The sequence below is a fragment of the Coregonus lavaretus genome, assembly GCF_964263955.1.
Source record: "Coregonus lavaretus genome assembly, chromosome: 25".
Classification (NCBI taxonomy): domain Eukaryota; kingdom Metazoa; phylum Chordata; class Actinopteri; order Salmoniformes; family Salmonidae; genus Coregonus; species Coregonus lavaretus.
In genome coordinates this window covers 9,949,551-10,093,729 of record NC_140012.1, presented here as the reverse complement: position 1 = coordinate 10,093,729, position 144,179 = coordinate 9,949,551, and the positions used below count along the sequence as shown (strand labels likewise).

Genomic DNA, 144,179 nt, shown 5'->3' with positions numbered 1-144,179 from the left:
CTTCCCATGAATTCCCCTGCGTCTATTCTAGCCTGAGTGATGGAGCACCTAAGATTCAGATCACATAGCAAATCCAGAGTGTTCACAGACGTGCCTGTGCACCGTGCTACATGATCAGGCCCAGTCGAGCCCATCTCTCACGCTCTCTTTTTCTCTCTTGCTAATTTTTCTCCTCCCTCTGGTCAGAAATGTCTCACTCAATTTTCTTCACTCTTGTCCATTCACTCAGTGTCTTTACCTATCAATCTCTTTCTATTTTTTCCAGTTTCTCTCTCTCTTTGTTGCCAGGGCAGTGGAATATTTACAGTGCTGTGTTGTGCCTTTACCGGCACAAACACAGGACTCTTGGCACTGCTGAGTGCCCCACATGGCACATTCTCCCAGCGTCCAATGCTTGGCATGTTCCCTGACCCAAGCCTGAGAGCCCTGTTCTGCACTCTCTAACTCAAACCAAATGTCTCTCTCTCTCTCTCTCTCTCTCTCTCTCTCTCTCTCTCTCTCTCTCTCTCTCTCTCTCTCTCTCTCGCTCTCTCTCTCTCTCTCTCTCTCGCTCTCTCTCTCTCTCTCTCTCTCTCTCTCTCTCTCTCTCTCTCTCTCTCCTCTCTCTCTCTCTCTCTCTCTCTCTCTCTCTCTCTCTCTCTCTCTCTCTCTCTCTCTCTCTCGCTCGTCTCTCTCTCCTCTCTCTCTCTCTCTCTCTCTGTCTGTCTGCCTGCCTGCCTGCCTGTCTGTCTCTCTGTGTGTGTTACTGTAAGTAAAGAGGCTCATAATAAAGGCCCAGTAGTATACTGCATGTATGTGACTACTGTGTGCAAAGTGCATGTACCATAATATCAGTAACAGACAGCTTCACACACCTTGCAGAGTGCTACAGGGAGAGACATAAAAGCCATAAAGGAGGAGTAATGACTGATGCAGGATTGTGGGAAATGCCAGCCCAACACCACACCCAATGACATTTAACTTCCAAGCTTTCTGGTCCACCCTACCAAGGAGCAATCTGACAATTCATTAAATCCAACTTTCTCTCCTCCAATATTGGTTCTCTATTTCGGAGTACATCCGCCAGACTCTGCAAATCCCTCTTGTATTTTCCACCTCTGTTTATTGGGGTATTATTGTGTAGAGGAGTGTACATTGTACATGGAAGTAGCCGAAAGACACGGTGAACAATTCAAAGCTCATATGATCCCAGCCCCCACGTAAGCCCCCAGTTTTTATTGCTAAGTATTAGAAACTGAACCTCAGAATATCGGAGTCAGTGTGTGCGCGAGTGTGTGTCGTATGTTTCCATGTGCAGTGCAACCTAGTGAGTGTGTGTGTATGTTTCCATGTGCAGTGCAACCTAGTGAGTGTGTGTGTGTGCACATGTGCGTGCGTGTGCATGTGCGTGTGTGTGTTAAAGTGTTTTATGGGACAAAAAGAGTGGATAGCTCATTCTGAGTTGGCAGCTGTAATCGACTGGCTAAATGACTGAGGGACCTGCCAACTCAGCACCAGCGTGAGAAAGTGGCTTTATTATAGACAAGGGACCAAAAGACGAGATACAGCCATATAAATAAATCGCACATAGAACACTACTCTAGCTTTATTGTCCTCCACGATGAAATCGGAGGGGGACTAAGATCTGTCTCTGTCTGTTCCTTAGTTAGTCTGGCCCAATTTTGAGGAGCCTTGGGTGAATGATGCGTCTTGCCATAGAGATCCGGTATTTACAAAATTACACTGATTGGCCAAAGGGGGCGCTATAGTAATCAACTGAAATTCCAAACTTGAACAAAAAAAAGGATATCTCCTGTCCTATTTGAGCTACAGTCATGAAATGTTGTACATATATGCAGCCCCTCATGAGCAACACGTTTCCCATAAGGACCTATAAGCTCTGCCCATTAAGCTCTGCCCATTATCTTTTAACCTAAATTCAATGCCAGGGTGAAATGTTTGGTTTGATTTCACATTGAATTCGCGTTAGCTGACAACTCAACCAAATGTAAATCAAAACTAGATGTTGAACTGACGTCTGTGTCTAGTGGGATCCTTTGTATGACTCCAATTGACTTAGTATTGATTTAGGAACACTCCATAGACATTCAGTATGACTGAGAGACTGAGAAGTGTGTGCAAGAGCCTAATATTGGCATTTATGTCAATGTAAGGCTCTTATTTCAAATTCCCAGTAAAATCAATACATACACAAATACACCAGCGACTTTAGCTGAGGTAAAACCTGGTGAGGAGGGGACATACAACCCAGTCCAGTCAGGACACCTAGAGGAAATGTAATCAGCCTCACACAGGGTCACATCTCACACCCAATGGAACAGAGGAGAAACAGCATCATCATCACCTCACTCGCTCCCGTTGTGAGAGTAAAGAAAAAGAAAAAAAGAAAGAAGACAGATCACAGATTTACATGTGGGGGGGTTACAGCCTGAGAAGACGAGATGAGAGAGAGAGAGAGAGAGAGAGAGAGAGAGAGAGAGAGAGAGAGAGAGAGAGAGAGAGAGAGAGAGAGCATAATAAAGAAGCGCTAGCCGCAGCAGTTAGATTAGTGGGGTAGCTATATGCGGTTCACACAGATTTTATAAAGCTTATATCAAAGCAACCACTGGAGGAGAAGGCCACAGAGAACATGTCAGGACAGCTGCAGAAAAGTAATGATAAATGCAATGGCATCTGCAGGAGAATACCTGTGTGTGTGTTGACTGTGGAGGGAGTGTGAAGGTGTGAGTGTGCATACATGTGTGCATACATGTGAGCATGTGTCAGTCTAAGTAATTCATAAATCATCCTCCCCTCCAACTGCCTGAAGGAAATTTCCTCTGAACTAGTGCTGTTATCTTCGGGGGCTAATCTTTTATACAGTAGCTAACTGAAACCTCAGAATGAATTTAGATGCCTGACTTTTGAAGACGTTAAAAAAATGCAAACCCCATCAAAGACTCCAACCACATGATGAAGAGACCAGTGTGAGCACTCAACTCAACTTTTTCCTCAAACATCAACTTGGAATTTTGGTTCTGGCTTTGCTTGAATCACCCTTGGGTGTAGATGATTAAAGCTGTGCCCTTTTCTGGCCTAAAACGTTCATAAGCTCTGCTCTCTCTCCATTTTGGACTAGTTTAATACATCCTGTAAAACTCCCTTGCATATTTATCTATTTTATTCCCATGTGTAAATATCTGATCAACAACCAATAACCTAGATGGCTGCTACAGTATATCTTAATCTGTGCATCTTGAGTCAATATATCACAGCTGCAAAACACATTTCCAGTAAGCGATAATGAAAGTAATCTGATTAAGGTAATGCTAAATATGCACGTGGAGAGAGACTGTGGCCATCTTTTTTTTCTGACTTCATTATCCAAACTGAATTATGTTGTATTAAATTGTACAATTACTGACTTACTGTCAGCATTAACATACTGTATAGAGTCTGAATAGCAAATTACAGTAGCCTACCAGAAATATAGTTTCAAGCCAGACCATATAGGCTACCATAGAATGTACTGTTGTAACCAAGTGTAAAGATGACAGACCTGACTAAAACGGTTCCTTCTGTTACAGTATTTGTATACACTCAACCTCTATACATGGATGCACATAGCCTACATACACGGATATTTCATGAAAGTGTATTTCTTAATTTTTCTTGGCACAGCACAGATGACATCAGTCTGCCATCTGAACAGGAGAGTTGAGAGGACTAGGCAAGCAATAAAAATAGAAGAAGCGGGAAACATATTGCCCAGACAAAGTCAGATACTGTAAGTTTGAGAGGAGGATGAGTGTGCGCTCTCTCTCTCTCTCTCTCTCCCTCTCTCTCTCTCTCTCTCTCTCCCTCTCTCTCTCTCTCTCTCTCTCTCTCCATGCGGAGAGCTCTGGTGTCCGACTAACGCCGCACATGAGTGTGTGTGCACATGTGTGAGAGACATCGCCCTCCTTGATCTTATACACACAGGTGTATAAAGAGCACCTGGACAGTGCTGCATCCCATGATATGAGCTGTAAGGAGTTCCTGAATGTCGCTGATGACATGGCTACAAATTTGTTATACATCGTGTTGTACTGGCTGACCTTAGCAAAACTGAGCAAGCAGTCTCTTCTTTCACCTCCTCTTGGGTTTGTAACAAGGATACGTTTTTGAGCTGAAGCCATTCAACCTTTACATTTGAATAGAATTGATTTGTATTGAAAAAGTACTGCTATTCCAAGGATTGCTTTTCTAAGAAACGGATGGTCCATTCCACATTTTAAGAGGATCTACTTCAGCACGGAAATGTGCAAATGATGTGCGAATGATGGCAACAGAATTGTTATGTTGTGCAAAGCTGATCATCATACTGAATTTCAATGAGCCACTGCATTTTGTAGGCTACAGTCATGCACACACTCACACACACTTGATGCACAAACTGTTGTTCTTGTATTCCTGAATGAGTAGTACACTCCACATCATGCGGAAATGTTATCTCCAGTAAACTGACAGGATTTAGAAAAGCATGAATAATTAATCTGTGCATGTGACAACTTTCCAATTCTCCAACTTGTGAATCCTCTCATCTGATTCACCACTATACAGGGCCTTCATTACAAATGAATCAAGTCCACCTCAAATATCATCATTCCCATGCAAATGACCACGGAGACATATGAGAACACCACTTAACAAGGGTAAAGATGAAAAGCCTGTCAACCGCATCAAGAAGCCGATCGATCGATATTAGCCAGCCCAGGGAAATTACTCATGAGAGGGGCCAAGTGGCTCAAACTCTCCCCTTAGGCAAAGTGCAGAGGCAGGCTCTTCCAGAACACCCAGGGAGAGAGGCTGGCCCTCGGGGCCCCATATCCAGACACCAGCGGCCTGTCAACAACCTCATCTAGCCCCATCTTTAGCTATCAATATAATATAATATGACTGAGGATGGTCTGCTAATGGACCTGCAAATGCAGCCTATGCCTGGGCCCTTCCTAATGATGTATGCCATGCAAATGGACAGGCCACTTGTCTCTTCGTCCCCGGCTAATCGTCCCGCAGTCTTTCGGCTGAGCTAATAGTCATGGCAACCAACGTCTCGCCCTGATCAATGTCAGCGAGATAGCGCCAAGCCAATAAGGGATGAGCAGAGTGCTTTCGAAAGGCGTTGAAGTAACGGTGATGGAATCAGAAGCTGTATGTCATTGAATGTATTTATCCTTTAATAAATGCTGCCTCTGGGCTTGAATTTGTATCCTGGCACTTCTTCAGTTCTGTACAGCCTAATCATAGATTACTTTATTTGAATAGTGAATGTGGATATAGTGTCTTTAATAATCATGATAATAATCGAGTAATAAGTAAAAATAATGAAATTGAGCAAACAGTCGAGCTGTTAAATAATACGGCAATATTGAAAAAGGGGTGGATAATATCCGAACCATCAATCACATTGTTGGGCAATATTCCTCCTCTCATATGAAATCATAAAGTGAGCTCATTTCATTTTGCTTATCAGTCAAACTGTATTAGATCACAGTGACTGTGCAAGTCTGATTTAATACAGTAAAGCAGGTGATTATGATGAGTTAGAGAAAGGGCCGAAGTAGCCAGCTGTGCGTGACCCATGAGAGAATATAAGGTGTGTATGTGTGTGTGTGTGCACGCGCGTGGCTTTCCTTCCGTGTCCTAATGAAAAAGGACAGAGGTAGCCTACTGATCTTTCCCTTTTGTGTAGAGCAGCAACATATGATGATGTCATCATCACTATACTCCCAGAGTCACACAACACAGTGCTAAATTAACAGCATCTGGGCCAACCAATACTTTTCACTTCCAATTATCACTCTGTCACTCTCTGGGAGCTATTGATCTAGCATGGTCTGGGGAACATAGTCAATTGCAAAATCATACAGAACACATACAGAGAGAGGTCACATAGCTGTTGACGTGCAGACTGTGCAGTCCACACAACTGTAAATGAAACTTAGCCCGGCTCCTCCACAGTGGTGGAAAAAGTACCCAATTGTCATACTTGAGTAAAAGTAAAGATAACTTAATAGTGCCATGACTCTCCCTGGGTGAGGATCAAAGGCCTCATATCAGCTTGGCAAATGGCCGACAACAACCACACCCTCTTACCCACAGGGGGACTGTGCCGGCTTGACACCTTAATACTGCCATAAATTAGAGATAGATTCTCCTATCTCTGGCCCGCTAGTATGGTGAAAGGAATGACCTTTGTTTCAGATACTTTTTGCCACCCAAAAACTTCAACATACAACTATGAACATTGGGACAATATATTTCAACATCCAAACATTGGGAATGATGAGAAATGGAATATGGAAAATTAATGTCTATATTGTGATGTCATTAAAACAATTATAAAGGCGTTATAACTAAAACATTGTGACTTGAAGAGCTTTTACACTGTGTATATCAGGTTTACTTCCTTTACCTTGTGTAGAAAATATCAAGGAGGAAGACAATGTTTTCGTGAAGATAGGAATGTGATTTTAGCTTTCTAACAAAATCAGAGTGATGATAATACTTTTGCCTCGTAACTAGCCACGCCCGAGGGAGCTCAGAGAGCGTGTCAGTATGACGGAATCGCCCCTCTTTACCAGAGTGCATAAAAGATTGAGATAATAATGATCAGATCAGACTAGACGGACCTCAAGCTGAAGCTTTTGTCCATATTGGTTCCGACCCTGAAAATCAACACGAGGTGAAGACGACAAAGTTGCCTCCACTAACAATCAATGTTACGGCTGAGTAGCTGTTCTAAGTACTGTATCTAAGAAGGTGAATTTAAGTGGGACCATCCTGTTACTCTCTTCAAACCATCGTCTACTACACTGCTCTCATCACCCCACAGGGGATCATCGACACGGCTGATTAACCGTCCTCAGAAGATCACTTCCAGAACGAGTGAAAGTAAACAGACAACTAAGAAGAAAGACATTGTGACCTCTTGTGGACAATCTGAGCCTTACATCTAAAAGGCCAGATATCTAGATATTTCGGGAAACGGTAACTTGTTAAACAACTTTTCCTGTGGTGACCCAAATTCCTAATGAGTTAATTGTTACATGATTAATTTAATCTAGTAACAATTAAACATAGTAGGTAATTATTCGATAAACTATAGTCATCACAATAATGAAAGTCACGTCATGACAATAGAAAATGACTCAAGTAAAAGTGAAAGTAACCCAGTAAAATACCACTTGAGTAACAGTCTAAAAGTATTTGGTCTTCAATATACTTAAGTATCAAAAGTAAATGTAATTGCTCAAATATACTTAAGTATCAAAAGTAAAAGTATTAATCACTTCAAATGATTTCTATTATATAATATATAATCAGGAATTTTATTGAATAGATTGGGGTAGGCTGTCATACCCTGATCTGTTTCACCTGTCTTTGCGATTGTCTCCACCCCCCTCCAGGTGTCGCCCATCTTCCCCATTATCCCCAGTGTATTTATACAGTTGAAGTCGGAAGTTGACATACACCTTAGCCAAATACATTTAAACTCAGTTTTGCACAATTCCTGACATTTAATCCTAGTAGGTCAGTTAGGATCATCACTTTATTTTAAGAATGTGAAATGTCAGAATAATAGTAGAGAGAATGATTTATTTCAGCTTTTATTTCTTTCATCACATTCCCAGTGGGTCAGATGTTTACATACACTCAATTAGTATTTGGTAGCATTGCCTTTAAATTGTTTAACTTGGGTCAAACGTTTTGGGTAGCCTTCCACAAGATTCCCACAATAAGTTGGGTGAATTTTGGCCCATTCCTCCTGACAGAGCTGGTGTAACTGAGTAAGGTTGTAGGCCTCCTTGCTCGCACACCCTTTTTCCTCCAAACATAACGATGGTCATTATGGCCAAACAGTTCTATTTTTGTTTCATCAGACCAGATGACATTTCTCTAAAAAGTACGATCTTTGTCCCCATGTGCAGTTGCAAACCGTAGTCTGGCTTTTTTTATGGCGGTTTTGGAGCAGTGGCTTCTTCCTTGCTGAGCTGCCTTTCAAGTTATGCCAATATAGGACTTGTTTTACTGTGGATATAGATACTTTTGTACCTGTTTCCTCCAGCATCTTCAAGAGGCAGTGCAAAGATAGCAAAGATAGAACTGCATTTGCCCCTTTCCCTTTAGACTTTCACAATATGCTACCATTCTGTATCTATTTCTTCCACACCCCGGAACCCACCATCCTCTCCTCCTGAATTAAAGCATGTGATACATATTACACATAACTCTGTTTGACAGCATCCCTCTCTTCCCTCTCCTCCCAAGTGCTTTCCAATAACAGCTGAACACACTTTTTAGGGATCTGTCCTCTGAACTTTGGCTGTCCTTGGGTTTCTCAGTTCACTCAGTTCTCAGTTCACAGACCCATAGGTGAGTCCAAAGCTCATATTTAATTTAACTATATTCTGGAACGCTGCTATTTATAGGGCACTCCCCCAAGGAACACATGAGATATTCAGCACTGCTGCACTCGGTCAGGTCACTTTGTGTGAGCGTCAGTAGGTAGAAGGGGGAGTACATGGGCACAGTCTTTCCACGACCACTAGATGATTTGTTGTGTTTGCTAACTTATCTAATCCCCTGCACTTGCTGTCACTGTCACCTCCTCAAAAAGCCCCGGTACACGCAAAGGGAATCCGACAACACAGCACATGTATATTTCAAAGGCACAACTTGGAATAAGTAGATTTAAGTAGATAACATGTCATGTGTTTCGCTTTCTTTGGATGGGGTGTTCCTTTATTATTAAACGTGAATTCATATTGGATGTTGCTGCTCTTGATAAACTCTCTTTGTATGAGTTTACAAACCAGTTTGGCCTGGTGTGTCACACTGCTATTCTTGCCAGTAAGACAAAATGTTATCAAAGTACAAATCATTCCATTGTGAAATAATGTTAAGGTTTACACCATACACTAGGTGACAATGACACAGGAAACCATTGAGTATCACCAAGGAAACAGTGCAGACGAAGGTGCAGATGCTGAGTGAGGACACTGACTGATAATGTATGGAATATGTTATATAACTTTTCTATGGGAAGAGCTTACTATAGGGAGGGCCGGGGGAATATAAGGTCACTGCTCTCAGATAGGGAAAATCAACAAGCAGTTGGAAGCATGTGGGAGTCAAGAGTCCTATAATGATGAACAGTGAGAGAATGGGTGAGATGAGAGAGAAATTTGAGCTATTTAAGGGAAAACTTTTGTACCTTATACTTACACAGTTTTTCACATTTTGAGTTAAAAGATCACAGAAGCCGCCAACCAACCACTATTTACACATGAAGCCATCAAGAATCTTAATATAAATCTTCAAATGCAATTTCAATGAAAGAGACAAGGTTAGGGTGAGCTGACAAGTCCACACAAACCCTTGGAAATGTACAAAATGCAGGTTGGAAAGATAAAAAAGAGGCCAATAATCTCTCCCTTCAGGCGATTTCTATTTATAGGAGGGAAATGTCAGTACAGATTAGGATCAGTGACAGGCATTTGCTGCCCTCTACTGGAGAGAAGTGTTTTTAACGTGAGAACATCACTGTAGTACATAAATCAAGCACATGGCATTTTCTATTGGTCTCATAACAATCTAGCATTGTATGATGGAAATGTAGATGTTAAAATGGCTTCTGGGGTATTTGGAATGTCTGGATATTATCAAACATTTAATAACACATTCAAAGCCAGAGACACACATAACTTACAGAGTGTGGATTCACGCCTACCTATACTTCCCTAACTCAGATGCAACATACGGGGCTGAATGGACTTGGTTAGTATACATGGTAAGAGCTCAGCATACCCAGACTGATGTGTTGTTGGCTGATCAGTGCTGGTCAGTAGTTGTGTTAGGAGTCAGGACAAAGTATTCTACTATTGTACTTTACTGAAGGATTTCCCCTCAGTACAGCTTTGCTGCCATCGTGTGTTAGTTTAGTGAGGTGATAAAACGTTTAATGCATGTTAATATGAGATGTGGCCTACAGAAAATGACATATTTCATGAATATAGAATTTTAATGTTGTGTTCAACAAATGAACAATCAAGTAATATTGTCAAAGACACAAGCCTAGACAAAACCTTTCTGATAACATTCAGATACTAGATTCTAAATAAGCTTCACCTAAGCAAATAAGTCACAATCCCCCCCCCCCCCCCCCCCCCAAAAAAAATGTACAAATCGAACTAGTTCAAGTACTAATATTCACTGCCAGAGAGAAAATACATATACTGTAACTTTGCTAAATGCATATCCATTTCTTACATTTCCTATGTGCCATTGTGTTCTCACTAATTTATAACAATACTGAGAAATACAGTTGGTCCTTAAAAGACTAAGCTTTTTTAAATTAGAGCATACAACACCTTAGGTGACAACTGTAGCCTCTCAACCTAGAAAAAATACTATATAATTCAACAACATCTGCTACACTATACAAAAGTATGTGGACACCCCTTCAAATGAGTGGATTCGTCTATTTCAGTCACACCCGTTGCTGACAGGTGTATAAAATGGAGCACACAGCCATGCAATTGCCATAGACAAACACTGGCAGTAGAATGGCCTTACTGAAGAGCTCAGTGACTTTCAACGTGGCACCTTTCCAACAAGTCAGTTCGTCAAATTTCTGCCCTGCTAGAGCTGCCCCGGTCAACTGTAAGTGCTGTTATTGTGAAGTGGAAACGTCTAGGAACAACAATGGCTCAGCCGCGAAGTGGTAGGCCACACAAGCTCACAGAACGGGGCCGAGTGCTGAAGCGCGTAAAAATTGTCTGTCCTTGGTTGCAACACTCACTACCGAGTTCCAAACTGCCTCTTGAAGCAACGTCAGCACAAGAACTGTTTGTTGGGAGCTTCATGAAATGGGTTTCCATGGTCGAGCAGCCGCACACAAGCCTAAGATCACCATGCGCAAAGCCAAGCGTTGGCTGGAGTGGTGTAAAGCTCGCCGCCATTGGACTCTGGAGCAGTGGAAATGCGTTCCCTGGAGTGATTAATCCCGCTTCACCCTCTGGCAGTCCGTCGGACGAATCTGGGTTTGACAGATGCCAGGAGAACGCTACCTGCCCCAATGCATAGTGCCAACTGTAAAGTTTGGTGGAGGAGGAATGAATGTCTGGGGCTGTTTTTCATGGCCCCTTAGTTCCAGTGAAGGGAAACCTTTCGGGTTGCAATACCCATTGATTACTGTCTAGAGTTGTATGACTAGTTTTGTACCAAGTAGGAGTTGAAAGACAGCACAGGCCTAAGTGTTCAACTTCAACACTAGTCGTAATAGTATGCTGTTAAGGCTTGCTAATACCAACAAGATCTAGATTCTAAACCAATTGGCAACGTCCATATCTCAGCAACTGAGCCAACTTATTTTTAACTGTTTTGTTGTTCAATAAACATTATACTATTATAGTATGTAACAAATAGATTTGTCTCTGCAAAAGCTAACATGTTTTCAGCTAAACACTCCTTAAAACTCAAATTTAGACTAGAGGCAATAACCCCCACCAAACCTTCCATAATGGATGTTTTCTGCTCAACAACTTAAAATGTGAGAAGAGTTCTTTGAAGATAAGAGGACTTCAAGGACTGGATATGTTTTATACACCAAGACAAAATACTGATAAAGGCGTAACTTCAAAATATGTTATGTTAATATTGCTAGCTACTGTAGATTTGTCAGGAATTTCCCAACTGTATTCAGGTATACTGTAGCTATGTATTTGAACAATATTGGTACACCTACTTAAGTTACGACCCTCATTCACTGAAATCAAATACCAAAGCTAAGCATAGTATTCTGTATGGTTGGACTTGGACCTACATTAAATACTGACTTGTAAACAAAGAATACCTCTCCAAGTCAAGGCCTATCATGTACAGGTATTCACTGACAAGAAATAAAAGGTTTGCTTGCTTGACCTTAGTAACCATAGAAAAAGTGAGGTTTTTCCATGTAGGCCTACTCTTAACAAAACAAAAACTTGAACCCTCATCGTTATAGGTTTTACTTTGTAAAATGTATTCACAATAGTCCTGAACTTATTGTGCATTAGCCTAAGGGGCAATTCCACGGTATCACTTTAAAATGTATGAAAAACAATGATTGCAACGTTAAACAAACCTTACAACTCTATGCACAAGGACTACTTTTAACAAAAAAATTCTACAAAAACACATTTACTTGAAGAACAGTGCAGATGCAAATTTTGTTAACAGAATGATGGCACAAACAGCACAAACCGTAATTCTGTTGTTCCCTCTTGTCTGACCACTGTGATAGTCAGAGCAACTCCCTAGCTAACCCACCCTCTATTTATCAATCAATCAATCAATTTTATTTTATATAGCCCTTCTTACATCAGCTAATATCTCGAAGTGCTGTACAGAAACCCAGCCTAAAACCCCAAACAGCTAGTAATGCAGGTGTAGAAGCACGGTGGCTAGGAAAAACTCCCTAGAAAGGCAAAACCTAGGAAGAAACCTAGAGAGGAACCAGGCTATGAGGGGTGGCCAGTCCTCTTCTGGCTGTGCCGGGTGGAGATTATAACAGAACCATGCCAAGATGTTCAAAAATGTTCATAAGTGACAAGCATGGTCAAATAATAATCAGGAATAAATCTCAGTTGGCTTTTCATAGCCGATCATTAGAGTTTAAAACAGCAGGTCTGGGACAGGTAGGGGTTCCATAACCGCAGGCAGAACAGTTTAAACTGGAATAGCAGCAAGGCCAGGCGGACTGGGGATAGCAAGGAGTCACCACGGCCGGTAGTCCCGACGTATGGTCCTAGGGCTCAGGTCTCTCAGTTGGCTTTTCATAGCCGATCATTTAGAGTTGAAAACAGCAGGTCTGGGACAGGTAGGGGTTTCGTAGCCGCAGGCAGAACAGTTGAAACTGGAATAGCAGCAAGGCCAGGCGGACTGGGGGCAGCAGGGTGTCATCATGCCCGGTAGTCCTGACGTATGGTCCTAGGGCTCAGGACCATACGTCAGGACTACCGGGCATGATGACACCCTGCTGCCCCCAGTATTTATCTGTCCTTTCTTACGAGAGAAAGAGAAGATGTGCCTTATGAGGAAAAGATGCTAAAGAAAGGTAGAGTTATAATTCTAGAGGGCATCGTCCCTAGCAGAGTGCCTTCACTTTTAAAATGTCCCCCTGGGTGCAAAATGTTTCCGTCTCATTTCTCTCAGGACCAAACTGTTCAGAGGTTTCTCCTCTCCACATTGTAACTCAATCTCAAAACATCTCATACTACTGTATGTCCACAAAGGCTTCACTTGCAGTGTTCTCTGTGAATTCAAACAACTCTGACATAAAGGGAACCACAAATAAACGCCACAAATAAACGCCACAGGGCTTGGCTGGGAACACCAGCCAGGCCCTGTACAGTTAAAGTAAATCAATTCTGCCTCTGTTTTACAGTTTTTGTGTTGTGTATCCCCCATAGGCTTCATTTAGCGGAGTGCTCAAATAGCACTGGGAGACAGAGAGGGACCATGCATCCCTATGGGCTGGGGGCCAAAGCAAGGGGCCTGATACTCGGTGTTCACAGTCCACGGGAAGATGGTGGAATGGCAGTGTCCCTTTCCGCCCCATCAGTACTTGTTAATCCCAAAGATCCGGACTCCGTGAAGCTGGGGGAGCTTGGGAATGAGCACAGTCATCAGGGAGACTGTGTTGACCACAAAGTGGGCCCGGTCATATTTGGTGTAGAAGCTGGTGAGGATGTAGCTAGGGGGAGAGGAAGAATGTATGAGGGAGAGAAAGAAAGGGTAGGTCAAAGAAAGACTGAAGCTGGGAGAAGGAGGTCATTTAACAAGTTACAGTGAGGGAAAAAAGTATTTGATCCCCTGCTGATTTTGTACGTTTGCCCACTGACAAAGACATGATCAGTCTATAATTTGAATGGTAGGCTTATTTGAACAGTGAGAGACAGAATAACAACAACAAAATCTAGAAAAACACATGTCAAAAATGTTATAAATTGATTTGCATTTTAATGAGGGAAATAAGTATTTGACCCCTCTGCAAAACATGACTTAGTACTTGGTGGCAAAACCCTTGTTGGCAATCACAGAGGTCAGACGTTTCTTGTAGTTGGCCACCAGGTTTGCACACATCTCATGAGGGATTTTGTCCCACTCCTCTTTGCAGATCTTCTCCAAGTCATTAAGGTTTCGAGCCTGACGTTTGGCAACTCAAACCTTCAACTCCCTCCACAGATTTTCTATGGGATTAAGGTCTGGAGACTGGCTAGGCAACTCCAGGACCTTAATGTGCTTCTTCTTGAGCCACTCCTTTGTTGCCTTGGCCGTGTGGTTTGGGTCATTGTCATGCTGGAATACCCATCCACGACCCATTTTCAATGCCCTGGCTGAGGGAAGGAGGTTCTCACCCAAGATTTGACAGTACATGGCCCCGTCCATCGTCCCTTTGATGCGGTGAAGTTGTCCTGTCCCCTTAGCAGAAAAACACCCCCAAAGCATAATGTTTCCACCTCCATGTTTGACGGTGGGGATGGTGTTCTTGGGGTCATAGGCAGCATTCCTCCTCCTCCAAACACGGCGAGTTGAGTTGATGCCAAAGAGCTCCATTTTGGTCTCATCTGACCACAACACTTTCACCCAGTTCTCCTCTGAATCATTCAGATGTTCATTGGCAAACTTCAGACGGGCCTGTATATGTGCTCTCTTGAGCAGGGGGACCTTGCGGGCGCTGCAGGATTTCAGTCCTTCACGGCGTAGTGTGTTACCAATTATTTTCTTGGTGACTATGGTCCCAGCTGCCTTGAGATCATTGACAAGATCCTCCCGTGTAGTTCTGGGCTGATTCCTCACCGTTCTCATGATCATTGCAACTCCACGAGGTGAGATCTTGCATGGAGCCCCAGGCCGAGGGAGATTGACAGTTATTTTGTGGTTCTTCCATTTGCGAATAATCGCACCAACTGTTGTCACCTTCTCACCAAGTTGCTTGGCGATGGTCTTGTAGCCCATTCCAGCCTTGTGTAGGTCTACAATCTTGTCCCTGAAATCCTTGGAGAGCTCTTTGGTCTTGGCCATGGTGGAGGGTTTGGAATCTGATTGATTGATTGCTTCTGTGGACAGGTGTCTTTTATACAGGTAACAAACTGAGATTAGGAGCACTCCCTTTAAGAGTGTGCTCCTAATCTCAGCTCGTTACCTGTATAAAAGACACCTGGGAGCCAGAAATCTTTCTGATTGAGAGGGGGTCAAATACTTATTTCCCTCATTAAAATGAAAATCAATTTATAACATTTTTGACATGCGTTTTTCTGGATTTTGTTGTTGTTATTCTGTCTCTCACTGTTCAAATAAAACTACCATTCAAATTATAGACTGATCATTTCTTTGTCAGTGGGCAAACATACAAAATCAGCAGGGGATCAAATACTTTTTTCCCTCACTGTATTGTCTGGACAACAACAAGTATCTGCTTATTTTTTCTCCCCAACAGGCTCAGGAGAGGCGAAGGTCGAGTCATTCGTACTCCGAAACAATTGTGCGCCGCCCTATGGGACTCCCAATCACAGCCGGTTGTGACACAACCTGGGATCGAACCCAGGTCTGTAGTGACGCCTCAAGCACTACGATGCAGTGCCTTAGACCGCTGCGCCACTCGGGAGGCCAGGTATCAGCTTTTTGGTCGACATTTACATGTCTTTCCAATTAACAATGCCACGTGAAATTGTCAACTGTTGTGACTTTTGAAGATCAAAGTGACAAGAATTTCTCCTCCAAAAAAACGTAATAATAAGAGGATGTATCTCCCAATAGATGCATCATGGCTCATTGACTAAGCATTAGTGACAAAGCATCTCCCAGGAGTGTCTCTAACTAAGGCCTCCTGCTGCCAGCAAGCACAGTAGGCACCACAGCAGCCCACAGACTGGCTGGAAGAGGCTGCTGAGAGGACAGCAGAGAAACAAACAATATTTAAAAGATATGCTTCACTTTACAGTCCTATTCCTCCTTAAATACCAATGTAACACTTTGCATGAAATTATACTTTGCATGAAATTAAAGGGTTTAATAGTAGTAAACAGACTATTAGTTTATAAGTATAAAACAGTAATAAACATATAAACAGTGCAGCACATTGTACTGTAGAGGTCCTTACAGGACGATGGGGGTGATGGTGAGGAACTTGCGTGAGGCAGTGAACTGGACACCATAGTCCATCTGCTCCCAGTATGTGTAGAAGCGAGCCTTGCTCTGATCGGGAGTCTCAAACGGAGTTCCTTTCACCAAGTGTAACAACAGGTACATGCACTGCAACACACACAGCACAGAATAGTTGGTCAGGAAAGCTTTAGCTGTTACAGTGCATTCAGAAAGTATTCAAACCCATTCCCTTTTTCCACATTTTGTTACATTACAACCTTTTGATACACACAATACCCCATAATGACAAAGCAAAAACAGGTTTAAAAAATAAATAATAATAATAAATAAGTACATAAGTATTCAGACCCTTTGCTATGACACTCGAAATTGAGCTCAGGTGCATCCTGTTTCCATTGATTATCCTTGAGATGTTTCTACAACTTGATTGGAGTCCACCTGTGGTAAATTCAATTGATTGGACAGGTAGCTTAGTGGTTAAGAGCATTGTGCCAGTAACCGAAAGGTCGCTGGTTCTAATCCCCGAGCCGACTAGGTGAAAAATCTGTTGATGTGCCCTTGAGCAAGGCACTTAACCCTAATTGCTCCTGTAAGTCGCTCTGGATAAGAGTGTCTGCTAAATGACAAAAAAATTAAAATAAATAAAAGGAACAAAAATAAATTACAAATTGGAAAGCCACACACCTGTCTATATAAGGTCCCACAGTGCATGTCAGAGCAAAAACCAAGCCATGAGGTCAAAGGAATTGTCCTTAGAGCTCAGAGACAGGATTGTTTCGAGGCACAGATCTAGGGAAGGGTACCAAAAGTTTGGAACCACCAAGACTCTTCCTAGAGCTGGCCGCCCGGCCAAACTGAGCAATCGGGGGAGAAGGGCCTTGGTCAGGGAGGTGACCAAGAACTCGATGGTGACTCTGACAGAGCTCCAGAGTTCTTCTGTGGACATGGGAGAACCTTCCAGAAGGACAACCTTCTCTGCAGCACTCCACCAATCAGGCCTTTATGGTAGAGTGGCCAGACGGAAGCCACTCCTCAGTAAAAGGCACATGACAGCCCGCTTGGAGTTTGCCAAAAGGCACCTAAAGGACTCTCAGACCATGAGAAACAAGATTCTCTGGTCTGACGAAACCAAGATTGAACTCTTTGGCCTGAATGCCAAGCGTCACGTCTGGAGGAAACCTGGCACCATCCCTACGGTGAAGCATGGTGGTGGCAGCATCATGCTGTGGGGATGTTTTTCAGCGGCAGGGACTGGGAGACTAGTCAGGATCGAGGGAAAGATGAACGGAGCAAAGTACAGAGTGATTCTTGATGAAAACCTGCTCCAAAGCGCTCAGGACCTAAGATTGGGGTGAAGGTTCACCTTCCAACAGGACAACGACCCTAAGCACACAGCTAAGACAACGCAGGAGTGGCTTCGGGACAAGTCTCTGAATGTCCTTGAGTGGCCCAGCCAGAGCCCGGACCTGAACCCGATCTAACATCTCTGGAGAGATCTGAAAATAGCTGTGCAGCGACGCTCCCCATCCAACCTGACAGAGCTTGAGAGGATCTGCAGAGAAGAATGGGAGAAACTCCCCAAATACAGGTGTGCTGAGCTTGTAGCGTCATACTCAAGAAGACCCAAGGCTTTAATCGCTGCCAAAGGTGCTTCAACAAAGCACTGAGTAAAGGGTCTGAATTATTATGTAAATGTGATATTTCCATTTTTTTCTTTTTATACATTTGCAAAAAATTCTAAAAACCTGTTTTTGCTTTGTCATTATGGGGTATTGTGTGTAGATTGATGAGGGAGAAAAAACGATTTAATTAATTTTAGAAAAAGGCTGTAATGTAACAAAATGTGGAATAAGTCAAGGGGTCTGAATACTTCCTGAATGCACTGTATATTCAAAATTGCATGGGCAAAAGTGATACTATGCATTTTTCAGTAGCGTACAACCACAAATCGATGTATTTTAGGAAAGGGTGTGTAAGCTGATATAGTACTGTTCTGTGACTTTTATAGCAATGCAACTGTTTATAGCAATGCAATTGCAAATGTTTAAGACTGCCCCATGGATTATTGACTTTATTGACCTTCACTCTGCCCTCTCCTAATGACAGTGCAGGAGTTTGCTTATAGAGACTACCATTGTGTGGATAACACTGACTGGACCATCCACCTACAGTACTTAGGTTATAAAGTGGTGAGGTTTCACTGGTGCCCCTAGGCATAGCCTAATAAGGAGCCCACTACCCACCAGGTTGTGTATGAGGTTGGTGAGGGTCCAGACCACGGGTACGCTAGCGAAGGGGATGCTGAGCAGGACGACGTGCAACAGGCCGATGCCCAGGAGGTAGGAGAGCCAGATGCCCCGGCTGTTCATCACCTGCGTGTTGGGGTTCACCTCGCTGTGCGCCGTGCCCACATTCATGATGTCAACGCACCAGTCACCACGCTCCTCGTCCGCCTGAGAAACAGAACAGAAGGGTGTGTGATATAATTCCTTATAGGTATGCCGATCATTATCCATAATGCAAACAATACGGCAAGGGTACAGCTTGACTATTCCATCCATGTACTGTTCATTAGACCCTATTGGGAGGGGGTTGGGTCCTTTTATAGGCTTGTCTAAGTTAGTTGGAATGTGGTGAACTAGGTTGTGTGTAACTTTGGGGAGGGAGTCTAGCTGAAATGTTACTGACAATAGAGTAGTCTTGATCATACAGTATAAAAAGATGCAAAGACTCTTCAAGTACCTAAAAGAGTCATCAAAAGAATTACAACATAGTCATGACCCATCATGTATGTAGGGCAGGCTGATTCAAGTCAAATATTGTACTTTCTTCATCAGTTCTTCCAAAAGTTTCCATGATCAAATTGAAATAATACAGTATGATCTAACACACTGCATCATGTACTACTGTAATAATAATAATAATAAGTAAATCAAGTAAATACAAATAATTCAGATAATAGCCTACTTAGAGGAGAAAATGGCTTCAATCAGGCTTTTATCTTCAGTCTGTTATCACGGTATTCCTCTTATTCGCTATCTCCTTCGCTGGTTAGGTAATTGACATCATTAGGTTAGACTGCTATATCGTTTCGATTAGTCATTCATTCACATACCTTCTTATTGATTCTTTATGCAATGTTATCCTTCAGATCATAGCCCGACATTCAGGCTAAACAGTTCAACTCCCAGCCACTTTGTTCGTCTTGCGCACAGCTGGTGGCAACACAGCACAATTCATATAAAACGTCATCATTTTCAGAGCTCCAAATTTGGGATAAATTGTTTTTATTCATCGCTCTTAGCGCCGATTGGTGCCTTTACATCACATGGGTAAAACGGACCAATAAAATTGGAATGCGTTGAAACGCTAGAGATACGCCCCCTTGCAACGTCACAGGAATGGGAGTGAGAGGGCACTTTTCATGGGTAATGAACTGGCACATTTTTTAAATTCGTTTTAAAATATAGCATTATGACACTATAGATAGACCATCTCTGACTATTATCAATAGGTCAACCTTTGATATCAAAACAAATGGTATAACTTTATTTGTACGGTAGGCCTACAGAAATCACCAAGTATTCACTGAGAAAGTACATAATAAATAGTAATTACACAGTAATAAACTATTCATATATATATTTTTTCTTAGGAATTAATTAAATCCAGCACCACAGGCACCATTTGGCAGGCTACCAAGTAGTTACAAATTGTGTTAAATTCTTTGAAGTAAGAAAAGTAGGCCTACCCATTACGTCACCACATACTTTCCTAAATACTGTGCCTTCAGAAAGTATTCATACCCTTTCCCTTATTCCACATTTTGTTGTGTTACAGCCTGAATTCAAAATGGATGAAATATATTTTTCTTCTCACCCATCTACACACAATCCCCTATAATGACAACGTGAAAACATGTTTTTATAAAAAATAAAAATAAATGTGATAAGCATTCACACCCCTAAGTCAATACTTAGTAGAAGCCCCTTTGGCAGCGATTACAGCTGTGAGTCTTTCTGTGTAAGTCTCTAAGAGCTTTCCACACCTGGATTTGCCCATTATTCTTTTCAAAATTCTTCAAGCTCTGTCAAATTGGTTGTTGATCATTGCTAGACATCCATTCAGGTCTTGCCATAGATTTTCAAGTAGATATAAGTCAAAACTGTAACTCGGCCACTCAGGAAAATTCACTGTCTTCTTGGTAAGCAACTCCAGTGTAGATTTGTCCTTGTTTTTTAGGTTATTGTCCTGCTGAAAAGTGATTTCATCTCCCAGTGTCTAGTGGAAAGCAGACTGAACCAGGTTTTCCTCTAGGAATTTGCCTGTGCTTAGCTCCATTCCGTTTCTTTTTTATTCTGAAAAATGTCCCAGTCCGTAACAATTACAAGCATAGCCATAACATGATGCAGCCACCATTACGCTTGAAAATATGGAGAGTGGTACTCAGTAATGTGTTTTATTGGATTTGCCCTAAACCTAACACTTTGTATTCAGGACAAAAAGTTTTGCAGTATTACTTTAGTACCTTGTTGCAAACAGGATGCATGTTTTGGAATATTTTTATTCTGTACAGGGTTCTTTCTTTTCACTCTGCCAATTAGGTTAGTATTGTGGAGTAATTACAATGTTGTTGATCCATCCTCAGTTTTCTCCTATCACAGCTATTAAACTATGTAACTGTGAAATCCCTGAGCAGTTTCCTTCCTCTCCAGCAACTGAGTTAGGAAGGACGCCTATATAATAATAATAATATGCCATTTAGCAGACGCTTTTATCCAAAGCGACTTACAGTCATGCGTGCATACATTTTTGTGTATGGGTGGTCCCGGGGATCGAACCCACTACCTTGGCGTTACAAGCGCCGTGCTCTACCAGCTGAGCTACAGAGGACCACCAAATCAAATCAAATTTGATTGGTCACATACACATATTTAGCAGATGTTATTGCGGGTGTAGCGAAATGCTTGTGTTTCTAGGTCCAACCATGTAGTATCTTTGTAGTGACTGGGTGTATTGATACACCATTCCAAGTGTAATTAATAACTTCACCATGGTCAAAGGGATATTCAATGTCTGCTTTTTTATTTTTACCTTTCTGTGGGCACTGTAGATAAATACTGATGTAGGCCAACAGTAAAATAAAGTGTTGTCAAATAGATAACTATTTTTGCTAATGGCTCCATTTGACCAAAACAAATAGTCTAGCTCCATTCTTTAGATAATTCTGACATCATTTCAATCATTTCAATCATAATTTGATATTTGTGCACAAAAGGAGGTCTTTGGCTCTTTTATGTGGTGGGATAGTGGAGGCTCCTCTAAGCAGTGAGAATGACTGACGAGGTTGATGCCTGAGACTCACAAATCAAAGAAGATCAAGAGTGTCATGTTCTAGATCCCCAGATAAGTCCAAACACTAATTTAGGGAACGCCGTTCCCTAAAGCTGAGGGGGTCAGCTATGTTCCATTTACCTGGGTGGTTATGTGATACCTACTGTTTTCTAAGGGTGCCCCAAGTTGAGTGGCATTACGTTGAGTGTTTGGCCAGCTGACAAGGTATTTTCTCATGTTTATAGCCCTGGGTGTTACAGAGCGGTGTGTTAGAGATGGAAACCTAGATCTACCGTCACATGCAAATACAGAACAATGCTCTGAGATCATAGCTGGCATTGAAAATAATGGAAAAACCATAACAGTGCCCAAGACTCCTATCAAGTCTCTACTCATGGCCATATCATAATATCTATACTTTTGTCATTATTTTCAAAGCCAGCCATGATCTAAGTGCATTGTGCTGTAGGTTGCATAAATCCAAATCTGAGACATGTTCTTTTTTGTACATGTTTTAATGCTCACCCTGATGTGTTCTGGCTACATGACGAACACAGGCTAGAATTCTATTTCAGAAAGGGCGTATTCAATATTGCCCAATTTATTTTCAAAGCCTGGGGGAGAACGAGGTATTGTTTGTATAAATCAACCTTATCAATATAATGTGACAATGTGGTAGTTGTTCATGCTACGATTATGACTCTTTTGTTAAATGTATTTTGTTTTGTGTTTTGTTAGTGTCTAATTCGCCCTATGGGCTGGGCACTAAATGGTGTATGACACTGAAATAAAATCAAGCAATCAAATCCAATCCATTCCAATCAAATGAGATCATCTTCAGAATATGTTCAATCAACGGTCATAGACATACATATATTCACTGTCAATGCCACTGATTTCCCCTTATTCATTTTCAGAGGTGACAACATTCTTGTCATACAAAATTCAGAAACATGAGGAGTCAATAATGTAATGTATAATGTAATGTATAGGCTGAAGCATGGGCCTCGATCTTCAGCCCACTGTGGATATCTTTCATGTTTTATTGTAGAGCTACAGTATGAAAAACACCTAGTCTGACGTGGGTGGAAATGGGATCCCTGGACTAAAACAACTGGCTACTTTGGTGGATGATCAAATTAAAGCTTCAAAGTCTTTGTGGTCTCTTCCCCTCGTCCATCTCTTTCACTACCAATTTTTTTTGGATAGTTGTTCAGATATATTCTGGAGCGGACTACATTTCTATACACTCTGCCTGGTCCCTCGAGGCTCTCCCAGTAAGGCTTTCAAACGTAACATGATGCTGTTGATAGGACTCGTGCCTGTAATAACAGCTTTTAATGATAAGATACCTTTCATGCTTAGATTATCTTCTGGCATTATTGTCTCTCTTTCGCTCTAGGGCCTTCGTTTCTGTAACATAAACCCACGTTTTCCATAGAGACTCAATGCATTTATAGGCAAAAATTATTGTCATTTACTATTGATATAATACAATAATAAGGAAAAAGCCCACATTTACAGTAATTTGTATATATACACTACCAGTCAAAAGTTTGGACACACCTACTCATTCAAGGGGTTTTATTTATTTTTTACTATTTTTTACATTATAGAACAATAGTGAAGACATCAAAACTATGAAATAACACAATGTAATCATGTAGTAACCGAAAAAGTGTTATAAAAATCAAAATATATGTTATTTTTGAGATTCTTCAAATAGCCACCCTTTGCCTTGATGACAGCTTTGCACACTCTTGGCATTCTCTCAATCAGCTTCATGAGGTAGTCACCTGGAATGCATTTCAATTAACAGGTGTGCCTTGTTAAAAGTTAATTTGTGAAATTTATTTCCTTCTTTATGCATTTGAGCCAATCAGTTGTGTTGTGACAAGGTAGTGGGGTATACAGAAGATAGCCCTATTTGGTAAAAGACCAAGTCCATATTATGGCAAGAACAGCTCAAATAAGCGAAGAGAAACGACAGTCCATCATTTCTTTAAGACATGAAGGTCAGTCAATACGGAAAGAACGTTGAAAGTTTGAAAGTTTCTTCAAGTGCAGTCACAAAAACCATCAAGCTCTATGATGAAACTGGCTCTCATGAGGACCGCCACAGGAATGGAAGTTACCTCTGCTGCAGAGGATAAGTTCATTAGAGTCAGAAATTGCAGCCCAAATAAATGCTTCACAGACTTCAAGTCACAGACACATCTCAACATAAACTGTTCTACATTGTAGAATAATAGTGAAGACATCAAAGCTATGAAATAACACATATGAAATGGCTATTTGAAGAATCTAAAAAATAAAATATATTTTGATTTTTTTAACACTTTTTCGGTTACTACGTGATTCCATATGTGTTATTTCATAGTTTTGATGTCTTCACTATTATTCTACAATGTAAAACATTGTATATATAAAGAAAACCCTTGAATGAGTAGGTGTGTCCAAACTTTCAACTGGTAGTGTATATTGTTTTTTACCCCCTTTTTTGTCTCAATGCTGCAACTCCCTAACGGGCTCGGGAGGCGAAGGTCGAGTCATGTGTCCTCCGAACATGACCCGTCAAACCGTGCTTCTTAACACCCGCCCGCTTAACCCGGAAGCCAGCCACACCAATGTGTCGGAGGAAACACCGTCCAACTGACGACCGAGGTCTGCCTGCAGGCGCCCGACCGCCACAAGAAGTCGCTAGAGTGCAATGAGCCAAGTAACCGCCTGACACAAACCCTCCCCTAACCCGGACGACGCTGGGCCAATTGTGCGCAACCCTATGGGACTCCCGATCACGGCTGGTTGTGACACAGCCTGGAATCGAACCCGGGTCTGTACTGACGCCACTGCAGCCTTAGATCGCTGCGCCACTCGGGAGGCCCAATTTGTATACTTTTTATTGATTATGCTGGTGGTATTGATAATGTACTATGGCTAATGTATAGCATAAGAGTCATGATAGGATGAGCCTTATTTATTGACATAAGCAGCGATGATCTTCCTTTGTCATGGAGTCTCCTCCAAAGTATCACCTCTAAGAAACCTATGTGACCAGTAGATGTCACCATCCTCACATGTCCAACTGGTCGCTTCCCCCTTAGGGATTCTTCTGACTGGGAGTGAATGATACACCTGCAATGAGAACCAATTTAACATGTAGTCAAGCTAAATGTGAAAGGTGACAGGACAGGTACGTTGGACAGTCGTCACAAGCAGTATGATAATGTAACAGAAATGCATGATGTTGGGTACCATAGTATGCTCGTTGTTCATGCAGTCCACTATACTAGGGGTTCCCAAACTTTTTCACTCAGGCTCCCCTTCCAACATTGGGGAATATCCCGCGCCCGCGCACCCCCTGCGTGTGTACACGCCAGGTCTATGACTCAAACATTACAACAAAGTCTATGTGCTAAAAAACCTAGCTAACAAACATTAGCTGACATAGGCTAGTTGATCTGGACATTTCTGACTGGTTATAAATAGCTCTCTAAGGTTTGCAATGACTGACATGGCAAGAGGAAAACTGATGATGCACTACCCAATTTCAAAATTGCACCTTGTGCATTCTGCTATTACAACTTTCAAGAGTAAATTGAAAGCCGGACTGAGTTCCTTAATTATTTTATTTTGTTATTATAACTTTCTTTTGGGGGTGGACCCCCGCTCCCCTAGGGGTCGCACCCCACAGTTTGGGAACCACTGTGTCCTGTCTCTGCCCAACTCTGCATTCTGTCTCCCTCTGACAAAATACAACTTAAATCAATACCTTGTTATTTGAATTGTAAAACTAGCCATAGTATGAACATTTTAAAAATGAAGGTTGGTCACTACGAGATTGGAAGGACACATTTGCTATTGGCTCTGAGGTAGCATTACCTTGAAATACAACATGAAACTGTTACTGGAGTAAACTGTATAACTTTGAACAATTACACGATTGCTCTGACTTCCCATCTATTTGAATAATTCAGCAGCTCATTTGTATTGATTTAAGATTACATTTCATTTTACTATCAAATGCTACAGTGCTAGCTGTAGCTTCTTTTCACTGACTGGGAAGGCCTATAGTGCTGTCATTGGAGGAGGAGTAGACTTGTGACCCGGGCTGGGAGGATGATAGCTATCGGTGCTGGAAAAGGCTGTCGCAGGGAGTCCATTATTGCCCCTGGAGGAAGCTGGGGATTAAAACACCAAAGAATTTCAATAAAAGAAGTGTCTGTTTGGGGGGGGGGGGGGGGGGGGGGGTGAGAGGACTAGGGAGGGGGTGCAGGGGGGGCTCCCTCATTGTCCCATCAGTGATTGAGAGCAAGAGGAAGGGAGTGGGAGAAACATTGTGTTCGCAGGAGGGCCCTCTGAAGAAGGTGGTTATTAGGGGGGATGGCAAGAGGGCTGGCTGTTGACTCTTCATCTTGTGTGAACAAAGTCTCTGGCACATAGCCCCTCTTCTCTTCTCTCTCTCTGTCTCTGTCCCAGACCCCTTGTTTACAAGTGCCATGAATACTGCCCCTCCCCTCTGAGACCCCCGCCGCCCCCAAACCTGCACGGAGGCTCATTGTGGGGCTTAAGTGCCCTTTAATTAGGCTTGGGCTCAGTGTCCGGCTGAAGACCGCCAGCCGAGGATTTAAGGCTCTTCCCTCCCTATATGACAGTGGCACGGCCTCCCACACCAATAGGGGCTCCTGCTGCATAGCTAAGGGATGAAGTGTTTGCTGCCTTAATGAAAAAGGTTTGTTTGGGGGAGAGTTCTTGTCGCTCTTTGTCCCCAGCTTACAAAGTCCCTGACAAAGGCTGCAGCGATATTATCCAAACGCTCCCATTTCCAGGACACGTTAGCGTTATAGCATTAGGGAGATGGGAGCCAGAGCAGATGGATGAGGATGCAATCTCTGGATGCAGAGAGGCCTACTCGTAGGGTTCGCCAGACATTCATGACAGTACACAACACATGATAGGTTTCCTTGCAGATGGGACATATTGCAAACCAAACATTTTTGAATTGTTCTGGAGTGAAACAATAAACCAGAGATATTGAGTTTTATCTCTGTTGAACACATGTAGAAGCACACACACACACACACACACACACACACACACACACACACACACACACACACACACACACACACACACAGCATTGTTATTGTGATGGAGCACATTTCATTATCATAACAGGCCACATAACAGGGGGAGGCGGACATTGAAGGGCATTGAGAATTGGCTGAACTGCCCCGGCAAAATGAGTAATTTCTGAACACCCCATTGTGTCAAGAGCTTACAGAGTGAGGGGTCTGAAAGAAAGAGGCAGAGGAAGGGGAGAAAATGGGAGCGAATGAAATAAACAAAGAGAGAAAGATGGTCTAAGAAAGAGAGACAGAAAGAAGTAATGAAAGAAAAGAAGTGTGTGAGGGGAGGGCGGAGTTGGGCGTGTTCAGAAACTTTTTTCGCTACAGCCCAGTGTGTGTAGACGCCCTCCTAATCCTGGTTTTATTGGCTGCCTGTGTCCGGCCACGCTGGTCGGATTGAGTGGAAGGGGGCGGGAGGTGGGGGGGTTGAACACATGTCCTCCTTTGTGGTAATACGCTGATCAGGCCTGAGAAAGAGCAGGACCTGGTTACAGCCTTTCTCAGGTCACCGTGGAAACAAGCACGGCAGGGGTCCTCTATGTGTGCCCACCCCCCCCTCCTGGGCACATATACTGATGCAAGCATATAGTCTCTCTCTCACTTACAAACACATGCTTGCGCCCAAACACACACGCATGCACAAGTATAGACACGCACACACGTTTTATGTCACTATTGACATACAGTACGTAGTTAACAAACACAGATCAAACAAGTACTGACGTTTCAGGCTGTTTCAGAGTCATCTTTATACCTGCCCTGGAGCCAGACGTCATCTTATCCCTCCAATGAGGAACCTGATATCTAAGGTGAGAAAATATTCAAAGACTTTGACACCAACCAGGTCTACATACTAAATCCACTGGATAGAATATCTGAACGTGATGCATTACCTTACAGATCAGTTCCTAAAGACCCGTGGTGTCTATAAACATTGGAGAGGGATGAACTCCTGACCTAGAGGTCATAGCCTCTGAGATGTCTCCCACTGTCTACACTGACGAAGCGAGCCTGAAACCACAGCCTAATCAAGCTGGTGGAAACGTCATGCACTGGCAGTAGGCCCACACTGTATCTGTATCTGTATCTCAGAATCAGTAGAGAGAGACAGAGAGACATAGAGAGATCTGTATGGTATCAGACATACTACAATGGAAACGGTCCCCGTTTCCTGAATCTCAATTTAGGACCAGGTTTCAGAGTTCTAGATTCTAATCGTCAAGTTTCCAGACAGTTGATAACATTGTGGCTTTGACCTGCAGGGAAACGTGGTTTCAATGTTGTTTAGATGCAGACCGCAGACCATTCCATCGCCTCTCCTCGTAAATTGCGCTCCCGTCACATTCCCCATCCATCCATCCCCTGGCCCCGCAAAGCGTTGATCACTCCTCAAGAATGCCTGGAGTCCAAATGGAGCTGAGCTCGGCACATTTTCGAATGCCTTCACTGTAGCACGCGACAATGTCGCTGATCGAAAGCAGACCTTGGTTCCTTGTCGTGAGCGTCACAGATACATACCCCATCTTGACGGGAAGTATTTTTTAGATTATAGCCAAAAGATTTATCCTCACAACTATTTCACAAGGACGTTTGTCATTAATGTCAATATTGCTCTCACATTTTGGGGGATAGTGACTGATGTTTTTCTTTCTCAAACGGGGCGAAATTTGGTCCCAAAGTGCATCGGTCACAGTTTATTACCTATCTTCTTTGTTGTGGGGAATAAAACAAGAGGAGGGTGAGGAGTGTATTCTGTGGCTGACCTCTAGGCTGTGGTCACTGGGCTCTCTCCCTTTGGTAGGTAGGGAGCTCTCCACTCCAGAGGGCACACTCCCAGCCCCTGCTGTGAAAGCTTTCAGCCCCTTCCTCCAGCCCCTCCGGCACTCACTCACTCCTGCTTAGGGTAGACCACCACCACCAGGAAACACATCAGTTGTCACCCCACAAACTCACACTGGGGGACATTTCACAGCCACACCAGAAAAGACAAGAGTTTTTTGATTTGTGGTCACCAATAGGGTTTATCTTAGGGATGTTGAGAGGTAGTAGTATAGACAAGGTTTGGATGAAGTGCTTACATGATCCCCATGGGTACTGCAAGTAGAACATTGCAGCCTTGATCAGTTCCTCTTTGACGCACCTGTGCCACTGTCAACATCAGTCCGAAAGCTACAACAGATCATTAAGGAAATATACAGTATAAGAGAAGACAAGATTAGTCAATTAATAAATGTGGGCCCATCCCACTGGGCACCCCACATAATTTCAACGTGGATAATTGGGTAATATTTGGTTGAGACGTTGATTAATGAGATTACAACCTATATTCACCCACTCAAAAAGACAGCCAAAAGTTAGTTGAATTTCCAATGTGTTATCACTATGCTTTCAACTATAAAAGCACAGCAAAGTTCAAATGGGAATACAATGTCAGATATTTTGTTTATTTATACAACAGCTTAATGTGTTATCACTGTGCTTCATCTAATAGCAGAACCAAATTAATTGGATTGCAGTTGAGATTACATTAAATGTATATAGTGCAAGTGATCAATGCCGTTCAAGATTCTGCACAGATTATTAAAGTAATTGTGAAGATCTCCACAGACCTGCGACGACCTATGCATGCTATCTTGAACATGCCCACTTTATATGATTACATAAGAAGAAATGTATAGTTACAGCAGCGTTTCCCAAACTAGGGGTCGCCTGATTTGAAAATGGGGTCGCGAGAGAAACCCCAAAAGTATGTGTGCATAGAACCGAACCATTACGTCAGTAACCTCCGGTAGCCGCTAGATGCAGTTGTAATAAACAGAGCGGTTTCTGTTTTCTTCCTACAAATGTGGCTCTATCTTTCGAAACGGTTTAAACTACAAAATATTATGACCCATCACTGAAATATAAGACTCTGAGGAACACATACAGTGCATTTGGAAAGTATTCAAACCCCTTGACTTTCTCCACATTTCGTTACGTTACAGACTTATTTTAAAATTGATTAAATTGTTTTTTTCCCCTCATCAATCTACACACAATACCCCATAATGACAAAGCAAAAAATGTTTTTTAGAATTTTTTGCTAACATATAAAAAAAAAAATGGAAATATCACATTTACATAAGTATTCAGACCCTTTACTCACTTTGTTGAAGCACCTTTAGCAACGATTACAGCCTCAAGTCTTCTTGGGTATGACGCTACAAGCTTGGCAGACCTGTATTTGGGGAGTTTCTCCCATTCTGCAGATCCTCTCAAGCTCTGTCAGGTTGGATGGGGAGTGTCGCTGCACAGCTATTTTCAGGTCTCTCCAGAGATGTTCAATCGGGTTCAAGTCTGGGCTCTGGCTGGGCCAATCAAGGACATTCAGAGACTTGTCCCGAAGCCACTTCTGTATTGTCTTGGCTGTGTGCTTAGGGTCGTTGTCCTGTTGGAAGGTGAACATTCGCCCCAGTCTGAGGTCCTGAGCGCTCTGGAGCAGGTTTTCATCAAGGATCTCTCTGTACTTTGCTCCGTTCATCTTTCCCTCGATCCTGACTAGTCTCCCTGTCCTTGCCGCTGAAAAACATCCCCACAGCATGATGCTGCCACCACCATGCTTCGGCCGTAGGGATGGTACCAGGTTTCCTCCAGACGTGACGATTGACATTCAGGCCAAAGAGTTCAATCTTGGTTTCATCAGACCAGGGAATCTTGTTTCTCCAAGCAGGCTGTCGTGTGTCTTTTACTGAGGAGTGGCTTCCGTCTGGCCACTCTACCATAAAGGCCTGGTTGTTGGAGTGCTGCAGAGATGGTTGTCCTTCTGAAAGGTTCTCCCATCTCTACAGAGGAACTCAGTTTGGCCGGGCGTCCAGCTCTAGGAAGGTTCTTGGTGGTTCCAAACTTCTTCTATTTAAGAATGATGGAGGCCACTGTGTTCTTGGGGACCTTCAATGCAGCAGACATTTTTTTGGTACCCTTCCCCAGATCTGTGCCTCGAAACAATCCTGTCTCGGAGCTCTACGGACAATTCCTTCGACCTCATGGCTTGGTTTTTGCTCTGACATGCACTGTCAACTGTGACACATTATATAGACAGGTGTGTGCTTTCCAAATAATGTCTAATCAATTTAATTTACCACAGGTGGACTCCAATCAAGTTGTAGAAACATCTCCAGGATGATCAATGGAAACAGGATTCACCTGAGCTCAATTTCGGGTCTCATAGCAAAGGGTCTGAATACTTATGTAAATAAGGTATTTCTGTTTTTTTGTTTTTATTTATGTACAAACATTTCTAAAAACCTGTTTTCACTTTGTCATTATGGGGTATTGTGTGTAGATTGATGAGGAACAATTTTTATTTAATCAATTTTAGAATAAGGCTGTAACGTAACAAAATGTGGAAAAAGTCAAGGGGTATGAATACTTTCCGAATACCTTCGGAAAGTCACTTCAACGCATACTTTGGCCATAGATGTGTTACTAATTTTAAGGTTGAATGTTACATTCATTTGTAAGATAGCCTTAACTTTAGGCTATTTACTGTTTTACAAAAGCAACATTTAAAGGAGATATATCTACTGCTTGGATAGTTCCATCTGAGCCACTGACTTAGTTTGGCTTTAATTCCAGTTTGTCTACAAATTATTAATTGATATGTTGGATTCACATCTCCATCCAAACCAAAAATCTAAGTTAAAGAGTAGGACTAAATGCACTTTAAATAGTTTGATTTCATTTAGTCCTATTCTTTAATTTTGGTTTTGGGTTGAGATGGAGACGTGAATCCAACATATCAATTATTAATTTGTAGACAAACTGGAATTAAAGCTGGACTAAGTCAGTGGCACAGATGGAATTACACATCAGAAGACACATCTCCTTCAAATGTTGATATTTGGTTGTGTTGACAATCAAACACAATTCAATATCACTAAATATCATACCATTTTAAATCAGGGGTTGAAACCCTAGGCCTATTGTATTGTCTATTTCTGGGTTGAATTGAAACAACAGCTGTTGATTACTTTGCAAATGCTATACAGTGCATTCCAAAAGTATTCATCCCCCTTGGCGTTTTTCCTATTTTGTTGCTTTACAACCTGTAATTTAAATGGATTTTTATTTGGATTTCATGTAATGGACATACACAAAATAGTCGAAATTGGTGAAGTGAAATGAAAAAAATAACTTGTTTCAAAAGATACTAAAAAATAAATAACGGAAAAGTGGTGCATGCATATGTATTCACCCCCTTTGCTATGAAGCCCCTAAATAAGATCTGGTGCAACCAATTACCTTCAGAAGTCACATAATTAGTTAAATAAAGTCCACCTGTGTGCAATCAAGTGTCACATGATCTGTCACATGATCTCAGTATATATACACCAGTTCTGAAAGGCCCCAGAGTCTGCAACACAACTAAGCAAGGGCACCACCAAGCAAGCGGCACCATGAAGACCAATGAGCTCTCCAAACGGGTCAGGGACAAAGTTGTGGAGAAGTGCAGATCAGGGTTGGGTTATAAAAAAATATCAGAAACTTTGAACATCCCACGGAGCACCATTAAATCCATAATAAAAAAATTGAAAGATGATGGCACCACAACAAACCTGCCAAGAGAGGGCCGCCCACCAAAACTCACAGACCAGGCAAGGAGGGCATTAATCAGAGAGGCAACAAAGAGACCAAAGATAACCCTGAAGGAGCTGCAAAGCTCCACAGCGGAGACTGGAGTATCTGTCCATAGGACCACTTTAAGCCGTACACTCCACAGAGCTGGGCTTTACGGAAGAGTGGCCAAAAAAAGCCATTGCTTAAAGAAAAAAATAAACAAACACGTGGTGTTTGGTGTTCGTCAAAAGCCATGTGGGAGACTCCCCAAACATATGGAAGAAGGCACTCTGGTCAGATGAGACTAAAATTGAGCTTTTTGGCCATCAAGGAAAACGCTATGTCTGGTGCAAACCCAACACCTCTCATCACCCCGAGAACACCATCCCCACAGTGAAGCATGGTGGTGGCAGCATCATGCTGTGGGGATGTTTTTCATCGGCAGGGACTGGGAAACTGGTCAGAATTGAAGGAATGATGGATGGCGCTAAATACAGGGAAATTCTTGAGGGAAACCTGTTTCAGTCTTCCAGAGATTTGAGACTGGGACGGAGGTTCACCTTCCAGCAGGATAATGACCCTAAGCATACTGCTAAAGCAACACTCGAGTGGTTTAAGGGGAAACATTTAAATGTCTTGGAATGGCCTATTCAAAGCCCAGACCTCAATCCAATTGAGAATCTGTGGTATGACTTAAAGATTGCTGTACACCAGCGGAACCCAACCAACTTGAAGGAAATGGAGCAGTTTTGCCTTGAAGAATGGGAAAAAATCCCAGTGGCTAGATGTGCCAAGCTTATAGAAACATACCCCAAGAGACTTGCTGCTGTAATTATTGCAAAAGGTGGCTCTACAAAGTACTGACTTTGGAGAGGGGGGGGTGGGGGGGAATAGTTATGCACACTCAAGTTTTCTGTTTTGCTGTGTTATTTCTAGTTTGTTTCACCCCAAAAAATATTTTGCATCTTCAAAGTGGTAGGCATGTTGTGTAAATCAAATGATACAACCCCCCAAAAAATCCATTTTAATTCCAGGTTGTAAGGCAACAAAATAGGACAAATGCCAAGGGAAATGAATACTTTCGCAAGCCACTGTATAGGCCTAAATTGTATCATTGATGTTATATGAGTGATAAAATATGGTCACATTTCATTTGCTCTGTTAAACCTACCCTTTGGATTTACTTTGATAGCAACAGTGAATCTCTTTAGTTTTTAAGTGGAGCTCTCTCAACAATCATTGTCACGATAACACATTGGTAATTTACATTTAAGTCATTTAGCAGACGCTCTTATCCAGAGCGACTTACAGGAGCAATTAGGGTTAAGTGCCTTGCTCAAGGGCACATAGACAGATTTTTCACCTAGTCGGCTCGGGGATTAGAATCAGCGACCTTTCGGTTACTGGCACAACGCTCTTAACCACTAAGCTTCCTGCCACCGTTATAGTAATAGTCAGTGACAAATATCTAAGCAGGTCTTGGTTAAAACCCTGGATGGAAGACCAAAGGGTAGTAGTACAGTAGATAGATCAATTCTCCAGTAGGATATGCTGCCCAGTCTATGTTTTATTCTGATAGTGGATTTAATGTTGAAGATCTGACTTTGCTTTAAAGATAAAAATTCAACATATTTTATACAAGGTTTGTCTATATAGAAATGTGGTTACCATGATGACATAATCCTGTGGTTGAAATTTCACCCTCAATGACCTTTTTCAAATCCAATGTATTTTCCACGTAGATTCCACGTCACAATGTCTTGACAAATTACGTTGAAACAACAATGATTCAACCAGTTTGTGCCTAGTGGGATGTTTCTCAGAAGTATGATTACTTCAGTTTCTGAATAGCTGTGTGTCTGGTAAGAAATATAATAGTTTAATACATTTCATGGTAAAGAACTTTAAATAACTCATATTGATCTTGTTTTGACTCAGATGAAGGCTATACATTATGTCATGTATGTCTGCATTGTGCAGTGTTTCTACTACAAAGAAAACACCATCTGAAAACACAGAACTATAATAACATAGTAGAGGAACCACTAAGAGCATTAGACATTACTCTATAAAGACATACATTTACATTTACATTTTAGTCATTTAGCAGACGCTCTTATCCAGAGCGACTTACAGTTAGCACATACATTATTTTATCGAACCCACAACCCTGGCGTTGCAAACGCCATGCTCTACCAACTGAGCTACATCCCCTGCCGGCCATTCCCTTACCTACCCTGGACGACGCTGGGCCAATTGTGCGCCGCCCCATGGGTCTCCCGGTCGCGGCCGGCTACGACAGAGACATGACGCAACACACTAGCAAACTCCACTAACAAGCTGTCCAACCAATAAGAGCTTTTCTCTCTACACAGGAAACATAAAATAAATGTATGAAAACTCAAAAATGCAGTCTTTTAATGGGTTAATTTATGTTTTTGCTGTTGTGGTACAGTACACCAATATACCCCATTGCTGAAAATAAAACGTTCCCCTATGTCTTGATATAAATAAAATAGCATTCTACCCCGTGATTCAACAAAAGTGTGCAGTTTGTTATTGTAACAAATCAGTTTCCCAACATCTAAATTGACTTTCGGTTAGTTCTAGAAATAGTGTCCTCTTTTCCCTCCCTCTCTCACCTGCTACTGCCTGCCCCTCAGCCCATCAAAATGACAATGTAAAACGTGTCGCCTTTGGGCCACTACAGCATATAGCCTTGTGTGCCTGGCCCAACCACCACGTTTTATGGCTTTATTGTGTCGCCTTTTATGTCCTCTCGTCGGGGTGGGAGGACAACAATTTAGAAAATTCACTGTAAATGTCTCCCTGTGTGCCTGAGAGAGAAAGGGTGTGTGGGTGCACTGTATGCACATATATCCGGATCAATTAGTCAGGGCACAACCCCTAAAGATGAAGTCAACACTTCCTCCCCCCGCATGTCCTCCGCTCCGCCGCCAATCCCAAAGCCTCCATGAAGAGGCAGGCCTTACGTCCCTTCACCTATCCTGAGCCACTTTGGGGAGGGCTTGCTTTGAATTATCATAGATGAAATAGATTGAATAAGAAGAACTCTACCTTTTTGCTCTGTCCCTCCCTATACCTCCTTTCATTTTCCCTCCCTCTCTCCCTCCCTCTTTCTCTCTCCTTTCTTTCTTTTCCACATTACCAGGGGGTGGTGTGTGATTGACGGATGGGAACGAATAATTTTTTTCGTAACCTAAGGCCATCCTCTGTGATTGGCTTGCCAGCTGACATCTCCAAACCTCGCTCGTCTTCTTTTTCCCCCCTTTAATATTGGGCCTGTGGATGAGGCATCTTGAGGGAGAAAAAAAAGTGGAGAGAAAAAGATATCTACCTTAGGAAAGAACCTCATAGAGAGGGAGGGAAGGAGAGGACGGGTAGGAGCGTGTGTGTGTGTGCGTTTGTATATGTGTGAGAGAGAGACACTTACTCTTCTAACTACTAGGAGACAGACACATTTTCCTGTCCAGACTCAAAGAAGGGGGAAAACAGGAGGAAGTTATTTTTTTGCTTGAATTTGATTTCAATTTTCCCCTCCCTCAACAATCAAGCTTTTCCTAAAGCTTCTCCTCCAGGAAGTCTGTTCTTCATTCCCAATTGGAAATTCTATGTATTGATCCATTTCCACTCTATCACCACAAGGCATACCTCATGGATTTGTACCTGATTGGATATATGATGTGTGTGTGGTTGTCCAGCTGGAGGGTGCTTGGAGGCTATCCCATCTGGTGGTGAGTACAATCTAGAGTTTCAGCATCAAATCTTAGAGCTGCTACATGGAGACTTTTGGTCAATTATCATTTTTAGAGGGCAGAATACATTGCACTTTCAGTTGACTGCGTGGAAAAATGTTCTTCAGCCCAGTCCAAAGAATTTAAACATCAAATACTGGTGTAACGGAAAAGGCTGGCTGTTCCTTTCCCCTCTACACTCAGGTCCATTTATCTTATTAGACAAATGTTGTGATGCTAAGGAGGTTGAAATTGTAGCATTAAACTTATTCAATCTCTATAGGGATTTTTGAAAGGAGCCTATGGATGGCTTGTCTAGGTAAATTGTCTCCGAATATTGGTGTTAGGCTGATAGGAGCTTTTCTAGATAGCGGTTGGAATCAGTGTAATTATTGGTTTGGATAATGTCTCCATCCTCCAAGGACAATGACAACATTGAACCGCTTCATGAAAACTCCCCAAATCCTTTTTAAAAAAAATATATATATATAGCCACAACCAATAGTTTGTGAATCCACATTTATATGGACTTAGTTTCTTTTGTTAAATAAACCTCTATTATTTGATATTTGGAGTCGTACGATCAGGACCTTTTAAGTCAGCGTCATTTTTGTTTGGTTTGCTATTGTGTGTCCCTATTCTACATTCAGGCCGCCGGCCCCCAATCATGCCGTGTAACTCTTCATTGTTAACTGAATGTTCTTTATTGGTTTGTTTCGAGGGAGCTTATCACAAACTGAAGTGTGTGCTGTTTAGTAGCATCAATGCTGTTTGAAATTACTAAAATCCCTGTCAGATAGACAGCATTTAGAAATTCTACAAATCAATGAAATCAACACATTTGTGAAAGACTGCCACAGTGTCTGATCTAATTTATAAATAATTGGTTTTAATACATTTTGGTCTGCTTAATATGAACATTAATTAAGCAAATACTTTTGTCATTCAATTAGTATTACAATATTACCGACGTTTCTGGGAGATTTGTCAGTGTCATGGGACAGTCAGGTTAGGCTCTGTACGGCTTTATGTGTCTTTGTTGAAATATTCCAGACCCTGTTTGGCACCCTGACATGAAATGTTGAGGTTCATCTCATTACAAATTCAGCTACATGCATCTGACCTCATAGGCCTCGCTCTTTTGTAACATAAAGCTTTTATTTTGGATATATTTGTGAGTAGGCGTATGACAAAGCTTCTTTGGCTCCCGACACAATACTTGTCAGAGCCAGTGCACTTTTAGTAGCCCGGTTAGCATGTGGTCCCACAGCAGTGCTGTCGAAACTGCCAGCATCTTCTGGTTTCATTTACAGAGAGGGGTGCTGCCAAACACACTGGCCAAAGGGCTGAAGTGTTAATGGAACAAGGACTTTACACCCACTCTCTGGGTTCAGCACCACACCACACACAACATGGATTCTCTGTCTGAATTACCTGCAGCTGTTCTTTGCTCAAGGAGCTTACATGACACTGGTGTAATGTTCAGCCCGGACAATGCGCCCCACCTTTGATTTGGATAACACATTTGAAGTGGAGGCGGGGGTGGAGAGGGAGAGGGAGAAAGATGAAATGGCCATGCATAGCTTCAGGTGACCGGGCAGATGCTGAGGAATGGATGTCATAGAGTGCTGTCACTGTCGTCATCCACGGTGTCGAGTACATCCAAGAGGGGACAAAACAACAAGATGGGTACGTGGTGTGTCAAGGGTGCGAAGTTTCAGCGAGCCAGGGCTCCTCTCAGCTTCTGTCTCAGGAGCGATGACTTGGTTATAAATTCTCCAGCCAAGTGGGGAAGGGAGGGGAGAAGGAGTTTTGACTGCTCAATGCCTGGCAGTCAGTCACACAATCACAAGGGGTGTCGAAAACAAAAGAGCATAAATAACTCTGGAAATGTGCATATGCATGGAGGAAGAGGTAGAGTGAAATAGCTGGCTAATGAGGGGGTTTGGAGAGGAGCTGGAACTGCCACGAAAATAGACCCCCTACAAGAATGTCACTTCAATTGACCCCCCTTGAAAATGCAAAAATGTTTGGTAGCTAGAAGAGCTTCATAAGAGAGAGAAAAATAATTATCTGGAAAGATTTAAAAGCAGATAAAAGATAGAACATTACAGTATGTTCCAAAAGGGCTTGGTAGAGCCATCTGATAAAGGTTTTGGCAGCCCGATGCCCATCTCTAATATAAATGTGAGGCTTTTGTTAAAATATGTGTTTTTTTTACTTTGTATCTCTTTTTCTCACCTCTTATGCTGTTCATAAATATAGAACATCTTTAAAATAAAAGTATTTTGGAAAAAATTGTGGCAAGTCCTGTACTGTTTCCATATGATCTCTCTAGGCCGTAGGTCAGGCTACAATACTGGGATGTATAATGCAGATAATATTTTCTCACAGAATTTTGCATTCCTGTATTCAAATCAAATAATGCAATAGTGCAGCACAACTAAAATAAAATAAGAAGTGATTGGAGAAAAAGGGTATTCTACACAAGCTTCTGTTTTCTACACTGTACCCACAATAGGCCTAAATGTTTGTCATCATGCTAGTATGATGACAACAGCAACTTAAAAAGATCTTGACAAATCATAAGTAGTTTAGGATGAGCCCATCACACATTAAAATACAGTCAACGATCAGTATATACACAGGTAATCCCTTAATGGAAGCGCTGAAGATAACCTGTCAGCCGGTTCAGCCATTTCTGTTTATATTCATATTATAAACAATGGCCATGATGAGTGAATGCCGACACTCCACATCACCCATACCTATGTTTTTAGCCATTAGAAACTCCTCAAATACCAACAGTGAAGGAACCAAGATTTGTGGTGTAGCCCCAGAACATCGCCGCAGAACCACTGAACATTTAAATCCAACTGACTATTATACTCTTAATCTTCTGGTAATCATGACCACTGTTCAGTTACAGAGGGGAACCAGAGAGAGGATGTAACTATGGAAACTGTATGTTACTATGTAAACTGACTGAGCTGTGGCTTTAGATTTTGATGCCGGAGTTTCTGGTGACTTCTGGTGAATTGCCGTTTATAGCAGATCAGTGTAGCCTATGCTAGCACCAAAATAATAATCATGGATAGGTGCAGTGAAATGTGTTGTTTTACATGGTCAGTCATAGTAGTACAGCACCCCTGGAGTAAATTAGGATTAAGTGCCTTGCTCAATGGGTGCATAAACAGATTTTTCACTTTGTCCGCTTGGGTATTTAAACTAGCAACTGTTTATTTACTGGCCCAACGCGCTAACTGCTAGGCTACCTGCCACGCTCCAACCTAGTGAGCATAATCACATCAGATTTGTGGAATCCACTTCCTGCAGGTCAGAGTAGAGATATGTGGAGCACGAAAACTATCTATTTTCTACAATTGTGACAGCCAAATACAAGACATAGGTCAATACCGCAGACATAGAACACAGGAAATTGCAGAAATATGATATGCTGTTAACATATCATACTGTACATTCCCATGTAACATATCATACATTCTGGTACTTCCCATGTCTCTTTGTAGTGAAAGCAAAGTTTTACCATAAGAAATAAAACATAAAGCGATTTCAGATTGAGGAAGAGAAAGTACGTAGAAGAAAGGTAGTGACATAGAGAATGTACCGAACAGGTATAGGTAGAGTGAGAGACATTTGTGAAATCGGAACACTTTTTCCCTTTCTGATATGTGGGTAGCAGAGTAAATGAAAAGTAAATCTTCTCTTGCCTACCCTACCCATCCCCTGTCCTGCCTTGTCATGGCCACCCCTGCCCTCTACGTGCTGGCCAACCCTTGTGGCTTAAATGGGGCTCTAGGGTCCATCTCTGGGTCTCAGGAATGTTATTATCTGATGTGACACCCCCCTTACCTCTCCACTCAACCCCCCTTTGGTAAAAGGATCACTATAATGATTCTCAGTGCGAGAAAATCCTCCGTCTACAATCCTAGTGTGAAAAGATCAAGGATGTTCAGGCATTATATTGAACAGTGCAAAGGGAGGGGTGAGGGGAAAGAAAAGAGGAAAGCCCTAAAGAATGTGATTCTGTAGACCGGTAGGGTTCCATATCAATGGCAACGGCTGCCATATAAGCAGGGGTCAAAGACATCCCTAATGCCTGTGAGAAATATCTAAGGAGAGTGTAGTGACTTCGCCAGACAGAGATCTGTGCCATGTGATATGTTTCCCATTTGGTTAACCTCCATTCAGTACAGTAGATATTGGCCTAGCCTACATCACTTGAGCAGGTGGATGAGGTTCCCTATTTGTGCCCCAGTTTGGATTACAATGCGCTCTGTTTCCTTTGCCACAGTGGTAACTACGGGAGCTAGCTAACTGCTTGAATTGCAATCGATTTACGTTATCTAAGTGTATTCACATTCAGTTGATACAAAAGGAGCCTGACACCCTGACTGTCCAGCTCTACAAAACAAACCACTGGCATGACGTTATCCAGCCTAACCAGCCGGTTGGGAGAGAGGTTCAAAGGAGGCTGATAGTTCAAAGCAGTAAAGGAGATTCCTCATCTCAGCCCATCATCAAAGAACATGTGATGAACTACTCGTGTAGGAAATGACAAAGTCCCACAGTTCACGGCTATTACCTGCACTAAAACACAGGTCAGGACAGTTCCTCAAAGGAAAATAGGCCAAAACGCCCAGAGGCACAGGGGTCCTCAGGGGCAAACACGTGGACTGAGAGATAGAGAGAAGGAGAGAGAGAAGGAGAGAGAGAATGAGAGGGAAGGAACAAACACATTCACACTGAAACAGCAACACACACACTCACTCTCTCTCTCTCACACACACACACACACACACCTTATAAGCCTTCATTGGCCAGAATTGTTAGCTTCTGTAGCTCCTGTTTTCAAATCTGCTACTGGGCAGCAGCTAATTGTGAACAACAAGTAATCTTTAGACAACAAGCTACTTTTTTTAAGACACACTGCCTGGCTTGGTGTCTGGTGACGAAGAAGCATTGGTCACACCTGTGCACCCTAAATACAGGCTAGTCAAACCTCCCCAGGTTACATCCCTGGTCATCCCATTACCTAGGGAGGGAGGGAGGGAGGGAGGGAGGGAGGGAGGGATGGTGAGAGAAAGAGAGAGAGAGAGAGAGGGAGAGCAATTCAAAGGCAATATAAGCTACTACTCCATTGTATAAAAGCATAGCTTTGTAGAAATAATTTCACTGCAGGGTGAATAGGAGTTTTTGAGACAAAGAATGAGAAAAAATAGGGAAGCCGTATGCCGCTTGATCTAGGCCTACATCATACAAATATAATTACAACATACAGGTAAGTACCCAAATAAAGGAAATGCCAACATAAAGTGTCTTAAAGGCCCAGTGCAGTAAAAAACGTGATTTTCCTGTGTTTTATATATATTTCCACACTATGAGGTTGGACTAATACTGTGGAATTGTTAAAATTATGATAATGCCCTTTAGTGTAAGATCTGTTTGAAAAGACCACTTGCAATTTCAGCCTGTTTTGGTGGGATGGAGTTTTGGCCTGCCTGGTGACATCACCAAGTGGTAAATTAGTTAATAGATCAATTAGAAAGAAAGTTCCAAACCTCTCTGCCAATAATGGCTCGTTTTCAGTTTTCCCCTCCCCACTCAGACCACTCCCAGACAGTCCTAGCAAAATTCTTGCTTGAGAAAGTTATCTTGCTAAGAAGCTATTTTTGTTGTTGACCATTTTAATTGAAAACAAATCACAGTAAGGTACATAATTGTTACCCAGAAATGATTTGATATTGAGATAAAAACGGCTGCATTGGGCCTTTAATAGGCTTTGGGCCACCATGAGCCAGAACAGCTTCAATGCACCTTGGCATAAATTCTACAAGTGTCAGGAACTTTATTGGAGGGATGCGACACCATTCTTCCTCAAGAAATTCCATAATTTGATGGTGGTGGAAAACGCTGTCTGGAGCGCCGCTCCAGAATCTCCCATAAGTGTTCAATTGGGTTAAGATCTGTTGACTGAGACTGCCATGGCACATGGTTTACATCGTTTTCATGCTCATCAAACCATTCAGCAAATCAGTCAGTATCTGGTGTGACCACCATTTTCCTCAGGCAACGTGACACATCTCCTTTGCATAGAGTTGATCAGGCTGTTGATTGTGGCCTGTGGAATGTTGTCCCACACTCCTCTTTAATGGCTGTGCGAAGTTGCTGGATATTGGCGGAAACTGGAATACATTGAGTTACACATTGATCCAGATCATCCCAAACTGCTCAATGGGTGACATGTCTGGTGAGTATGCAGGTCATGGAAGAACTGGGACATTTTCAGCTTCCAGGAATTGTGTACAGATCCTTGGGACATGGGGCCGTGCATTATCATGCTGAAACATGAGGTGATGGTGGCGGATGAAATGCACAACATTGGCACCTGTGTAATGATCATGCTGTTTAATCAGCTTCTTGATATACCACACCTGTCAGGTGGATGGATTATCTTGGCAAAGGAGAAATGCTCACTAAGAGGGATGTAACACTTAACCCTAATTGCTCCTGTAAGTCGCTCTGGATAAGAGCGTCTGCTAAATAACTAAAATGTAAATGTAAACAAATTTGTGCACAAAATTTGAGAGAAATACGTTTTTTGTGCTTATGGAACATTTGTGGGATCTTTTATTTGAGCTCATGGAACATGGGACCAACACTTTACATGTTGCGTTTATATTTTTGTTCAGTATACTTTGTATTCCTCTATTACTCCAGTGTTTCCATTATTTTGGCAGTTACGTGTACATGTATGCATACCACAAGATTCCAGATAATTCAACAATAATATGCCATTTAGCAGACGCTTTTATCCAAAGCGACTTACAGTCACGTGTGCATACATTTTTACGTATGGGTGGTCCCAGGGATCGAACCCACTACCCTGGCGTTACAAGCGCCATGCTCTACCAATTGAGCTACAGAGGACCACCTTAACAAGCGTTATGCCGTTGCTGAGTGGCAATCACCACTGTCTCACAATGATAGGAGAGGTAAAGCCAGGGCAGTCTCTGAATACTACTGGTTGGGAACAATCCTTTGGATGGTTCATACAAACACTTTCTAAATGTTTTGATCAAACTAGCCATGCTGTTTTCTTTCTGAACGGTTTCTGTTGTGTCTGTGCTCTGACACTGACATAGAGAGAGAGAAAGGACTAGCCATTGGGCACACCACGTAATTTCAAAGTGGATAATTGGGTAATATTTGGTTGAAACGTTGATCAATAAGATTACAAACTATATTCACCCACTCAAAAAGATTGTCAAAAGTTAGTTGAATTTCCAATGTGTTATCACCAATGGAAAAACAATGTCTGATTTTTGGTTTAGTTGTCACCCAAATGTATATCACTGGACATTGAACCATTTAAAAGCACAGCAAAGTTCAAATGGAAATACAATGTCGGATATTTTGTTTATTTATAGCCTACAACAGATGAATGTGTTATCACTGTCATTCATGTAAAAGTACATGGTGCAAGTGATCAATGCAGTTCAAGATTCTGCACAGATTATTACAGCAATTGTGAAGATCTCCACAGACCTGTGACGAGCGACGACCTATGTATGGATGCTATCTTGAACATTCACGCATTATATGATTACATAAGTAATGTATAGCTACAGTAACCTCAAACTGTGGCCATGGATGTTTTACTCATTTTAAAGTTGAATGTTACATTAGTTTGTCTTAACTTTAGGCTATATAATGTATTACAAAAGCAATATTGAATTGTGTTTGGTTGACAATGCAACCACATATCAACATTTAAAGGCGCACTATGCAGAAATTGCTATGCCATTTCCTGGTTGCTAAAATTCTAATAGTTCGCCTAATTTCAGTTTATGTGACAAAACAAGCAAGTATAGTGTAGAGAATCATTGTACCATCTAAACCACTGTGAAATATATTTTCCATAACCAAAAATATAGTATTTTCAGCTGTTTGAAGCTGGTGTACAAAACCCAAAGTAAAAGACGCAAAAACAAAACTTAAGAATGTGAAGCATAGAAATAGCGCACATAGAACATATCTACCGCTTCTTAGACTTAATTTCAATGAGAATGACAGATCTATAACACACATTTCTATGTGAATTTGGTCGGTCGCCCAAAAAGTCACATATTGCTGCTTTAAAGGAGACGTATCTACTGCTTGGATAGTTCCATCTGACCCACTTGCTTAATCCCATTCTTTAACTTTTATTTTTGGTTGAGTTGGAGACGTGAATCCAACATATAATTTGTTAACTTGTCAAAAGTTAAAAAGTCACATTGAATTTGGTTTGGTTGTCAGCAGAACCAAGTATTTTTTATCTCCTGCTTGGATAGTTCAATCTGTGCCACTGACTTAGCTTTAATTCCAGTTTGTCTACAATAAAATAATTAATATGTTGGATTCACATCTCCATCTCAACCAAAAATCTAAATTCGTGAATAGGACTATATCAAATCAAACTTTAAATGCGCTTCAAATAGTTTGATTTGATTTAGTTCTATTCTTTAACTTAGATTTTTGGTTGAGATGGAGACGTGAATCCAACATATAATTAATTTGTAGACAAACTGGAATTAAAGCTGGAGGCACAGATGTAACTATCCAAGCAGAAGATACATCTCCTTAAAATGTTGATACTGTATTTAGTTGCATTGACAACCAAACACAAAATCACTAAATATCATTACATTTTAAAATCAACCAGAGCTTGAAACCCTAGGCCTATTGTATTGTCTATTGTTAGTTGAATTCTGGGTTGAATTGAAACAATAGCTGTTGATGACTTTGCAAATGCTATATAGCTAGGCCTAAATAGCATCATTGATGATATATAAGTGATAAAGTATGGTCACATTTAATTTGCTCTGTTAAACCTACCCTTTGGAAAGACTTCGATAGCAACAGTGAATCTATTTAGTTTTTAAGTGGCGATCTCTCAACAATAATTCTCATGATAGCACGTTGGTAATAGTCAGTGACAAGTATCATAGCTAAGCAGTGCTGGGCTTGGTTAAAACCAATGGGTAGCTGTAGATAGATAGATACATTCTCCAGTAGGTGCTGCCCAGGCTATTGTATTTTTTCTGACAGTGGATATAACGTTGAAGATCTGACGTTGTTTTAAAGGTAGAAATTCAACATAATTTATACAAGGTTTGTCTATGTTGAAATTTGTTACCATGATGACATAATCCTTTCGTTAAAATTTCACAGTCAAAACAACAATTGATTACTTTTTTCAAATCCAATGTATTTTCCACGTAGACTCCATATCACAATACGTTGTCAAATTACGTTGGAACAATGTTGATTCAACCAGTTTGTGCCCAGTGGGTACTTCCACTATGATTGGCACTGCTGCATTGTGTTGAACACAGTCAGTCAGAGAGTTCTGTCTGCTCCCCAGCGAACTGCAAGCCGCACTGCTCTCACTCACTCAGTGTCGCTTCCTGACAGGCAGGTTCACAAGTTTACACCCCAGCTCCATGTTCTCCTCTGTTCTGACTGCAGGGGCTCCCTGTCCCAGTTCTGCACTCACTCTCAAAGTGTCTAAGGAGGGAGAGCAAAGAGCGAGGGAAAGAGGGAGAAAGGGAAGGAGGAAGGAAGGGAAGAAGCCAAAAACAGGTTGAAACATTTTTCAGGAGTCCTGTCATTTTTTATCTGATCAGCCCAGAGCTGTTGGACTACAAATCAAAAGTGTACCAAAGAAAAAAGTTAACACAACAACACAGACAGGAGCTGTGCATTCCAGCCTCCGCCAGGAAAATTCCCATCCTGGGGGCAAAGCCGACAACTTTTCCGTGGCCCACTTACACTCTCTTCCGAGTGTCTTTGTCTCTCCTGTGGTGGGATTAAAATTGAGATTCCGATGGCAATGTTTTGGTGTGCATCCTGAGTGCATGATGCTTCATTTAGCAGAACCCCCCTGGCAAATCCGACAACTTTTGATGTCAACATATAGAGGTAGAATAAAGTTTGATAGCCCTTCATTGTAGCGTTCCTACACTCTAAAAAGTAAAGGTTCCTGGAGGATCCTTTAGAGGTTCTTCAAATTGAAACTGTGGGGAAACCCCTATAAGTTCTTCGAAGAACTCTTTAAAAGGGTTCTTCAAAGAACCCCTTTTAATGGATCCTCAAATAACCTTTTGAAGAACCTTTTGGGGTTTATTTTTGAACTATTCCCCCCTCCCCTATTATTATTAGTAGTAGTAGTAATACGCTTAACAATAACAACAATAACACAAGATTTTAGTTGTCAGTGTTTATTAGGATTTTAGTGGCAAAGCAGAATACAAATCCAAATATGAGGTAAACTCCCAGCAGAGCCCCAACTCCAATGGGTATATCCTCTGGCATGTTGATGTTAATGTGTTGATGTTCTCCGTATCCATAGCCAGAATGATTTTGCAGTGCATGATGATCGAACAGGTTTCCTGTTATATTCATCAGAGGTGTAGGGAGGGTGAAGTCTGTGAATCCCCAAAATAGTAATTATACAGATGATTAACAAAACATGCACCCAACAGTATTCATACCTTGGTTTTTGTGGTAAATGTGAATGAAAAATACTATTTTGATAATGGTTTTCATACACATACCTTGTCCATAATGTAGAGGCCTATGGGATTTTCATTGAAGAGGTAAGGGAGGAAGATGGTACATGTGATCTGCATAACATACCAATAGACATACCTTTGTATGCCTCTTCGTCTATAAACCTACAGACACAAACGTGAGCAGTTCGGTCATCTGCACCCAATACAGCTAGCCTTCAACATATTCTTATAGTATACCTATTCTTAACTCTTTTGTTGATTGATATCCATTGAATTGTATCCATTTCTGTTTTAGAAAGATTTGCACTTATCTGAAAAGATAGATGGTATCATCATAAAACAATATCAATTTAGTACATATAAGTGACAAACCTTACCTTAAATTGAGGAGATCTTGACAGCCTGCACCTGCTGTACTTTCAAATTAAAATCCAAATGTTTCAGTTGGGCAGTTAGGTTCCTGCAAGAACCCCCACCAACTAATGAGGTTCCTCAATGAACCCCACCTCCTATGGGGTTCTTGGAAGAACCTTTTGGGGGCAATTTTCAGTGCCAAGAACCCTAAGGTTCTTCAAAGAACTTTGATGATCTTAGAAGAACCCTTTTTGAACCCCTAATTTTTTAAGTGTATAGACTGAAGAGTCTATGGACTTTCTATGGAGTCTGATTCTCATCTCTGTTTGATAAGACAACTATCGTATGCATATGGGACTGTAATGCTATGTGCACAAAAATGAACCGCATTAGCTGGATTTCATTAATTTAATTAATCGAATCAAACTTGTTCACACATGCACAAGAATGATTGGCATTCATCAACAACTATCCCTATGCTAACGTGTCGTTTCGAAATCTTCAATGAATCTCACTTCTTCTGTCCTACAACACCAATCTATCAGCAAGTCATAACAAATGGGTTACATTGTGTGTAGGGTAGATGCGACTGAGTGTTGTATGCAAACAAACAAGGTACACTCAGTCATCACATTGAAATGAAATGTTACGTGAGTCAAAAGGTTGTTATATCATCATCTGCCACATTTTCAGCAGGCTGTTCTCTGATATTTTATGTTTTATTAAGTAGCAAGTCAACACATTCAACAAGCAGCATTAGGCAGTGGCTGAGGCTACAACAAGCCTACTTATCGTACAGTAATTTTCACAGAACATAGAGTTGAATTTTGAGACAGCGATTGGGCCCTACAGCAAGGTTTTATTTTCAAAATGGGGCTTAGGTGGTTGGCGTGGAAAATGTTGCGGGCTCGGGAGAGGTGAAGGTCGAGTCATGCGTCCTCCGAAACATGACCCGCCAAACCGCACTCCTTAACACCTGCCCGCTTAACCCGGAAGCCAGCCGCACCAATGTGTAGGAGGAAACACATTTCAACTGATGACCGAAGTCAGCCTGCAGGCACCCTGCCCACCACAAGGAGTCGCTAGAGCGCGATGAGCCAAGTAAAGTCCCCCGGGCCAAACCCTCCCCTAACCCGGACGACTCTTGGCCAACTGTGCGCCGTCCTATGGGACTCCCGGTCACGGCCGGTTGTGACACAGCCCAGGATCGAACCCAGGTCTGTAGAGATGCCTCAAGCACTGCGATGCAGTGCCTTAGACCGCTGCGCCACTCGGGAGGCCACTGTATAACTTTTTGAGGATCTGAGGGCCCATGCCAAATCTTTTCAGCCTCCTGAGGGGGAAGAGGCATTGTTGTGCCCTTTTCACGACTGTGTTGGTGTGTGTGTGTACCATGATAGATCCTTAGTGATGTGGACACCGAGGAACTTCAAGCTCTCGACACACTCCACTACAGCCATGTCGATGCGAATGGGGTCATGCTCGCTGATGTTGAGGGAGAGGTTGTTGTCTCCTCCCTATAGGCTGTCTCATCATTGTCGGTGATCAGGCCTACCACCGTCGTGTCGTCGCCAAACTTAATGATGGTGTTGGAGTCATGCGCGGCCACGCAGTCGTGGATGAACAGGGAGTACACGACGGGACTAAGCACGCACCCTTCAGGGGCCCCCCGTGTTGAGGGTCAGCGTGGCGGATGTGTTGTTGCCTACCCTCACCACCCGGGGCCCATCAGGAAGTCCAGGATTCAGTTGCAGAGGGAGATGTTCAGTCCCAGGGTCCTTAGCTTAGTGATGAGCTTGGAGGGCACTATGGTGTTGAACGCTGAGCTATAGTCAATTAACAGAATTCTCACATAGGTGTTCCTCTTGTCCAGGTGAGAAAGGGCAGTGTGGAGTGCAATAGAGATTGAATCATCTGTGGATCTGTTGGGGCGGTATGCGAATTGGAGTGGGTCCAGGGTGTCAAAGCATTTCATGGCTACAGATGTGAGTGCTACAGGGTGATAGTCATTTAGACAGGTTACCTTGGCGTTCTTGGGCACAGGGACTATAGTGGTCACCTTGAAATGTGTAGGTATTACAGACTGGGTCAGGGAGAAGTTGAAAATGTAATTGAAGACACTTGCCAGCTGGTCAGCGCATGCTCTGAGTACGCGTCCTGGTAATCTGTCTGGCCCTGTAACCTGTTTAAAGGTCTTACATCGGCTACAGAGAGCGTGATCACACAGTTGTCAAGAAAAGCTGGTGTTGCTTGCCTCGAAGTGAGCATATAAGGCATTTAGCTGGTAGGCTCGCGTCACTGGGCAGCTCGCAGCTGGGTTTCCCTTTGTACACCGTGATAGTTTGCGAGCCCTGCCACATCCGACGAGCCTCAGAGCCTGTGTAGTAGGATTCGATCTTAGTCCTGTATAGAAGCTTTACCTCTTTGATAGATCGTCGGATGACTTATATTTCTTATAAGCGTCTCGATTAGTGTCCCATATCTTGAAAGCGGCAGCTCTAGCCTTTAGCTCAGTGCAGATGTTGCCTATAATCCATGGCTTCTGGGGACGACGTCATCGATGCACTTATTAATGAAGCCGGTGACTGATGTCGTAAACTGTTCAATGCCATCGGATGAATCCCGAAACATATTCCAGTCTGTGCTAGCGAAACAGTCCTGTAGCTTAGCATTCGTTTCATCGGACCACTTCCATTTTGAGCGCGTCACTGGTACTTCCTGTTTGAGTTTTTGCTTGTAAGCAGGAATCAAGAGGATAGAGTTATGGTCAGATTTGCCAAATTGAGGGTGAGGGAGAGCTTGATATGTGTTTGTTTTTGTGTATTAAAGGTGATCTAGAGTTTCTTCGCCTCTAGTTGCACAGGTGACATGCTGGTAGAAATTAGAGACGGAGTTCAGTGTTCCTGCAGTAAAATCACCGGCCACTAGGGGCTATTTTATTGATTGCTTTTGGCCCTATACAGATTTGAGGTAGTAAATAGACAGCTATGAAAAATATAGATGAAAACTCTCTTGGTAAATTGTATGGTCCACACCTTATCATGAGGTATTCTAACTCAGGCGGAGCAGAACCTCGAGACTTCCTTAATGTTAAATATATGTTGTTAACAAAGAGACACACCTCCCCGATTGAGCTTACCCGACGCTGCTGTTCTGTCCACCCGATGCATAGAAAACCAGTATTCATGCCCCTTGACTTATTCCACATTTGGTTGTGTTACAGCCTGAATTCAAAATGTATATACAAAAAATGTAATCTCACCCATCTACACACAACACCCCATAATGACATTGACGTATACAGGGACATGGTGACTGAGTTCATCAGGAAGTGTTCAGGGGATGTTGTTCCCAAAACCTACCCAAACCAAAAACCGTGGATAGAAGGCAGCATTCGCGCAAAACTGGAAGCACGAACCACCGCATTTAACCCTGGCAAGGTGACTGGGAATATGGTTGAGTACAAACAGTACAGTTATGCCCTCCGAAAGGCAATCAAACAGGCAAAACGTCAGTACAGAGAAAAAGTGGAGTCGCAATTCAACGGCTCAGACATGAGACATATGTGGCAGGGACTCCAGACAACCACGGATTACAAAGGGAAAACCAGCCACATCGCGGACACCGACATCTTCCTCCCGGACAAGCTAAACACCTTCTTCGCCCGCTTTGAGGATAACACAGTGCCATGGACGCGACCCGCTCCCAAGGACTGTGGGCTCTCGTTCTCCGTGGCCGACGTGAGTAAGACATTTAAGGGTGTTAACCCTCGCAAGGCTGCCGGCGAAGACGGCATCCCTAGCCGCGTCCTCAGAGCATGCGCAGACCAGCTGGCTGGAGTGTTTACGGACATATTCAATCTCTCCCTATCCCAGTCTGCTGTCCCCACTTGTTTCAATATGTCCACCATTGTTCCTGTACCAAGAAAGCAAAGGTAACTGAATTAAATGACTATCGCTCCATAGCACTCACTTCTGTCATCATGAAGTGCTTTGAGATGCTAGTTAAGGATCATATCATCTCCACCTTACCTGACACCCTAGACCCACTTCAATTTGCATACCGCCCCAATAGATCCACAGACGATGCAGTCGCCATCACACTTCACACTGCCCTATCCTATCTGGACAAGAGGAATACCTATGTAAGAATGCTGTTCATAGACCATAGCTCAGCCTTCAACACCATAGTACCCTCCTCCAAGCTCATCATTAAGCTTGGGGCCCAGGGCCCGAAGCCCGCCCTGTGCAACTGGGTCCTGGACTTCCTGACGGGCAGCCCCCAGGTGGTAAAGGTAGGAAACAACACCTCCCCAATGCTGATCCTCAACACAGGGGCCCTACAAGGGTGTGTGCTCAGCCCCCTCCTGTACTCCCTGTTCACCCATGACTGCGTGGCCACGCACGCATCCAACTCAATCATCAAGTTTGCAGATGACACAACAGTAGTAGGCTTGATTACAAACAATGACGAGACAGCCTACAGGGAGGAGGTGAGGGCCCTGGTGGAGTGGTGCCAGCAAAATAACCTCTCCCTCAATGTCAACAAAACAAAGGAACTGATTGTGGACTTCAGGAGACAGCAGAGGGATCACGCCGCCATCCACATCGATGGGACCGCAGCGGAGCAGGTGAAAAGCTTCAAGTTCCTCGGCATACACGTCACTGACAATCTGAAATGGTCCACCCACACAGACAGTGTGGTGAAGAAGGCGCAACAGCGCCTCTTCAACCTCAGGAGGCTGAAGAAATTTGGCTTGGCCCCTAAGACCCTCACAATTTACAGATGCACAATTGAGAGCATCGTGTCGGGCTGTATCACCGCCTGGTACGGCAACTGCACCGCCCGCAACCGCAGGGCTCTCCAGACGGTGGTGCGACAGCGCCTCTTCAACCTCAGGAGGCTGAAGAAATTTGGCTTGGCCCCTAAGACCCTCACAATTTACAGATGCACAATTGAGAGCATCGTGTCGGGCTGTATCACCGCCTGGTACGGCAACTGCACCGCCCGCAACCGCATGGCTCTCCAGACGGTGGTGCGGTCTGCCCAATGCATCACCGGGGGCACACTACCTGCCCTCCAGGACACCTACAGCACCCGATGTCACAGGAAGGCCAAAAAGATCATCAAGGACATAAACCACCTGAGCCACGGCCTGTTCACCCCGCAATCATCCAGAAGACGAGGTCAGTACAGGTGCATCAAAGCTGGGACCGAGAGACTGAAAAACAGCTTCTATCTCAAGGCCATCAGACTGTTAAATAGACATCACTAGCAGGCTACCACCCAGTTACTCAACCCTGCACCTTAGAGGCTGCTGCCCTATGTACATAGACATGGAATCACTGGTCACTTTAATAATGGAACTCTAGTCACTTTAATAATGTTTACATACTGTTTTCGTCATTTAATATGTACAGTTGAAGTCGGAAGTTTACATACACTTAGGTTGGAATCATTAAAACTCGTTTTTCAACCACTCCACAAATTTCTTGTTAACAAACTATAGCTTTGCGCATGACACAAGTAATTTTTCCAACAATTGTTTACAGACAGATTATTTCACTTATAATTCATTCCAGTGGGTCAGAAGTTTACATACACTAAGTTGACTGTGCCTTTAGCTTGGAACAGCTTGGAAAATTCCAGAAAATGATGTCATGGCTTTAGAAGCGTCTGATAGGCTAATTGATATAATTTGAGTCAATTGGAGGTGTACCTGTGGATGTATTTCAAGGCCTACCTTCAAACTCAGTGCCTCTTTGCTTGACATCATGGGAAAATCAAAAGAAATCAGCCAAGACCTCAGCAAAAACATTGTAGACCTCCACAAGTCTGGTTCATCCTTGGAAGCAATTTCCAAATGCCTGAAGGTACCACGTTCAACTGTACAAACAATAGTATGCAAGTATAAACACCATGGGACCACGCAGCCGTCATACCGCTCAGGAAGGAGACGCGTTCTGTCCTAGAGATGAACGTACTTTGGTGCGAAAAGTGCAAATCAATCCCAGAACAACAGCAAAGGACCTTGTGAAGATGCTGGAGGAAACAGGTACAAAACAGCTATATCCACAGTAAAACGAGTCCTATATCGACATAACCTGAAAGGCCGATCAGCAAAGAAGAAGCCACTGCTCCAAAACCGCCATAAAAAAAGCCAGACTACAGTTTGCAACTGCACATGTGGACAAAGATCATACTTTTTGGAGAAATGTCCTCTGGTATGATGAAACAAAAATAGAACTGTTTGGCCATAATGACCATTGTTATGTTTGGAGGAAAAAGGGGGTGCTTGCAAGCCGAAGAACACCATCCCAACCGTGAAGCACGGGGGTGGCAACATCATGCTGTCGGGGTGCTTTGCTGCTGGAGGGACTGGTGCACTTCACAAAATAGATGACATCATGAGGAAGGGAAATTATGTGGATATATTGAAGCAACATCTCAAGACATCAGTCAGGAAGTTAAAGCTTGGTCGCAAATGGGTCTTCCAAATGGACAATGACCCCAAGCATACTTCCAAAGTTGTGGCAAAATGGCTTAAGGACAACAAAGTCAAGGTATTGGAGTGGCCATCACAAAGCCCTGACCTCAATCCTATAGAAAATGTGTGGGCAGAACTGAAAAAGCATGTGCGAGCAAGGAGGCCTACAAACCTGACTCAGTTACACCAGCTCTGTCAGGAGGAATGGGCCAAAATTCACCCAACTTATTGTGGGAAGCTTGTGGAAGGTTACCTGAAACGTTTGACCCAAGTTAAACAATTTAAAGGCAATGCTACCAAATACTAATTGAGTGTATGTAAAATTCTGACCCACTGGGAATGTGATGAAAGAAAAGCAGAAATAAATAATTCTCTCTACTATTATTCTGACATTTCACATTCTTAAAATAAACTGGTGATCCTAACTGAGCTAAGACAGGGAATTTTTACTAGGATTAAATGTCAAGAATTGTGAAAAACTGATTTTAAATGTATTTGGCTAAGGTGTCTGTAAACTTCCGACTTCAACTGTATATACTGTATTCTACTGTATTCTAGTCAATGCCACTCCGACATTGCTCGTCCTAATATTATATATTTCTTAATTCCATTGTTTTACTTTTAGATTTGTGTGTATTGTTGTGAATTGTTACATTCTACTGCACTGTTGGAGATATGAACACAAGCATTTCGCTACACCCGCAGTAAAATCTGCTAAATATGTGTATGTGACCAATACAATTTGATTTGAATGACAAAGTGAAAACTTGTTTTTAGAAATGTTTGCAAATGTATTGAAAATGAAATACAGAAATATCTAATTTACACCCGAATCAATACTTTGTAGAAGCACCTTTGGCAGCGATTACAGCTGTGAGTCTTTCTGTGTATGTCTCTAAGAGCTTTCCACACCTGGATTGTGCAACATTTGCCCATTATTCTTATTGAAATTCTTCAAGCTCTGTCAAATTTGTTGATCATCATTGCTAGACAACCATTTGCAGGTCTTGCCATAGATTTTCAAGCAAAAGTCAAAACTGTAACTCGGCCACTCAGGAACATTCACTGTCTTCTTGGTAAGCAACTCCAGTGTAGATTTGGCATTGTGTTTTAGGTTATTGTCCTGCTGAAAGGTGAATTCATCTCCCAGTGTCTGAAGGAAAGCAGACTGAGCCAGGTTTTCCTATAGGATTTTGCCTGGGTTTTTTTAATCTGAAAAACTCACCAGTCCTTAACGATTACAAGCATACCAATAACAATATGCAGACACTACTATGCTTGAAAATATGGAGAGTGGTATTCAGTAATGTGTTGTATTGGATTTGCCCCAAACATAACTTTTTGTCCTGAATAGAAAGTAATAATTGCTTTGCCATATTTTTTGCAGTATTACTTTAGTGCCTTGTTGCAAACAGGATGCATATTTTGGAATATTTGTATTCTGTACAGGCTTCCTTCTTTTCCCTCTGTCAATTAGGTCAGTATTGTGGGGTAACTACAATGTTGTTGATCCATCCTCAGTTTTCTCCTATCATAGCCATTAAACTCTGTAACTGTTTTAAAGTCACCATTGGCCTCATGGTGGAATCCCTGAGCAGTTTCCTTCCTCTCTGGTAAATTAGTTAGGAAGAACGCTTGTATCTTTGTAGTGACTGGGTGTATTGATACACCATCCCAAGTGTAATTAATAACTTCACCATGGTCAAAGGGATATTCAATGTCTGCTTGTTTATATTTACCCATCTACCAATCGGTGCCCTTCTTTGCAAGGCATTGGAAAACCTCCCTGGTCTTTGTGGTTGAATCTCTGTTTGAAATTCAGTGCTCAACTGAGGAACCTTACAGATAATTGTATGTGTGGGGTACAGAGATGAAGTCAGTTCATGCAACTTATTATGTGACTTGTTAAACACATTTTTACTCCTGAACTTATTTAGGCTAAATGTGATAGTTATAGTTCTACAGTCAGTGTCTATATTTTAGTTACTACAGTAGGCTACAATTTCAGTGTCCAAATATTTATTTTTAGTTCCGAATTAGCAGGGGAAGCTGCCATGCAATTTCCATAGACAAACATTGGCAATAGAATGGCCCGTACTGAAGAGCTCAGTGACTTTCAACGTGGCACCGTCATAGGACGCCACCTTTCCATCAAGTCAGTTTGTCAAATTTCTGCCCTGCTAGAGCTGCCCCGGTCAACCGTAAGTGCTGTTATTGTGAAGTGGAAACGTCTAGGATCAACAACAGCTCAGTCACGAAGTGGTAGGCCACACAAGCTCACAGAACGGGACCGCCGAGTGCTGAAGCGCTTAGCACGTAAAAATCATCTGTCCTCGGTTGCAACACTCACTACCGAGTTCCAAACTGCCTCTGGAAGCAACATCAGCACGACAAGACCTGTTCGTCGGGAGCTTCATGAAATGGGTTTCCATTGCCGAGCAGCCACACTCAAGCCTAAGATCACCATGCGCAATGCCAAGCATCGGCTGGAGTGGTGTAAAGCTCGCTGCCATTGGACTCTGGAGCAGTAGAAACGCGTTCTCTGGAGTGATGAATCACGCTTCACCATCTAGCAGTTCGACGGACGAATCTGGGTTTGGCGGATGACAAGAGAACTCTACCTGCCCCATAGTGCCAACTGTAAAGTTTGGTGGAGGAGGTATAATGGTTCGGGCTAGGCCCCTTAGTTCCGATGAAGGGAAATCTTAACGTTACGGCAATGACATTCTAGACGACTCTGTGCTTCCAACTTTGTGGCAAAGGTTTGGGAAAATACCTTTCCTGTTTCAGCATGACAAGGCCCCCGTGCACAAAAGTGAGGTCCATACAGAAATGGTTTGTCCAGATCGGTGTAGAAGAACTTGACTGGCCTGCACAGAACCCTGACCTCAACCCCATCAAACAGCTTTGGATTGAATTTGAACGCCGACTGCGAGCCAGGCCTAATCATCCAACATCAGTGTCCAACCTCACTAATGCTCTTGTGGCTGAATGGAAGCAAGTCCCCACAGCAATGTTCCAACATCTAGTAGAAAGCCTACCCAGAAGAGTGGAGGCTGTTATAGCTGCAAAGGGGGGGCCAACTCCATATTAATGCCCATGATTTTGGAATGAGATGTTCGACGAGCAGGTGTCCATATACTTTTGTAAGTTATGATGAACTTCACAAAGTGGTGAAAGTGCAAGGTAATGAGCTTGATGCTCTTTTCCAATAAATATAGAGGGTCTTATTCTGGTGACATGATCATCTATGCTTGGCTGTTTGACAAATACAAATAATCTTGCTCTTTTGTTCATAATAATCTCAGGCTATACCCGCACTGTATCTGCATTATCTTTTCTACATACATTATATCTGGTTTTAGTCATTTAAGTTTACACACACACAAAAAATACCATCCCAAAAATAACAAACAAATATAATTGGCCTTAGGGGAGAATGGGGTAAGTTGAGTCTTTTTTGCATTCAGCATCACTACACCAATGGAAAAATAGTGGTCTTTTCGCACAACTTACCCCGGGTATGGGGTAAATTGAGCATAGGGACTGGGTAAATTGAGCTGTCTTGGGGTAAGTGGGTGATGGTGTCCTGTGACAGTGGGTGATGGCAGTGGGTAGGTCAAAGTTTAATTCATGAAATTGGGGTGTGTTATATTGTGTATATATATACTGATATAGATCTCTTTGTTCAATATCACTTACCCTTCCATTTCTTGACCAGTTGTCTGGTGTAGGGATGTTGTTTTGATGTGCCATTTTGTAGGCAAGTTCTCTGCATTTGAGGCTACTAAGCCCATGAAACTCTTCGCACGATTCTTGATATGTTTAGCAAACTCAAGACTCCATATCATCAGATAAGACTGCTACTCTATCATAGCCTCTCTTTCGCACAGGTACATTTTTGTTTTCTTTTTTGTCAATGTACCTCTTCAGTGTCATTCAGTCTATTTCTTCATCCCTTGCAGCTGCTCGAATGGACTCACTTCCTTGCCTGCCCTCTTAAGAACCTCAAGGGGGGCTAGACCCCTGCTTGTTTTACGTTTGAATACATGCGGCATGATGATGTCTGCTCTGTAACAATAAAAAGGCACTATCTTGAGGTCATATGCGTGACACAATGCAAATATACTGTGCATAAAACTGACAAAACTTACCCCAAGGCAAACATTTTGACTATATTAGCCCACACAGCTACAGGGATGAACATTCTTGCTAGGTTTAGGATATCATATTGTAGTGTACAGAGACCCCAACTGATGTATAAAACAATCTTAAAACGATCTACTTTGGTTTAGACACAAGCATCATTAATATTATAACACAATACATTTATTTGACTTTGTGAAAATCTGTTTTTTGGACCTAACTTACTTACCACTTTTTCCAAGTTGTTTGTTCCTAACAGGCTCTTCCTAAATATTTGGTCACCTGATTCATTTTGTGTATGGTTTCCTAGAAACAAGGGGTGGCTCAACTAACCCTTTGGCTTAATTTACCCCACTCTCCCCTACTTTTCTATGCAGAAAAAACCCTGTCTTAGTTACTGTACATGTTATCTTGCCATGTGTGCACCTACAGTAAATGCATGGCATGATAGTGAGGCCTTTGAGTACAATAGCAACAGAGCCATCCCCTCTGCCGCCCTCCTGCTTTGCTCGCGCCCGCGCCCGTGCACACACACACCACCCTACTTTCCATGGAGCTCTGAAACAGTGCCTGAGGAATAATGCATAGAGGGACGGATTGTGACAGGCTGGTTCTCTCTAATTCCTCTCTCCCGCTCCCTCTTTCTTGCTCTCTCTCTTCCTAGGCAAACATAGCATTTTTTTTATAACACATTGGACATGCAAGATTGCAAAAAATAGTAAACTTTAAATATACTCACAGTCATCTCAGAAGACATTAGTAATAGGCTATCCCTCCTGAAAATGTTGTTTGCTACCTGCACCTTACTCAAGCTAAGGTGACTTTGTCAGCTTGTAGGGCCTATAGTTTCTGCTCTTCATTAAAAGTCTTAATTGTTGCATGTGCGTAGTGTCATGTGTGTGAGTAGCCTACCCAGGGGTTTTTAAACTGGTCCCCTATGGGTCCGCAGAGGTACTGCAACGGGTCCGCGATGTATTAGTTTATAAAACAAATTATTTGTGGGGATTTTCTATGTGAAAAATAATTATTTTATGAATATCACTAGCTGCAACAGAATACCATCTTGGATACCATTTTTATGTCTCTGCGTCCAGTATGAAGGAAGTTAGAGCTAGTTTCACGCGCCAATGCTAACTAGCGTTAGTGCAATGACTAGAAGTCTACAGGAACAGATAGCATGCTAGCTGTTCCTGTTCATCCGACACTGGGGAAGTAGATAAAGGGCTTCATTGCCAAAATCTCAAACTATCCCTTTAATATGGAGGATATTACAGTCATTGGAGCTAAGTACAGGTTATTTTTTTTCTGTATAGATAATTCTTAGGTGGTCCTTCTAAGCGGTAATTTTCGGGATAGAAAAACAGTTTCAGTGTCAACTTAAGTGACCAAAACCAGATAGAAAGCATGCAGAAAAGATGTTGAACTATATATATTTTTAAATAACCATCTTTAAGAACTAACAATCAAATAAAAGTCAGGTAGAATCAAAAATTCTGGCACATGCCCATTGAGTTTGTTATAATGTTTGAGCAGAGGAACACAGCATTAGCAATACCAAAATGCATAGAATTGCAGGAAATGTGATTTTAAAACTGAAAAATGATCTCTCAGCTCCATGCCAAACTGTGTAGAATAACTCAAAATGTGCATAAAAAATGCAACATTTTCTCTCAGCTCAATGGAAACATTTGTAGAAATGCAGAAAATGTGCTTTAGGCCTACAACAGAAACATTTTCTCTAGGCCTCCATGATACCTTTACCTTTTTAGCTAATAGACTATGTTAGAGTTTACATTTCCTCTTCCAATGAACTTCCAAAATAATGAAACTGTCTACCAAATCTATTCATTTTTAAATGCTGATTACTTCTAGGCCTACTTACCATTATCATTCACCTGATGATAAGATGCGACTTTTTTTGTTGTGAACGTATGATGGGGGTCCCTGGGTCGCCAGTTTACCTGGGCGGAGGTCCCTTGGTAAGAAATGTTTTAAAACCCCTAGCCGAGCCTAGGCTAGCCCAGAGCCATATGGCCTATCCTTGCCAGAGAGCTTTAGCTTAAATTCCTTGTCAATCTAATAATTGAAAACTGAATCGACCCCAACACTGTAACACTGCTTGCGCATCTTACATGATAACTTCGCAAGGCGAAAGGTTACAACTTGTGGTATATTTTCTTGTAGGCCAAATTATGTGAGGAGAAGATTACAATCAGTAACATAAGCGCAGGAGGAAACGAACAGCATGCACCTGTCTCGACTGTTTCCCTTGTCTCAGCTGTTTCCCTGTTATAGCGCGCAGTCCATCGGTCCGGTTTGGTAGGGTCCGTGCTATCCGGGATCCTTGGGACTTCCCTACCCAATTGAAGTTGACATTGAAATGGTTAAGGTTAGGTAAGGGTTAGGGTACTGTCTGGATAGCGCGTGTCGGTTTGCTCTTGTTTGTTTTTCAAATATCACATAGTCTAGTGGCGATTCTCTTTGATATGATATCGGTTTGGTAAACCTTTAAAAGCGGAAGTAGGCTAACGCTAGCGACTTACAAATACAGCCTAAATAAAGCAGAATCCATTGCCATTAGTGGAAACCAAGACTGTTCTCAGGGCAGGCCTGGTTGTAGCTAGATATTTTGGACTTGCGTCAGGGACAATTTTGGCATTTGAGCTAACCCTAACCCTTTTCATTTACCTAATTCTCCTAACCTGCCACGTTAACCCTAACCTAAATGTTGCGCCATGTTGACGGATCATAAATAGGCTACTAATATAACGACTGAAGCAATTTAAAACAAACTAACAATATTGGTGAATTTAGATAGCTTGCCTAGTTATCACATGGATACATTTAAATGAAAGAGAATGGGCGTATTGAGAGAAAAAAGGTGTTGACATGGTATACATTAGCATTGTCATAATTACATCATTTTCAGGAATATGCCTACTCACTTTACAAAGTAACCCTATAGGCCTAATACCACTGAGTGATTGCACATGTTACAGTTGACATTGGTCTCATACTATTGGAGAGATTAGGAGGGCTACACATTTTAGGTGATTATCCTTGACTGGTGGTGAGCTGAATGCATGATTGGAGGTTAAAGTGATGATAGGATAGTTCTAGCTGGTCACAAACTTCAAACCACTCTTACAGGCCACCAAGCTCAAGGCAGTGAGGTCAGATGTCATGCATTAGCTAGTTCAGAGGGTCGCAGTGTTTTCTGTGCCTCCGGACATGGAGTACCTGTCACAAAGGGAAAGTTCATCTGTCTGCTCTTAGACAAGTACAACATTTTGACCCCTGTGATGTAGACCTCCCACAGAAACAGCTGCAAAACGTTCTAACCACAAATAATGATTGAATCAAAGGTTATTCAGCAGCAAAGGGAGTGGTGGAGCAAACCATCATCAAAGACATATGGAGCAGAATCGCAACCTTCACAGAGGCTTTGCCCCTGTGAAAATATCCTTGATAGATATGTCCTAATTTCAACTGTTCTGCAGTGTGTAGTGGAATCCCTTTGTTTCCTCTTCTTCGTGTCTGTGGTTTCCAGTGGCCCATGTGCTCACGTCAGGTTGGTTTTGATACTGAGAAAACCCCCAATCAGCAGCACTAAACCCCCCAGGTCAGAGGAGGCCCCACAGTCACAGACCTGCCTAGGCATGCACCTGCCAAGCCTCACAGTTTCTGCTCCTCTGTCTACTCCCCTACAGCGGATTCCCGCGGCATTCTGCCTCCCTCGGCTAAGGCCCTGCTGTGTCTGTGCTCCTCTCCCACTCGGTTGAGACACGTCGTTCCTGGCTTCCAAGAAGCTAGGCGAAGCAGGCAGGCTCCGCGTGATAAACGCACAACGCTCTGTGTGTGTACGAAACACCTGGCACCCACAGGCTTCCCCTCAGGTCTAAGACTCTCATTAGCACCTAGCCAAAGACACCCCTTGCTTTCATCTCGTCAGTCCTTCACAGACAAAGTGAGGCGCATCCTTTATGAACAAAATAAAAAAGACACGCAGAGCCTCAGCATGTAGTCTAAACACGCTATGTCCACAAGAAAGCCTCGTGTGGTTAAGTAATTGACTTCATCAGACATCCACACGTTGCCTCCGAAACTGGTGTGTCACCACTGCAGCAAACGCACCAGGGAGAGGCGGGGCGAGCCGATTGGCTATTGCCATGCCAGGGATCGGCTCCACCACTGCAGGCCGTGCAGGGCCACGGCATCCACACAGGTACGCCCCATGGCAGACTGGGTGATTAATGGGCAGTAGCACAGCTAGCAGACTGTGTAATTACGCTACTTAGTCACTCAGTCACTCCAGACAGAGTGAAGTCAGCAACACTTGAACTCAGTGGTATTTCTGGGATTGGAATTGGCAGATGAGTTTACACGTTTTTTGCTTGCGCCTGAGTAAACACGGCCTTAAATTAATGGATAACAGAAAAAGATGGATAGATTAATAATGACTACTCCCAAATTACCAGAAAATCAGTCAGTCAATTTTTGTGCAAGGGAACATAAAATGTTAGGGAACTATTCAGTTGATCTCATTGGGATATTTATTTGTGAATACAAACACATATTTCAGGTGTGTTTTAAAAGAACAAACCTGAGCATTGAAATTAATTAGCGGTCTGAAACCTGGGTGAATGCAGGTGAAATGACTGTAGCTTTACCTGGCTGGCATATTTTAGTATTTTGAGATAGGTCCGCTTACTATAATGGACCTTGATATAGTCACCAGTCTTGCTCCTGTCTCCATCTTTATTTAGTCCAGAAATTGCATGATTTTTCTGAACATTATAGGTCAGTTAGTACAACATGTGGCAGATCAGGCATTGATGGCGTGTTTGTGATGATGGCCTCACATGTTCCTTCAGCTCAGCTGCATTAATAGCCAAGCCATTCAGCCTGCTGTCTCAGTGCATAAGCCCCATTGGCAAGCAGTGATACATGGGAGCCTGCTGTAACAATGCTCACCTGTACTCCAAAGGAGATCAAAAAGCAAAAGTGTGTGGCAGGAGGATGAGGGGGTGGGGGAGAAAGCAAAGCGCACATGAGCTGTAAACTTTTCTGAGGGGGGATTTTTTCCCTCTCACTTCAATGGCTTTTGTGTCAGGGTGGGGTGGGGTGCAGCGGCGCACTAATCTGTCAGAGTCAGTGGCTGCCGTGATAGGGTTGCGCCCCGCGGGGGGCCTGAGGTCATCCCGAATGGTGCTCTGATCTGATCAGCAGCAATTGTTCCCTCATGATCCTCCCTCTCTCTCTCTCTCGCTCTCCCTCTCCCTCTGTCTCTGTCTCTCTTTCTCTCTCTCTCTCTCTCTCTCGCTCTCTGTCTCAAGACAGCCCAAGCTCGTCAGAGTGTCTGCAGTTACATTGACAAGGCCTCTCTCTCTCTGATCCTGCTGCCGTGTGGTGTGGTATCGCTGGCCCTGTCTGGGGCCCTTGGTGCCAATTGGACTCAGAGAAGCTACTGCTAAATTACAGTACTGGCAATTTAGCTTATAGTACCTAAAGATGCAGTCCGGGATCTTAAGCACTTACAAATTTTTAACATATTGTATGAATTGGAATTTATAAAATATCTGTTTGAAACTCTGGAGCATCGCTTTAAAATCTGCAGCAATGCAGTTGTGGTGCATGGGGGATTGCGCCACATCACGTACAGATGTAGGATCTTAATTTGAGCCAGTTTGCTACAGCGGGGAAATAATCCTGCAGCAACAGGAAATGTGAATTATTATGTGGAATATAATTAATGGCATTTTTTTGTAGGGGATGATACATTTTTTGTTAGGACAAATCAAGTCTGACATTTTAAAGTGGAAATTATAAATTGTAGAAGTATTTTTTAACCTTGAATACACTACAAGTTTGCATTCCCTCAACAACAAAAGAGTGATCAAGTTAAGATCCTACATCTGTAGGTAGGTAAGGGCGTGTTTGTGAGATTATGAAAGTGGCATACACTTGTGAATAAATAAACAATAAAACTACAAAATCCCACATCTACTTTATGGAAAACATAGCAGCTTCTGAAAGGTTTTGTTTGAGCTTGTCATCAGAGTAAGCATGTTAAAACATGGACATAGCAAACATCGCAAATCCCCCCCCCCCCCCACCCATATCTTAGTAGACAAATCTGGCAATTAAAATTAATTACTTAAATGAAACTATAATGGTTTCTGGCATCCCTGGCTGATTTGGGCTGTCTCGTTGTGGTGATTAATCCATGTTTAGACACATCTATATGCCAGCCCAATGGTGAGGCACAAGGAGTTTCAGGAATGCCATATGTCCGTTACCACACACTGAACTGCACACACATGCACATGTACACAGTCAATCTTAAATCACACAGATCACATATCATCAATAGGAAAACCATAAATGAATAACAAAGAAATGAGCGTGCGTTGTGTTTATGGAGCGTGCGTTGTGCTCTGGATAAGAGCGTCTGCTAAATGACGTAAATGTGCCCTTGAGCAAGGCACTTAACCCTAATTGCTCCTGTAAGTCGCTCTGGATAAGAGCGTCTGCTAAATGACTAAAATGTAAATGTTTATGTGTGTCTTATTATTGTACATGGGGACTTCCCCAGAGGAGAAACAAACAGACAGGCTAGTGTGTGTGTTGTCTTTTGAATCATTAGGGTCTATGGGGGCTAACAAGAGGGAGCAATTTGAAAAGTCAATACTAATAGGTCATATCCCTTCCCTGAAGAGGGGCTATTAGTTTATGTTCCTGAGGGGGAGGGGGGGAGTAGCAGCACTCAGTGCCACTGTATTAAGCGCTCATAAAGTCAATAACACTCACCAAGTCAAACCTTCCCCCACAGAAAAACAAAAATCAACACGACCGACTGCAAATTCAACTATGAGCACAGAATATATTAAACCAATGGGACAAAAAGCTATATTTGTATATCGAGAGGCAATCCTCTTTCTTTGGACAATCTGCCTCTGTGGAGGGCCTCCCTGGCATATACTATATAACCCTCCCTGTCATTGAGACAGTTAGTTCAGGGAGGGCACTCTATTTTACTCAATGGCAGCAGATCCTATAGATAGTTTCTCCTTAGAAAGCTGTATAGAGAGACTGTGGGAGACTGAGAGACTGTGTAGGTTGGGCGCTAGGCAGTGATACTATGTCTGGCTGGGCTGGTACATGACGCACTCCCCCCTCTCCCTGTGTTGCAGGTCCCTAGCCCTGGGGCAGCAGTACTCGTCTCTGGGTTCCCAACCCATTCTGTGCGGCTCCATCCCTGGCCTGGTGCCCAAGCAGCTGCGCTTCTGTCGCAACTACATCGAGATCATGCCCAGCGTGGCTGAGGGCGTGAAGCTGGGCATCCAGGAGTGCCAGCACCAGTTCAGGGGCCGGCGTTGGAACTGTACGACCATCAAGGACAACCTGGCCATCTTCGGCCCTGTGCTGGACAAAGGTAGGCTTCTTACTGTAACAGGACTGTTTGACTAAAGAATACAAATATACTCCTCTCCCCAATGCCTGTATACTGCTAATGAGGTATTTATATGAGGGATATAATTGATATATCTTTGAGATATATGAATGACAGCCAAGTTTCATATAAAACATACAAAAAATGAATTGATGTACAGCAACAATGAAATTGGACTCTGGATAATCTGACTTCAGCAGGGGTTTGCAGGTTGTAGAGGGTTTGCAGGTTCTACTTGTTCTCATGGTGGTGATAAAAACATTAAAGGACATATCAGTGAGAAAATGGGAAACAAAAGGATGTAAACAAATGTGAGGAAAGTACAGTAAGCTGACGTAGGAATAGACTAACCAGTTACTCTGCAGCTGAGCACTGCCTGTTCCCTGTGCTCCTGTTGACAAATGACTCACAGGGTAATTATAATAATATACAGCTTTCCTTCAAATCAAATCAAATCAAATTGTATTTGCCACATGCGCCGAATACAACAGGTTACATTACAGTGAAATGCTTACTTACAAGCCCTTAACCAACAATGCATTAAAAAAAAAAGTTCAGTAAAAAAAATAAAAGCAAATAACTAAAGAACAGCAGTAAAATAAAATAACAGTAGGGAGGCTATATACAGGGGGGTACCGGTGCAGAGTCAATTGAGGTAATATGTACATGTGGGTAGAGTTAAAGTGACAATGCATAAATAATAGACACAATGATTAGCTGTTCAGGAGTCTTATGGCTTGGGGGTAGAAGCTGTTGAGAAGCCTTTTGGACCTAGACTTGGCACTCCGGTACCGCTTGCCGTGCGGTAGCAGAGAGAACAGTCTATGACTAGGGTGGCTGGTATAGAGGTCCTGGATGGCAGGAAGCTTGGCCCAAGTGATGTACTGGGACATACGCACTACCCTCTGTAGTGCCTTGCGGTCGGAGGCCGAGCGGTTGCCATACCAGGCGGTGATGCAACCAGTCAGGATGCTCACGCCAGGGTTGTGGGTTTGATTCCCACAGGGGGCCAGTATAACATTTAAAAAAATAATGTATGCACTCACTAACTGTAAGTCGCTCTGGATAAGAGCGTCTGCTAAATGACTTAAAAAAATAAAAAGCCAAATATTTTCAGTCTCCTGAGGGGGAATATTCTTTGTCGTGCCCTCTTCATGACTGTCTTAGTGTGTTTGAACCATGATAGTTTGTTGGTGATGTGGACACCAAGGAACTTGATGCTCTCAACCTGTTCCACTACAGCCCCGTCGATGAGAATAAATAATTTTTAAAAAAGTGTTCAGTAAAATAAAAATACAAGCAAATAACTAAAGAGCAGCAGTAAAATAAAATAACAGTAGGGAGGCTATATACGGGGGGTACCGGTGCAGAGTCAATGTGCGGGGGCACCGGCTAGTCGAGGTAATTGAGGTAATATGTACATGTGGGTAGAGTTAAAGTGACTATGCATAAATAATAGACATAGTAGCAGCAGCGTAAAAGAGGGGGGTGGGGGTTGGGGGGCAGTGCAAATAGTCCGGGTAGCAATGATTAGATGTTCAGGAGTCTTATGGCTTGGGGGTGGAAGCTGTTGAGAAGCCTTTTGAGAAATGAGTGCCAATACAAGGAGTGACAGATTATTCAATGTCCGTCCATCGCTCTACCTTCAACATCACGTCTTTTGAGTTTATGTGTCTTCTTCTGGGTTTCCCAACCTTGTTGATGTTTTTAGACATGAAAGAAGGTTAGTCAGTGTTGTGAATCTCTCAAGATTAGCTCACACAATTACAGTTGTTACAGTTGATACACTGGAGATCATCTATCAGGCTTTCCACACTGAATCCTAATCATCAACTGTCTTAACACTGACTGGTTGCATTAAACAATCTGATACAAAAACAGAGAACGCACAAAAACACAACCCGGGGTGCTCGGAGTAGGCCTTGAAATTCCTAATGATGAAGATGGGTTTTTGTGTTGCGGAGTGAGGCTGCTGATTGGAAATGAATTAGCCTGTGTGTCAGAGGGGAAGGGATCTGGGCAGGAATGGGCAGTGTGAACCTCCCTCGTTCTCCTCAATAAAAATAAATAAAAAGGGAGAGAGGAGGCCAAATGAGATTACAGGCAATAGAAAAGGGCTGGGGGGCTCAGCTCAACCCCTACTGTGCATGAAGACCAGTGCGCCTCACACAGCCCGGCTCCCACGGACGCTCCATTCACACGCCCTTTTGACTCTGTCATGAAAACAGGCTGAAAGGGAATCTCCCAACCTACCCCGGAACGGCACGTTGGGGTGAAGTGGAAGGAAGGCAGAGGGTGCTGGCGAGGGAGGGGGGGCAGCCTGAGTCGGGAGTGACGGGCAAGGGGTTGGCGAGGAGGGAAGGGGCCCCAGACCAGGGTGGCTATACCAGTCCACCATCACCTTAACCACTATGGTGTTTATGGTGGTGGTGGTGGCTGCCTGCTGCAGGGGGAAAATGGAGGGTTGAGGGGGTTCATAGTGGTGGAGGTGGTGGTGGTACTGGAGGATGAGGTTTCAGGGTGTTGGCGGAGGGAGGGTATTGGAGGGGGGGGAGTTTAGGGAATGCCAGCTCTGGGCAGAGCGGAGTTGTGGGGGCGCGAGTCGCTGGGCCCTTTGTGTGGGTAATACAGTGTGACACAAGGGAAACAAAGGCGGATTGATGGGCCCAGCAGGTAGCAGGAGCAGCGCTAGCCTTGGCTGACAGCCAGAGCTCCAGGGGCCCACAGCTCACAGGCCCCTGTTGTGGAGAGCCCAGCAGGGCTTGCCAGGGTAGCTGGGACTCCCGCTCGCCTCCCAACCAGAGGTGTTATCCAATCATCAAACATTCACAGGTTTTAGCACAAAAATGTTGCTTTATAGCTGTTTACTTAGAATGAAGCACACTGGGGGATTTTTTTTTTTGAATCATGGTTTTGTGACTATATATTTACAAGATGTATTAACTGATTAGATATTGTGTGCGACACGTTTTCATGTAGATAAGAGGTGATGTTTAGTGGTAATCTAGTGACTTTAATACGTTTCCACTTCCCAGGATTTCCCATCAGAGCAGCCATATGACCTCTCACCCTATTATGAACTATGACCCTATTCAGCCATTCACATGAAGGTTTCATTCAAACAAAGGATGTGTAGCTTAAAATGCAAAGACCTAAAAACGGGTAACCTCATAAAAAGGCTGTGAGCGCTAATTAACTTTATGAATGCATGAAATGTCCCTTAGCAACCCAAACAACAACTTTTTCAATTATATTTATCTCTGTTTAATGCAAATTAGCACTACAAAGACTTGTAGATCGACTTACACTGTAGAGTAACTAACTTCCCTGCAGGTATGTAGTAGAGAACACTACTAACTACAGTCAGTTTTAGAGGGGCTAGGCCTCCCTAGATTTAACAGTGAATCTATTGCGGAGTGGGCCCTCCCCTTACCCTCCTGGTGTCCCTGCCTGTGTGTGTGCAGTGTGAGGTTGTGCAGCAGAGAAACGGATGAGCCCACAGTAAGTGTGCTGTGATTGTGAAACAATGGTGTCTGGTTACATAATAAGCTGTTGCGTTCAAAGGAGGCGTAACATGCAGCGGAGCAGAGCAGATGCACTGCTCAGTTTCTACCCAGAGGCCCTGTGCGCTCCGACAGAGGGAGGAGGAGGAGAGGGGGGACAACATTCCCGAAACACTATCCAGATGCAAAACAGCACACCTCAGGGATGACAGAAGGTCACTGAGATTTCACCGAGCATTAGGCCCTACTGACACCAGCCACAATAGGTTGATGTCACAGCCAGGGGACATGTCTACCGTAGCCATCTCTACGACGTGTTCCAAAATCTTACATTGAGTTGATGAGTCAAGAGAATTTCACCCAGTGTTTACTACACTGATCAGAGCCTAATGTTTTAACTCCTCTTACGGACATTTCTCAGATTTTTTTTAATTCTTGCAGTATCCTTTTCATTACCCCTGCTGTATGGAAGCTGGCAGCAGTGAAGATTGCAGAAACTCTTGTGTTAAGAAGATGGTACTAAAGATTGATTGATTGATTTAATTTACTCTTTATTTTTCTCTCTAGCAACCAGAGAGTCGGCGTTCGTCCACGCCATCGCCTCAGCGGGGGTGGCGTTTGCTGTGACTCGGTCCTGCGCTGAGGGCACGTCCACCATGTGTGGCTGTGACTCCCACCACAAGGGTCCCCCGGGGGAGGGCTGGAAGTGGGGCGGCTGCAGCGAGGACGCTGAGTTCGGAGTGCTGGTGTCCAGAGAGTTTGCTGATGCCAGAGAGAACCGTCCTGACGCGCGCTCTGCTATGAACCGACACAACAACGAAGCAGGACGCACGGTAAATAGGCCACTGAGCATTTACTGCACAACTAGAATGGATATCTTGGCAGTGCATGCTATACAGTTAACTATACAACTGTTGGTAACACAAAGCCATGCATGTAATGTAAATACACAAATGGAACACAGTTTACTACACAGCCAAGCAGGATGCAGTGTATAAACTTAAGTACATTCAGTACACATATATCACTACATAATGATACAGGACACACCCTGAACACACCCAGCCCTGTAGCTAAAAAAAGTTCAAAAGCACAGTAGTAAAAAGACAATGAACAAAGATCTGCTTGTTTGGCAATAGGATGGAATTATCCACAGTAAACGTTACAGTACCAGATTACTAATTCTATGACAGGAAGGATTTCAGAATTTGACTTAAGTTCAGTCCACATTTCTGCGAGTTTCTGCCTGAAAAGTAGCACTTCATCTTGAATGATTGGGTAATTATCTGATGTAAAAAAAAAATTGCCCCTGCCTTTCATGCCTCGCATCCCAAACGAAATTCCCTGACAGACGAATAACCCAAGTTAGTTGAGGGGGAAGAGAAGGGAATCAGCTCTGACTTAAACCATAACTCGCTGCTGTCATTGCTCAGTGCAATATCTGGTGAGCTACTCCTCACCAACATACTGAGGGGCAATTGGAGAGACCACACGGCAACAAGGCAGCCCTTTGATCTGACTAGACAGGAGCTGAGAGACCACAGGAGCTGCAAAATGGCAGGCAGCCCAGTCAGGACCCCTTTCTCTCTTTCACCCTGATCCCAGTCGCCCCACCTGGCCCTCTCAAGCTCCATTGTTTACCTTGGGCCCCTGGGAGATGCCAGGGGCCTGACAAGCCCAGGACATGATGTCAGAACTAAGAACCTTTCCACCCCTCACCGCCCCCACTCCCCTCTCACCCGAAGGTGCCACAAACACCTGCCTTCTGCCGCAGCTGGGGGAATTCTGTATCTAAATATAGCTGGGGAATTAAAGCAAAACCAATCTAAACAAAGGTGAAGAGAGCTGGTCGCGTTGCTCACGTAAATGCAGTGACTTCAGAAGGAGTGAGCTGCTGCACACTGCAAAGGCCTGCCTCTGTTTCACAGCTGCCTGAACCACACCTGTAGACGCAGCCAAGTAGCATGTTGTTTTCAACCTACAGGTCGGTACTCACTAGTCAGGTTATTGGTAAGAATAGTTGTTCAAATGGGCTGTCTGGTAGTACACTAAACAATGAGGGCGAGAGACAAAACAAACATGCCCCTAGACTAAACAAACTGACACCCAGATTAAACAAATGTTATAATGACACGCTACCAAATTAAATCACATTTACTGTACACTGTGCTGAATTATTCTATCTGTTTCCTTTTCCCTCTTCCTCTTTTTCTCTCAGACCATCCTGGACCACATGCACCTGCGCTGTAAATGCCATGGCCTGTCGGGCAGCTGCGAGGTGAAAACATGCTGGTGGGCGCAGCCCGACTTCCGCATGCTGGGCGACTACCTGAAGGACAAGTACGACAGCGCCTCGGAGATGGTGGTGGAGAAGCACCGCGAGTCGCGTGGCTGGGTGGAGACGCTGCGCGCCAAGTACGCCTTCTTCAAGCACCCCACAGAGCGTGACCTGGTCTACTACGAGGGCTCGCCCAACTTCTGCGAGCCCAACCCGGAGACGGGCTCATTCGGCACGCGCGACCGCGCCTGCAACGTGTCCTCGCACGGCATCGAGGGCTGCGACCTGCTCTGCTGCGGCAGGGGCCACAACACCCGGACTGAGAAGCGCAAGGAGAAGTGCCACTGTATCTTCCACTGGTGCTGCTACGTCAGCTGCCAGGAGTGCGTGCGCGTCTACGATGTGCACACGTGCAAGTGAGAGCCTGACAGATGGACAGAATGATGGACCACAGCGCCCATCGCATGCATACAGACATAAGTACAGACAGACACCAATGGGGAATGGCATTTCTGTACTGGAACTCTATACTTCTGGACCCTTGTAATACAAATGTTCCCCATATCCTTCTTCCAAGGCCTGCATCCTCCATATGGGAGGGCCCATTTCCATTGGAACAAGCTCAGTCAGTTTGACCAGTTCTCATTCCTGCAGCATTGGGCCATGAACCCTTCTTTATTTATTTCCCCCACACACGGCTGTGGTACCTAACATGAAATCATTGCAGTAACTGATGACTTTCCAGACCATTGCTATCGAATGGACATCTTTTTAACTAACACCTGATTTCACCAGTCAATCACCTGGCTGGTCAACTATTGAGAACTAAAGCAGTTCCCCAACGTCACTTGTCAATCCAAACAGTACTGAACACACGGCTGCAGCCCAGGAACCTACCACTTTAACTACTGAGCAGGCTGTTACTGGACCCTGCCCTTCTAAACTAAACTACTGAGCTGATGAAATCTCCTCTTTCCCAACCCCTGCACATTGTACTGATACTGAACTGCAGCAGTCACCTAGTTGAGACGCCTGGAAGATATGCTAGAGCGTGATTTTATAGCCACACATTTCTGAAATATTAGCAATGGGCCGGGACCGGAGGTGGTATGCAGGAAGGGACATGTGCACGTAACAAACACGCTTGTTTCCACTAACGAACATTTCTGCACATGTATGCACTATTCAGCTGTACACTAACTGTCTGGAGGAGGTAAAACTTTGGCAATTGTTATTTATGAGAGCAAATGCATTCTTCTTGTTTATCTCATTCAGATCAGATACATTTTTCTGGAATTTCCCTTACAGTATTTGAGGAAATTATAATTAAATGTCATATAGAAGTAAACATTCACAACAACAACAGGTAGAGGGTTCAGGTTTAAGAGATAATACTTTATTGGATTAACATTGAATTCATGCATCACCAGCTAATTCTGCACTTGCAATAGGCCCAATGCTAATGAATAATTCTACTAATAGCGGTCATCCTACAACAATGAGATTATAATTCTAACACACTGACAATCCATTTCATTAGGTTCCTCAGTGCTGTGAAGTCCTTGTCTAAACTAAACCCTACTCTCACCAGTGAAACGTGATGACAAGTGGAGAGAGCAGAAAGTGTCAAGTCTTCAATAGCAGTCTTTCCTCATCTCCTTCACTTCCCTTAACTGTCTTGACAATAGAAGCAATATGTTGGAAACTTGTTCAGAGACTAAGTGTCTGTGGGAAACAAATGGAGGAGACGAGGGTAGGAAGGTTATGTAACGTATTGGGATACAGCTGATGTGAGCGAAAGTGTTTGTGCTGACTGCCAGTGAAAGGGGTGTAAGGGTTAGGGGAGGGATGACAGGCAGGCAGGTGGAATAAGCTGTGAGAGGTTTCCACACAACATGTTCTGACAGTCCTACGTGCCTCCTAATAATTATATTTAACAACAAAAATACAATTTACCCAGGTAGTATAGGCTCCTCTCTTTGTGACATACGGTAGCTTAGCAACTGCGTCACCCTCTAAAAAGCCCTCCCTACCAGGGCCCTTTCTATGTTGTTTCTTCCTTTCCTACCCGCTATATCCAAAGTTTTGTAAAAAGGTTTTAAAGTTAATAATTCCCTTTTTATTTTATAATCTGAAAATGTTATGTTTTTATAAATATTATTTATTATACAATGTATATATCTGTATGACTGAACTAAGATTATATATTTGAAGAACAAATGACTGTCTCATGCTTTTGCTTCTTAGCTAGAGGTACTTTTCTAATAATTTCAGTTTGTAAGCATCAATTCCTCTACATTTCCTTACCAAATCATGTATATAGACATTGCACATAACACTACTGAACTAATTTCTAAATGGCAAGCTGCGATGGTGTTCCAAACTGTGATAGACAGTTATCCATGCTTAATAAATAGTACAATCCTCTCTATAACTCAAAATAATGTCTCAATCTGCTCTAGAATAGAACACTGCTCTAGAACTTAGTGAAACGTCTGCAATGTCTCGATCAAGTTAATTTCTCCCTGATAAAATCTATAGGTGAATGACAGGTAAATGACAAGTGCATCTACAGCATCAATCAATAATACACATATATATATATATATATATATATATATATATATATATATATATATATACACACATATTTAGAAATGTACTGTACGAAATGTTCATGTGTCCACTTTTATTGCAATAATACAATTGCAACTTAGATACAAATAGATTTAGGAAAAAAGCGCACTGGTCACTGCAAATAATGTATACATCTGGTTGATATATCAATTCCATACATTTACACTTGACTTGTGTTTATCTGAAACAAACCTGCATACTGTACTTCAGTATATAAATGGCAGTGTGTTAGGCATGCACAAGGATGGGGGGGAGAGAGGCGGTGCAATAATGTCTAATGTCAACGTTATCTCTTGTATTTTAGGGGGCATATAGCCTTTATACAGAACAGTCTATTGAGACTCTATTCTGTATCAGGACTAGGAGGCAGAGATAAGGCCCATGGGTTATAACAGTCAAAAGAGGGTAGTGCCATCCTGAAACAGAACCATATCTCTCCTGTTCTATAAGGCGTGGGTTAAGGCAGACACTTTCTGGCATAAGAAACAGCTCACACACCACAGAAATACTGAGAGAGGACCACCAGTAAGGACAAAGAGTAACAACGATATGCTTTAAACCTAGTATACCTCCACTTATCCTCTCTCTCCTCCTGTCCACAAAGAAACAGCACAGCCATCCACCAGCATGCAAAGGCACAACAGAGGGTCTCCAGAGATCATTCATAGAGAACAGCATGATACAGAAACAATTTCAACAGTAACATCAGGCTTGTGTGCGTGCGTGGTTGGGGAGGGGGTTCACTTCTAAAATGGTCTTGGTCTGAAAATGGATCACTTTTTCCAGTTACTATCTAATCAATATTAGTATCATGATTAATTATTTGTGACAATTATTCATAAAACAAAGAGAGTCAAAAACGAAACATAATAAAACAAAAGTGAGTAGGGCTAAGAGTAATGCTTGGAACCATAATTTCCTGGAATGATTAGAAATCTATGCAAGTAATATCGAACACACAATAGGTCATCATATACATGTTTTCTCATCAAATAACCATTTAGTTATAAACATACATCAAACTTATTTTTGCTTTTTATACATAAAATCCCATGGAGTGCTAGCAGCACAGATCACAACACTTTGGATGCGTCTCAAATGGCACCCTATTCAGTGCACTTATTTTGACCAGGGCCCATAGACCTCTGGTCAAGAAGTAGTACACTAAATAGGGAATAGAGTGCCATATGAATCAGAAATAAAAATCATACACAGAACAGTGCTTAATTCTCACTTAATTTACGCACACAGAGAGATTGTGTTGATGAGGAAGAGGAGGAGGGTGGTCAATCGGGGTTGCCATGGAAACATGCAGTACAGAGATTACACAGAGAGCGTTGGGGATGGACAGATTAGGCAGAGATAGAATCTCTCACTCTCTTGCCGGCCGCACCCAGGCTTCCGCTCCTCAGCCACTGGGGGTAAAAGACAGAAGAAAAAAAGTGAGAGGAGTTAGAAGAACAGGAAGGAAGATAAATAATCTGCATATTTTTGTTCCAACCCTACTCCACGCTTTCTTTTATTTTTTTAAACCTTTATTTAACTAGGCAAGTCACTGAAGAACACATTCTTATTTACAATGACGGCCTACCAAGAGGCAAAAGGCTTCCTGTGGGGACGGGGGCTGGGATTAAACATACTAATATAGGACAAAACACACATCACGACAAGAGAGACACCGCAACACTACATAAAAAGAGACCTAAGACAACTTTGTTCAAGTACTTACTGGGAGAGGCAGCTACTGCTGGGAAATGCAGCTCCACCATGGGCTTAGATGGCTATGCGCTTGTCAGAAACCAACCTGTGGGGAGTAAGGAGACATGCATTCATTAATCCGTCAACCAACAACGAACCAAACAACAACTAGGTGGTGTGAGAGGGGAGGGAACAGAATAGTGTTCTACTTACGCTCCCTGTTCTCTCAGCAGGGTCAGGAACTTACTAACTCTGTGTTCAGGATCCATCTGGAAGACACACATGCGCACACAGACATGCACACACGCGCTTGTTAGCTCTCTTTGGGCATGTGCCCATATTTGCCTACATTTTCTATATAGCCTCCTTTCCTAGAACTTGTTTAAAAGTAGACTGCAGATGGTTCTCAGTGGGCCTGGGGCCGGCACAGCACAGGTGCCTGCAGGGCTGTCTGTAATTGGCTGGGAAGGTTTGAGTGGGCGGCTTGGAGGGAAGTGGATCAACTGTAGGATGACAGGAGGGAGTGATACATCTGGCAATCTGAACAGCAGCAGTAGCATCATGGAGAGTGGGTCTTATGTCTGGCTAACCCGAGGGGGAGAACCAGCTCTGAGAGAGAGGCTCACAGAAACAATGTCACGTAACTATGCAAATGCATGGTACTATTCAACAATGGTCATCTTGACTATGGGTTAGATATGATGAGATATATACAGTGGGGGAAAAAAGTATTTAGTCAGCCACCAATTGTGCAAGTTCTCCCACTTAAAAAGATGAGAGAGGCCTGTCATTTTCATCATAGGTACACATCATCTATGACAGACAAATTGAGAAAACAAAAATCCAGAAAATCACATTGTAGGATTTTTAATGAATTTATTTGCAAATTATGGTGGAAAATAAGTATTTGGTCACCTACAAACAAGCAAGATTTCTGGCTCTCACAGACCTGTAGCTTCTTCTTTAAGAGGCTCCTCTGTCCTCCACTCGTTACCTGTATTAACGGCACCTGTTTGAACTTGTTATCAGTATAAAAGACACCTGTCCACAACCTCAAACAGTCACACTCCAAACTCCACTATGGTCAAGACCAAAGAGCTGTCAAAGGACACCAGAAACAAAATTGTAGACCTGCACCAGGCTGGGAAGACTGAATCTGCAATAGGTAAGCAGCTTGGTTTGAAGAAATCAACTGTGGGAGCAATTATTAGGAAATGGAAGACATACAAGACCACTGATAATCTCCCTCGATCTGGGGCTCCACGCAAGATCTCACCCCGTGGGGTCAAAATGATCACAAGAACGGTGAGCAAAAATACCAGAACCACACGGGGGGACCTAGTGAATGACCTGCAGAGAGATGGGACCAAAGTAACAAAGCCTACCATCAGTAACACACTACTCCGCCAGGGACTCAAATCCTGCATTGCCAGACGTGTCCCCCTGCTTAAGCCAGTACATGTCCAGGCCCGTCTGAAGTTTGCTAGAGTGCATTTGGATGATCCAGAAGAGGATTGGGAGAATGTCATATTGTCAGATGAAACCAAAATATAACTTTTTGGTAAAAACTCAACTCATCGTGTTTGGAGGACAAAGAATGCTGAGTTGCATCCAAAGAACACCATACCTACTGTGAAGCATGGGGGTGGAAACTTCATGCTTTGGGGCTGTTTTTCTGCAAAGGGACCAGGACGACTGATCCGTGTAAAGGAAAGAATGAATGGGGCCATGTATCGTGAGATTTTGAGTGAAAACCTCCTTCCATCAGCAAGGGCATTGAAGATGAAACGTAGCTGGGTCTTTTAGCATGACAATGATCCCAAACACACCTCCCGGGCAATGAAGGAGTGGCTTCGTAAGAAGCATTTCAAGGTCCTGGAGTGGCCTAGCCAGTCTCCAGATCTCAACCCCATAGAAAATCTTTGGAGGGAGTTGAAAGTCCGTGTTGCCCAGCGACAGCCCCAAAACATCACTGCTCTAGAGGAGATCTGCATGGAGGAATGGGCCAAAATACCAGCAACAGTGTGTGAAAGACTTACAGAAAACGTTTGACCTGTGTCATTGCCAACAAGGGGTATATAACAAAGTATTGAGAAACTTTTGTTATTGACCAAATACTTATTTTCCACCATCATTTGCAAATAAATTCATAAAAAATCCTACAATGTGATTTTCTGGATTTTTTTTTCTCATTTTGTCTGTCATAGTTGACATGTACCTATGATGAAAATTACAGGCCTCTCTCATCTTTTTAAGTGGGAGAACTTGCACAATTGGTGGCTGACTAAATACTTTTTTCCCCCACTGTATATATATATATATATGATTGGACTGAACACGATTAGCTGTGTTACATGAAAGAAGTGGAATGTCAGACATTACATGTACAGGTAACTGCCAAAATAAAGGAAGCACTTGAGAAATGAGGGACACAAAGTATATTGAAAGCAGGTGCTTCCACACAGGTGTGGTTAATTAAGCAATCAACATCCCATCATGCTTAAGGTCATGTATGAAAATGCCCAGTTGCACATTATTTTGGCTACCATGGCTAGAAGAAGAGATCTCAACCCAATTGAACACTTCTGGGAGATTCTGGAGCGGCGCCTGAGACAGCGTTTTCCACCAACATCAACAAAACAACAAATTATTTTCTCGTAGAAGAATAGTGTCGCATCCCTCCAATAGAGTTCCAGACACTTGTAGAATCTATGCCAAGGTGTATTCAAGCTGTTCTGGCCCAACACCCTATTAAGACACTTTATATTTATGTTTCCTTTGGCATTTACCTGTATCATTTTGGCAGTTACCTGTACATTTCCAGTGGTGGCAAATAGGCCCTGGAGTTCATGCTTCCTATTGAAGAAAGAGGATTTGAAGGGGAGGGGAGGGGATTGGGAAAGAAAATTAATGTCAGTCTATGCAATAACTTATCTTTTGAATTGCCTGTAGCTATTGGAGATAAGACATGAGAGAAGTGAAAACTATTGGGGAAAATGTGGGATGAGAGGGTAAAAATAGAGAGGGAGAAGTGGGTGTCACGTCGGCGGAGCAGGGAGTCTGTGCGCAGCATGTCTTGGCAGACACTCGTTCATACTCCTCTTGGTGGGAGGTGTGTGTTAACTCAACATGGCTGCATTAGTGCATACCACAGCAATTACACAGCATCCAGCAGCTGCAACAAACAGCACAGGGACACACATCGACAATCGAGAGAGACCATACAACCATACACACCGCAGACACATACCGTAGACTAGAAATACAGTAGTAACGCTAGCACCAGATTTTAACATCCTGGTCCTCGGGACCCACACCTGATTCACCCAATCTAACTTCTCTTCCAGCCCTTGATTAGCTGAATCGGGTGTGTTAGTGCTGGGGAAGAACAAAAACATGCACCCCTCTAGGGGTTGTTTCTGGACAGGGCCTAAGAGAGTAACCCTCAACAGTAGATAAGACCTTTCCAAGGTGCTATGTGGTCTTTGTGTGGCTGGCATTCCTCTACAATTCATAGCATGTGAGCACATAAGACGGGGAAGTATGCAGAGAATGGTCGGGAAAGTAGAGCGATGACATTATTGGGGCTCACCACACAAATCATTGTTGAATCCAAACTGGTTTTAATTAAAGGTCGTAATTAATGTCGGTTTGTTTTGACTGAAACCAGACAAGAATCCGTGACTCCCCAGACTGTGGTTGTCTAGGCCAAGGTTCTCCAACTCCCACTCTGGGAGAGCTAAAGGGTGTGTGCAAGCTTTTGTTCCAGCCCAGCAGTAACATACCTGAACCCACTAATCGTGGTCCAGATTGAAGAAGGCCATGACTGGTTGATTATTTGATGGTTAGTGCTGGGCTGAAACTAAACCGGGTCTTTGTCTCTCTCACCTGCACAGCCATTTCGATGAGCATCGTCAGCTTCTTAATGCCGATCCACACCCTCTGGCCCTTCACCGCCTTGGCAATGTCTGCCCGCTCCTTCTCCTGGAAACTACCTAACATCTACAACAGAAAGAAAAGCAGTTTAAAAACTCACAACAAATGCATCCCTACTTACCACCATCCCAAATTTAAAACTGGAGAGCGAGGTACATACATGTGTGTATGTATGTGTGGGTGTGTGTGGTGGGTTGCCCGTGTGTGCATGTCTGCGAGTGTGTGTGTGTGTGTGTGTGTGTGTATGTATGCGAGTGTGTGTGAGTGTATGTCTACCTCCAGGGCCTCGACCAGCTGCTCTCCTCTGGAGATGTTGGGGATGTGGATGGTGGTACTGAAGGCGTCCAGCATCTCCATCTCCTGCAGCACATCCTTCCTGCTGGTGGTGCCGATGATCAGCAGCTTACGTCCCTGTGTGGGGGGGAAACATGACGCAGAGACACATGATGAAGATGGATATTTAGCTTAGGGACAGATAGGACATCCTGTAGAAAATGATGTATGGAAGTGTATAAAACTCTGTTGCTCAATTGGTAGAGCATGGCGCTTGTAACGCCAGGGTAGTGGGTTCGATCCCCGGGACCACCCATACGTAAAAATGTATGCGCACATGACTGTAAGTCGCTTTGGATAAAAGCGTCTGCTAAATGGCATATTTATTATTATTATATTAAAACCCTCATCTAACAACATGCTTCACATCATCAACATACAGTAAATGAGTATGGGGAAATGTGTATGGATAAGGTGGGATCCCTAATATGAGCCTTTTTATCAATCTTTTTATAAAGCTTCTGTTCAGTCTCTCGGTGTCTCTCTCAGCGGTGGACCACATCTACCTAGCTGCTCTAGTCTAGTTGACTCTGAATCAGGGAAGTGGCCTGTTTCTTTCCCAAGAGGCCATGGTCGCTCGGTCGGGGCCAGAGGAGAGGAGAGAGGGGGATTATGGGCTGGCTGCCCCCCCATGGTGCGGAGGGGGTGTGCCCCTGCATGCAGATGAGGTGCCACACAGGCGGCGGTGCTGCCAGGTCCCCCCGGCTCTCTCACAGAGCCCATTCTCCTCCGTTGTCCCCCCCTCGAGAGGCAGGCCTCCCCTAGCCCGGGCTCCCCGCTGGGCCTGGAGCTTTACAACCCTGGAGAAACAGCCCCGGCTCCCATTCACACCCAGCATAACAGCCTGCCTGGACCAATACATTATCACAAACACATCTATACTGCCATATACCCTCTCACATACACACATCCAGGAGAAACAGCTCCGCTCCCATTCACACCCAGCACAAAAAAAAACAGACTGCCTGGACCAAAACAATCTCATACACATTAAACACATTTACAGCTGAACGTAGGCCAGACTAGGGCCCTACTGCTTAAAATACCATAGAGGCCTGGCGGCTACATTCAGGAGACAAAGCTCACAAGCACACACAAAGCTCACATGAACACACACAGTTGTAAAGCTATATACTATCACACAACTAGGAAACACTTTTTGATTCACTCTGCATGGAAATGACTTGGGGCATTATCACGATCTGCTGCCATCTTTCTGCCACTGCCAAAAGAACAACTAGAGCATGCTAAGAGTGACCACACACACACATTCAAGAAGAGCCGCAGCCCACAGAATACTGACCTTGGGAGGTGGTTTCTTGAGGAGGACCAGCAAAGCTTGAAGGACCAGGTTTGAGAAACGGGGGCCAATCGGGACATAGTCTGAGAACAAGGACACTCATAAGTTCTCCCATATTCCTTGTAGGCTGCATATAAAATCAAATCAAATTGTATTTGTCACAGTGAAATGCTTACTTACAAGCCCTTAACCAACATTTTACATTTACATTGTAGTCATTTAGCAGACACTCTTATCCAGAGCGACTTACAGTTAGTGAGTGCATACATTTTTTCATTTTTTTCATACCAACAATGCAGTTTTAAGAAAGATAAGTGTTAAGTAAAAAATAGATAAGTAAAAAACATATGAATTAAAGAGCAGCAGTAAAATAACAGTAGGGAGGCTATATACAGGGGGCACCGGTACAGAGTCAATGTGCGGGGGCACAGGTTAGTATAATACCTCATTATCAGTATGCTTAAATATATTTTTCAGCTCTTATAATGCCAAATGTGGTCAAATAACTAACTTGATTTTATATTTCTTTATTTTACCATCTTCACTGGCGTTCTACCCTCTACAGAAACTGAGCAATAACCCCTTGTATTGAAGCTCTATATTTAATTTATAATTGTATTACATTTTCAATGAAAGACAGTACATTTTAATGAGCAGCCCCAACCTTTGCTACTATACACTTTCAAGCTACACACAGCTCTCGACACCTGCCACAGTATTGTAGATACATAAACGTACAGTTGAAGTCGGAAGTTTACATACACTTAGGTTGGAGTCATTAAAACCCGTTTTTCAACTACTTCACAAATTTCTTGTTAACAAACTATCGTTTTGGCAAGTCTACTTTGTGCATGACATAAGTAATTTTTCCAACAATTGTTACAGACAGATTATTTCACTTATAATTCACTGTATCACAATTCCAGTGGGTCAGAAATTTTCATACACTAAGTTGACTGTGCCTTTAAACAGCTTGGAAAATTCCAGAAAATGATGTCATGGCTTTAGGAGCTTCTGATAGGCTAATTGACATCATTTGAGTCAATTGGAGGTGTACCTGTGGATGTATTTCAAGGCCTACCTTCAAACGGAGTGCCTCTTTGCTTGACATCATGGGAAAATCAAAAGAAATCAGCCAAGACCTCAGATTTTTTTTTTGTAGACCTCCACAAGTCTGGTTCATCCTTGGGAGCAATTTCCAAATGCCTTAAGGTACCATGTTCATCTGTACAAACAATAGTACGCAAGTATAAACACCATGGGACCACGCAGCCGTCATACCGCTCAGGAAGGAAACGCGTTCCGTCTCCTAGAGATTAACATACTTTTGTGCGAAAAGTGCAAATCAATCCCAGAACAACAGCAAAGGACCTTGTGAAGATGCTGGAGGAAACAGGTACAAAAGTATCTATATCCACAGTAAAATGAGTCCTATATCGACATAACCTGAAAGGCCGCTCAGCAAGGAAGAAGCCACTGCTCCAAAACCGCAGTAAAAAAGCCAGGCTACGGTTTGCCACTGCACATGGGGACAAAGATCGTACTTTTTGGAGAAATGTACTCTGGTCTGACGAAACAAAAATCAAACTGTTTGGCCATAATGACATTCGTTATGTTTTGAGGAAAAAGATGGTGGCTTGCAAACTGAAGAACACCATCCCAGCCGTGAAGCAAGGGGGTGGCAGCATCATGCTGTGTGGGTGCTTTGCTGCAGGAGGGACTGGTGCACTTCACAAAATAGATGGCATCATGAGGAAGGAAGATTATGTGGATATATTGAAACAACATCTCAAGACATCAGTCAGGAAGTTAAAGCTTGGTCGCAAATGGACAATGACCCCAGGCATACTTCCAAAGTTGTGGCAAAATGGCTTAAGGACAACAATGTCAAGGTATTGGAGTGGCCATCACAAACTCTGACCTCAAGCCTATAGAACATTTGTGGGCAGAACTGAAAAAGCGTGTGCGAGCAAGGAGGCCTACAAACCTGACTCAGTTACACCAGCTCTGTCAGGAGGAATGGGCCTAAATTCACCCAACTTATTGTGGGAAGCTTGTGGAAGGCTACCAGAAACGTTTGACCCAAGTAAACAATTTAAAGGCAATGCTACCAAATACTAATTGAGTGTATGTAAACTTCTGACCCACTGGGAATGTGATGAAAGAAATAAAAGCTGAAATAAATCACTCTCTCTACTATTATTCTGACATTTCACATTCTTAATAAAGTGGTGATCCTAACTGACCTAAGACAGGGAATATTTACTAGGATTAAATGTCAGGAATTGTGAAAAACTGAGTTTAAATGTATTTGGCTAAGCAGTATGTAAACTTCCGACTTCAACTGTACATATGGCCCTTTTTAGCTGGTTATGGCAGGGTTATCAGAAGGAGAATGGTGTTTTTGCTTTATGAGCATTTTGTTCTATGTTATAACCCTGAACTTAAAAGGATACTTAAAAAAGAAGAATAGTGTTACCACAATGCAAGCAGAACCTTACCCAGCAAGCGCTCAATGTCATCTACCACTACACAGCTCAGCTGGGACTTATAGGCATCTTCAAATATCTGGAACAAAGAGGGTTAAGGGTGGTGAAGACATAGGTACTGACACTGTGTGTGTGTGTGTGGGTATCCCTTTCCTCACCTTCTTGATGGCCTGGCATTTAGCAATCTCGGAGTGGCCAATCATCTTGTCTGGAGAGCAGATCTTTATAAAGGGGAACTGAGATTCCTCTGAGATCTTAGCTGCCAGAGCGGTCTTTCCACTGTTGGGGGGACCTAGGAGAGAGAGCATAGCATACTACAGCTGTGGTCAAAAGTTTTGAGAATGACACAAATATAAATTTTTACAAAGTCTGCTGCCTCAGTTATTATGATGGCAATTTGCATATACTCCAGAATGTTATGAAGAGTGATCAGATGAATTGCAATTAATTGCAAAGTCCCTATTTGCCATGAAAATGAACTTAATCCCCCCAAAACATTTCCACTGCATTTCAGACCTGCCACAAAACGACCAGCTGACATCATGTCAGTGATTCTCTCATTAACACAGGTGAGAGTGTTGACGAGGACAAGGCTGGAGATCACTCTGTCATGCTGATTGAGTTAGAATAACAGACTGGAAGCTTTAAAAGGAGGGTGGTACTTGAAATCATTGTTCTTCCTCTGTTAACCATGGTTACCTGCAAGGAAACACGTGCCGTCATCATTGCTTTGCACAAAAAGGGCTTCACAGGCAAGGATATTGCTGCTAGTAAGATTGCACCTAAATCAACTATTTATCAGATCATCAAGAACTTCAAGGAGAGAGGTTCAATTGTTGTGAAGAAGGCTTCAGGGCGCCCAAGAAGGTCCAGCAAGCGCCAGGACCGTCTCGTAAAGTTGATTCATCTGTGGGATCGGGGCACCACCAGTGCAGAGCTTGCTCAGGAATGGCAGCAGGCAGGTGTGAGTGCATCTGCACACACAGTGAGGCGAATACTTTTGGAGGATGGCCTGGTGTCATGAAGGGCAGCGAGGAAGCCACTTCTCTCCAGGAAAAACATCAGGGACAGACTGATATTCTGCAAAAGGTACAGGGATTGGACTGCTGAGGACCGGGGGAAAGTCATTTTCTCTGATGAATTCCCTTTCCGATTGTTTGGGGCATCTGGAAAAAAGCTTGTCCGGAGAAGACAAGGTGAGCGCTACCATCAGTCCTGTGTCATGCCAACAGTAAAGCATCCTGAGACCATGATGCATCCTAAAAACAATGAAGTAGCAAACTTTGTGAAGACCAATACTTGTGTCATTCTCAAAACTTTTGACCACGACTGTATATAGAAAACCACCATACTGTATTTTGAACAAAGGAAATCTGAATGATATGGTTCATATTTATATAAGAGTTATTTCAAGTTAATGTCCCTTTTAGCAGTAAAGGAAAGAAAAATATATAGACTAAAATAGTATCAGTTGTTTGTGTCCTTGCTCATCTTTGTGTGTGTCTTGCACTAACACTAGCATTTTGTTACTAGCACTGACTTTGCTGATGGCTGCTTTGTTGATGTACGTTTTACTTAATTGTGTGGGAAATGCGCTCTACAAATTAAATATCATTTTTATTATTACTATGAGATGTGGTGGACGTAACTAGCTACCTTAAGATGAATGCACTGTAAGTCACTCAGGATAACATGCGTCTGCTAACTGACTGAAATGTAAATATTTTAGTGTATTTGTGTGTGCGAATGTGCGTGTGTGTGTGTGTGTGTGTGTGTGTGTGCACCTGCATGTGTGTGTCTCTCTTACCCTCCAGTAGCACAGACACCAGTGGTGTGCGGTCGCTGTTCTTGGTCTGCTGCACCAGCAGTTCCCCGTCATCCAGCACGGCTGTCACCGGGTCGCCCCACTTAATGATGCCGTTCATGATGTAGCTGGCATAGTCCTCTGAGTTGGTACCAAATGCCTGGCCAGCGGGGAGAGAGAGAGGGAAAGAGGAGGAGAGAGAGAGTCAGATCCACTAAATCATCGCCTTAAAAGGGTCCATTATTAAAATTGCTCTTAGAAATATCTCAAAATGATGTCCACATTTATTGTCCAATTTCCTGCATTTAGTGGACAATGGACATTGCCATCTACTTGATGTGATGATGGAATTGTTGAAAGTCTATCCAAATGTTGGAAGAGGACTTTTGGATGTAGGCAATGGTAGAGAGAGAAGGATGGAGAATGGTAAAGAGATGGAGGGAGGAAGGGGTATACTCACAGGTTTGATGTCGTTCTCCAGTGAGGCCAGGAAGTCGTCTCTGTGGACCTGCAGATTCTCAGCCTTCTCTAGGTCCACCTCCACCGTGGCACTGGCCTGCAGGGGGACAGAGGACAAGGGGGGAGATATTATTAGGACGATCCAATACAGATGGTTAATAGATGTTCAACTAACTATCAACAAACTGCTCGACTAACTATCCACTAACTTCAGCCCTGATCCTAGATTATTTATGGCACTGTGATGTTGAGGTGTAGACAAAATCCCCAAATAAGTTAACGCTGTTCCAGCTAACCATTGATAGTATAGTACCGACCTTTATTTTGTCCTGTAATGATGATGACGTGATAGTTTGGACTTACTGATCTAGCTTGCTTGAGTGGATGTTTACAATAGTCCCCCTCCCCAGTCGACTCGATCAACTGAAACGCTGTTGTTTAGCCCACTGCGAAGTGGATTCTGTCACTGTTATCGTGGAATCGTGTGTCTGTGTAAGCGAGGCTTAGAGAGTCCAGGTGTGTGTCTGCCCTAAGTGATTTATCAGGTGTGGAGAGTCTCTGTCACACGCTCGCACACACACGGCCAGATAAAGCAAGGTGCTCGTCTGTTAAGTGGTCTGCCCCTCGCCACACTCCTGGCCTCTATTGGAGGGCGATGACATGGACAGACAAGGGCTTACACAGGTGGAATGGCTGGAGCAGTCCCCCCCCCCCCCCTCTCTCTCTGTCCTAATCACTCGTTCTCTCCCTCCTCCTTCCAGACGAGAGTTGTCTCTGAGGGAGCACAATGTCTTATGACTAATTGCACAATACCTACGAGACCTACAGCCCCTTAACACACAACGATTGTCGGTTGTAGACTTAATGTTGAGGAGAAGAGAAAAATACCGCCTATGTAGGCTAATAGAAATGTCCGCCTATGTGTGATATTGACCTTAATGTGTCGGTTCATGGCAGTGGACTGGGCAGCTCTGACCAGCCCCTCCAGCTCGGCTCCGCTGTAGTTCTTGGTCTCGGCGGCCAGCTCACTGACGTCCACGTCGCTGCCCAGCAGGTTGAACTGACGCATCTTAGCTGTGTGGATGTTGAGGATCTGGACACGCCCCTTCTCATCAGGCAAACCTGGGGGAGGAAGAGAGAAGGGAAACGTCTTCTGTATATCCTGTACCTGTGTGTTTATCTGCTGTCTTCACCGTGTCACTGTACAAGGGATGAAACTGGAAAAGTAGAAATGTCTAGGTGTTGTTTGTCATGTAAAAGGTACAACATATATGAATAAGAACGTCCTTCACAGAAGAAAATAAAATACCTGAAAATGACCTAAAACCTGAATATATTAACCTAAAAGAAACTAAGCAAGGTCTTTGGTTAGAGTGGATGCTTTGTGGTGTTGTAAAGGACATTTTACTTTGTGCATCTTATCTTTGGTGTCATAAACAATCCTTGGGTCCTGCCTGTATTTGGTCAAGATATGAGGGGGGGGGGGGGGGGGGGCGTCATGACCCCCTCCAGAGGACCATCTGGCAGAACGCCCAGAATATGTTATTTAAGTTAATATAGGAGACGGAGCCAGTCACATGTAGGAACCAATCCAATGAATCATGTTTATGTAGGTTTAGGTAGCCGTATGTAAGGCATGCTCTTTTAGAGCTCACTTCAGACCGGCACTGTATGCATCTAAGTTTGACTGTGACCTCTCCAGCTTGCTGACAATAAAAAGTGATTCATTTAATATTGACTTTGAGTGTCCAGTGTAAGAATTTCCACAACAGTGTTGTTGATTTCTTACCAATCTCCATTTTGACTTCCAACCTGCCTGGTCTCAACAAGGCGTCGTCTATCAGGTCAGGCCTGTTGGTCATTCCTGAGTGAGGCACAGATGGAGAGATAGAGGAGAGGGAGGGTGAGAAAGGCATAGCTCAGATGATCTTCTCAGACCACAACTCGACCTGTCAGTGAAGCAGAAAAGTGTGTGTGTGCGCGCATGTATATGTGTGTGTCAATGTTCCCTCTATTTTTTTGGGCCACTGAACACATTTTGGGTCTTGTGAGAGGAAACTTGAAAGTTGTGAGAATTTTACAGTGAACACTGAGGCTGTACCCTTACAGTTTTAGACAGTAGCATTTGAGCATAATGTAGGCCTACCAACAAAACCAATGGAGTGAATCCCACAACATTTTCACATGGAAATAGCTTTTGATTTCTATGAGCCTACAGTATCCTATATGTGGTGTTCAATGCAGGCCTACATTGCATGAGACGTTTAAAAAGGTTTTTACATTATGAAGGGCTTGACATTAATTCATGATTTTTGACTTGGTCTGTAACACCATGGGCCAAATAGGTGACTGTAAATTGCATTGTATACAAAATACAATTAGTCAAATTAGACAAATGTAGGCTTCTCCTCTCTGCCTATTGGCTTATTTGCATATTCAAGCCTGTCTCAAAATACAAAACTGACCCTTTAATTAAGACATAAGCTTTTTACCTCACTGTCATTTCAAAGACGGCTTGAAATGTAGCCTACAAGTTTTGTGCTCTTGTAGGAAGCAGTAACTCCCCATTGCTGACCTATACTTATCTATAACTGGGCTAATAACTCGCTAACTAGCTAAGAATATCAACAAATGTGCACACGTGCTGCTCTGGACTCTGATCTGAACTGATCTGAAAAGCGCATGAACTCTCGGTTGATTGAAAGACCGCTCGTGGGCTACCCCCGCCAATAGAATTCTACTCCGTTGCACTCTGGCTCTGCCTACTACAAAATCACAGAATCTTGCAAAGTTAGATTTGTTTTGTTTTGTTGGATTGAAAATGGGGCTGATATGTTGATTCGATCACAGAAAAAACGTTGATCTATATAGTGCAAACTAATGAGGCGAACTCAGTGAAGTTCAATCTCTTGCATCTCTGCGCGGCATGGCATTAATTCTGCGCGGCAGTCCTGGAGAAGGTGCGAGCACGCGCGCAGCTTAGAGGAAACTGTACTGTTTTTAATTTTAGTTTTTACTTTATTTAGTAAATAATTTCTTAACTCTATTTCTTGAACTGCATTGTTGGTTAAGGGCACATAAGTAAGCATTTCACGGTAAGGTCTACACCTGTTGTATTCGGCGCATGTGACAAATACAATTTTATTTTATTTGACATTGGTGTGTGTGTGTGTGTGTGTCTGTGTACCTATGACCAAGATATTGTTGAGCTGCTCCACTCCGTCTATCTTGGACAGCAGTTGGTTGACCACTGTGTCATGAACGCCCGTGCTGCCTGCCATGCTGCCACGCTGCTTACAGATGGCGTCAATCTCGTCAAAGATGATGATGTGCAGCCCACTGTTGGCGCCCAGCTATTGGAGGAGAGAGATATGGGTGAATGATGGAGAAGGAAGGAGGATACCAATGGCCTCACAAAGTCAATGCAGTGCTACATAGGGACAGTATCTAAACTGAACAAAAATATAAACGCAACATGTCAAGTGTTGGTCCCATGTTTCATGAGCTGAAATAAAAAACATCCCAGAAATTTTCCAGACGCGCAAAAAGCTTATTTCGCTCAAATTTTGTGCACACATTTGTTTACATCCCTGTGAGTGAGCATTTCTCCTTTGCCAAGATAATCCATCCACCTGACAGGTGTGGCATATCAAGAAGCTGATTAAACAGCATGATCATTACACAGGTGCAACTTGTGCTGGGGACAATAAAAGGCCACTCTAAAATGTGCAGTTTTGTCACACAACACAATGTCACAGATGTCTCAAGTTTTGAGGGAGCGTGCAATTGGCATGCTGACTGCAGGAATGTCCACCAGAGCTGTTGCCAGAGAATTGAATGTTAATTTCTCTACCATAAGCCTTTTCAATGTCGTTTTAAAGAATTTGGCAGTACATCCAACCGGCCTCACAACCGCAGACCACGTGTAACCACGCCAGCCCAGGACCTCCACATCTGGCTTCTTCACCTGCGGGATCATCTGGGACCAGCCACCCGGATAGTTAAAACTGTGGGTTCGCACAACCAAATAATTTCTGCACAAACTGTCAGAAGCCATCTCAGGGAAGCTCATCTGCGTGCTCGTCGTCCTCACCAGGGTCTTGACCTGAGTGCAGTTCGGCGTCGTAACCGACTTCAGTGGGAAAATGCTCACCTTCGATGGCTACTGGCACGCTGGATAAGTGTGTTCTTCACAGATCAATCCCGGTTTCAACTGTACCGGACAGATGGCGTCATGTGGGTGAGCAGTTTTCTGATGTCAACGTTGTGAACAGAGTGCCCCATGGTGATAGTGGGGTTATGGTATGGGCAGGCATAAGCTATGGATAACGAACACAACTGCCTTTTATAGATGGCAGTTTGAATGCACAGAGATACGTGACGAGATCCTGAGGCCCATTGTCGTGCCATTCATCCACCGCCATCACCTCATGTTTCAGCATGATAATGCACGGCCCCATTTCGCAAGGATCTATACACAATTCCTGGAAGCTGAAAATGTCCCAGTTCTTCCATGGCCTGCATACTCACCAGACATGTCACCCATTAAGCATATTTGGGATTCTCTGGATCGACGTCTACGACAGCGTGTTCCAGTTCCCGCCAATATCCAGAAACTTCGCACAGCCATTGAAGAGGAGTGGAACAACATTCCACAGGCCACAATCAACAGCCTGATCAACTCTATGCGAAGGAGATATGTCGCGCTGCATGAGACAAATGGTGGTCACACCAGATACTGATCCACGCCCCTACTTTTTTCTGCATATCTGCATTCCCAGTCATGTGAAATCCATATATTAGGGCCTAAGGAATTTATTTCAACTGACTGATTTCCATATTTGATCAGTAACTCAGTAAAATCTTTGAAATTGTTGCATGTTGCGTTTATATTGTTGTTCAGTGTAGAATGTCAACCCCTCACACCATGGCTGTTCTGGGCTAAATTCTCCTCGGTGTTACCAGAGTGAAAACTAAAACCCTTTTAAAAGTCTCCTCATCCTCCCTCTGCTCTGGCATGAAGGGACAGGGTCTGCCCAAACGAGAAAGAGAGAAAGCCAGAGAGAGAGAGAAAGCCAGAGATAGAGAGAGCAGGGTGGGGGGTTATCCATCCATCTCTGGCCCTGTCAGTCTCCAGACGTAGCATTTAAAGCAGATGAGGAGCTGGGCTTATTATGGGCTAGGTGAGAGAGGGGGGCAGAGGGAGTGTCCGAGATAACCCAGCACCTCATTAGGTGGTGAAGAGTGAGGCCGTCACTGTCACACAGTCGTCACTACGGGGCCTCAATACGCAACTGTCCCACAGTATGGAGAAACCCAATGACTTTACCACCGTTATTATTACTAATATGCCTCCTTAAAGGGCAAATCAATCTTCTCCAGAAGAAATTAGCTTCTCCGTGTGGATTTGTGTGATGCTTATCTGTGGTTCGTGGCGTAGGCTGCATATTAGCCTCGGGGTAAGGAATCCTTATAGTATGACATCTATTTCATTGACTCATCAGGTATGTTGTGCTTGGTAACCACAGGAGTAATTGCAATGAAGGTACTGGGTGTATTCAATGACATACAACATGTATTTACTGGTGTGTGTGTGGATCTTACAGAGTTTTTATGTTTGTTACAGAGTAATCATGTGTCCCTCTCACCCTCTTCTGCTCGTCCTCTGCGTCGGCGAACAGCTTCCTGATGTTGGCCTCGGACTCTCCCACGTACTTGTTGAGGATCTCGGGGCCGTTGACCACCTTGGGCTCGCGGGCGTTCAGCATCTTCCCAATCTGCCTGGCCATCAGAGTCTTACCGCAGCCAGGAGGCCCGAACAACAGGATGCCCTTCACATGCTTACAACCTGCCAGGGAGGGACACCGTCAAAAAGTTGATAAAAACGAATGGTTTATGTGCGTCACAATCGTATCAGTCGGTGAGAAAAGCCCTTAGGCCACTGTAGCACTCTACGCTAAGTACGTTTCCATGTGCCCATTCTCCAATGCATTGTATGAGGTGACTTTTGCCTTTACGTCGTTGTCTGATCTCATCTCTGATTCATACATACCTGAGTATGAAAAATTCCCAAGGTACTCAAACTACACAGGTTCAATTTGGGAGAATGAGGCAGAAAAACAAGATGAAAATGCCTAGATGTACTGCAATTCCTTCTATGATTCAATACAAGTTGACTCTGTGATTGTGTTTCTCATAAAGATCAAGACTTGTTATTAGACCCAACCAATTTGGAGCAGTTTTGGGTCTCGACTGAAAACCAGACTGCGTTGGTCCTGTCGTAGCTTATTGCACCTGTTTAGTGACATTTGCTCCACACTCATTGAGGGGCCAGAGATAAACATCAGCCCTCCCATTTAGACCTGCTGAAGGGAAGACAGTTAGGGGTAGTGAGGAGGGGCTCCAGGTAGAGCATTGCAGTATTTGTGTGTGTGTGTGTGTGTGTGTGTGTGTGACCCCTTGCTGTCTGCCTGACCTTGAGAGCGTGGGGAGACATGGAGAGAGTGAGAGGCCACACACACCTTCCCCCTACGGTCAACTCTATCAGCACCTGCCCTCCCTGACACTCCCCAATTACACCCTCACCTTTAGACTCTCCTCTATCAGGGCTCGCTATCTCATTAGACCATCCAGCTGGCCACAGCCAGGGGCCAACTCCTGCACCCCGTAGCACCCAGCAGCCCCGCTTAAAGAGATACTTGGGGATTTTGGCAATGAGGCCCTTTATCTACTTCCCCGGAGTCAGACGAACTAGTGGATACCATTTTTATGTCTCTGTGTCAAGAATGAAGGAAGTTAGGGGTAGTTTCGCGAGCCAATGCTAACTAGCATTAGCGCAAGGACTGGAAGTCTATGGGTATCTACTAGCATGCTAGCAGATACCCAGAGACTTTCCAGTCATTGCGCTAATGCTAGTTAGCATTGGCTCTTGAAACTACAGTGCCTTCAGAAAGTATTCATACCCCTCGACTTATTCCACATTTTGTTGTGTTACAGCCTGAATTCAAAATTGATTACTTTTTTCCCCCCTCACCCATCTATACACAACACCCCAAAATGACAACGTGAAAACATCTTCTTAGAAATGTTTGCAAAAAATGAAATACAGAAATATAATATTTACATACTGTAAGTATTCAAACCCCTTTGCTATGACACTCCAAATTGAGCTCAGCTGCATCGAATTTCCTTTGATCACCCTTGAGATGTTACTACAATAAGGTCCCACAGTTGACAGTGCATGTCAGAGCAGAAACTATACCATGAAGTCCAAGGAACTGTCTGTAGAGCTCAGAAATAGAATTGTGATGAGGCATATATCTGGGGAAAGGTTTAAAACAATTTTGTAGCGTGTTGAAAGTTAACAAGAGCACAGTGGTCTCCATCATTGGGAAATTGAAAAACAATGAACTACCCAGACTCTGCCTAGAGCTGGCTGTCCGACCGATCTAAGCAACCGGGCAAGACCACTCTGACAGAACTACAGAGTTCCTTGGCTGAGATGGGAGAACCTGCCAGAAGGACTAAAGTCTCTACAGCACTTCACCAATCTGGGCTTTATGGGAGAGTGGTCAGACAGAAGCCACTCCTGAGGTAAAGGCACATGACAGCACACCTGGAGTTTGCAAAAAGGCACTGGAAAGACTCAGAGCATAAGGCAAATTATTCTGTGGTCTGATGAGACGAAAATGTAACTGGCCTGAATGCAAAGCACTATGTCTGGAGAAAACACCATCCCTACCGTGAAGCGTGGTGGTGGCAGCATCATGCTATGGGGATGCTTTTCAGCCGCAGGGACTGGGAGACTGGTAAGGATAGAGGGAACAATGAATGGAGCCAAATAAAGGCAAATCCTTGATGAGAACCTGCTTCAGAGTGCAAATGACCTTAGACTGGGGTGAAGATTTACGTTCCAACAGGACAATGATCCCAAGCACACAGCCAAAGCAACTCTGGAAAGGCTTCAGAACAAGAATGTGAAAGTCCTTGAGTGACCCAGCCAAAGCCCAGACTTGAATCCTATTGAAAATCTGTGGAAAGACTTGAAGATATCTGTTCATCGCCGCTCCCCATTAAACATAACACAGCTTCAGAAAATCTGCAAGGAAGCAAAACTGATACAGACATACCAAAGACGACTCAAAGCTGTAATCGCCGCTTCTACAATGTATTGACTCAGGGGTGTGAATCCTTATGCAATTGAGATATTTCTGTATTTCATTCATTTCTAAAAACATGTTTTCACTTTGTCATTATGGGGTATTGTGTGTAAATGGGTGAGAAAAATAAATCTATTGAATCTATTTTGAATTCAGGCTGTAACAACAAAATGTGGAATAAGTACATTTTTAAGGCACTGTACCTCTAACTTCCTTCATACTGGAGACAAAGACATAAAAATGGTGTCCACGAGTTCATCTGACTCTGGGGAAGTATATAAAGGGCCTCACTGCCAACATCCCAACCTATCAGCTCCTCTCAAACTCATACCGGACGCCACGAGGATAGGTCTGGGGCTCTGTGAGTGTGTGAGTGTGTGTGTGTGTGTGTGTAAAGATGATGCAGAAGAGCACCTAACTTGCTTTCACTATGAGCCATCATTTAGCAATGGGAATCAGCATTGTAATCTGAGACATGTCAAACAACTATTTAGCAGTGTATGCATGGATCATTCCGTGGGGGATGGGTGCCTGTGTCATAACTCACTCACTGACGACTGAGAGCGGCATCCTGAGAGGACACTACATTGTCTGTCCAATGATGGAAGCCCTCTTGGGCCTAACCGAGGGAGTCAGACAATGATTTATTTTTCAATAACTAGTTTCAGTCTAGTGTGCAGTAGTGTTGGCAAACAAAGAGAAAATATTGACACTACTACATTGTCAGTCCAATAATAGTATTCCCATTGGGTCCATTTGTTAGAGGCTTTTCCCCGAAAATAGTCTGACGTGTTTGTCACAATGTGCAGTATTGGTCTGAGAATCAATGCCATTTGAACACAGAGGCTTATTCATGTCATGGTGTTCCATCCAGAGACTGATTGAGTGATTTGTTTTGGCAGGCTGTCCTGCCCCCCCTCCTCACAGTGGCTAATGGTTCGGTCTGTCTAACGCTAGGCTGGAACACAGGCACCCTGGGACCTCAAAAAGTGGTTACCGGGGGGATGTGGTGAGAGACAAATACACATAGTGTGAGCTATAAAAAGAATGAGAGAAGGAAAGTACTAGAAAGAGAGAGCGTGAAACCGAGTGTGTGACAACAGGCATGTGAAAGAAAGAGTGAATAAGATTGATTGAGTGAAAGTCAAGAGAAACTTCTGTTGAGAAAGAAATATGGAGGAAGAGAAAGAGCGACAGAGCGAGAGAGAGAGGATAGAGAAGAAGCTCACCCATCTGCTCCACGATGTCTGGAGGGAAGACCCGGGAGGCGAAGGCCCTACGGAAGATGTCGGAGAACTCTTTGTCCAGGCCACCGATGCCCATGCGCTCAAAGTTCCAGTCTGGGTTGATGATGGACTGGCGAGACTCTTTGGTCTTAGCCTTCCCTGTAGGGGACACATTGAGAGACACAGTTACAAACATACCGTGCGTTAGGAAAGTATTCAGACCCCTAGACTTTTTCCACATTTTGTTACGTTACAGCCTTATTCTAATTATCGAATTGTTTTTTTCCCCTCATCAACCTACACACAATACCCCATAACGACAAAGCAAAAACAGTTTTTTATAAATGTTTGCTAATTTATATATTTAAAAAAACTGAAATATTACATTTACATAAGTATTCAGACCCTTTACTCAGTACTTTGTTGAAGCACCTTTGGCAGCCTCGAGTCTTCTTGGGTATGATGTTACAAGCTTGGCACACCTGTATTTGGGGAGTTTCTTTCTCTGCAGATCCTCTCAAGCTCTGTCAGGTTGGATGGGGAGCATTGCTGCACAGCTACATTCAGGTCTCTTCAGAGATGTTAGATCGGGTTCAAGTCCGGGCTCTGGCTGGGCCACTCAAGGACATTCAGAGACTTGTTCCGAAGCCACTCCTGTGTTGTCTTGGCTGTGTGCTTAGGGTCGTTGTCCTGTTGGAAGGTGAACCTTCATCCCAGTCTGAGGTCCTGAGCGCTCTGGAGCAGGTTTCCATCAAGGATCTCTCTGTCCTTTGCTCCGTTCATCTTTCCCTCGATCCTGACTAGTCTCCCAGTCCCTGTCGCTGAGAAACATCCCCACAGCATGATGCTCCCACCACCATGCTTCACCGTAGGGATGGTGCCAGGTTTCCTCCAGACATGACGCTTGGCATTCAGGCCAAAGAGTTAAATCTGGGTTTCATCAGACCAGAGAATCTTGTTTTTCAAGGTCTGAGAGTCTTTAAGTACCTTTTGGCAAACTACAAGCAGGCTGTCATGTGCCTTTTACTGAGGAGTGCCTTCCGTCTGGCCACTCTACCATGAAGGCCTGACTGGTGGAGTGCTGCATAGATGGTTGTCGTTCTGGAAGGTTCTCCCATTTCCACAGAGGAACTCTGGAGCTCTGTCAAAGTGACCATTGGGTTCTTGGTCACCTCCCTGACCAAGGCCCTTCTCCTCCGATTGCTCAGTTTGGCCGGGCGGCAAGCTCTAAGAAGAGTCTTGGTGGTTCCAAACTTCTTCCATTTAAGAATGATGGAGGCCACTGTGTTCTTGGGGACCTTCAATGCTGCATACATGTTTTGGTACCCTTCCCCAGATCTGTGCCTCGACACAATCCTGTCTCGGAGCTCTACGGACAATTTCTTCGACCTCATGGCTTGGTTTTTGCTCTGACATGCACTGTCAACTGTGGGACCTTATATAGACAGGTGTGTGCCTTTCCAAATCATGTCCAATCAATTGAGTTTACCACATGTGTACTCCAATCAAGTTGTACAAACATCTCAAGGATGATCAATGGAAACAGGATGCACCTAAGCTCAATTTTGAGTCTCATAGCGAACAGTCTGAATATTTATGTAAATAAGGTATTTCTGTTTTTCTATTTTTAATACATTTGCTACAAATTCTACAAACCTGTTTTCGCTTTGTCATTATGGGGTATTGTGTGTAGATTGCTGAGGATTTTTATTTATTTAATCCATTTTAGAATAAGGCTGTAACGTAACAAAATGTGGAAAAAGTCAAGGGGTCTGAATACTTTCCGAAGGCACAGAGAGAAATATTTAATACATAATAATAATAATAATAATAATAATAATAATAATAATATATGCCATTTAGCAGATGCTTATCCAAAGCAAATTACAGTCATGTGTGCATACATTTTATGTATGGGTGGTCCCGGCAATCAAACCCACTATCATGGCGTTGCAGGCGCCATGCTCTACCAACTGAATTACAGAGGATAATTTACCTGCTAAGTGTTTGTGCCTGTGTGAAGTTTGCACCTGTGATTTTCAGAAGGGCATAAAATACACAAAAAATAAGCTAAAAAAGTTCATGTTAACCTGAAGATCTGATTCCTTTGACCTTTTCTTCTTCCATTAGTGTTTTGTATGTGTGTAAACCTGGCACTAGCTGCAACTCTTAGCTCATAGAGGGGGAATGGTGTAAAGCTTTTAATGTATTAACTAAATATTCCATCAAAGACATAAAGAAACATGTACTTAACATGCCACTGAAAAAATGACACTTTCCCCTCTAGGGCCATCTAGAATTTCATCACTCAAAACTTCTGAGAGCAAGATGAAAGCCAAACAAACTGTGGACAGGGTGCCACCTTGTGGTTGTATTGGGTAACAAGCACATGCCACAAATAGATAAAGTCAGTAAGGGTGGTTTAGCGTGTGGTTTAGTGAGGCCGAATGTCACTTAGCTTAGCCAAAATAAGCAAATCCACTTTAGTTAAATACGCAAATGTCAAGCCTTTTTACATCTTAATATGCTGAGAACCACGCTTTGAGCGGATCAACTTGTCAGATATATATTACCCTGATTTACACATTCTGTAATGGAGTGAGACTAAATAGATTTGCTGTAGCCACTTAATACAAGATAGCGTCACACACTGCCAATTTTCTGCATCGGAGCGAGCCAGGGATGACACTTACCAATGAGGGTAAGAGAGGAGCTCTCTGCCTTCTCGAAAACCACCTGGCTGTTTCCCAGCAACAAGCCAATGTCAATCTGTAAAGACCACAGAGATAGAAGACAGTTAGGAGTGAGCAGATGGTGGACTGAGAGAATTCCAACAGCTCTCCATGTGAATTTACCTTACTATCTAGCACCTTGGGTGTGACTTACTTCACCATGTTATGTACACTATAACTACTGTATACCTATAGTCAGCTAGATTAGTTAAAGTGTATGAATAATCCTATGTAATGTAACGTTTATTAATAATATATAAACTGTATCTAATGGAGATAATCGAGGTCCTGAGATAGGTCGATTGGGGCTCTAGGTACCTTGTGCTTCTTCCCAGAGCCTGCTTCTCCCTTGAGGATGCTGGGGTCCATGGCTTCAATGTCTTTTATCAGCAGGCCAAACAGCTTATCACAGAAACTAAACACCAGCTAGAGACATCAAGAAAGAGGAAGAAGAGTGGCCAATGTTAGAAGGTAAGAAGAATGTAAAGCATCATAACAGCATGCAGAACACATAAATACAAACTGTGGCAAATTGTCACAATCTAAGTACACAATAAAAATGTTTGGGCTATTAAATCATTTGAGATGTTCACTCTATGCTACCCCTCAACCTAAAGCCAAGAGTACGACAATGTTAGCCCTTGATAATGATCTACAATCAGTTTTGCCACATTGCAATGGTTATGGTTTGTAATGAGGGTAAGCTGATCCTAGATCTTATTCTAAGGGCAACTTCCACCAAGAGCCTCAAGACCACCAAAGTCCTCTAAGATGTATGTGTCTAACCCCACCCTGTCATCCCAGCTTCCTTCTGTAGGCTATAGTTCCAGTACCTGCTGGCCCACACTGAAGGCTTGGCTGTTGAAGTGCTGGATGAACTCTGTAGCCATCTTGTCTGAGTCGTAGGGGCTGCTGTCCACACTCTTCTTCTGCAGGAAGTCAATCTCCACCGTCATGGTGCCCACACACTGCTTGGACTTGTTAAAGTTGTAGCTGGTCACTACATGGACACAGAGCAGAGAAAGGACACACACAGTGACATAGCAGAAGAGTTTTTACAATGTAAAAAGTCTGGTTGGTGTTCAATTATAGTACCTTGCTCGTTAGTGCTATTCACTTTGCAGCATATTCCATGAACAACCTAATCAAGGACAAACCACTTTAGTGTCATCGTTTTCTAATGGATGATGTATATTGAAGCACTTGGTGAAATAATAATGACCATCTGTTACAGTGTACTGTTCACGTTACAGTGAGTTCAAATGGGCCTGTTGTTCAGGACCTCACACCTGAGAGAGCACACTGCAACACAGGGCTGAAGGAACTAGATGTTCTTTCAACATCTGTTCACACCCACTTTGTGTTGCAGTACCGTAATTATGCAAACGAGCCAATTACCAGCTCTATTTCAGGTCAGGGTCTCTTTACATAGCGACACTTTGCTAATAATACTTTCAGAGGGGCACATCTTGACTAAAATCATGTTATCCTAGGCAGAGCTAGTCTGGTCCCATACTGCATGTGTTGTAGCCAACTATCATTGTCATCCCTACATGTTTGGCTTGACAAAGAACGAACACAGAGAGGAGTTGACCAAAGCATTAAACAGATCTGGACCACCAGGACAAAAGGCTCTGCATGGTCAATCCGTCATCTGCAGTGGCCGTACAACATTTACTGAGATGCGGCCTCCGCAGAAGTCAGAGCATTCATACTTATTGTGCTTCGCAGAGCTGTTGTCAAGGAAGTGAGTTTGCGTTTATACAGGACCTCCCGGCCCCACCTATAGTCAACCAATCATGTCAACGCGGAGCTATACAGAGCCCTCCGCATTGTTAAAAAGATTTGGAGACTGAGCTTGATTTGGCCTCTGCAAGCCTCCGGAGGCGCCGCAATTGTGTCAAACCCTGTGTACGGAGCCTCCGGATCGCATTGCCAGTGCAAGCATGAATTGGCTTTAAGGCAGAGCTATAGAACATAGAACTTTGGTAGCGTTTTCTTCAAATTTGCTTTGTTAAAAATCCCCAGCTACAATAAATGCGGCCTCAGGATATGTGGTTTCCAGTTTGCACAAAGTCCAGTGTAGTTCCTTGAGGGCCATTGTGGTATCGGCTTGAGGGGGAATATACATGGCTGTGACTATAACCGAAGATAATTCTCTTGGGAAGTAATACAGTCAACATTTGATTGTGAGATATTCTAGGTCGGGTGAACAAAAGGACTTGAGTTCCTGTACGTTATCACAATCACACCATGAGTTGTTAATCATGAATCATACACCACCGTCTTTCTTCTTCCCGGAGAGTTCTTTATTCCTGTCCGCGCAATGTACTAAGAAACCAGCTGGCTGTATGGACGGGGACAGTATATCCGGAGAGAGCCATGATTCTGTGAAACAGAGTATGTTACAGTCCCTGATGTCTCTCTGGAAGGAGATCCTCGCCCTGAGCTCGTCTACTTTATTGGGGGGTACGAACAGAGGATCCAATTTGGGAAAGTCGTATTTCTGTTCTTAATGCTGGTGAGTTACCGCCGCTCTGATATCCAAAAGTTATTTCCGTCTGTATGTAATAACACAAAAAAACATTCTGGGCTAATAATGTAAGAAATAACACACAAAAAAACAACATACTGCAAAGTTGCTTAGGAGCTAGAAGCAGAGCTGCCATGTCTGTCAGCGCCATCTTCTTAATCTTCTTCTTGTTGATACACATGGGAAACTGTTGAGTGTGAAAAACCCAGCAGCGTTGCAGTTCTTGACACACTCAAACTGGTGCGCCTGGCACCTATGACCGTCCCCTGTTCAAAGGCACTTAAATATTTTGTCTTGCCCATTCACCCTCTGAATGGCACACATTCACAATCCATGTATCAAGGCTTAAAAATCCTTCTTCAACCTGTCTCCTCCCCTTCATATACACTGATTGAAGTGGATTTAACAGGTGACATCAATAAGGGATCACAGTCTGTCATGGAAAGAGCAGGTGTTCCTAATGTTTTGCACACTCAGTGTACGTTTGCAATAATGACAACAAAGTTTGTACGAACATGTCGATAATGTGTTTTCTGTAAAACATGTAAATAGCTGCATGTAGCCTACTCCCCTCCTGAAAAAATAACATGAAATCGCGCTTACGCTTACTGAGGCATGGAATGCAATAGATTGAACAGTTTTGTGTACAACATGAATTTTGTAGGTTACACCAGTGACCAGACAAAAGCGATCAAGGAGGGGGGAGTGGTAGTGGAGCACTCAGCACAGCAGCTACGTAGGCAGCGGAGTGGGCACTCAGCTATGTAAAAAAAAAACGCCATATATTTTGCCTGGGCAAATTGCGATACAGAAACTCTATATCCGTAGCCACTCGCATCCGAGAAGTGCCCTCCATGCTCCGTTTTGCATACTTTGATTTGGACTCACACTCCGACCCTACCGTGCTCCAATTTGCGTGCTCGGAGCACGGTAGTATGCATTTTGAGAAACACCCTAGATATCAATCAACAGGCAGGGGGTGGCCATTTGAAGCTCTATCGCTGCAGCAAAGGATCATGGGATAATTGGCATTTCTCTGGCAGAGGGGAAACTTCTCTATAACCTTCAGAGTGAAACATGATTAAGTTACAGGGTTTTTGCTAGAGAGGGATGTTGGGTTTTTATTATCGAGACTGAGCTAGCCATCTGGTGGCTAATGATAGGAGAGCAGTAATACAATGGCAATCAATGAGAATAATTCAGAGAAGTCGAGAGACAGCACCTTGTCTTCCTGCATTCACCTCACAGTTCAATATCATCATGATTTACTCTTACCTTCCACATCCTGACCAATTGAGAGGCCTGCCCATTTTCTCTGAAAAATAAGTCATGTATCCTAGTCAGTGTACAGTTCACACATTTCCTTTGTATTAACTATGCAATCAAAGACAATAGAAAAAGGGCATCACTGTTTATAAAATCCAGTTACCCAGCAATAAGGTACAGGAAAAAGAGACATTCTAACATATGTGGGCAACTAATAAGACAGTACACCTCCAATGAACCATCAGTAATAACTAGGGTGTTCTGACAAAGACAGTGATGTTGGCTAACATTCCTCTTAAGCATGGTCTTATTTTACAACATCTTTCAAGAAGAACATCAGTCACACAATGGTCAGAAACCGTCCGGACCAGGCTAAGGGTTTTTGAACCGACGTGTCACCTACTTTCCATGACTTAGGCCAAAGCTCTTGGCTGCTGTATGGAGCATTAGGCCATTGACAAATGTCCAGTCAAGAGTTATCGTGTAGTGCATTGCTACATCTTCAAATGTTTCTACGGTCCTATTTACAACTGCTTCTGTTTATACTCCAATCTAGTTGTAAAATAAGACCGGGTGTGGAGGAAGTTACCGCAGTACCTGTGTGCCGCTGTGGCTGCAGAGTTTATAGACAGAGAAAGAGCAGGCAGAGACAGGCAAGGTCAAAGGTCAAAAGCAGTGACACACATGATAGAAGACAACAGAGAGAGAAGGAGCGTGCAGACAGACGGGCCATAGTAGCCAGACAGCTAAAGTAAAATACAGTCAGAAGATGGACTCAGCTTAAGTAAGAAGCTCAGAAGGTGTCAACTTCATCTACACTTTGTTACTACGCTGCACTTGTATTAACCAACTTTATCATCATTGATGAAATAATGGCTTTAGTTACAATGCCCTGAAGATGTGGGTTAGACTTTTAGTCAGTTTATCATTACATTACATTTCAACAAGACATTCAACTAAGGATAGCTTGGAACCCAGTGTGTAGCCTATTTATGAAAGCCATGATGGTGGCTCCTACCTGGGGCAGACTGAAGGCGATGGTCCCTGGGACCACACTCTGGTGGGTCTTCACTGTGAACACAAACTTGTGGGTCGGCGTGGTTCTCACGGTCACGTGACTGCATAGAGGAGAAGAGGATTATCATACCATACAGAGAAAACTACAATATGCATGTTTACATGGCTAGCAAGCATGATATTGAGAGATAATTTTATACATTTTAAAATCCCCTTCAATGGGTCAAGACCCTACAGTACATCAACATTCAACTCTCCCTCTCTGAGAGAGAGAGACCATATGTTCCATGGTGACATTTTTCTGCTGAGGTGGGTTACTTCTTTCACCAGGTAAGAGAGCTTTGGTGAGTCCCACACCTGCCCGAGAGGGACAGGTGCAAGGCCAGAGATGAGAAGACAGAACAACATGTGTGACGGAGAAGGAAATCAGAGCAGCCATAGACAGAGAATGTGACGGCCCTGGGGCTTTTGGCATCATGGCTAGAAAACTGAGCCCCAGTGATCCATTGTGATGTACCGCTACACACACACTGGCCTTTGATGTGACAGAGGCACCTCAGGGCTGGGGATCAAAACACATGTACATGCACACACAGCATACAACCATATAGCTGTCACACACACAATACTTACTGTTCAAACTGTGGGTCCTTCTCACTCACGACTGCGCAGTTGGTAAGTGACAGATCGTCTGTTGGGCATCGCGCCACTTGCATAGTCTGGAAAGGAGAACGACAGAAACAACACTCGATAACCTTTTCAAAAAGGTACACGTCCCAGTGACATACCAATTGCAATTGATACGCTCTAATGAAAATATTTCCTCTTCAACATAAACATTTCCCTTCGCTGTGTTATCACATGGCGATGGCCTATGCCTTTTAGTAAGTATCAACTATTTGAATGGCTTGTACTACTAAAGGCTGCTCCAATCCAGTTAAGTAGAAACAACTTTTGCAAGTTCCTCAACATTGTATTGTAAGGAGTATAGTAAAGAAACAGATAGGCCTAGGCTACATGTGGGACACAGGTTCAATGCCCAAACAGCATTCCCATGTAGATTGTCAACCTATGCACCTTTGCCAGATAGCTTATTTTTAATTAAACATTGTTTTTTGCCTGTGTGCCCAACTTCCCATATCGCCTCTGTGCAAGTTAGTGGGTCTAAGACAAATTCAATTTAGCCTATTAGCCTAGGCAGTGAATGGGGTTGTCCCTTCACTCCAGCTAATTTGGGCGGCAGGTAGCTTAGTGGTTAAGAGCGTTGTGCCAGTAACCGAAAGGTCGCTGGTTCTAATCCCCGAGCCGACTAGGTGAAAAATCTGTCGATGTGCCCTTGAGCAAGACACTTAACCCTAATTGCTCCTGTAAGTCGCTCTGGATAAGAGCGTCTGCTAAATGACCTAAAAAAAAAAAAAAAAATAATAATAATAATTGGACTGAATGGAAAAGATTTTCCTGCTATAGGCTATCCATTCATACCCCCAGGAGAAGGGAAGAATTTAAAATATATTGGTGTAAACTGAAAAGAGAAAGCAAAGTGAGGAATAGTGCTTTGTGGGTAGTGAAGGCATGTAGATGGTTTGCAACTCAGGTTTGGTAACCAGCTTAACAGATGACAATCATTAAATCAAATAAAACGTAACCCCGTTACATAAAGTGTAGGCTAATGTTCTCCCTTGAGGGTTTCTGTTGAAACCAACAGTGTAACTCAAACTACTGCACATTTCAAGAAAGAAATCAACTGTCTGGGCCGGTGTTGTTGTTTTACATCTTCTTGAGAATAAGTCATTACTCCTAGCTACTTCTTTGAAGAGCTATGGTAAAATTCTATCAATGTGACATCTCGGATTTCAGGCTATTTTCCAGGCCTACCCAACATTTTCCCATAATGGTTGATAGTAACCTTGTAATATATCACAGCTATAAATTCTCCATAGGGATTATTGTGATTTATACAAGCCATAGCCTCTCATACTTCAAAGAGCTACAAGTGTAACTTTTAAAATATCTCCTGAAAACCTTACTTTGAAGACTTCAAATACCCATGCCTCCACTCTCCATCAACTGTTGCTGAGTGATATGGCCTAAAAATCATATCTCCATTTTTTCTAGCGATTCACGATATAAACTGAGTGCACAAAACATTAGGAACACCTGCTCTTTCAATGACACAGACTAAACAGGTGAATCCAGGTGAAAGCTATGATCCCTTATTGATGTCACCTGTTAAATCCACTTCAAATCAGTGTAGATGAAGGGGAGGAGAAAGGTTAAAGAAGGATTTTTAAGCCTTGAGACAAATGAGACATGGATTGTGTATGTGCACCATTCAGATGGTGGATGGGCAAGACTAAAGATTTAAGTGCCTTTGAACGGGGGATGGTCGTAGGTGCCAGGCGCACCGGTTTGAGTGTCAAGAACTGCAATGCTGCTGGGTTTTTCACACTCAACCATTTCCCATGTGTATCAAGAATGGTCCACCACCCAAAGGACATAGAGCAAACTTGACAACGGTGAGAAGCATTGGAGTCAACATGGGCCAGCATCCCTGTGGAGCACTTTCAACACCTTGTAGAGTCCATGACCTGATGAATTGAGGCTGGTCTGAGGGCAAAAGGGGGTGCAACTCAATATTAGGAAGATGTTCCTAATGTTTTGTACACTCAGTGTATATCTCAATTTTGTATGATTTCTCTAAATAAGCTTTGTTGTACAATTAAAGGTAAAATACACTGAATTTCAAACAGTCAGCAACAATCAAATTAATTCAGAGCTTGTGACATAATACCTAGGCTAAATATAAGCCTTCCACAACCATTATCAAAATAGTTTAACCTGCTTTTTTTGCAATAATCACTGATCTGTCTTTCAAGTGTGTCTATGAAAATGCCCTTTTTGTTAAAAATTTAACCAGAACCATGCATAATGTACATTTACTAATAATGACTAACTTCTTGTAGCAGGCATTATAGAAAATTAACACAGGTCTCATAAACAACCTTTCAAGCACAAGCCCACATGCTAGTGAGTAGCCAGCTAACCTTTCTGCTAAATAGCTAATCGGATGACCTGCATTGCCCCTTTTTTGCACTAACTCTCTTGCACTGACTCACACACACACACACACTGGACTCTACCCACACACACACTTACACTGACACCCCAACACACACACATAACATGCACACGCATGCATACTGACACCACATATGCTGCTGCTACTGTCTATTATCTATCCTGTTGACTAGTCACTTTACCCCTACTTATATGTACATAGATACCTCAATTACCTCGTACCCCTGCACATCGACTCGGTACTGGTACTCCCTGTATATAGCCATGTTATTTTCTACTCCCTATATATAGACATTATTATTATTCGTTATTCACTGTGTATTCCTTGTGTCACCATTTCAATTATATATATATATATTTTTTTTTTTTACCTTATCTTTAACTCTGCATTGTTGGAGAAGGGACCGTAAGTAAGCATTTCACTGTTAGTCTACACCTGTTGTTTACGAAGCATGTGACAAATAAAATGGTATTACATTTTTATGTTTAAAGTATAGCCAAATTTGATCTATTTGCTAGATAACAAGGTAGAAGAGTTGAATTGTTATGAACACACCCTTCTGTCCGTCTCCAACTGCTTGAACAGCATGCTAGCCTGTCCACTTTATTCAGATGCTGAAATCAAGTGGCCTACCTTATTTCTATATAATAGTTTTTTATGCTCATTGGACATTTATAAAACACAGACCAGACCGCTAGTATAACAGTATGTGGCTAAAATGCTGCTAGGTAAGCTGTACCGCAATGCCACGCGCGACAGAAACTAAGCATTCATTTTCCAGAATCAATGTTCAATGATACTCCCGCTTTAGTAGGGTCTGCCCTTCGCGCAATTTGAGGAGTTGAGACATAAAAAGGGTATCGTTAGAAAGGTTAAGTTCTTGTCTATTACAGTAAAATAATGTCTCAATGTATTTCAGTGTCCATATGACCGACTCCGTTCACCAAACCTCAAATGCAAATAGCGACTTGAAACGGCTTGTTGTCTGAGAGGAAAAAGTGATCTCTCATCTTTGATGTTGTGAGTGGCAGGGGGAGGGGCTTGGTGTGTGTGTGGGACGGTGCACAGTCACAGCAAAAAGGAGCGAAGGAGACGAGACCAAAAAGACAACATGAGAACAAGCAGACATACAGTGCCTTCAGAAAGTATTCACACCCCTTGACTTATTCCACATCTTGTTGTTACAGCTTGAATCAAAAAATTACATTGATTTGTAAACTGGTTATCCCCCCCAAAAAAATTGTAAAGTGGTTATCCCACTGGCTATAGGGTGAATGCACCAATTTGTAAGTCGCTCTGGATAAGAGCGTCTGCTAAATGACGTAAATGTAAATGATTTTTTCTCACCCATCTACACACAATACCCCAAAATGTTGCACATTTATTGAAAATTAATACAGAAATATGTCATTTACATAAGTATTCACACCCCTGAGACAATACTTTGTAGAAGCACCTTCGGCAGCGATTACAGCTGTGAGTCTTTCTGGGTAAGTCTCTAAGAGCTTTCCACACCTAGATTGTTTAACATTTGTTCATTATTTTTCTCTTAATTCTTCAAACTCTGTCAAATTGGTTGTTGATCATTGCTAGATAACCATTTTCAGTTCTTGCCATAGATTTTCAAGTAGATTTGAGTTAAAACTGTAACTCGGCCACTCAGGAACATTCACTGTCTTCTTGGTAAGCAACTCCATCGTAGATTTGGCCTTGTGTTTTAAGTAATTTTCCTGCTGAAAGGTGAATTCATCTCCCAGTGTCTGGTGGAAATCTGACTAAACCAGTTTTTTGTATTACTTAAGTTCCTTTTTGCAAACAGGATGCAGGTTTTGGAATATTTTTATTCTGTAAAGGCTTTCTTCTTTTCACTCTGTCAATCAGGTTAGTATTGTGGAGTAACTACAATGTTGTTGATCCATCCTCAGTTTTCTCCTATCACAGCCATTAAACTCAGTAACTGTTTTAAAGTCACCATTGGCCTCATGGTGAAATCCCTGAGCGGTTTCCTTCCTCTCCGGCAACTGAGTTAGGAATGACGCCTGTATATACTGATAAACCATCCAAAGTGTAATTAATAACTTCACCATGCTCAAGGGGATATTCAATGTGTGCTTTTTATTTTATTTTTACCCATCAACCAATAGGTGCCCTTCTTTGCAAGGCATTGGAAAACCTCTCTGGTCTTTGTGGTTGAATCTGTGTTTGATATTCACTGCTCGACTGAAGAACCTTACAGATAATTGTATGTGTGGGGTACAGAGATCAGGTAGTCATTCAAAAATCATGTTAAACACTATTATTGCACACAGAGTGAGTCCATGCAACTTATTATGTGACTTGTTAAGCACATTTGTACTCCTGAACTTATTTAGGCGTGCCATAACAAAAGGGTTGAATACTTATTGGCTCAGGACATTTCAGCTTTTCATTTTTAATTAACTGGTAAACATTTTTTTTTTTAAACATAATTTGACTTTGACATTATGTGATGTGGACACCAAGGAATCTTTCAACCCGCTCCACTACAGCCCCACGTGAATGGGGGGGGGGTGTTCGGTAGGGTTGGGCGGTATACAGATTTTCATACCGTCATACCGTTTCTGTACCATACTGGGGTATACGGCATTACTGGAAGTGCACACAAGGGCCGCTATAATTTGTTTTAATAATAATAATAATACCTTTTTGTGTGGGCGGGGGGGATGCTCCTCTCCTCCATTTGAACAACACCCCCAAAAAATAACAAAGGCGCTGGTGTCCCCAAATGCAGATTCGACCTTTTAGATTTTTAGGATGGTATCACTGAAATCAAAATATTATTTGATGCTTACAGTCAGTGTTTTTCTGGGAAACCACTTTGGGGCAAATGTAGCCAGAAAAAAGCATAAAGCATACAACTAAGAGCGTTGAAGCGCGAACCTGTGCATATGCGCAGATACTGTGTGTGACTGTGTGAGAGCAAAGTCTTGCATAGGTTTTGAGTACATTTGAGCAACTGAGCTGGCCTGTTCACCAAACAATATCAAAGATACTAATGTTATATAGGTCTATATTTTGGACCTAACCAATGATGCTAATGAACATCATGGAAAACTGTGTTGGATACTGGGCTTACAGGAGCAAATTTCTGGAGCTTTTCCACTCTAAGGCAAACACTTTCTAATGATTTGTGGAACACTGCGAGCACAGTTTTAGCTAAGCAGCTGTTTTAAGTTGTTGTGAGTTGCAGATTGTGTTTAAAGGTAGACTCAGTGAAATGACATTGTCACGAGCAGCACCACAGATAGAGATGAGTGAGACGCAAGACTTTGCTCTCACACAGTCACACACAGTATCTGCGCATATGCACAGGTTCGTGCTTCAACGCTCTTAGTTGTTGCGGAAATTGACCTACTATGTTGTTTACTTTCTGCATCTACATCATATCGCTGTGTCTACCTTTAAGGGAATTCCTCACATTCTATCAAAATGTAATCAGCTCAAATGTTCTAAAATGTATACAAAATACTACCCCCTACACGTGAGCATGACTGTGCATGATTTAAGTATTTTGGTTTATACGCATGATATGAATAAGCATGGTATTATATTATTGTCTGTTGAACTAGGAAATTAGTGATGGGTGATTGCTCAAGCAATTATCATATTCTTGCAGAGTATGCAGACAGCTGCAGCCTGTGCATTACAGGGGCCCCAGTCACTTCATAATATTGTGTCATCCACAGATTCCACACACTACAGTCAAAGATGAATCCCCTATCATCTGTGCTACAGTCCACATTGTTCAAAGATCTTGAAAGTGGAAAGCTAACGTTAAATTATATTTGGACTAAAAATGACTTAGCTATTCGTTGTTGTTCCTCTTTCCCAGCAGTCGGACATTTACATGTCACTTCCCTGTTGGCACTAGTGTGTGTAGGCACTGGACTATCTACCTAGCTAGACTGGTCCTGAAAGCTAGTCAACAAGTTAGCCAGCTGTCAAACCTTGGAAGGCGAGATTTAGCTTGTTTCGCTAGCTGTATCCTTTCATACTGCGCTGGCTTAGTTAGCAAGCTACTATCACTATGAGGTTTCCTGGTCGATACTGGCTAGAGATACAGCATTGAGAGATACTATGAGTGTATTGTCTTGTGTAGCTAGCTTGATATTACATGGCTCGCAGTGGACACTAGTCATAAGATACTCGTCTTCCGGGCTGAGGTTTGAATGACGTACTCTGCCACACAGGCTAGTGTGTGTTGGAGGAAGCTAGCTAGCTAGTAGTGGCTGAAACATCCTTAAAACACAGCATTGTTATCATTCTCGTCTATGTCTAAATATGTTTACCTAAAGCCACTTATTTAAAGGAAACTCACCCGGCCGGCCATATTGGTGTTTGTTGTCGTTTTTCAAATGTAACTCAGCATAATGTTCCCAACACTGCTGACAGCACAATCGTTGAACTCCACTAGCACTACACAGGCTAAGTGGGCGGGATCGGCGTCGCTTACGAAGGATGTCATCACGCACACGTTGGAGACGAAATATTTGAACAAACCACATATTACGCAAACTCAGTTGGAAATCTTTGCCAGTGGGACAGCGAAGAGGTCTGTACTCCGCAAGTAAATGTATCCCAGGTGTGTACATAGGATATTAATAACACATATTTCGGAAACTGCACAATCAAACGATCTAATAAACTGCTTCAATATTGTGAGCATAATTAGTTGTTTTTAACACACACATAAACAAAAATCTATAAATTGTACATGATCAGGATTACTTTTATATGCCTATTCTCAATATTGTGAATTTCCAAGTTTGCAAGTATACAAATGGTCAGAGAGAGAATTTTATAAAGTCAAATGGAAAAGTGAATACCTTATTGCAAATGGGCTGATCAATGATCATAAAAACACTAAACAGAGAAGAGAAAGCAAACACTTTTGAAAAAATATTTATTTGAACTTATCTGAACATCAGATATACTCGGTAATTGTTGGTCAGCAAGAACCGTCTGTACATTTGATATTGATGTGTATAGAAATCCAAAACAAGCAACAATACTTTGGGGGTTTTGGAAAACTGCATGAAGCTGTGGATAGATTTAGGGGCGATATTACAAACCACCAAAATAAAGGAAACACTTGAGTAAATGAGGGATACAAAGTATATTGAAAGTAGGTGTGGTTCCTAAGTTAATTAAGCAATTAACATCCCATCATGCTTAGGGTCATGTATAAAAATGACCAGTTGCCCATTATTTTGGCTACCATGGATCTCAGTGACTTTGAAAGAGGGGTCTCAAAGGAGCATAGGGAGTTTAAAGGGTGTGTGTATCAAATCAACGTTTATTGGTCACGTTTAGCAGATGTTATAGCGGGTGGGGCGAAATCCTTATGTTATTAGCTCCTAACAAGGCAGTAAAATGTCAATTACACAAATAATGAAAATGTAAAAAAAGTACAAATAAAGAATGTCAGGACGAATCCAAACAGCACTGTAATGGTAACCAAAGGGCAATCTATATGTATATACACCGGAAGAATTTACACAAGATATACTAAGAACGATATGTACAGCCAGTTCTTGACTTGGGCAGCAGCTCACTGGAGCTGAGTACTAACACCTCCATTTTTCTACTGCTAGAGCTCCTGCACATCTTATAGATTATTAGCTCAAAATTATTGTGGAGCTCCTGCACCTAAATATAAACAGTACAAGCACCCAAAATGAGTAGCGGCACCAATTTCAGTCCAATTCAAGCACTGTGTACAGCATTATATATATTGGTGAGTTACGTCAAGGATCCAGTATATAAATATATATGTGGTGTGTATAAACAGTAACTAAATACTAAAGTACAGTAGCAGAAATATTAGAATGAGCTATGTCAGGAAGTGTCCAGTGCAGGGCTCTCCAACCCTGTTCCTGGAGAGCTACCATCCTGTAGGTTTTCGCTCCAACCCTAATCTAGCGCACCTGATTTTAATAATTAGCTGGTTGATAAACTGAATCAGGTTAGATACAACTGGGGTTGGAGCGAAAACCTACAGGAGGGTAGCTCTCCGGGAACAGGGTTGGAGAACCCTGGTTGAGTGGTTCAATGTCTCTGACATCAGACAGCAGCGTGTTTGACGTTGTGTGTCTGTCACCAGATCTCAACCCAATTGAACACTTCTGGGAGATTCTGCAGTAGCGCCTGAGACAGCATTTTCCACCACCATCAACAAAACAACAAATTATGGAATTTCTCGTGGAAGAATAGTGTCGCATCTCTCCAATAGAGTTCGACACTTGTAGAATATATGCCAAGGCACATTATGCTGTTCTGGCGGCTCGTGTTGGCCCAATGCCCTATTAACACACTTTATTTAGGTGTTTCCATTATTTTGGCAGTTACCTAACATTTACATTACACCTATTCACCTCAAACTTGGAAGTTTAAAATTCAATTAAGTCAAAATAATTGGTCCCAAAATGTATGGTTTTACACATATAGGCCATACCTAACCGATAAATGGAGATCCTTGAAATGGGACTTCCACTAGTGTTTAGTGACTGCTTCTTGTTAACATACTGTAAAACTTCACTGAGAAAAAATTGAGGGAAACTCAGTTCAGAGCAGTTTATGGCACAATATTGGAGAACTCTGGTGCAGAAGTCATGAACTCTTTGCAACGATGCACCTTTATGGATGGTCTTGTATAGTGCATAAACACCATGTCAGAATCCAGATCCTTCCCTTTTCAACTTAATGACTAGGTTTCATTACACAAACAGGTTCATAAACGGTTTACATTGCCTTCTGTAAAAAAAAACAATCCAAAGCCGTCATTGAAATTGTGGTTTAATGCCCTTTGATGGGACGAGGCCATTTTCTAACACAGGAATATTTGCCCAACAGGAGACAAGACAATACCATATTATTCATAACCCTCTAAATGCACTTCACAACATGGCAATCCCAGAGTTGACTTGACAGGGATTCTTCCTACTGCATACACATCTCTTCCCTTTGATTTGACCTCCTTCTTTACTTCCACCCAGTAAGCAACTAGAGGCACTCATTCTTCCCCACCCAGTTGAAGCTGCTAGTTCCTTCAGACATTTGCTTCGAACGCCTTAGTCTATTAGACCTTTATATCAACACTGGCGTCCAAATCAACTGAAGTCACTCGTCCAACAAGGGACACCCAACGTCTTACCCAAATTACCTCAGCACAGAGGGCTAAAATGGCCCAATCGAACTTTGCCAAGGTCAGTGATATTTTCCAAGAGGCAGACAAAATCGTTAAAAATACAAAATGTTTATTTTTGAAAATGACAAAAAAAAATCTAAACCATACAAACTGTTGTTTGGTTATTAGCATACCAGGATCTAACAATGAATAACCGGTCACTCGGGATCAGACAGACGCCCAGAGGCAATCAATACATCACTTCTGCACCCCTAAATTATATTGTAGCCAAACGTTGATGCAAAGCAGAGGGATGAAAGAGGGCACTGGCGGTGTGAAATGGCATCCATTCTGCGCTATGTACTTACAGTATGAAGGGGACAAAAGTGTCCGATTTATTTTAGTTAAAAACAAACGCAATCCGAATAAAGTGATGTTGACAACCATTTGAAATACCATGCAGGGGAATTGACTGACTCTTGGCATGAATATGATGAGCACAGCAAGAGTTAAGAGGGAGCCATTTTGACCAAATGTAACACAGGTTAGCATTTTTCATCATGAATCTTACCCTGGAGGCAGCTCTGCAGAGTGGTCACTAGCTGGCACAGCCAGTCATAAAATCAGATTTTGAACCTAACCACACTGCTAACCCTAATGCCTAACCTTAAATGATGACCAAAAGGCTAATTTATGTTGTCATGAATGTCTACAATATAGCCCATTTTAACTTCTCAGCTGGCGTGTCTAAGGGGATATCGCTCAGTTCTGCCTCCAGGACAAGACTCAAGACAAATGTCAACCTGCAAATTTAACTGCCAGGATATCCCAATGTTTTCTAACCTACCTTCAATTAGCTAAAAACCATGTGCTTCAGAAAGATATGGACAGAGAGAGATGAAGAGACCACCCTGACCAAAAGCCTTGTCCCTGCATGTAAAAGAAACAGTGTTGGTGGCGCTCGATATTGCACCTTTTCAGGTGGCGAAGGAGTCAGCTGTAGGCTTTGTAAGCCCAGTCTTTATTCTACAGGAGATATAAACATGTATTTATCTTTCTTAATATTTTATTGTGGTTGTACAATATTCCCTGATGGCCTGCTGTGGCCGATGAGAGTTTAATAGAATCCTGAAAGAACAAAAAAATTAAATAAATGAGAATTAAGAGGGGTGATGGAATTGTCCGTTGAGGGGGAACTGGGAATCCTGTTGACTTTTTTGGTCGCTCTCCCTTGTCCCCTTCTTAAAATGTTACACACTCTGGTCACACACACACACACACACACACACGTCCTCCACCGTGCTGTTGTGGTCTCGCCATTTGTTCTGAGGACGAGAAAGACATAAGATCTACAGTAAGCACAGTGGTTTGAAAAGTCATCCTTTCCCGTTTGGAAGGATGCAGTGAGTTATGCAATTGGACAGAACATGTGGCAAGTGTACATGTGGCAAGTGTGCATGTGTCGCTCTTGAAGAGCCCTACCTATGTTAGCTTCTTCGCTTTGTTGTAAAGCGAGTCCACAACTTTGCTCATGTTCTGAATAGTTTCCAAGGCCGCTCCATAAGTCTTGTCAACTGGTGGCTCGTCAAATATGATCAAGACACCCTCGCCTTGGTCCAGGATCCCTATAATAAGTCATACAGGCAATTTAGACTAAATTACATTTCACTTAACAGAAGAAGCGTAATACAAAGATATGATACAGTAGTTTATACCAGGCATGTACCAAGCAAGCAGACAATTGATTTACCATGAAACTTCTTGTCCAGGATCATCTGTGACAATTTCCTCTCAACATCCGCCTGAGGGGAAAAAACACATATCCACTAATTACTGACAATATGTCAAGGCATATAGGACTTATAAGATGTGTGAATATTATATCACAGGACTAAATGCGTGCAGATTTTCACTTCTCAAATACCAAAGATATTAAGGTAGCAAAGCAGAAGCCTCTATACCTTTGACAGTTTGATGAGACCTGATATGTGTTCAATCTGGAAAAGAGAAACACCATAAAGGATTATGATATGAGTGGTTAGTTAGAAATCCAACATCAAGCAATATTTATCGTCCCCAGATGTGCATACCTGTACTCTGGAGAAGGGTTCGATGACACGGATAAGGTTCCCTTCCAGCAGGTTGTCATACAGCGTGGCCAGGTGGGTTCTGATGATGGGGTCGTCCCTCAACTCTGCTTTGTATTCTGTAAGGGCCTAGAGATGGAGGGGGGAATAGGAGGAGAGGGAGAGGAGGAAAGAAAGAGGGAGGGAGGGAGAAAAGAAAGAGGCTTAGTGGGGAGGAGAGGGAAGGTGAGACAAGGGAGAATACAAATGGACCTGTCACAATAGAGATCCTCAGAGACAAAAAAACATAGCACCAACAATGAGGGCTAAAGGAAGGTGTTACCTTTTCAAAGTCTGCTAATGATCTGTTCTTGCTGGCTTGTGCAACGCATTTCAGTGCATCTGTCTGCAAAGGGAGGGAGGTAGAGACCATGGTCAGCCAGGTACCAACCAATTAAAAAACGTATTACATAGTGCAAGTTGAGAAAAACCACACACACACACAGCAGGTTCTTACCTGTCGGCCAGCATGCCGCAGGGCCAATTTACCGCTGATCAGGGACTGCACCTCTTCTGGTCTGAAAGACACCAGCAACAGCGGGTCAACCAAGTCAGAACACATCAAAGCTACCCCAAGCCATACCTGTATGCTTCAAATCATTGCAACACAGCTAGGAGGTAGTATCACTTACAGGCTGAGCATGATCTTGCAGAGTAGCATGTATTTGAGACCGGTAATGGCTTTAGGGTGGTCGATGGAATCGTAGCCCTCAAAGGCCTCAAAGAAGTAGGAGTAGGCAGTCTTCCAGTCTTTCTCCGAAGCTGCGTGGACGATCCCTGCAGGGGAGGAAGCACGGTCAGTCGTCCACACTAAGCATGGCACTTTGCCACCTCAACACACAGCTCTTCTTCATTTGGGTCAGTAAACTAATTCTGGGTGTTACAAATGAGTAAGACATTGACTCACTGAAATCCCTGGTAATTTAATACACACTGAACATAGTTCATTTTACTGATGGATTTACAGCTTCATAGATTTGTTTTGTTCTACCAATAAAATAGCGCTCAGAGTGTATTCTATTCGGTTGTATAACGTTCTGTTGTTTCTGCCAAAATAACAACATAAGCAGCCAATAGTTTCTAAGCCATTGAGGAACACTGTATGGATGGAGGCTCGTTCACTGGGACTGACCTGACATCATGTCCAGGGCGGCTTGCAGCTTGGGGGGACAGTAGATGCCGTTGGCTGTGGTGCGGGCTGAGGTGAGGGCGGCGCGGGCCTTGGGCAGGTTGCTGAGCGCGTGGTACGTCTTGCTCTCCTGCAGCTGCACCTCCACCAGCAGCGCCTTGTCGTCCATCTTCTTCAGCTCATGGAGCAGCTGGGTGCCTGAACACCAGAGAAACACAATATAAAGGTCATATAGTAATTTAGCAGACACTTATCTAACGTGCCTTATAGTTAACACATCTTTCGTATATATATGGGTGGCCCACAAACCTGGTGTTGTGGAATATTAAAGTTCAACTTCGGATAAATGTAATGTTGTCACGAGTCTCGACTTGTTTGACAGCACATCACAAAGCGTCCAGGAGACGGGGGTGAAAGGGATACAGAGTCATGCTACATAGCTTTGGACACAGCTATGGGTAAACATATCCAATGCTTAACCCTCTATGCTCAGACAGATGCTGAGCTCATGGAGCAGGGATAATATTGTCAGTCCATACAGATAGAACTGTCACTCACCAAGCGCTAAGGCCTCCTGGTGTCTTTTGGTGTCAAAATAGAGCGAGATCAGACGGGCCTGAGGAGAGGGGAAGAGAAATGTGTCATTGATTTACACATCATAATGTAAAAAAATGAATCATATCACTCTGGGAAGGTAGGGAAATGTGTTGAGAAAGACTCAATTACATATGGTCTTCAAACTAAACAACAGCTTGTCTTCTAGGTGAAAGGGGTCAGCTTACCTCAAGAGCCTGCCTGAGGAAGGTCCTCTTCTCAACCTTGGCCCACTCGATGCATTCCAGACACAGCTCCACCTCCTGGCCTGTGGCTGCCTCCATGTCCAGGAATAGGTCCAGCAGGGAGCGGACCAGCCGGGCTGCCTTAGCCTTACTGATGGAGATGAGGAACGGCCGCACAAACTTCAGCAGACCCCCCAACTCTGTGGTAGAGGAATGACCACAGCAGAAATTAGGGCTAAATGAATGACAACAGTAAGCATATCTTGTCTACCCGATAAGTCTTTCTACCCAAGGTTGTGTTGTGTCTACTGTCAAAATAGTGATGTTAGCTTCATAACTGGAAATAATCTGTTCTTGGGTACTACAGAACAGTTAAGCAATGGCACATACAGTGAATCATTGTACAGTTAATGGATGACTCACTCCCAAGTTTGTCTAGTTCAGCAGCCAGGCAGCCATGTTAATAGACCAGATGTGGTGTTTGTGTTGAGTCTCACCTGCAGCCTGTCCTGTTTTGGCCAGGAGTGACCCCAGCTCCAAGATGCTTTGTTCTTTAACCCGAACGGCTTCTTCATCGCTGTCCTGGATATCTCGCCTCACTGTTGGGACAAGGAAAATAATGCACCGATTGACATTGGCTATATCTTTTCCTACACTGACAGTCTCCTAGTCCTAGCTAACTACTGTGTTCCTTGTTGTCTGTCTTAGTTACTGTTTATCTGGGTCTACTAGTCTTGCAAGACAACAGCTAACTGGGGCCCTGTGACTAAGGCAATTTGATGACAGCTACAACACATGGAATAGCATGCTACAAAGCTAGCCACAGAACTGTCAACAACAGTTAGGTAGTTAACTAGCTACCTAGTGATAACTAATTAAGAACAGTGGATTTGATCTCACTGATAATTTGGCAACGTAAGCAAGCTAACTTAGTAACGTTAACACATTTCAGAGCATCTAGCTACATTATCTGCACCAAAATGACATACATAACTAAGATTCAATCAATTCTCAAGTTCTTTGAGGTAGCTAGTTAGCTAGTTGGTTAGTTGGCTAACTAGCTTTTATTACAAGGGTGCAAGTTAGCCAACTTCACTAGCTAGCTAGCCAAAATCACTAGCTACCTAACGTTAGCTAGCGACTTTGAATTGTATTGTGATAACTGTTAGCTACAAACATGTTGCATAAAAACAACATAATAAGTAGTTAGCTAACGTCTTTGCATTCAGTCTGGGCTTTCCAGCTCATCATGCCATGGCCTACTATAGCTAGCTAGTCATCCAGCGACCACCTTGCTAGCTATCTAGCTAGCAACCCAACGGTTCTACAGTGAGTCTACAGTGAGTCAGCACGGCACACAAATCGGCTCTTGTCAGTGTATAAAACTGACTTTGCGTTGACTTAAATCGAGCAAAAATACAACAACAATACGACTCTTTCTCGTCTAAATGCCTACAATCATTACTTACCGATAGAATGTAGAATATCAATAGAGGCGTTACGATCCGTGCTAATGAGAGACTGAGCTCTCTGAAACTCAACCACTGCCGCAGCCGCCATCTTAGCTAGCTAGCTACCTATTCAAAAGCGGCCTGCCTACAACAATCAACCATGCCATAGGAAATACGTAAAGGACTACGCAAGCTACATCACGAGAGAGGGAGCCAAATATACGTTTTGGGGATTGTAGTTCAGTATTTATAGTAAACAGTAGATTATATTTTGCCATGCTGACTCACTTTATCAAATAAATTGTAGGAGCAGAATGTCATGACAATTTCACATAGGCCCTATCATCAGCATTTAGTGTAGGCCACAGTGGTGTGGCGAGGGTACGCAGGTAGGTATACTAGCTAGGCTATCAATTTATTTTCCACTGGGCATTGCTAAACACTCACTTCTTAATCCCCACTTTGGCTGCTAGACAATGAAAGAAAGTTGAAAGAAAACTAATAGAACAGGAAAACGCAAATGAGGAAGGCAAAAAAATAATTGCTTCCAAGTTTCTATGGTGGAATTTGGCCTATAGGCTACTTTGAAGCAAGGTAAGACATGCCTCATAATATGAAGTAAAATGTCCAGGTTTCAAACAACAGGAAAAATATAGCCTAGCTATGCTAATGATAGGCCTAACCATTTTCTGGTAGATGGAAAGGCTTTCCCAAAAACCTTCTCAATTAAATGTTAACTAGCTACAAAATAGCCTATGCCTACCTGGCAGAATGCTATCAGGATTATTTGCATCAATCCAGTGGCCATTTGTTTAGCAAACTCCTTATAATGTGCTACAGAAACACCACTAACTAAACAACAGTGCTAGGTGCCTGCTCACTTGAATTAAAGGGTAACTACACAAAAAAAAATCAACATTTCTTAGATTTTTCCCCAGACCTCAAAAGTGGACTCTCCTGATATGGTTTAAGCATTGTTATGGATTTAGAACATCCAATTGTGTTGCTTTTCTATTTAAAAAAGTGTGACTGTGAGAGCGAAAACCTGAAAAAAATCAGAAACCTGTGAATTTCTGACAGAGCCTATTATTAGCACTTGCACAGTACAGCTTCGGTTGGCCTGACTGTGAAAGACCAATTTTAGGTCATTCAGAGTGTATGTCACTATACTCATATAATTTTTCACACAGGGCGCCTTTCCTTTGCGGGGTGGGCCATTTGAGAAATGTTTGGCAACATTAGAGTACACCCACCTCTCCAGGCACCACTACACCACTGGGCCTACACCATTTAATTCAAAGTGGTCTGTTCATGAAAAAGGAGATGAATGATGGCCTAGTATGGGATTTGCTGGATAGGATTTGATGGTCTTAAAAACAATGAATATACCCCTACTAGGTCTGTACAATGATAACAGTTGGACACTCTTAAAAACGAGATGGTGCATCAAGAGATTTCATCCTGCAAAATGTCAAATAAATAAAAATAACATCAGGCTATCCCTACATTTTGATTTATGTGACTCATTTTGACAGCCTATATGTGATCTAAAATGTAGGTTATTGATAAATAAAAATAGCTTTCATAACTGTGGACATTTATTTATTGTCTACTTTTCTTGTGTAATTAAAACAGCTGGGCTACATGCTGAAATACATTAATTGTTTTTCAAGAAATGGATTTGAGTATTGAGTGCATTGTGCAGCGTTGTTGTGATTGGAGTTGCAAATTACAGCGCCCGACCACTGCCTTTCTCCCTTTTTACACCAGGGAGCCAGTGGGAGCGCACAGCAACCCTTGAAACCGCATCTCGCGGTGAGGACCAATAGCACATCTTCATATCAGCATCCATTCCACAGTTGCCTACCATCGGCTGCGCACCAGAGACTGGCGATACCCAGAATATGTCAAGGCGTGCGGATGCTCTTGCTTGATTAATGCCTTTTCTTTCCTTGGATTGTACGGTGTTATGCTTTTTTCTGCATTTTCCAAGATGGTTTATGAGGTTTCCCCTTGATGTGTACAATATCAAATGAATTGGCTGCTACTGTTGAGGAAGCCATCACTGCAGTGCCATTATTTTTTCATTTACTGGAGGACAAATATCACACTGTAAGTAATGAATATATAATTGGTCTAATATTGTATCCTATTTCGAAGGATAACCTACTTAATTATAAATGGTAAACATCAAAATGTGAGAATAGGCGACATCACCTGGGAAAATAGGCTAAACTGCTAGATTTGTAGGTATCCTATATTTCTTTGCATGAGGCTGCTCATATGCACCATAATGAGGAGTCAGGTCAAAAGGGTTTGTTGGAATTCCATATTACTCAGCGTCGCTTTTGCGGCTTTATTAGGACGCGGACGCTCGATTTCAGAACCATGGACAGCAGCCGATGTAGCCTACACAACCACATATAACAGCCTTGAAACCAACGCTTGAAGTTAGACAAACTGTCTTTATCTTTCAATTAACAAGTAAAATAGCAAAACATATTTGGTATTTTCTGACAAATCGACTAGCCTGCTTGAAATCAACTTAAAATCTTTGAGTCGCAATCACTTTTTTTGCTGTTATGGTTATGGCTTAATCTTATCTCGTAAACATTTTTCTCAACGCACATGACTCATCAGCAATATACTATTATTATTAGGCTAGCCAATAGATACAAAAGTTATGAAACAATAATTGCTTTAAATTCTGATTATATCATTTTACAAACATCGTTTTAAAGTCTCGATGATTTCATAGGCTATAGCAAAGGCGACCTTCACATAAAGGTGTTTACATTTCAGGCTTCCATTTTAAAAAGAAGGTACTGCTGTATGAGCATGGATACATCAATCATTCGTTAGGCTTCAATCGAATTAAAGCATGTTCATGTATAATTCAAGAGGAATTGGATGTGTAGATTGGGCGGCTGATTGATTTCTGTTAAAGGTATAGAGGCCCTTCTGATGTTTTTACTTTGGATTACCATGCGGATAGTCAACAAGCAAGCAGTGTAGTTGCTAATCCAGCTTGTTGTCATTTGCTGTCTGATTTGCTGAGTGCTTTGAGGCACCATAACATTCCCTAGTATAGGCCTAGATTCACCCGTCTGTTTTTCATTTACCAAGTCAAAACAACACAGCTAATTAGACCATTCAAATTGGATCACCGAGCACTTGTCGATATAGACTCTACTGTGTACACCATGGGTATTTCACCGAGGGCCCGCTGCCCCCTAAGGGTCATATTGTTTTTATGAATATCTCTATCAACAATAGAATAAACTAATTTTGAATTACATACCTACAGTAGAAAATAGTAAAATATCTTATTTCTAATGATGTCAACTTAATTTCTCAAATCCTAATATTGAGCAAATTACACTCACTGGAGTATCTGACATAGGCTTTGAAAAAACACCAGCGATTAAGCTTCCAGTGCCAGAGGTGTCATGGGGGGCACAAGGGCACATGCCCCCTCAGATTTGTCCTGTTTTTAAAATGTTCATATGTTAAATTAATTACTAAACTAAATTACTAGAATTAGGCATAATTATTATGGCTCTAGATTGCAGGAAAAAGCTGTTTCAGGTGTTTAAAAAAAATCAAAATTCTCCAACCACCCTGACTCCATCCTCAGCTACTTTGTGCTCCCTCTAAAATAATTGGTGCATGATGTCCCTGAGTGCAGCAATTGCACTGGTAAGCTTTCTTGACTTGGACATACATTTTGCCAACACATGGCTAACCTTTGTTTACAGCTGTTCTTAGCGAAAATGTGTTTGGAGTTACCTTTCTAGCTAATAGGCTATGTTAAAGTTTACACTTCCTCTTCCAATTGTAATGTGGGGACATCAAAATAATGAAAATCTATCTACCAAATCTATTCATTTTAAAATGTTGATTACTTCTCCTTGCCATTATCATTTAATGATAAGACAAGACGTGATTATATATTTTTTGCTAACATATTATGGTGGTCCCTAGGTTGCCAGTTTGCCTGGGAGGGGGTTCCAGGGCAAGAAAAGGTTGAAGACCCCTGGTGTAGACATTTATGAAAGCATATCTGAATGTTATGGAAATTCCTGTGAATTATTAGAGCCAACCAAGATATCTCAATGCAATAGCCTTCACAGCATCGCTTGTATGACATGCTCCTTTATAAGGACGACACAGACACTTGATTTCAGGACCTTGGACAGCAGCCGACGTACACAACCATAACAGATGGTTGTGCAGCCAAATAATCCATCTTTATCTTCAATTAGCAAGGAAATATTGAAATATCTTTGTGATATTAATTATAAATTCAAAAATGCAATCACAACCAAGATAGGACTCTCTCATTCTCAACATCAAATACATTTTATATTGCTCACATTTATGAGCACACAATGAAAGTGGTAAAATGTAGCTAATAGCTACTGAAGCCATGCATTTAATTGAGCTAATATTGAACCATTTTGTTTCCCACAGGCACTATTGACCCAGCTGAGAAGGAGAGCCAAGTGCACAGAGAGAATCTGCTTAGACCAACTCCTGATCCATCCAGCACGTACCTTCCTATCAGGACCTACCGTGGCATTAGATGCCTGAGAGTAACTGACGCTTGTAGCCAGGGTCTCCAAGCTCAGAAGCATTGAGATCCTCAGGACCTCCCCTCCATTCTCTCTGGTCGGTCATCCACTAACCCAGAGAGGCTAACTCCCCTGGATTTTGCTACTCAGTCACCATGGGAACCGTGCTGTCTCTCTCGCCCAGCTACAGGAAGGCGGCCCTCTTCGAAGATGGGCCAGCCACAGTGGGCCACTACACGGCCATTCAGAACAGCAAGAACGCCAAAGACAAGAACCTGAAGCGTCACTCGCTCATCAATGTTCTGCCATGGAAGCGGATCGTGGCTGTGTCGGCCAAGAAAAAAAGCTCCAAGAAGGTGCAGCCCAACGCCACATACCAGAACAATGTGACCCATCTCAACAACGAGAACCTGAAGAAGTCTCAGTCCTGCGCCAACCTGTCCACTTTCACACAGGACCAGAGCACCCCTGCCCTCGTCAAGAGCTCCAACGCCGCCTCGTCAGTCAAGAAGGCCCCACTGACCAACTCTAATGCAGCCCCAGGTACGCCCAAGAGGGTGATCGTCCAGGCCTCCACCAGCGAGCTCCTGCGCTGCCTGGGTGAGTTCCTGTGCCGGCGCTGCTACAGACTGAAGCACCTGCCCCCCACTGACCCGGTGCTGTGGCTGCGGAGCGTGGACCGCTCGCTGCTCCTTCAGGGTTGGCAAGATCAGGGGTTCATCACCCCGGCCAACGTGGTGTTTGTCTACATGTTGTGCCGCGACGTGGTCTCCTCCGAGGTGGCCAACGAGCACGAGTTGCAGGCCGTGCTGCTCACCTGCCTCTACCTGTCCTACTCATACATGGGCAATGAAATCTCCTACCCGCTCAAGCCCTTCCTGGTGGAGAGCTCCAAGGAGACCTTCTGGGACCGCTGCCTGTCCATCATCAACCTGATGAGCGCTAAGATGCTCCAGATCAACTCGGACCCGCACTATTTCACTCAGGTGTTTGCCGACCTGAAGAGCGAAAGCCAGAAGGAGGAGGAGAGGAGCCGCTTGCTCATCGGTCTGGACCGGTGAGGGGCCCGGGGCTCAGGGGAGGAGAGGGAAACCAGGGGAGGGGAGGGAAACCAGGAGAGGGGAGGGGCCTACTCCAGTCTGGTATTTCAAAATGGGGGGAGGGGGATTGGTTGAGGGAGTAGGAAGAGGGGAGTGGGGAAGTTTTGGGGAGTGGGGAAGATTCATTTTTAGGGTTAATTTGGCTCAGATATTCCCCAAAAGTTTTAGATTATAAGCATGTTTGAGAGCTAACAGTACAACAGTTCACTGAAAGAGGGGCATAGGAATGCAGTTTGATGAAAAAAACAAAAACATTTTATGGTAAAAATCCTATTTATCTCAAGTTTTCTTAAGACCAAACTAATATTTTTCGAAGGAAAGAGAATTGCATTTTCACTTCACTTTTGACACCTAAACAAAAAGGCCAGACTCGGGTACATCCTCTGCTTACGTACATATATAAATACATTGAAAAATACAAAACCGACAATGAAAAAACAAACAATAGAAAAGGAACACAAATCTACAGCTATGAATGTGGAAAGGACTGAGGCTGCAGCACCCTTCCAGCCACCTGCTGTTTGTTCTGACTGTCTGAGATGCACTGCCTACCACGGGATGGTAAAGGGCCCTTGCGTGACTGGGCTAGTGTTCACATCAACAGACAAGTTGCAACGCTGGCTCTTTAGACTGTGAAGTGAAAACCCATGTACCCCCACTGCAAGGAAGGATATGGACTGGACAGTTCTGCTGCAGTGCAAACAGTATCTGATCTGAATGGAAAAGTGGGGGCACCGATGCTGGATTCATGTTGTTGTGGGTTTATTGTTTGTGACTTGGCGAGAGGGGTTTGGTGGAGAAAGATTGTTTCAGAAGGACTTGACAACAGGCCTGAATTGCATTGTGGGATTTTTCTTTACAACAAGACAATAGGACATGAGGAAATACAACATAAGACACAAGGCTTGATGGTCACACTACGTGTTAAGAAAGACATACTTTACTTTCATCTCAGAAAAAAAATTAATGGATGTTTTACTCTTCAAAGGCTCAAGCCCAGGGAGGTTTATTTATTGATTTTCTTAAAGGCTTTTTATTTTTACTTAGAAATAATAAACTAATGCACGTGTGCCATGCAATTTTTCTTGAATTTCTGAGTACAATAATTAATTTACTTATTTCCATTTGATCTGTAATTAAACCAGCTGCATCTGCATTAGAGAATGCTGTGAGAAAAGTGAAAACTAGTTTATTTAGCTATGCTTGCTAAAATAGGCTATTTGTTTACCAAGGAATAATTTTGTATTTTTGTCTAAAGGTTCTGTCTAAAAACACTTTGGAATGAAGGTTCATATTCTGCTACAAGACATTCAGCTTTAACAAATGTTTAACTAGTGCCATATCTTTGATGAAAATCCTGTAGGTCTGAAAACACATTGAAAGATGTCCAAATGTTGAGTAATTGGATGAATTTTCATCTAATAACTAATTGAAACTTAATTTATTGTAATGTATTTGTTATTTTAGCACATCCCTTGTAATCAAAAGATCATGAATGAATGATACATTGGTCTGTTTAAAATAACCGGATATGAAAGAATGGGTTTTGTGAGTAACTGGTGAGTTTATCTTAGGTGGGAATGAAGATCGATGGTTGTTGCAAATTAATGTTGCAGAGAATAAGCTATAGATTGACCCTAGATTAAAAACCAATAAAAAGTCTGACCATCGCCAAAGTAACTACCACATCAGAGAGACCTTGAGTAAAGACAAAGACCCTACAACCCTAGACAGAGAGCAAGCTCCACATATCAACAAGACAATATAACCATCAGCCAATGGCAGGGCATTTCACTCAAAACCACTAAGTGGCACATCAGAGAAAATGACAGGTAGCCTCCCCTGGAATAATCTCTCAATGCCAATATTAATCAAATCTAAGACAACAATTTATTCAGCTGGGGAGGAGATGAGATTAGGTTACAGTATATCCAAGTTGACCTCCATGGAGATAATCAGGTTTTGAATCAGCTGAAGACACTCTGAGAAATGGACGAGCATAGAGGGCAATAGGAACACCATGACAACCATGACTACATCTACATGAGAGCAAATGGAGCAGTTAAGATACATGGCTATCATTTGCATTGAAGAATTGTAAAGGCTAGAAACTGGTAGAACTGATAGCACCTCCATCTCCAATAACTAATAAGATAAAGGGAGGTGGTAGGTTTTTCTGTCAACCACTGCTACAGTATATGTTGTAAGAGATAAGTAGAATTGAATCCACAGTTTAACAGGAATAAGTTGTCAATAGTATACATAGACTAAACTGGACCTTGGGAAAAAAAATCAAACAAATCAAAATAATAATAATAAATACAAGAGAATAAAACCAAGAGTATATGCCCGCTTTTTATCATCTCAACAGTGAGAAATTATGCATGCTTTCTTTCATAATTGTTTCTCAAATTTCTTTCTGGAAATGCAAAATGTTTGACAGTCATATTCAGACAATACTTTTTATTTTAATTGTATGTCTTTTCCATGCCGGAAAAAGGCTATTCTCTTCTCTCATGTGATGAAGGTTGTTCTTAGGGACTGTTGGTTGATATATGATCATCTCTCTCCTCTGCTGTATCAGTTGGAGTCAAAGAGAAAAATGAATGGTGCAAATGGACACGTGTTGTGGAGCATTGTAGAGCAGTACCGTGGCATTGTTCCTTGTCATGGGGAGATTAAATGCAATGGGAAATGGGTTGTTGTGTGTTGTGTAGTGTAATAGGGGGGCCAAGCACTTTGGACAGGCACTGCTCTGGGGAAAAGGCAGGGCATTGGGGTCAAAGGAATCTTGACCCTCTCGCTGTCCTCTCGCCCCAACTCACTAAAATGTGCCATTTTTTTCAATTGTGTCACTGAGTAGTAGTTTGAAAAAGACTTGAAAAACCTTACAAAAAAGAGAGAGAAAAAAGACGTGATAGTTAGAACATTTCTGTTGACTTCTTTTTCTGTATCTTGTTGTGTACTTTGTAGAACAAAAAAGAAACAGTGTTAAAGAACTTCAAAAAGGCATTTCAATGACTGCATGTGTGGTGAGTGTGTAATTGAGCGTGTGTGTGAGAGAGTTTATTTGTACAGAAGATTGTGTGAATTTTGTTTTCTTATGACCAATAGGAAGTGGAAAAAGAGGATACTCTACACTGATAGGCTACTAGTTATTTTGAAAAAGCCTTTGCTGTAATTGAACCTTTTTCAGTTTGTTTCTGCTTACTTTAATTTATTTTTGTACTGTGATGGAAAATAAAATGCACTGATTGTTCATGATACACAAATGAGTGGTCTCCATCTGCAGTTGAACCCTTCAGTGATATAATCACATACTTGTTACTATCCGTTTACTAGACCCCACAATACACCCAAGTCTATGGCCCATATCTCATTTAAGAGTTGCCTGGGTTATGAATTTAAAACAGACTAATCCGTGGAATTAAATCCATAAAATAATAATTTGAAGATTAAAATGGCATATATCCCCAATTTAGAGGAGAATCCAGCTAGTTACATACTGTAAGATTATGAGACATAAATAATACATTATTTTTGAATCATAGTATCATAAAGTCAATGGCCATTTAATCTGCCTCCATTTGACTTCCATTGGCGATGGGGTAAATCAAAGACAATATAATCAGAGTATGAAAGATAACGCAACTGCTGACTCTTAGTCATCCTCCAACTCCAACCTGCTCTCCCACACCTCCCACCCACTTTAGTCCATCAGAAGGCTAGTGATGCTTCTGTTGAGATAGCTCTCATTGACAGGGAGTGCGAAGTGGTGACGCCGTCATCCTGACCTGACTACAGATCCTGGGAAACAGCTGCTAGGTTAGCAGGTGGATTAGTGTGGTTTGGCTCCTCCATATTACCAACATCACACAGACAACACAACAGCTGGGAGAAGGAGAAAACATCACAGACTAGCCTACATACCAGCAGACCTTGATGAACCATGTGCTTTCCTGGTTGAAAACACAAATTCACACACACACACATACTAGACTAGGTGAGCAATATCAAATGTCCTATGTCAACGAAAGATTAAGTCATTCCACTGGAGCAAATACATTTATTAATCAAATGATTAAATCAAATAACTATCACTGTGGGTCCTTGTATATTTAACCCTAACCCTTCAGATTTGGTCCAAACACTTTCTCTCATTCATTATCAATATTGATATATATATTACATAAATGTGCAAAATATTAAATTAGGCAAATTGTTTGATCAGCAAATGTATCTATATATTCATCTATATATATGGTGTATTGAATATATTGAAGGAAATTAGAATATAAATGTATATACTCATTACAGAAACCCTGAACGTTACCGCCCCCTAGGTTACAAAAATGTTCCAACTATGTTATAACATGTTATCAACCTTCACCAATTCTCAATTTGCAGATATCTTTGCAGTACAATTTAAAAAATTGCTGAGAATTGGGTACACATTTTACATTTGTAATCAAAATGGTTACCAACAGAAGACAGAAGAAACTCAATGAAATGTCATAGACTGGGTTCCCTTTTCTGAAGGCACTAGAGTGATATCCGGCTAGGAAAAAAACAAACAATCAAGGGGATTTACCGTACTGTAGGTTAAGCTTTGGATAAGAAAAGTCAAGCCCAACACAAACCAAGGAGGGACAAGGATTCAGCGGACACAATACCTTCTAGACACAGTCACAGATCACAAACTGAAAGGTAAAGCTGAAAGAATGTGATGGCACAGGTAACCTATTTTCACCTTGACTACTTTTTCCCATTTGTACTGGATGTAAAGTAGATAATTCAATATATGAATAGTCTCCATGCTGCAGCCCAGAGTGACAGTGAACCATTAGAATCCTTACTCAGCTAAAGAACCACGCGTTTGTCCCAGTCTTATTTATGTAGTAGTGAGGAAAGTGGGCATCTCATCTAGCTCTGTGTCTTCACTGATGCACTCTTTCTCCCTCTCCTCCTCTTTCTCCCTCTCTCCTCTGGGGCACAGGGGGGTTCAGAGTAAACTCCTCATCGGCCCTGCAGTGGCAGTCTACCCACCCGGGCAGAGCGCCCAGAGCGAGGGAGGAGATAGAGCGATAGAGATAGGAGAGAGAATAGAGGGGAGGAGAGGAGGCAGCCAAGCTGGGCTTTTGTTCTCAGACAAAAGTATCCTTCCCTACAAGACAGGCAGTTCAGGAGAAAGGAGTGAGAGAAACCTATTTCAGTGGGATGTGACAGACAGACAGTCAGAGGATATGGGGGAGAGCTATAATAAGCAAGTCTTACAGGCAGCCCTGAGGACTAGCCACATATTAAACACCTGCCATTAGAGATACTACCCACAATACAATACATAGCCTACAACTTTCCCCCAATAGAGGGACGTTTTCCAGCAGGTTGCAGCCATTTTCTGGTCTAAAGTGCCTTATCAAGCAACAGAACAAGGTCATCATATGCCATAGCTGCAAGGTAAAGGAAGATTTATTTAGTTGAGATGAGAGATACGCTAATTAACTAATTACGTACCGATTTTCGGCAGCAATTCTGAAACTGATTGGAGATAACTTTTTTAAACTGAAAATAATGCCAACTGACAGAGATACAGTGCCTAGTGAAAGTCTACACACACCTTGCACAGTCTTCACATTTTCCTGCCTTAAAATAAAATAAAAAAAGTAATTAAATTTGTTTTTTTCCCTACTGATTTACACAACCTACTGCACATTTCCAAAGTCAAAGAAAAATTATAGAAAATCTTCTGAATAAATACAAATAAAACACAAAAATGTCTTGATTGCGTATATCTTCCCATCCTTTGTGTAAGAACCTTTGGCAGCTATTACAGCTGTAAAACATTTTAAATAAGACTCAACTTCACACAACTCTTAGGGCAACATATATCTATTGTTTTTGTCAACCTAGTCTCTGATCTTCAAGCCGATTTAAGTCATGACAGACTGGATCATTCAGGAACACTCAACACCTATTGGAAAGCTATTCTGGTGTGTATTTGGCATTAACATTTATTTAATTGTCCCGCTTAAAAACATTGTCCTCTAACTTTTTATCTGGGCTTTGTTCCTTTCATATTTATTTTCATCCTGACAAACTCCCCAGTCCCTGCCGGTGACAAGCATACCCATAACATGATGCTACATCTGTACAGTATATGCATAGAGATAAGGTTTTAAATTAAATATATTTTAATGCTCCTCTCAGAGCATGTCGTGACGTTCAGGTTCAGGATATGCTCAACACATCCCACTCAACACCCTGTGACAAGTTACTTAAGAACGACACACTTCTCATCTGTGCCTCTGACACTGTTCCATTATTAATGTACACAGGACAACATTCTCTCCCATTCTTGTTCCGAAATACAAAAGGAATGGAAAATGTGTGTATGTAGGACTGGCTGTGGTCTATCTGTAGTCTAAAACAAGGGTTGTGTTAAACATCTTTCCATCAAATATCCATTTTAGATACAAATAAATAATGAAAACATACAGTGCCTTCATAAAGTATTCACACCCCTACACTTTTCCACATTTTGTTGTGTTACAGCCTGAATTTAAAATGGATTTCATTTAGATTTTGTGTCACTGACCTACACACAATACCCCATAATGTCAAAATGGAATTAAAAATGAAAAGCTCAAATGTCTTAAGTCAATAAGTATTAAACCCCTTTGTTATGGCAAACATAAATAAGTTCAGGAGTAAAATTGTGCTTAACAAGTCACATAATAATTTGCATGGACTCATTCTGTGTGCAAAAATAATGTTGACATTGAATATCCCTTTGAGCATGGTGAAGTTATTAATTACACTTTGGATGGTTTATCAATACACCCAGTCACTACAAAGGTACAGGCGTCCTTCCTAACTTAGTTGCTGGCGAGGAAGGACACCGCTCAAGGATTTCACCATGAGGCCAATGGTGACTTTAAAACATTTTTAATGGCTCTGATACAACATTGTAATTACTCCACAATACTAACCTAAATGACAGAGCGAAAAGAAGGAAGCCTGTACAGAATAAAAATATTCCAATAAGGCACTATTGTAAAACTGCAAAATATGTGGCAAAGAAATAACCTTTATGTCCTGAATACAAAGCATTATTATTAGGGCAAATCCAACACAACACATCACTGAGTACCACTCTCCATATTTATGCTTGTCATCAGCAAGAACTAGGGAGTTTTTTAGGATAAAAAGAAACAGAATAAAGCTACGCACAGGCAAAATCCTACAGGAAATCCTGGTTCAATCTGCTTTCCAACAGACACTTGGAGACAAATTCACCTTTCAGGAGGACAATAACCTAAAACACAAGGCCATACACTGGAGTTGCTTACCAAGACGACATTGAATGTTTCTAAGTGGCCTAGTTACAGTTTTGACTTAAATCAGCTTTACAATCTATGGCAAGACTTGAAAATGGCTGTCTAGCAATGATCAACAACCAACTTGACAGAGCTTGAAGAATATTTTAAAGAATAATGTGCAAATATTGTACAATCCAGGTGTGCAAAGCTCTTAGAAACTTACCAAGAAAGACTCACAGCTGTAATCACTGCCAAAGGTGATTCTAACACGTATTGACTCAGGGGTGTGAATCCTTATGTAAATGAGATATTTCTGTATTTAATTTTCTATATATTTGCAAAAAGTTAAAAAAAATTCATTATGGGGGTATTGTGTGTAGATGGGTGAGAAAACAAATCAATTTAATCCATTTTTGAATTCAGGCTGTAACACAACAAAATGTGGAATATGTCAAATGGTATGAATACTTTCTGAAGGCACTGTAGCCGTGAGAATGTACATTTCTTAACAAGATATTCTACTCAAACGAAATGCCGGATAATGTGATACTAATCATAATATACTAAAGCTAGTGTAACATAAAATGATCGACGCCCCGACAAAACAGCTCAGTCGTACATGCTAACTCAACTTGATATCGAAAAGTGAGAGAAAAAGATAAACTCTTTGGTGAATTAATATTGTGCATGTGTGGGAGTCTGTCTAATTAACTAAAACCATTTGCATGTATTAATCATATTCGATGTCCTATTGAAAAACATTGAGTTACGTAAAATAAATATCTATTCAAAGTTACAAATTTGGCATGGCTTTCATTCTGAGAGTTCAATCCTCCCATGTATCATATCATACCATCTAGTTCACAAATGAGCTCTATACAAACAGAGTTATGCTTCACATAGTCCTCATTTGACACCTCATCGTCACTTGTCCTTGTCACAGACCGAGTGGCCCCCGAGTGGCCCTTTTAGTTTCCAGGCACTGCCAGGATATAACCGGAGCGGCTCTTGGTGAAGTCTGGCTGCGATTGGTTGATCTTGGGCTCCACAATGACAGTGCACTTCCTGCCATTCATACTGCACTGGATAGGACTGGAGATATTCACCTGCAGCTTCCTCTTCTCACTGCAGAGAGCGAGAAAAAAAAAAAAAACTTGTTAAGCATGTACATAGCTTACAGCTGTTACATAAATATTAACAGAGAGAGAGAGAAAGTATGGTGTATGATATGTGGTTGTTCAAAAGGCTAAAGGCCTTTTTTACACCAAAAACATTGATATGGTTCACCTTCAATTGACTGTGCATCCTTCAGTGTTGTGGATATGCGTCATCATAATATGGAAAAGACCTAAAGCAAACTTGATGCTAATGGGCATAGATATAGACTATAGAGCATTGTAGCCTATACCCCAGGAATGATCCATGTGCCTGTCCGATTGGCTTTTAGCACTTGTCACATCTTGTTAGGGGTTTTCTGTCTCAACGGCCATTTTGCACTATTCCCTCTTTAAGAGGATCAATGAGGCAAATCAAATATTTGTTAAGGAATACAAAAGTATTTGTGAGGGAGTCAGGGTGTGAGAGTCTGCAAAAAAAGTGTGTGTTTTAAAGTGTGTGTTTAAGAGACATACAGTGCATTCGGAAAGTATTCAGACCGCTTGACTTTTTCCACATTTGTTACGTTACAGCTTTATTCTAAAATTGATTAAATAAAAAATTATACTCATCAATCTACACACAATACCCCATAATGACAAAGCGAAACAGGTTTTTAGAAATCTTTGCAAATGTATAAAAAAATAATAAACAGAAATATCTTTACATAAGATTTCAGACCCTTTGCTATGAGACTCGAAATTGAGCTCAGGTGCATCCTGTTTCAATTGATAATCCTTGAGATGTTTCTACAACTTGATTAGAGTCCACCTGTGGTAAATTCAATTGATTGGACATGATTTGGAAAGGCACACACTTGTCTATATAAGATCCCACAGTTAACAGTGCATGTCAGAGCAAAAACCAAGCCATGAGGTCAAAGGAATTGTCCATAGAGCTCCGAGACAGGATTGTGTTGAGGCACAGATCTGGGAAAGGGTACCAAAAAATTATGCAAAAAATTCCCCAAGAACACAATTCTTAAATGGAAGAAGTTTGGAACCACCAAGTTCTTCCTAGAGCTGGCCGCCCAACCAAACTGAGCAATCGGGGGAGAAGGGCCTTGGTCAGGGAGGTGACAAAGAACCCGATGGTCACTCTGACAGAGCTCCAGAGTTCCTGTTAGATGAATTTGTATTTTAAGAATAATGACTAAAGGATTTCACCCCAAATACAGTATAAATGTGTGAATGGTGTTAAGAGTTATAATGTAGTGTCAACCCACTAACAGAGGGGGAAGACTTAGAAACTGCTGAGAAAGCATTCCAGGGTGAAGGGGACTGAGAAGCTGTGAAAAGGTGGGCGGAGCAAAGTGCCTTTGTGTGTCAAGGGATATAAAAGCTGTATGTATGTTTTTTAGCGCCAGAGCTCTCCATGAATAAAAATACAGATCATTCTTGCTGGTTGTGGACCTTGAATCATTTATGATTAAAACCAGAGCCTTACAACCCCTGGTAATGATTCAAGCTTAGGTTGAATTAGAGATAGAAATTCTCATGACAAGTGGTCCTTCGAGACGGATCTTAAAAATACGTCTTTGTTGTTCTAAGGACACCGAAACCGTGCACGGGCGGATGATTGCATCCATGGAGAATAGTCCTGGCCTTCGACGTTAAAGTTATAAACAGGCCGGTGATTAATCTTATGAACGATAAAGACGTTAATGAGATTGAAAAAGCATTTAAATCCAAACTGCAAGGAGAAGGTCAGTAATTTTTATTCATGGATTTTGGAGTAATTATTTGAACTTGTATAAGAATAGTAATTCTTGTGAAGGGCAGAGAATAGTTACCAAAATCTCAAAGGAAATAATTATTATTATAAAGGAAGGAAGGGGGGTCCGAAATTGACCCTAGGTGAATAGCTATTACCAAAATAATCTAGTTAATATTGAGATTGTATGAGATACAGTCTTTACAATATAAACAGGAAGGGGGATAATTATCGTTGTGTGAGATAGATACATTAAACAAGTCGAAAGTCGCATAAACAACTGGGGATTTGCTCTAACTCTGTCTATTTCATGAAACTGGAGCAGTTACGACCTCTAGGTTACGGATAGTGTTAGCAAAAAATCGTATAAGGTTGTATACGTGTGAGACTTAATGATCCATCGAAATACGTGATAATTGTTTCAAGGAAGGAACTAAAATAGGTAGCGTGAGAAAAAATGGTTGTCCGATCCCTTTCATGAAACTGGGGTTTAAAAAAAAACTCTGGGTTACGGGTTGGATAATTTAAATGGTTAATTACAAAAGCAGATCATAAACATTGGCTCAAGAGTCGCACCTAATAATAAGTCCCAGGAAAATAATTCTGGATTGAATTATTACTAAACGGGGGGATTTCTTATTTTTCCACCATGGGAAATAAATATTCTAAAGAGGTCAGAGAATTAACGGGGGATGAAAGATATATGTTAGGAAGAGATCGAAGAAATATGTTTTATGGTATGGATTTATTGGGCATCTCTATGTGGAGAAGTTAGAAGTTATGATTAAGCAGATGCATGTAAACTGTATAACGGATTTGAAGAAACAGCGAGGGGAGGGGCTAGAGACAGCGAGGGTATGGCTGTTGGAGGCTCGGAAGAGGGACATTTGGCCAGGGAGTGTAAGGCCCCGTGTAAATACTGTAACAGAACAGGTCATAACCATCGTGACTGCAGGGATAAAGGAAAGGGCAGTGTCCGAGATTTGACAGTCTATTTTTTGGCTCCACGGGTAAAATGTTTGAAGAAATGATTTGTGTCGATTAAGAATAGGCTAAAAACACCACGAAGCGATTATTTGAGAGGTACCTATACATTTCTAACGATATATACGTATGAACTTTCTCACCCAAACGTAGACGTACGTCATGGGTGAGAAAGTAGAGAATATTTACATTTGCATTTTTGGTCATTTGGCAGACGCTCTGGTCCGAAGCGACTTGCAGGAGCAATTGGGGTTGGGTGCCTTGCTCGGGGGCACATCGGCAGATTTTTCGACTGGTCGGCTCGGGGATTGGAACCGGCGACTTCTCGGTTGCTGACACGGTGCTCTTGGTTACTGGGCTACCAGCCGGCCGATATGAGTTTAAGGTTGTGCCGCTGTGTGATTATGTGATAAGGTTATGTGATAAGGTTTAATGGGTAATCGGACCATAACTAATGTGGTTATAGAAGTAATGTATAAATAGTAGAGAGCCAATAGACGGTTCCATTGAACTATTATGTTTTGTTGGGCATTTGAATGGCATAAGGTGAAATCTGTGTGTATGAGGGAATTCAACGGCTGGTATGAATGGTAACCGGATACTGGTACTTTGTTGATGTTGAATGGAAGATTTGAAGCGTGGTTGGGGGGTGAGAGACAGTACATAGTTCAGATGATAGGAATATCATTAAATGTATGCTTATCAACGATATCAAGTATTTGTTTTATTAATTAGGGCCGAATCAGAGAGAACAGTTAAAGAAATTGAATAGCGAACTGAAATGGCGATAGAGCTGTGAAAATTGAGTTGAGGACAAAGGAGAATAATTTCATGGCTCTGGTTAGCGGGAAAAAATAGAGACAGTCCAGCGAGTTAGATTGAGCTGGAAAATTTCAAGTAGAGGTCTAAAGACTTTACTGGAAGGAAGTGCTTTGATGAATTCAAATGGTTATTACTTTATTGTATAGGTTGAGTAACACCAGAGGTGTATGAAAATAAATGGTGGATTCTAAAAAAATAATTTAGTTTCGTTACGTGAACAATGGGATATCATTTTTACTATTAGGATGATGGATTGAATAAACATTGGTTATAAGTATGAAGTTATTAAACAATAGGTTTACATTTTAAGAACATCAATGCAACAGGTTGCAATGATTAAAGTAATAGTAAATTGGGAATATAAAGGTAAAGATAACTGAATTGTGTAATAGAAGGGGAGACAGATTTTCCTAGGGGGTTGATCAAATAATTGATAATGGATCATTTGAGATGAGATCACATGTAGCAGATTTAGGGTAATCAATTAAATAATCATTGTATACTCGAGGAATTTTGAGTGGTTTTATGGATTAGTTATGAGGAATTAGATTGATACAAACATTATTGATGGGTTAGGACTGGGGATATCTGTATCATGTTTTGTGTGTACTACCATCTTTAGATTACTGATGGTAATTGAAGGTTAACAAAATGTATAACCAGGAGAAAGAGATTAGCTTATCTCATTGGAATGTTGCTCAGGGCGAGGGGGATCAGTAGTGAAGTTAGGCAGTATTTAGGTCATAAAAGTGAGCTACCAAATTAAGTTGAGCCTGGCTATCTTTGATTGTTGTTTTTCAATTGGGTTTTTCAAATAAAAAACAACGCACCCAGCATGATGTTTATAAAGGGTTGTTATGTTGAATTTAGGGGATTTTCAACAGTTCATAGGTGGTGTTTACTATGCTGTGGGATGGAACGGTTTGTTGGGTGATATTTGAAACATTAAAATAACAGAAGAGGGAGAGAGCTTTCCCTGAATGAAAGATACCTGTTGCTAGTCAATTGTACTAATCTTGGATTACTTTTACGGGATAGAAGTAAGTTGAGATATTATCAAATGTTGTCATGTACATTTCATGTTTATTAGGCTTTAATAAACAACACGTTGGTATTTGAAACTAAATTAATGCAATGAGCTGCAGTAATAGGAGGAAGGCACAATCTAATGCGAAACAGCTATTGCCTAGATCATTGATTTAGTAATAAGATCAGTAAGATAGGGACTAGCTGTCCAGAAATAGATGAAGAATGATGAGCTTTTTGGGAATGATAGACTGCTGTAAAGCTTGGGTACTCCATTATGTACTGCATACTGGTAAATTAAGTGATCTTATCTATGGGAAGGCAATGGCAGCCCATGGTAAAATCATTTGGAACTCTGAGGAGGAAGAACAATTTATGTTGTTGCTTACTTCCCAAACAGTCTTAGTTTTTCCTACATATATCAGGGATTTTACCCAAATGGTAGAGAGTAAAGAGGGATATGACATTGGTCGTGATTTAAAGATGGTGATGTTTTTTTTGTTTTTTGTTTTTGTGGGCTATTAGATATAACTGGGTTAATCACGAACATAGAGTTTTTTAATCTTTGTTGGTAGGCAGAAGACTTGGGTGACCTAGGGTCGAAGTGCTTGCTCTTACTTCAATCCATGGCTGTCTTTTGTCTCTCTTCAAACATTGTGAAGGGAGCGGCACCAGGATTAAGCAGAGTTCAGGCTAAAACCTGTCTCTCCTTTGCTATCTTCTTGATTGATTACAGCATGAAGGGGGGTTGTGTTAGGTTTGAAAGATTTGAATATGGACCTGTCATGTCCAATCATCAGTCTTCAGGTCAAGCCCGGGAGAGCCGGGGTAGAACAGAGTTTGAACTAAACATAAGTGTTTTTACAAGATAAGAGATTGATTGATTGGATTACTAATTGATTCTGAACTGAATGAAAGTCGAATTTAGCAGCCATAAAAGACAAAGGAAGTGGGAGGAGCAATAAAGAAGCAAGGGACAGTCTCAAAAATAAATAAGGCATGGCAATTGGATGATAAATTACCTAAGTGATTGTTTAGGTAGGTGGTAATATTGACACATGAGCAGAACTATGTGTCAAGAGGGGGGAAGAGGCTAATGGTAGGATTAAATAATATACGAAGGAGAGGACAAAATACTTTAAAAAAAAGATATTCTAGATACAGTCTAGAAAGAGAATGCAGTCAGAAATTGAGAGCTGAACATGTGTGAAGATAGTTTATTAACCACACCCGTATGTCAGAGATTTTGTGCCCCACAGGTGAACTAAAGGAGAAGGTGACCCACTCTATCTAACCAGGTGACTGGTGAGCATCCAGTCCCTAAAGAAGAAAAACTGGAAGCAGGCCCGTTGGGAAGGCCCCTATCAGGTTTTGTTGGTCACCGCCTTTGCCATTAGAATAGCAGAAAGAGCAACCTGGGTCCATGTTACCCACTGTAAGAAGGTAAGACCACATACAAGCACCACTGAACACACACAGAGTTGGAGAGAAGAACTGGCCAATAGGGTCCGGGGGTCACCTCTGTTAACGAAGATCTCCTACCCCGACCTATCATCACTGTAGTGTGTTCTTAGGGTGTGAGTATGGGGTGGTACCAAGCAGAAGGACTAAAGGCAGGAGAGGGTTGGCGGTTTTTGGGAATATGGGAGACCCTGAGCTGCATCATAGTCTCGGCAATAGTCTTGGTATGTCAAGATCCACCACCACCCCGCACCAATTACGCTATGGCCTTACCATTATTAAGAAATAAAAGGGAAGCGACCCGACATACTGACTGTCAAGGACGAGTGATCTACAAAATAGGAGTCAGAGAAGGGGGGGGAGTAAGATTCAAAATTAGGATTAGGGATCTTATCAGGGCGGATAAGCAAGCAACGTGGGACTATAAAATCCCATTGTATTTATGTTCAGCTCCCTCGGCGGATTGTTCCTGGGCTCAGGTATTTAGACATACTGGGGGACGGAGATATGAGACGGGGGGGGGGGGGGGGGGGACGGGGGGGGACGGGGGGGCTGGACGTCCAGATGGAGGATAAGAAGGTATAACGACATCCCCACAGAGATGGTAGTAACAATAGTAAAGGTCACTAAAGAGGACATGAAAAGAACTTACTGGGCTTGCGCGGACGAATACGGACGGGATACTTGTCTAAGATTACATTTGATGGAGTCGAAAGATATGGAGGGCAAAGGTACTGTCATTAATCCATTAATAGCAATAGACCGAGTAGATCAGTCAAGGGATGACGGAGTCAATTCGACTAACCCGTCCACTATGAAAGATTTTCTCCTCCAAGAATGGAACCAAGGGGAAGTAGAGGGGGTCCCTGATGAAAACCTCTGGTTAAAGTGGATGAAGTACACCGCTAGGGCCTTGGGGGAGACCAATTGTTATGCATGCTCCATTGGGCGACCGACAATGTTGACCGCCCCAATGCCAAAGGCAATGTTTCCCTGTGTATTAGGGGTCCAATCAAATCATGTTTCCCTGGTACCTGGGGTCCAATCAAAAAGAGCCCAATTGCACAGGGATTGGCCTGGCAAAGTTGACTTACTCGGCCAGCCCACCTAGATTCCTTTTAACTCCTGGCGAATACCAGTGATACAGACATAGAAATGGCACCCGTAACTTGGGTGATTTTGATGGCTGTAAGGAGATAATTAATGTGACTGATTTAGATAAGGAAGTGAGGGGAAAAATTATGAACCTTACCATCCCTCTGACTGATGTGTGGTGGGCATGTACTAACAAAGGGAGCATTCGACAGACATTACCAGAAGGATGGGTGGGTACTTGTGCCCCAGTATTGTTGGTCCAAACCTGTAAGAATTAGTCATCAAAGACCAGTGACAGGAAGAATAATCAGGAGGAGAAGAAATATAGGTCAGGAAGGAAATAGCCCAATTTGGATAGATGGTATAGGCATCCCCAGGGGTGTTCCAGACGAATACAAAGCTATGAATCAAATATGGGAGGGTTTTACCACAACATTTTTCTGGTGGGTGACAATAAACAAGAATGTGGATTGGATAAATTATATCTATTACAACCAACAACGATTTATTGACCAGACTAGAGATGCAGTAAAGGGGATCTCCGAGCAATTATCCGCCATCCCACTCATGACTTAGTAGAGGTTGGTTCTAGATCAGGCAGAAAGGGCCGGTGTCTATAGAATGATAAGCCATTGTTGCACATTTATCCCTAACAACACCACACTGGATGGGACAGTCACCAGAGCAGAATTAACTGCACTAAGTGAAGAATGAACTGAGAACTCAGAAGTTAGTACATCGTGGATAGGGTGGTTTGATGAAATGTTTGGTAAATGGAAAACCATAGCAGCCACCATCTTAGGAGCGGTCAGTGTTTGTATGGGTATTCTTGTATTATGTGGTTGTTGTCTTGTTCCCTGTGTCCGAGGATTGGTGAGTCAGGCGTTGGTGAAATGCAGTATCTCAACAATGATGAGAGATGAACTGACTCCGGACTCTGACCAGGGGAATGTGAAAAACGATCCTCCAGGCTTGGTGGATGACGAGGATTTGGACCCTGAAAGACCGCAATTGGATGAAATGTTTATTAGTTCTGACGTAATCTCTGAGATTAATCATGCTTGTAAAATACATTTATCCTGAATGTGAAAACATTTAGTCAAAGGGGTGGATTGTTAGATTAATTTGTATTTTAAGAATAATGACTAAAGGATTTCACCCCAAATACAGTATAAATGTGTGAACGGTGTTAAGAGTTATAATGTAGTGTCAACCCACTAACAGAGGGGGAGGAGTTAGAAACTGCTGAGAAAGCATTCCAGGGTGAAGGGGACTGAGAAGCTGTGAAAAGGTGGGCGGAGCAAAGTGCCTTTGTGTGTCAAGGGATATAAAAGCTGTATGTATGTTTTTTGGCGCCAGAGCTCTCCATGAATAAAAATACAGATCATTCTTGCTGGTTGTGGACCTTGAATCATTTATGATTAAAACCAGAGCCTTACAACCCCTGGTAATGATTCAAGCTTAGGTTGAATTAGAGATAGAAATTCTCATGACAGTTCCTCTGTGGAGATGGGAGAACCTTCCAGAAGGACAACCATCTCTGCAGCACTCCACCAATCAGGCCTTTAAGATAGAGTGGTCAGACGGAAGCCACTCCTCAGTAAGGCACATGACAGCCCGCTTGGAGTTTGCCAAAAGGCACCTAAAGGACTCTCAGACCATGAGAAACAAGATTCTCTGGTCTGATGAAACCAAGATTGAAATCTTTGGCCTGAATGACAAGTGTCACGTCTGGAGGAAACCTGGCGCCATCCCTACGGTGAAGCATGGTGGTGGCAGCATCATGCTGTGGGGATGTTTCTCAGCGGCAGGGACTGTGAGACTAGTCAGGATCGAGGGAAATATGAACAGAGCAATGTACAGAGAGACCCTTGATGAAAACCTGCTCCAGAGCGCTCAGGACCTCAGACTGGGGCGAAGATTCACCTTCCAACAATGCCCTAAGCACACAGCCAAGACAACGCAGGAGTGGCTTCGGGACAAGTCTCTGACTGTCTTTGAGTGGCCCAGCCAGAGCCCGGACTTTAACCCGATCGAACATCGCTGGAGAGACCTGAAAATAGCTGTGCAGCGATGCTCCCCATCCAACCTGACAGAGCTTGAGAGGATCTGCAGAGAAGAATGGGAGAAACTCCCCAAATACAGGTGTGCCAAGCTTGTAGCGTCATACCCAAGAAGACTCTAGGCTGTATTCGCTGCCAAAGGTGCTTCAACAAAGTACTGAGTAAAGGGTCTGAATACTTATGTAAATGTGATATTTCAGTGTGTATTTTTTATACATTTGCTAAAATTTCTAAAAACCTGTTTTTGCTTTGTCATTATGAGGTATTGTGTGTAGATTGATGAGGAAAGAAAACAATTGAATCTATTTTAGAATAAGGCTGTAACGTAACAAAATGTGGAAAAAGTCAAGGGGACTGAATACTTTCCAAATGCACTGTAGCTAGAGCCACTGTGGTAGAGAGAGAACTACAGCACATTGAAAAAGAGGGAGAGAGAAACGCTTGCCAACATAATCCACCTCTCATCCTGACACCATTTCTCCCTGGCACTGTTAACGACGGCCGCTCGCACCGTTTGTCAAAAAACATAATTAATGAAAACACCCTTGGTGATTCGCGGAAACGTCCGGAGCCAAAGCATCCACTCAGCCAGAGGAGCTAAATCCAGAGAAATGAATCAGCGCGACCTTGACACCGTCTAGTTACGCAACAAAGCCTCAAAAACAACAACAATCACCTCAAACTACCCATGCCAGACTTCTGCGTCTGCATTATACATACAGTACTGTAGCCCAGCGATGAGGGCTGCAGCGGTGCAGGGGTACCATGGCAACCATGTGAACCTCTCCATCTGTCATGGCCGACACTGCCAGCCAATAGGACGGCAGCTCTGATAAATGTCTCTCTTGCCTGGGCGTGTCTCTGGTGCTTTCACCACCTCTCCATCTGTCTGTCTGTCTGTCTGTCTGTCTGTCTCAGAGGATAGCATGGCAAGCATAGCCACGGGTCTGCTATCAGCTCACTTGAAGGGCAAGCAGGTTTAAGCTTACAAATACACATAGTATGCACAGACAGACGTTGTACATAGAATATACAGACAATACAGACTTGTCTCCCGAGTGGCGCAGTGGTCTAAGGCACTGCATCGCAGTGCTAGCTGTGCCACTAGAGATCCTGGTTTGAATCCAGGCTCTGTCGTAGCCGGCCGCGACCGGGAGACCAATGGGGCGGCGCACAATTGGCCCGGCGTCGTCCAGGGTAGGGGAGGGAATGGCCGGCAGGGATGTAGCTCAGTTGGTAGAGCATGGCGTTTGCAACACCAGGGTTGTGGGTTCGATTCCCAGTATGAAAAAAAAATAAAATAATGTATGCACTCACTAACTGTAAGTCGCTCTGGATAAGAGCGTCTGCTAAAATGACAAAAAAAAAAATGTAACAATGTATTGGACACCTTTATATGTGGTAAATACTAAGAAACGCTTAAAAAATGTAAAATCCCTGTGATTCTGGTACATGAAAATGCTGTGAAAAAAGAAACAGTCATTTGTGGACTTCACATCAATGAGTACGGTTACATGCACCGAATAATGCGATTATTGTGGAAATTCAGATTAATATAATAGTTTGATTAAAACCTTTACATGATTAGCAAGAAGACTGATTTCCCTAATAATCCTGTTTACATGGACACATCTAAAATCAGGTTACCTGATGGCACTCTGATGAATGCAGAAAAACGCCAATCAAAATAAATATTCTACCACAGCGAACATGTTATTTTTGGGAAGCATATTTGATTCTGTGTTTGGACATAAAGTGTGAAAACTACTTCTAAGACGCATACATTCAGTTGTTCCAAACACACTTCACTCGCGCTAAGAGGGAGGCTCGCTCGGCTGGTGCTAGCACATGCTCAGATCAAATACACCACTAGAACGCTGATTAAGGTGTTTACATGTCCTAATAATTTGAAAGATTGCACAGAAAGCCAGGTGTTTTAATCAGGGTATGCATACTTCGATTTTGAGATAAGATTAAGATAAGCAGAGTAAGTTGTTTATATGATTATTGCATTATCTGCCTACTGCCATAATCGGTTTAATATCAAATTATTAGGATAGAGGAGGAGGAAGAGGATAGAGAGGTAGGGAATCGACATGGCAACCTATCTGCATCCAGGCAACACCATTGACTCATCCATTTAAGAGTATTTTTGTCTTGGAGCCAAGCTCTCCTGTCTCCTGCAAAATATATGAGAAATTCCCATACTTAAGATAATACAGGTAAAGTCACTCAGCAAAGCCACCATGACTTGCAGAAGACTCTGGACTTGTGCTCAAGATGAGGTGATATGCAGGTTGCATTTAGACCTCTCAACTCTTCTCTAAGAGACTTTAAAGTCCCTTTCGAAGTGATGTGAAGTATCTATCAAACTAACTAATGACAGATGTAACATAGGTTTTGTTGTAATATGATGCAAATACTGGCAGATTATTGCAAATATGGGCAATGCATGTGAATATAGTGTTTGTGGCAGAGACAGATGGCGCAATGATGAGCCAGATGATCAACAAGAGCGCAGGTTCTGTGCCAAGAGCATTGCATGCCCACAGTGCACGTGCACACACACTCACACACACACACAACCCAGAGCCTGAGGGAGGGTCTCCACAGGGTTCTGTTTATGTGGATGGGAGAGGGAGATGAGCTCCCACTGCTTGTCTGTCAGATCTCTGCCCATGCTTTCCTTAACAGCAGTTCTAAAATAAAACCCGCCAGCCTCCTCTGATAAATACTGAGATTGTGTGTGTGTGTGTGTGTGT

At 42.5% G+C, this 144,179-nt stretch overlaps 6 protein-coding genes across 6 annotated transcripts in view; 2 read left to right on the top strand and 4 right to left on the bottom strand.

Annotated features, from left to right (window-relative positions):
* Window positions 1-10,203: 10,203 nt before the first annotated feature.
* Window positions 10,204-19,384, bottom strand: LOC311100449 (ORM1-like protein 3). The gene is made up of 5 exons (XM_084141371.1): window positions 19,289-19,384; window positions 18,417-18,626; window positions 16,169-16,320; window positions 13,047-13,759; window positions 10,204-12,336 (listed from the first exon to the last, which is right to left on the bottom strand). Exons 2-4 carry the CDS (start codon window positions 18,588-18,590, stop codon window positions 13,624-13,626), a joined length of 462 nt encoding a protein of 153 aa, XP_083997497.1. The 5' UTR covers window positions 18,591-18,626; window positions 19,289-19,384; the 3' UTR covers window positions 10,204-12,336; window positions 13,047-13,623.
* Window positions 19,385-35,906: 16,522 nt separating this feature from the next.
* Window positions 35,907-71,207, top strand: LOC311100772 (proto-oncogene Wnt-3; the record flags this gene model as incomplete). Its single annotated transcript, XM_084141734.1, has 4 exons — window positions 35,907-35,986; window positions 64,747-64,988; window positions 69,077-69,342; window positions 70,728-71,207. 4 exons carry the CDS (start codon window positions 35,907-35,909, stop codon window positions 71,205-71,207), a joined length of 1,068 nt encoding a protein of 355 aa, XP_083997860.1.
* Window positions 71,208-73,461: 2,254 nt separating this feature from the next.
* LOC311101036 (vesicle-fusing ATPase) lies at window positions 73,462-109,921 on the bottom strand. Its single transcript, XM_084142053.1, has 22 exons — window positions 109,813-109,921; window positions 103,010-103,095; window positions 102,378-102,477; window positions 101,369-101,408; window positions 98,394-98,560; window positions 97,879-97,986; window positions 97,522-97,597; window positions 94,832-94,987; window positions 91,092-91,291; window positions 88,631-88,796; window positions 87,233-87,307; window positions 86,378-86,565; window positions 85,445-85,540; window positions 84,988-85,144; window positions 83,339-83,472; window positions 83,193-83,259; window positions 80,695-80,774; window positions 79,335-79,469; window positions 79,011-79,124; window positions 75,336-75,391; window positions 75,154-75,228; window positions 73,462-74,839 (listed from the first exon to the last, which is right to left on the bottom strand). Exons 1-21 carry the CDS (start codon window positions 109,822-109,824, stop codon window positions 75,198-75,200), a joined length of 2,244 nt encoding a protein of 747 aa, XP_083998179.1. The 5' UTR covers window positions 109,825-109,921; the 3' UTR covers window positions 73,462-74,839; window positions 75,154-75,197.
* Window positions 109,922-112,733: 2,812 nt separating this feature from the next.
* On the bottom strand, window positions 112,734-118,272 carry LOC311100800 (26S proteasome non-ATPase regulatory subunit 11B). The gene is made up of 13 exons (XM_084141766.1): window positions 118,124-118,272; window positions 117,152-117,253; window positions 116,658-116,854; window positions 116,434-116,491; window positions 115,879-116,073; window positions 115,379-115,523; window positions 115,204-115,264; window positions 115,030-115,092; window positions 114,711-114,836; window positions 114,582-114,617; window positions 114,371-114,422; window positions 114,103-114,245; window positions 112,734-113,945 (listed from the first exon to the last, which is right to left on the bottom strand). The coding sequence occupies exons 1-12, from the start codon at window positions 118,212-118,214 to the stop codon at window positions 114,103-114,105; spliced, it is 1,269 nt and encodes a 422-aa protein (XP_083997892.1). The 5' UTR covers window positions 118,215-118,272; the 3' UTR covers window positions 112,734-113,945.
* A 4,562-nt stretch (window positions 118,273-122,834) lies between these two features.
* Window positions 122,835-123,740, top strand: LOC311100380 (cyclin-dependent kinase 5 activator 1-like; the record flags this gene model as incomplete). The annotated part of the gene is made up of 1 exon (XM_084141274.1): window positions 122,835-123,740. The coding sequence occupies one exon, from the start codon at window positions 122,835-122,837 to the stop codon at window positions 123,738-123,740; it is 906 nt and encodes a 301-aa protein (XP_083997400.1).
* An 8,326-nt stretch (window positions 123,741-132,066) lies between these two features.
* LOC311100523 (unconventional myosin-Id-like) overlaps window positions 132,067-144,179 on the bottom strand; it is a gene marked incomplete at both ends in the record, with an annotated part of 89,190 nt that continues 77,077 nt past the window's right edge. The window contains one exon of the mRNA XM_084141439.1: window positions 132,067-132,223. Coding sequence (XP_083997565.1) covers window positions 132,067-132,223 — 157 coding nt within the window. The remainder of the gene's footprint in view (window positions 132,224-144,179) is intronic.

Coding starts and splice junctions, on each gene's coding strand:
- LOC311100449 (XM_084141371.1), bottom strand. CDS start 18,590: ATGAATGTGGGCACGGCGCACAGCGAGGTGAACCCCAACACGCAGGTG. Junction 16,321..18,416: donor CCAACCTCATACACAACCTG/GTGGGTAGTGGG, acceptor TGTGTGTTGCAG/TGCATGTACCTGTTGTTACA. Junction 13,760..16,168: donor ACCATCACCCCCATCGTCCT/GTAAGGACCTCT, acceptor CTCTCCCCCTAG/CTACATCCTCACCAGCTTCT.
- LOC311101036 (XM_084142053.1), bottom strand. Junction 97,987..98,393: donor CCTTCAGTGTGGGCCAGCAG/GTACTGGAACTA, acceptor TGATGTCTCTAG/CTGGTGTTTAGTTTCTGTGA. Junction 83,260..83,338: donor AATGCCAGGCCATCAAGAAG/GTGAGGAAAGGG, acceptor TCTTTGTTCCAG/ATATTTGAAGATGCCTATAA.
- LOC311100800 (XM_084141766.1), bottom strand. CDS start 118,214: ATGGCGGCTGCGGCAGTGGTTGAGTTTCAGAGAGCTCAGTCTCTCATT. Junction 115,265..115,378: donor TGCAAGATCATGCTCAGCCT/GTAAGTGATACT, acceptor GGTGTCTTTCAG/ACCAGAAGAGGTGCAGTCCC. Junction 114,246..114,370: donor CCTGGACAAGAAGTTTCATG/GTAAATCAATTG, acceptor GACTTATTATAG/GGATCCTGGACCAAGGCGAG.